Raw genomic sequence first — 134,539 nt, forward strand, 5'->3', positions numbered from 1 at the left:
GCACACTGCACAGCCTGGGGGCAGCTCAGCAGGCTGGAGAATGTCCTTTCCAAGTGACTCTGTTGGCCTAAACCTCTTTCAGCAGCTGGGTTAGTCTCTGCTTCTTCCAGGTACTTTGTCTAGTGTCTGTTTCCTTTGTAGCTCAGCTTGTCTGAGAGTGACTCTCAGAAGTCTTTCTTGCTTACTCCTGGAGTGAGGGGTCTAGTGAGTCTGGTTAGTTTTAGGGACTTCATGAAGCTATTTTGAGTTGTTTACCTTCTGTCTTAAGGAGTTTCCTTACAAGATGCAATGTTTCAATTTCAGGGAATAAACAAGGAAGGATACAACTAAGTAGTACATCACTGTCCTCGCTGTCCTGTAGTAGGTCTCCACAAGGTCCTATGTCTAATCCTATGGAGGTCTAGAAAAGCTTGCCTCATTTCTTTTTTCCCTGTGTAAAGTCTAGTCTAGAGCTCCTGGAATAGTAATTATTTGGAAGGATTTTTTTTCTAGGATTACTATTTTGTAATCTAGTCTATTTGTGATTTAAAATTTATTTATTTTGTGTACATGCATGCCACAGTGCATGTATGGAGGTCAGAGGACAGTTTGCAGGGGATGGTTCTCTTTTTCCATTATGTGGGTTTTCAGGATTGGAAGTCAGGTCATTACGTTTGGCCATAAGCACCTTTACCCTCAGATACATCTTATCAAACCCAGATTTGTGATTTTGAGAAAAACTGTAAGTTGGCATTTTCCAAAAATAAGATTTAAAAAGATTTTCCTAGCATGTCAGCCTGATACTATAAAAATATTTGGATACTATAAAAATATTTGAGGTAACACACTAGGCAGGCTCAGTGTACTTCATAGAGACTGACTGTGGAAGAGTCAGGGAGGTACACTATTGTGATTGCCTTTAACCTAAAGCAGCAGCTCTCAACCTGTCTGCCATGACCTCTTGAGGTATTGAACCACCCTTTCACAGGGGTTACCTACGATCATCAGAAAGCAGAGATATGTATGATATGGTATGATTACAGTAGCAAAAATTCTACTTCTACAGTTATGAAGTAGAAATGAAATAATCTTATGGTTGGGGTTACCACAACATGAGGGTCACTATAACATGAGTATTAAAGGGTTGTACCATTAGGGTAATTGAGAACCATTGATCTAAAGGATGGAGACCACTGGTCTCCCATAGCCATTCACTATGTATTGCTCTGTATTACTTTGATATTATGAACCTAGATATTTCATTTCTTCTCTTGGTTACTCATTCATTGGTCTCTCTAGTTGTCTGAACATTTACTGAATACCTTTTAGACACCATGAGTACCCAAATGAATGACTTTCAACCTGGACAAGTTCAACCTGTGCCTTCTCAAACATAACCCAAGATATTCTGTACAAGAAAAATGCCTTTGTCTGTAATACCTAAGATTGCCTATTATACCAAGTTAGAAAATATTTGGCATTTTTGCCCAAGAATGCACTCATCTCATAAGCATAACTGGCACATAATTATGCTAACATGGAGACAAAAGAGCCATATTTATCATTAATATACCAGCTGTTAAATGATGCTGATAATCCCTGTATTGAGAGTGTCTGCCACCTCATTGGAATGGCTCAAGTTTCATGTTTCCAGGGTACCCTGTCACAGTGGCCCGTGACATGCTTTACTGGGTACCCTGTCACAGTAGCCCATGACATGCTTTACTCCTGGCCCTTTGCCAGCACTTTCTACTCAGTGCTTTATTCTACCAGTATGTAGTTCTCTATCAGGCTCCCTTCCCCCCTCAGCCTACAGCACGGAATACTCATGAATGAACACCCTAGAGAAAACTCCTACTGTTTTCTTATTTAGAAAACTCCAGGAAATCTCCATTGAGCGAATTTTGTCTTAGCCAAGCAACTGCCATCTTGGGATGCTCAACCTTGCCTCCTTGCAAAAGATGATCTCAGCAGGGCTTGTTGACTGTTCACACCTCAAATGAAAGGTCGAAAAGGATCGAAAGATCTTATCCTGAGCATTCACCTGCTCCCTTCTGTTTGTTGTATACAAGTCTGCCTCAGTTGCATTTGGACTCTGGGGGAGGCTGGAGTACATAGACAGGGGCAGACTGTAGATGGAGCTCCCTCTCTCTCTATGGCTACCTGGGAAACTCTCATCCCTGCTAGCAAAAGGCTTTTTAGGTGTGTCTTGTTGTGGGAACAGCACCCAGACCCCTGTAGGTAACCCCTCATTTGTGCTCTGTTAGAAAGGAGGCCCAGTAAGCTCCCTGGACACTGGTTGCCCAGAGTGAAGTTTGAGGCAATCATGCCTCGGTAACTATGTTCTTAGGAGAAGGGTTAGACACGATTGTAATTAGTCAAAAGCTCAGCATTCTGGGTTTCACTTTACCCATGAGGCCCCACTGCTTCTCCCCTGAGTTAGTACACCATCTTACACATCCAAAGCTTTCTTCACCCAAACATTTGCCCCTGCAGTTCATCAGGTTGCAAAGTCTATCCCTTCTTTAGCCTCTCATTTCAAACTTCAGTTTCAATTCAGACGCAGTCCAGTGGTAAAGTGTTTGCCTAGAATCAGAGATAAATAAAAATGACTTTAATAGCTTTTCTCCTGACATCTTCCCCAACTGCTATTGCTTACATCACGTTTCTGAAATTATTGATTACTATCAGTATAATACTTTAGGGGTTAACTGGTACATAACTGCCTCACCTCCCCCCTGTGACTCCTCTTTCCTACTAGATTATACGCTGCACCCAGGACAGAGGAGGCCACGCTTAAGTGGGCTTTGTGCCCTTTCCTAATTTTAGGCAGTCTTCACACAATCATTTGATGCCGAAATGCTGAAGAAATAGTTGTGGAATAAATGTCACATTTTTCCATCAATCAGGACAGGAGTAGGTTCCTGGGCCTGGGAACATGAACTTAGTTTAACCCCGCCAGCAAGATGGAGACGTTGTTCTTGAGATGGCTGGACTCAGACAACTGTTTACAACAGAAGCTGTTCAGCTATTGGGAAGGCCCCAGCTCCCCTAGGGCCTAGGACCTTGAATTTACTCTCCCACCCCCACTCCCCCCATAAATAAGTGGAGTCTGAAAACAAAATGGCGGTACTTAGAACAAGTTTCTTTTGTTTGTTCCCAATAGCATATGTGTTTATGTATACACATACAATTAAAATCAAGATTTCAGAGAACTGGTCCCTAAAAATTTCCTCTGACCTCTACACACCAACATGCATGCACTCCTACCTCCAATAAATAAATTTAATAATAATAAAAAAAAAACCCATTGATCGTTATACATGTAAATGATTTTTGCCACCACTAAAGAATTACAACTATAGTATAAAAATACTATTCATGCTATGGTCCTGGTAGAAAATGTTTGGAGTAAAACACTGCTCTATTGCTATTTTTTGTTCCTGACAGTTTGAAATTTCTTCATGGTCTTCATATACTTGAGTTGCTTTCTGCCACATTGCCTCAAAACACCTAGATTCAACTCCTTCCTAACTCCCCACTCCCTGCCCACTTCCAGCTTTAGAAATTTGGAACCCGGTTCAATGATATTTAAAGCATCCTCCAGATTGCTGTTTCACAGGTTATCTTCACAAACTTTGGTGGCATATAAATAAACATTTCCAGGCCTACTTTGTAACCAAGTCATTTAGAAATGAAATGTGAGAAGTAAGCTTGTTTAGGACTATAGCTTAAGAAAACATGTTCTACTGCCTGATAATCCATCATCCGAATCACAATTTTGCCAAATTATTTAATTTGAGCTTCTCCATCCGCACAATTGGGATAATATGTACTTCAAAGAACCAACGGATAAATGAGAGTATCGGGTTGAGCTAGATGCAGTAGGTTCTGGGACACTGTCTTAGGAATGGAAGTAACATTTTGTCCTCTCTAAAAACATACCTGTATACCGGGCGGTGGTTGCACACGCCTTTAATCCCAGCACTTGGGAGGCAGAGGCAGGCAGATTTCTGAGTTCAAGGCCAGCCTGGTCTACAGAGTAAGTTCCAGGACAGCCAAGGCTATACAGAGAAGCCCTGTCTCGAAAAACCAAAAAGCCAACCAACCAACCAACCAAACAACAACAACAAAAAAAAACCCATACCCGTAACTTCATGCTGGTGTCATAAAGTAAGGTTCAGTCATAAGAGCAAAACTAAGATTCCTTTTTCTTTTTAAATATCTGTTCAAAATTTGGGTAATTTATAATATAAAAAAAAAATCCATTGCTGGTTTTATAGGTCATAGATATCTGGAAGAAAGATTCTAATTGCAATGCTGGATTATCTAAGAAATGCCTACTGAAACCAAAAGACTAACTTCTCTGATCATGGTAGCTTAGATTCAGGTTTTTGCTCAATGTTACTTTTCAAATTACAAACATCTAATGGTGAAGTGTTTTAATTCACGAAAAAGAGTACAACACGAAGATGTACAGGTGGCTGCTTTTAGACAATATAAACTTGTTCCAGTTGCTTGTATGGTCTCTCTCAACATTATCCACAACCTTGTTAGAGAGGTCAAGCTATTTCCAGGGTAAGTTTTCTTTGCATGCTTAGCAATTAGCTCTCCATAGAAAGCCTTTACCCTTAACCTTTCCAGTTTAATTCAGCAGGATAGGATCTCAGCACTATCCCCAGAAACTGAGGTGCAGCCTGTACTCCCACAGAAAAATCTCAAACTTTCCCCAATGTTAGCCCACTCTGGTCACTCGCTGAGTTATGTGTGAAGCAGTTAAAGACCGTTGACAATTAAAAGAATATCTTCACCAATTCTGTGAGAATTTCATACACTTTATTTTGATCATAATCATTTCCCCCTCAAATGAAAGCCTTTGATAATTTGATGGTAGCCTCTGATTTTCTGGTTACATACATCGCTGTCGCGGATCCCTGTGTGTATGTGTGTGGGGGGGGCGGGGGGAGTGCTGGGGAGGAGAGGAGATCTGCAACAAGGTAGAGCCTGAGAACTGCCCCGCTCAACTTCCCCTTGAGGAGTTGCTGCAGCCTGGCCCGCCAGGGCTTAAAAACTCGGAAAAGGCCCACAGAGCAGGCGAGCGTGACAGCGCGCACGCTTTCCTGACACACCACCCCGGAAAGGGGCAGGCAAACCTTGCGGGGGAAAACTGGGAAGGGTGGGCCTCGGAGAGTTAGTCTAGCGGGCGGGTCCAGAGCAGGTGAGGGAGGGGCACAGGGCTTGGGGCGGGGCCATGGCGGACGGGGGTGGGGCGCTGGGCTTGGGGGCGGGGCTATGGCGGGCGAGGGCGGGGCGGCGGTGCTTCGGGTGGGGTGACAACGGTCAGAGATGAAGGTGGCCGCGGCGCAGCGGGGAGTTGAGCTGCGCCGGGCGCGGTTGGCAGGCAGGCCGGGCCTGTAGGACCTCGGGACCGGGGTGGCGGGATGGGGACCCGACTCGGGTAGAAAGGCGGCGGCAGCAGAGAGCGGAACTTAAGCCCGAGGGGCTCGCCTGCTCCGGTCACACTCGGAGTCCTCCTCTACCTGCTGCCGCTCGGCCCCGCGTCCGGCGGGCCAGGACGGCTTCGGCGACGGCGGGGGTATGTGGCGCTGGGTCCGGCAGCAGCTGGTAAGTGAGTGCTGGGTGGCGCGGCGGGGCGGCGCGGGCTAGGCCGCGGCGGGGGCGCGCGGCTCTCCCTCGGCCCGGGCTCCGCACAGCGCGGGGATGCGCTGCAGCTTACGGCCGCTGCGGGTCGCGAGCGGCGCGGGTCCCGAGGTGACGGAGGCGGCGGCGCGGGCCACGGGGCGGGCGGCTCCCGCGACTCCGAACTAGGCTCGTGCGGGCTCCGGAGGAGGTCTGGGTCCTCCTCGGCCTCCCGGCGGAAGCTCGCCCTGGGCCTAGGAGGAAGGCGCGCCGGAAAGGTCCTCACCGCAGACCGGTGCAACTTCTCTGTGAATCTGTCAACCCCCCACCCCCCCAGGGCGGTTAGAACGCACGGGTTTGGAACCAGTGGTTAACTTTTGGACATTACTGTGTTACCTGGAGAAAGAAAAAGAAAGCCCTCGAGTGACTTAAGTATCTAAAAAGCATCACCTTTCTCAGAAATTATCCACAGACGAAAATCTCTCGTGTCTCTTGGCACCTGCAGCCTAGAAAATAACGCAGAGGCGACAGTGACAGGGCAGACATCACTTCAGTTCTAGGAATGCTAACCTACATGCTGTTTAATTTCGAAATTATACCAATTGCAGTATTTTTGTTTACGAGGTTTCAAGGCAGTGATAAATCTTAGTGAAGCAGAAATGTTTTGAGACCAAATGTTTTGAGACCAAAGTCTTCATTCTTTTTTTTTTTTTTTTTCCCCGTGTGGTAGAACAGCTTTTCAGGTAAAAACTAAAAAGTATGTATTTCAGTCTGTCTCCTGTTTAGTTTACAGTAAGCATCACTCTTAAATAAAGAAATCTTATAAATAAAACTAGAACTGCCTGTGACTCCCTCATACAAATGGTGGGTTTTTATTTTTAGCTAACTGTTGCAAATTGAAATATTCCAGCTTTATTGGGAATCCAAGCTAATGATGTCATTTAATCCACACTGTTAGACTGCTTTGGCTTTCTTTTGACAAGCCGGTACAGTAAGGAAGTTAATTATTACAAATCTGATCTGCTTTTGACTTCTCGGGCGTCATGTGAAGGCGGCTTGGTTTAACACCTTTTATCTGATGTTTTGTGTGAGAAAATAATTTTTAAGTCTGTTTTTTTCAAGCTTTCCCCAGTATGTTAAGACAGTGTCTCGTTGTGAGGCACTTTTTTTGTTAGCTTGAATAAAACCTTTCTATATGATCATACCTATCTTCCAGATAGAAATCTGGTAACTTTGGGGAAAATGGCTTTAATGTTTACATCTTCAAGGAAGAACTAGAAGCTGTGTGGTCATTTATAAGTCAGCTGTCTTATGGGACTGACTTAACAAGTTGAACAAGTTGCCTTGCATAAAAAATGCTATCTCTGATATTTAGTTGCCTGTCACTGGTTTTACTTTTACCATAATCAAGTCTTTAAGGCCTTGTGCCAAAACAGGACTTTGTATTGCTAAGTTTGTGTAATCACTTAAATTACAAATTAACGACAGTATGTTCAGAGTAACCAAGTATGTTGTGCTAGCTCAGTAATAAACAGCCATTCTAATTGCTACTCCAAGAATTCTGTCCAAAAAGTCTACCTTGGATTATTCAAATTCGACAAATTTTATATACAAATAATGCAGATATATTCTATATGTGCTCACTGGGTTTAGTCACTAGCATTATGTTAATTATAAAATTCATAAAAGTGAAAATTTGGGTAAATCAATAAATCACAGGGACAGGTTGTTTTGGAGTTACAGAACATTTCATATGAATCCTGGCTTCCAACTAATACTTTAACCAAAAAAAGATACTTTTTGTTTTTAATTTTTTTATTAATGCTTAGTGTGGGGTGTGAGTGTCAGTCAGTTCTTTGCTACCCTGTGGGTCTCAGGAATCAAACTCTGGTTCTGAGGCTTGGTGGCAGTCTCATTTGCCTCCTGAGACATCTCACTTAACTGCTGTCTTTTTATGATAGGGACCATTCTATCTTCTACTTATTTATTTGCCATTTAAAAAAATTGGTGAATTTCTTATCTCTATAAAATACTTGTAACTGCCTAACAGTGAGGAAGCATGATAAAGACTGACATTTCCCTTCATGAAAATAGTGAAAACGGGGAATATCTTTTTCTTTGTTTGTTTCTCTTTCACACATAATGTTCAAATCACCTTATGCTAAAAGTTATTATGTACTTCCGGTGTAGTTTATATTCATAGTGTACCCCTTCGGTAACATGCTGTACTAACCCATTATAATACATCATTAACAGCATCTCAGTTATAACAGCAGAGGACCATTAGATGCCTGGTTTATTATTATTAATTATTACCTTTCCAGTGCTGGCAGTCAAACCCACAGCTTTGCACATGCTAGTGGTAGCTGTTGACCACATGCAGCTGCTAAAATTTATGTTAAGAGAAGAATATTTTCAATAGTATATTTATTTGTATAGTACTGATGTCTGCCTTTAAGCAAAAATCCTTGTAAACAAATATGTTTAGATGATGTATAAGGTTTCATTACAGAACAACGTAATACCATGTTTTCATAGAACTTAACTTGTGTGTAGGTATACACTAAATCCTGTTTTATGTGAATGTGATGAGGCTTTTACTCATGACTGTTCTCACTCAGCCCCTATATTGAGCATACAGTTAGTCTTGATAATGCTTTCCTAATCTAATAATGAATAGATTAGGAAATAATGAATATTATTTCTCTGTTTAGCAATATAGTGATAAAATTTAAGTCTGACCAGCCCAGAAGAGTGTAGAAAATGACTGTAATTGTATGCAAGCATAACCTATTGGATAGTGTTTGTTTTAGCTGGTGGCACAGGCCTGTAATCCCAGCATCTGGGAGTTGGAGGATCATGAGCTGTGGTACGGTGCAGTTCAGGTCTTAAACTGTTCCTGATGTCCTGTCAGACTTTCACTGGTGATTATGAAAGGAGGTGAAGCCTGTCTCCTGACTCACTGAGGAAACTGACAGATTCTTAGCCACAGCTCCCTGGGTGTTGTTATCAAATGCATGAGCACACTTGCCATGTCTGCGCTCCCCTGCCTTGTGTGTGCTGCCACACAGTGAAGCCCCTCCCTCAGGCTAGCAGCTCACTGTGGTTATGATGCTGCTCTCATCCTTGTCTCGCCTCCTCAGTTAGCAGAGCCTTTGCCCTTTCTCATTCCCTTTGACCTGCAAACGCAGTGAAGTTTCCCACTTTATCTTAATTTGCCCTGGACTGTCCCTGAGTGCCAAATGTGCTTTAGTATAATAATCATTTTTAAAAGGTTTATTTTGCATCACAGTTCTATCTAATAAACTTGAAATGTGGTTGGCTAAAGTTGAAATTTTCTTAAATATAAAACATAATGGATCTTAAAACAGAAGAGAAATGTGACATATCTGAGTTATATTTATTTCTGTAATAGTGAGATGGCCTAGCAGAAAAAGGTACTTGTTACCAATTACTGTAATGAATCCACAGTAAATGTGCTCAGTCTGACCTCTGGGATTCACTTAGTGAAGGAGAAATTATTTCCTGAAAGTTATCCTCTGATTTTTACATTTGTGTGGTGACCTGTGCCAACTCCCCATCAATAAATAAATATAATAAACACTTTATTTTTAAAATGTAGTTATTAGAAATTTAAAAATAATGTATGTGGCTTGCATCTGTGGCTTGTGTTTTATTTTTACTAGTACTGCTATATAACATTAAAAGTAAGCTTTGGTTTCTTTGGAGCACATTAAATCTGGATATCTTTATATTCATATTTGTCTGTCTATCTATATGTATATCTATATCTATCTATTAAAAGGATTTTTTTAATGTATCACAGGCTGGTCTTAACTTGTGATCTTCATGCTCAGTCTCCTGAGTGTTTGGATTTTAGAAGTGTATTCTTAAATATCAAGTTTTTCTTTTGGTCAAGATGAAATGTTAAAAGTGTCTAGGTGTTCCCAGAAGCACTCAGGGATCTTGCTTCAGAGCCTGGGTGTACGGCTTTCCCCAGAGTAAGGTCGGTATACCAGGTGTCACCATTGAAAGCAAACTTACTTTCCTCCCCTGGCAGCAATTAAATGCCAACAGCTCTTCAGCTAAGGGTGTGATTTCATGCCTACTTCACTTTCTCCATGCTGAAAGTTTGTTTTCTCTAGCTTGATTTTGTGCAGGCCTTATATATTTTGTCAAAACTGCTATGATTTTGTATGTGTATGCCCCATTGTGTCTGGAAAAGTTGATTTGAAGTCAGTCACTGGACTGGCTGTTTTTGTGTTAACTTGACACAAGCTGGAGTTATCACAGAAAAAGGAGCTTCAGTTGAGAAAATGCTTTCATGAGATCCAGCTGTAAGGCATTTTCTCAATTAGTGATCAAGGTGGGAGGGCCCCTTGTGGGTGGTGCCATCCCCAGGCTGGGTTCTGTCCCTCCATGGCCTCTGCATCCGCTCCTGCTTCCTGTCTGCTTGAGTTTCAGTCCTGACTTCCTTTGGTGATGAGCAGCAATGTTTCCGGAAGTGTAAGCTGAATAAACCCTTTCCTCCCTAACTTGCTTCTTGGTCATGATGTTTGTGCAGGAATAGAAACCCTGACTAAGACATTCGCCATCTCTACATCTTAATCTTTTCAACTCTTTGACTTAGATCCCTGAGTCTTTGTGGGGTTTTATATAGTTGTTCAATCAGGACTGAGCACTCTGACATCTCCTGTTTGCCACATGTTTATCAGTTGTGGATTTCTGTGCAAATTGCCATATATTACTAGAAGAAGCTTCTCTGATGAGAGTTGGGTAGTGCAGTGGTCTATGGGTAAAGCAATAAGTCATTAAAAGTCGTTTATTGGCATGTCCATTTAGCAGGTTAGTAGTAGGTTTTTTCCTAGAGCCAGTGATCTATCTAGCCACAGGTTCTTGGTGTCATTAATGGTGTCACATATCTCATGGAGCAGGCCTTAAAGCTAATTCAGTCTGTTACTCCCATATCACTCAAGCTGCTATTGCATCAGTGGGCATATCTTGCCAGGCAGGTTGTGTCTGTGGTTCTCAGTGTTCATAGCTGGGTGAGGTTGATGATTACTTTTCTCGTAGTGTGCAGCACTAATGAACACTAGAAATAAAGTTACCAGTTCAGTGCCAACTTGGTATCTATATGTTCTGTAACCCAAGTGTGTGGTGCTTTCAGCAATAGGGTTTTACTGTCAAGTTCTGGAGGGTAAGCAATAGCATTGACAATAGCCTGTACTTATGGGGAGGGGGTTATCGATCCTTTTGGCAAACAACTCAAAAAGAGGTAACCCATTCTTGGTCCTGAGAGCTTCCTTTAGTAATGGATATCTAGTTGGGATGCTGTCCTCTCACTGTAGAGCAACTCCAGTTAAACTGGAAGCTTCCACAACAGTAGACCTCCATCTCCATGTGACTTTTCAAAAGGCCTTCTTCAGTCTTAGTTATCCATCCTCAGATTCCCTCCTCTACTCTGTCCTTCCATCCTCAAGCCATTTAATCTTTCCTGTACTGGTTCCTCCTTTGTAACACTCTATTATTTTTCCATAAAAGACCCTTCTCCTCTCCCATCCTCCTTTATTAGTTACCTGAGTTGTCTGTGTATTCCAAATGAAATGCACATATCTAAAGCTGAAAAGCATCAACATATGAGAACAAATTCAGTGCTTATATTTCTGGGTTTTGGTTACCTCACATAGGATGATTGTTTTCAGTTCCATACATTTACCTGAAATTTTCATAATTCTGTTGTCTAACAGCTGAATAATACTCTATTGTATAATATACCACATTTTTATTATTCATTTATCAGTTGATGGACATCTAAGCTGTTCATTTCCTGATTCTTGTTAATAGAGCAGCAGTGAACATGGATAAGCAAGTATCTCTGAGGTAGAATATAGTCTTTTAGTTATAAGCCTAAGAATGGTATAGCTGGATCTTGTGTAAACTGAAATGGAACATTGTGAGGAAGGTCATGTTCCATAGTGGTTTCCATAGTGCTGTTCCACTTTTCTAGCATTTATGTGTGCTCTCTTTTGTGCCTTCCTTCCCTTTCCCCTCCCCCTCCCTTTATTCTTCCCCTCTCCCCTTCTCTCCTTCTCTCTTCCTCTCCCTTCTCTCCCTCCCCCGCCCCCTCTCTCTGAGACAAGTAGTTCTGACTAGAACCTGTTATATAGACTAAGTTAACCTGGAACTCCAGAGAACCACCTGCCTCAGTCTGCCTCCTAAGTACTGAGATTAAAGGCATGTGCTATTTGTATGTAATCTTTAGAGAATTCTATTAGTTTCAAATTCCATTTTTAAATTGGGTTGTTCCTTGATGTTTAGTTTGTTTGTTAAACTGTATATATTCTAAATACCAGCCCTCTGTGATTGATATCCTTTGCTGTTCGGATGCTTTGTAGTTTCATGGAGTCTCATTTGCCAATTATCAGTTTTACTGCCTGTGCTATTTGGGTTCTGTTTAAAATGTCCTTTCTTGTGCCTGTAAGTTTAAGCATATTTCTCACATTCCTCGATATCAGATTGGAGATATCAGTCTTAGGTTGAGATCCATTTGTGGTTGAGTTTTGTGCAGGGGGGAGAGATGTGGATCTAATCTTACCCGTCTACGTTCTGCTATTCTGTTTGACCAGAACCATTTGTTGAAGATGTCCTTTGTCCTCCAGTGTATATCTTGGCCTTTTTGTCAAAATTCAGTTCTCTAAACTACTGTACCTAAGGATCAGGGACCATTGCAGAAGAGGGGATGGGGAGACTGTAAAAGCCAGAGGAACAGGGAGTTTCGATGAAATTGTATCTCCTTGAAATGTCTGAAGCTACACCCATTAAGTCTCACCAACATGGCTGCCTAAACATGAGCTGAACAAGGATGATACCAATAGATACGTTAACATGGAAGGGGGAAAGTTCACAAGGAGTTGACCCTAGATGAAGAACTGTAGGCAACTAAGGAATGCTGATAGGAAGAGGTAATAGTCTTCCCAGGGGAAGACCACACCAATTGACAGTTATCCAGTAACAAATGGTCAGTCTGGAAACATGGACATACAAGTATTTATATATTTAGGAATGCACACATGCATACACCCCAACAAGAGCAATTTAAGAAACAAAGGCTGTGAATTTTGTGGTAACTTGTCAGATTGTCTCTGAACAAACCTGCTTTTTAAAGACATTGATAAATTCTTTTCTTCATGTGATATCTTATACAAGAACACTCAGATGTGCTATTAGATGTGACTGATTTTAACAAATCCTATTAGGTTTGTTTCAGCTGGTTACATGTATTCATAGTCTTTTGTGAATCGTTGCCTTTTGTTTTTAAAGATAGCCTATTTTGAATCTTTGTATAGGTACATTCCTGTTTTTATGACAAAAGAAAAAACTTTAAACTGTTCCAAACAGAAAAATAGTGACTAACAGAAGTATGGTTTATTTTAGAGTGAGTTACTGTTACTGTACTTGTTTATTATAAAGGTAGACATTTAGCATTCAATGCAGATTTCAATAAAAAAGGAATTAAAAATATCAAAAAATTGAATCCCATACACGAGAAGGTTTAGAGGGAGGAAATGGATATGATATGATTAAATTATAATCTCAAAAATAATTTAAAAATCAGATATCCATAGATACGGACTTGTGTCTAGATCTATACTTCTATTCAGTTAATCAGTGTCTCTTTTTATTCTGGTCCAATGCTGTTTTTATTACTATAGCTTTGTAGTATAAGTTACAACAAGGGATGATGATATTCCACCAATTCTTTTATTATTTTTAATAATTAAAATTATTTTTAGCAATTCTGTTTTTTTTATTTCCATATAAAGTTAAAGATAGATTCTTTCTCTTCTTCTTTCTTTCTTTCTCTCTTTCTTTTGTTCTTTCATTCTTTTGTTCTTTCTTTCTGTTTTGCTACAAGGTTTCTCTGTGTGTAGCCCTGGCTGTACTGGAACTTTCTCTGTAGATCAGGCTGGCCTCAAATTCAGAGGTCTGCCTGTTTCTGTCTCCCAAGTGCTGGGATTAAAGGTGTGCACTACCCAGCAAGATAATTTTTTCAATTTCTGTGAAGAATTGTGTTGGAATTTTTACAGTAATTGCATTGAACCTGTAGATTGTTTTGGTAGGATAGCCATTTTCACAATATTAATCTTTCTGATGTATGAACATGGGAAATCTTTCCTTCTACTGATACCTTCACTTTCTTTTTCAATGTTTTAAGATTTTTATTATATAAGTCTTTACTTTTCTATTTAAATTTATTCCCAAATATTTTATTGATTTATTTATTTGATGCTAGTGTGTATGGTATTGTTTCCCTTATTTCCTTTTTCAGTATGTTTGTTTGTTGTATATAGGAAGTTACTGATGTTTGTCCCCACTCTACTCTTGACTCTGCCTTCTTGCAATTCATATGGCCCAGGCATTCTTAACATCGCAGAATCTTTGTCCTTGCTGGTTCTTTTTTTGAAATATTTTTCTGTAGGTGTCTGCTAGATCCTTTACTTCCTTCATACCTTATATGGTGGTTTCAATGTCACTGCCACAGTGTCTCTTCACAGCAACAGAAAAGTAACTTAGATACCTAATCAAACAGTAAAGCTTTTTTTATAGCTCTTAAGTAGAAAATGTAAAATAAACAAAACAAAAACCAACACCCCTCCACTGTGGCTTCTGCACCCCCTTTTCTGCTTTGTTTCTCTTAGTGTTCCAACACTATTCAGCAGACTCTTGACCCTACTTACTTACTTCATGAAGCCTGGGACTTTAGTTCTCCACATAACAAAAACCATTTCTCAGTTTTTCATCCCTTTTTAGGCACAATCAGTTTCCATTTATTAATTCCCCCTAACATTTTCTGAATATCTGTATCGTGGTAACCTGCTGATAGGATTTGAGACTGCTAAAATGAAGCTCTATCTCTCTCCTCAGGTAGTTTCCACAGAGGCTCTTGTCTAATAAATATTGGAACTGCTGCTAAGGTGGTTTATTATTGTATAAAACAAAACAAAAAAACATGGTGACCTTTTTGTACATAACTTTTTAAAAAGTGAAATACCTAGAATTGAAATTGCTGGATGCACATTGTGACTGCTAACCAGTTGCTTCAATTACATTTCAAAGTCTGAGAGCTCCTGTCTCACTACAGCTTGCCCAAACCTCAGACACATTACCAGGCTGGTGATGGAGCTCAGTGGTGAAGACACTTGTGTATGTGCGCGCGCACACATACATCCACACACACACACACACATAGAACAAATGTTTCAGAAAGAACTTTATTAGTCTTATAGGTCTGAAAAAAAATCTGATTTGCTTTCTCCTTATTGCCAATGAGCAATGCCAGTACCTCTATTTTATTCATATGGATAAATTTCCCATTTTTCTACTGAGTAGTTTATTTATTACTTGTTACTGTGATAAAATCCTTAACCTAAGCAACATAAGGAAGAGTTTATTGTAACTTACTCTTCAAGGGTAGTTTATGCATATCATGGTAGAGAAATCATAGTGACAAGCGCTTGAGGCAGCTAGTCATGTGTGCATTTAGGAAACACTACAATGCATACTGGTGATCAGCTTTCTCTGTCTTACTACGTCTAGGACCTCAGTCTAAGCCTGGTGCTGGCACACATTATCGGTGGATCTTCTTACATCAATTAATCTAATCTAGACAGTCCACCATGGGTATGTCCAGAGGTTTATATCCATCGTGATTCTAAGTCCCAACAGATTGACAATTAAGAGGAATATTAGGGACATGGAGAAATAGCCATTCAGATCACTTACTGCTCATGCAGAAAGGATCAGAGTTTGGTTGTCAGCACACTTGTAACTCCAGCTTTAGGGGGAATTGAACTCTATCCTTTGCAGGCACATGCACTCATGTGCATATAACCCCACCCCTCCATAATTTAAAATAATAAAAATCTTTAAAAATGATTAATATTATAAGTAGTTCATCATTTCTTTGTTCCTTTTGTAGTGTGGATGCCATTTCTTATGTTATATGTGCTATAAATATCTTCTTCCATTCTTTGCCCTGTATATAATTTTGTTCGTATTTTTCTTACACATTCCCCTGTAAGTTTCTTTGTAGAAAATTTGATTTCTGCCCTCTGTTACCTAACAATATCTTTCCTCTATTAGAATCAGAGAGTTGCTTTAGTATTGTTTTCTTCAATTGTCTTAGAATGTAGTTTTTCAGTATTCAAATTTAATATACTTAGAATTGGATTTTTATATATAAAATAAGGGAATTTGTGTTTTGCTATTAGAAACTTATTTGTTTTATCTCTCAGTTTGTTGGATGAGCCATTTTTGATGTCTGATATATGTGTTTGCCTTCGTTATGAATGACATTTTAAATTTCCCTCTATGTTCTATTTTTTTCTATTTCACTTATCTATTGGTATACCAATAATGAGTCATTTTAATTACAGTTTTTGCATAATGAGTCACTTGTGAGGTAGAACCTTCCACATACCTTGGCTTCTCTTTCTCAGAATTGCATTGGACCTTTGCTCTTCCATTTATGACATGGAAGCAGGTTTTTTGTTTTGTTTTGTTTTTAATTCTCTGGGTGAAAATTAAGGATTTTGATTGACTTTGCATTAAAATTTGGTTATTTGTGTAGGAGGGCACATGTGTGTGGACAGGAGAGGATAGCATTCAGGAGTGGCTTTCACTTTCCACCTTGCTGCTTCTTTGGCTGCACATAGCATTCTAGACAAGCTTTAAGTATACTGGTATTAAAGGTGTGAACCACTGCATTTGCCTTTTTTATGTGGGTTCCCAGGATGAAACTTGTGTGGTTAGGTTTGGATGGCTAGTAGTTTTACCTAGCTTCTTCCCAGTTCTGAGTTTCTTATATTTATATTCTTTTCTTTAAAGACTTAACAGCTGGGCCTGCAAGATGGCTCAGCAGGTAGTCTTCTGCTGCCAAGCCTGACAGCCTGAGTTGTGTCCCTGGGACCTTCATAGTAGGAGAGAACCAGTTTTGGTTTTTGTTTGTTTGGTTTTTAATAACATAATTTTATTTATTTTTTAATTAAATTTTTTTACTTTACATCCCAATATTAGCCCCTGCTCTCCTCCTATTACCCCCTCAACAGATCCTCCCCCCACTCCACCCTCCGCTTCTCCTTTGAAAAAGGGGAACTCCCCTCTGGGTGTCACCTCCCCACTCTCTCCATCCCCACACGTCAAGTTGCTGGAGACTTGGTGCCTCCTCTCCTACTGAGGCCAGACAGGGTTGTCTATATAGGGGAATGGGGTTCACAGGCAGACAAGAAACAGACTCAGTGACAGACCCAGCTCCAGTTGTTGGGGGACCCACATGAAGACTAAGTTGCACATCTGCTACATATGTACAGGGGACCTAGGTCCAGCCTGTGCTTGCTCTTTGGTTGGTGGTTCAGTCTCTGAGAGCCAAGGTTAGTTGACTATGTTAGTCTCCCTAGGGGCAGCCCTGTCCTCTTCTGATCCCTAAATCCTTCCCCCAACTCTTCCATAAGCTCCATCTAATGTTGGGTGTCAGTCTCTGCATCTCTTTCTTTTGGCTGCTGGGTAGAAATGCTAGGCTCCTGGCTGCAAGCCTAGTGGAGTACCATTAATAATGTCAGGGATTGGTTTTTGCCCATGAGATGGGTCTCAATTTGGGCCAGTCATGGTTGTCCATTCCCTCAGTCTCTGATCTGACCTTGTCCCTTACACATCTTATAGGCAGGACACATATTGGGTCCAAGGCTTTGTGGATGGGTTGCTGCTCTTATCCCTCCCCTGGGGAGTCTTTCCTGGCTACAGGTAGGGGCCACTTCAGGATCTATATCCCCCACTGCTAGGACTCCCTGCTAGTCATCTCCCTAGGCCCCCTGGGGCCTCAGGCTATCCCATCCCAGGTCTCTGGCACTTCTAGAGAATGCCCCTCACCTCTGACTTCCCTTCTCTCCCCTGCTCTCCCTACATCAATCCTTACCTTCCCCCACCCCTGCACCGCTCCACCCCATTCCCCATCTCCTCTCCCACCCAGATCCCTCCTTCCATAGACCACTGTTATCTACCTCATTTCCCTTCTGAGAAGTAGTTCTTAGAAGTTGTCCTCTGACCTCCACATGCATACCATGACATGCTGACACTCTCCCCCATGGGAACACACAAAATAAAAAGAAAATATCTTTTAAAACTTTAAAAAAGATGGATAGCTGTTGACTGTATGTTTATCTTTTTCTAGCTATGTCTATAGTTACTTGAGTATACTTGTGTTCTAAATCATACAGCAACATAGAGGTTTTCTAGACATAAACCTAAAGCGTAAACTTACTGTAGCCTTAATTTTATAAGATATTATGAACCTGTTTTCAAACTTCTATACCACTTCACAGTTAGATTTTACATTCCTGTGCATTTACAATTTTTTGTTTTTTAAATTATAGTTATCCCAGTGCGTTGTTTTACCACTGAGTGCTTACCTGACCTAGTAATTTATCTGCCTCTTCTATGTGAAATTACTTTCATTATTATAGGGTTTTAAAAAATGATTTATTTATTATTTTATGTGCATTGGTGTTTTGCCTGCATGTATGTTTGTATGGGAGTGTCATATCATCTGAAACTGTAGTTAGCCGTTTGGGTGCTGGGAATTGAACCCAGGTCCCCTGGAAGAGTAGCCAATACCCTTTAAGGAATAAGCCATTGGGTTATTCCCAGCCCCTTGGGTTGGTTGGTTGGTTGGTTGGTTGGTTTTTAAGCAAGTATTGATGGATGATAAACTCTTAGTTTTTATGCCTTAAAATATTATTTTAATTACTACTTGTATTTTAATTTAGTCAGATACTAATTTATTGAAGATATAATACATTCTGCTGCATTTTGGCATTTTTCATTGGTGTAAATATGCTTTTAATAATATTATTTTCTTGATATTTCTTTTCACATTAGTTTTGATTTCATCTTTGATGCTTTGTGGTTTTAGTGTGATTGTAGTATCATTTTTCATACTATTTTTCTTTCTCTGCATTTTTCTTTCAATCTGAAGATTGGTATTACTATAGTTAGGAACATTTTCAACCTCCTTTTCTTTAAATGTTGCTTCTTGGCCCTTAATTCTCGCATTCTAGAGTTAACTGGTGAACATGATGTTGAATCTCTTTTTCTATCTGCTGTAATATTTAGTGCTCTTGTCATTTTGTTGCTTTCAGTATTTCTAGTTTTTATTTTAAAAAATCATTTTACTGTAATGACTTCACCTCTCCTGTGCACACACTCATGCATGCACCAAAAGTAACAGCATGCGCCTCCCTGAATCCTATCCATACAGCTAGATTAAGATGGCCCACTCAATCCCTGCCTCTGACGGAATTTCATCATCTGCCAGAGCTCTGGGAGGACTGGAGTGAAACAGTGTCTTCTGACTATGATGGGACCACTGCATTCATTAACCCACAGCAGCTGTGGTTGCCTGCACAAGGCAGGCACAAGGTCAAGCCATCCAGCATAACAGGCTAGGACAGGGGAGGGACACATGGACCCCTTCTGCTGAGGAGCTAGGAACAGTTGATATCTTCTGATGGGAGAATCAGTTTTGTTGAAAGGTATGGGCACTAGGAGGTCGAGCATGTTCCACCGGATGACCCCACAACCGTGAGTATGTAGGTGACACAAATTGAAGATTAATTTTTAGTAGTTTGCCAATGGGGTCCAGAAAAACAACTGGTCATTGTGCAGAGAATAAAAGACTATGTGTAGTGATCAACTCTAAATGGGACATCTGTCACTCCTTTTCCACTGAAGGCTCAATGCAGAAAGTGGAGTAGAGAGATTGTACAAGCCAGAGGTATTAGATGAAGCAGAACACTATTCCCTGGACTTCACAGCATCATTGTGATATGAACGTGGAACAGTTGTGATTGTATATGCAAAAACTGCACAAGAGCAAGCCAGGGACAAATCTCAGCATGAGTCAAGGTGGGGCTTATGAAGTTCCATCCATTGCTAAGGGGCTATTGGCAGTTGGTGGCTACTGAGGGAAGGTCAGTTTTCATGCAGGCCCTTAGGGCTCCCCATGCTTCAGTGGATGGTTCTATACACATGTACATCCCTCTCAGTGAGTTTTAAGACAACAATAACAACATCAAGGCTGGAAAGATTGTTCAGCGTTTAAGTGTACTTTGATAGAGGACTGGTCTTCAGTTTCCAGCATCTACATTGGGTGGTTCAAAACTGCCTCTCTAACTCTATTCCCAAGGATCTCATGCCTTTTTCCTGTGTTCATGGGTTCTTGCACAGAGAGGATATACATCCAGACAATCAGGTACACATGCACATAAAAATTTTAAAGTCTTTCAAAAAGAGCATGTAAAGTTGGAAGGAAAAAATTAGGGGGGATAGGTAAAGAACTGGAGAGGCAAAGAGTAGGTAGATTTTTATCAAAACACATTACATGCATATATGAAATTCTTAAAAGGGGATAAGGATTCCCCCCCGCCGCCAGGAAACTAGCCATGTGGGACAGGGTTAATAGTTGGGTGAAGGACTAGTTCCTTTCTCTGTCATCCTTCACACCTTCCCTATTTTGTCATCCTAAACCTGCCTGGGAATGAGGCTGGACCAGAGTAGATTAAGAAGGAATGCACAAGGTAGCAAGAGACTTAAGTCAGTGGTGATTGGTTTGTAGAGAAAAAGGAGAGGAGTTATCAGAATTCTGTAATTAGTTACTCATGGCTGTTCTAAAGGTTAGCTTGGCATACTTTACTGTTAGGTCTTATTTCTTCCTTGATATATACCTTTTGATAAATGCATACTATAAACCAGAATGTCTGTAAGTTGATCTTAAACAACACAGCAAATTGTTTGCAAGTTTTTATTTTCATTACTCTTTGGGAACCCCAAAATTATTTTTTTTTGATATACTTTTTTTTATATACTTTTTTTTGATACTATAATAGAAATCTAAGGTGGCAAAAGACATCTTTCTTGCTTATTTTAATCAAAGCTTTATTATATCTGAAATTAAACTAGACTATACTTTTAAAGCTTTATTCAGAAGAATATGCTTGATAATATTCTCTAAGAAAAGACATATACCTAACAACATAATGTTATTTCAGTAGGAATTTTTCTCAATTTGAAATTTGTTTTACTTTTTTATGATGAAAAAATGTATATCTAGTTGGCTGGACATAGTTTAAATGATCTAGATGGTTTATCGATGGATTAGATGCAGTGTGTTGTTTTGTAATGTTCCCTGGCTGTCTCAGGGCTCAGGCTGGGCTGTTTCTCCTGGGACTGGTTGTCAGAGGGAGCTGCAGTGTCAGGCCCAGTTGGTGGGCAGCATGCACATTTTCTCCTATTCTTCTGTTTGTGTTTTTGAGATGGAGTCTCCTTGTGTAGCAGGAATGACCTTGCCTTGAACTTAGAGTGATCCTCCAGGTTAGCCCCCAGAAAGCTGGGATTTAGATGAGTACCACGCCCAGCTGTGGCTGTGGGTACCTTTCACCACTGCTCCTTGATTTGGCTTTCATTGCCTTCTGTTGTTGTTTGTTTGCTTTGAGGAGAGTCAGGAACTTCTTTCTTTCCTTTCAAGGCTGTCTTCCCATCTTTTTCTGTGCTGGAGAGGGAATTCAGGGCCTTGCTAGATCAGTGTCTACCACTAAGCTACATCTTCTATCATAAAGACCTCACTTTTTAAAAATAAATTTTTATTTAGAATAAGAATAATGTCTTCTTATTTTGGTATTTCAGTAGTTCCAAGTGTGTTTTTTGGCATATAGTCTATGCTCATTGTATTTATAAAATAAAAATTGCAAGTAAAATTATAGGATGGTTTAGCACATAACATTCTAAGTGATTTGTTATCTCAGAATGGTCAAAGAATTTAAAGATATGTCACAGTACTCAGCACACTAGTAAGCATGTTTTCCAGCACACATTACCTGTTGGTGTGCTAGGGTTTGACATTGAAGAGGCTTTATAATGTATATTGTGGGAGCAGGTGCTCCTGCTGCTCAGCACACACTGAAGACTTTATTTCTTGACCTCTGTACCTCCCAGTATTGCTTTCCTTGGCCCTCCACTAATGGCTTTTAAGTTAAACAGTATGTTCAGAAAGTTCCAGTAATGGCAATGACTTGACTTTTTGATAGTGAGAGACAGGAAAGTTCATAATCTTGACTTTTTATGTTGAACTTTAAATATGAAAAAATGAGTTTCTGACACAAATAAGAATGATACCATCCTATTTTGAGGGTCAATCTCTATTTTCTTTTTTTAAAGTTATATTTTAATTATTTCAAATAATTTTTTTAAGATTATATTGAGTGCAGGTTTATTGGGAAGCTACTCTTGGGTGGGCAAGTTCACTGGCCCCAAGGAAGAAGGCCAGGGAAGTCGCCATGGGGAGGGAGAGAGAGGAGAGGAGGAAGAGAGAGAAAGAAAGAGTGCACACATAAGAGGAGAAGCTTAAAACATTTTTTAAATATATTTTGATCATATTTGTCTCGTCCCCCAAGTCCTTCTAGATTAGTGGTTCTCAAACTTCTTGATGTTGAGTTCCTCATGTGATGACCCAAACCATAAAATGATTTTTGTTGCTTCCTTATAACTATAATTTTGCTACTGTTATGAATCATATTACAAATATGAAATGTTTTCCAGAGGTCTTAGGCAGCCCCTGTGAAAAGGCTGCTTGACCTCCCTCTACCCCCAAAGGTTAACCACTGTTCTAGATCCTCTTCCCTCCTCCACAGCCAGCTTTAAGTTCTCCAATGCAGATTTAAGAGAGTAAATGAACTAGTTACTTGCCAGTGTTAATCTCTTGTTTCCTGGTTGGTAGAACTGTTTGGGAAAGATTAGGAGTTGTGGCCCTAGAAGAGGACGTGTGTCATTTGGGGTTGGCTTTGAGGTTTCAGAAGCTCATTTTGTTCCCAGTTAGCACCTTCACTACCTCCAACTTGCAGAACAAGATGTAAGCTCTCAGTGTTTCTGTCACCACACTTTTGCTCTGCCACCATAGACTCTTAAGTCTCTAGAACTGTAAGCTCCAAATTAAACACTTTTAAAGTTGTCTTCCTTGGTCAAGCCCTCTTATCATAACTACTGAAAAGTAACTAAGACACTACGCTAAGATTAACTACTGTACCTGGAGAGATGTTGTCCTAATTTACTTTATATTGTTGCGGTAAAAACACCTTGACCAAAAGCAACTTAGAGAAGAAAGGGTTTATTTCATCTTATAGTATATAGTTCATTATCCATGAAGGGTTGTCATGGTAGGAAGCTGGAGGCAGGAACTGAGTCAGAGACCATGGAGGAACAGTACTTAGTTGGCTTACTCCCTGTGGCTTGCTCTCTATGCCTCTCTCACCCTTAGTGTAACAATCAAGAAAATGACTTATACAGGTCAGTCTGATGGAGGCATTTTCTTAGTTGAGTTTCCCTCCTCCCAGATATCTCTAGCTGTGCCAAGTCAACAAAACACCAATCAACACAGATGGTCTTCTGAACTTAAAGGCAAGTATGTGTTCTGCCAGGAATATTTTAAACATATTTCTGTCTACAATTCAGGAAGTCTTACCTGTTTACCTCTACAAAGAAATGATTCAGTGGTATAAATCTGTGGAATGAATCTTAGTCTGTTGAGAGCAAAACTCTTTGAAACTAAATTGATCTTGGTATAAGAGAGGTTAAAAATAAGCATAAAACTTTGCTATCAGACATGGTAGCCACATATTAATTAGACATATTTCTGTTTGAGTAATAATCTGTCACAGGAGAAAGCAAGGCACTCATGGGAGTAAAAAGCAGGAAATGCAGTCAAGAATGCTTCTAAAGTTCTCATATCTGGGGTTTGTTTTTTCCTTGTAGTGTATTTTAGAGTATGAACTAATTTTCATTATTGAAGGTCTGACTGTAGTTAATTTGTTTCTAAAGGTATTATACCTGTTTACCTGTGAAGAAAAGCATTGGTAGCTTACCTGCCCTAATAATAGAATGGAGTCAATGTATGTGCAGTTTAAGGCCAATAGTATATATAATATGATCAGTATATGAAATCAATAGTAAAATATTATAATAACTAGCCTGCTGATTAGTATTCTTTTTCTGTTGTTTGATCTTAGGGTTTTGACCCACCACATCAAAGTGACACAAGAACTATTTACATAGCCAACAGATTTCCACAGAATGGCCTTTATACACCTCAGAAATTTATAGATAACCGGATCATTTCATCTAAGGTAAGAGTAAACAACTTTATTATTACACTGTAGATGAGAGCTTGGGATACATTTGTAGCTCATTTGGTAGAATTACTTGTTACATGCAAAGTCCTGAGTTCAGTCTAAAGTACCACATAAATGGAACATTATGATGCATGCTTATAATCTCAGCACTCTTAAATTCAAGGTCATCTTTAGCTACATAGCAAGATTAAGGCCAGCCTGGCATATATGATACAATACTTTGTCCTAAATAAACAAATCAAAATGATAAATTTGTAACATTTTACAGATGATTTACTGAATGTATGCAAGTATATATGTACACTTTTAAAAAGTCAAGAAACTGAAGGTTGATAGATGTATCTCACCCACCATGATGTAGGAAAGAAAAGAGGCTGTTAATTCCTACAAGTTAACATTTGTCTTCAGCTGTGACTGTACTATGATGGCCATCTGCTGAGCCTGTTTCTTCTCACTTTGTTATTTAATATTTGTAACAACCTATGTGAAGTAATTAATAAATCATGTTTACAAAATGCTACATTTATATTATCACAGTTCTTTGATTTCAGTGCTTGGAGATTGAATAATTTTCTCAAAATTCTAAGTAGCTTGGTTAGAGTTTGAACTCTGTTCTATGTGATTTTAAAGCCTCCTTGTCCTATTATCTAGAGTCTTCTATAAATATTTTAGTGTAAGGTACTACTTTATTCTTATTTTTTTTTTCCTTTGGCTCTTGAAGAAGTTGTGTTTCTTAAAGCATAGGATTATAGAGCAATGCTGTCTGATTTCTCTTTTATGATAGAAGTGAGTTTCAGTGTTCACTAAGAAACCTAGTAGCACATAGGACTGTTAAGGCCTTGGAAATATGGCTGGTACAACTGAAGAACTGAACATTTGAAAATTATTTTAATCCAAATGGCATAGCTCTATGTGACTAGTGACTTTTTTTATTAAATATTTCTTTTATTTAGGATGTGAATCAGAGAAACTGAGGGTAAAGTTCCTACTTAGACCTGGCTCTTGTGTATAGGGTACCACAAGAAACCTTCCTATGCTCTTGCCCTGCCTTCCAGAGACACTGATGTTTTCCTCTGATACTGATCTCATCTTTCCTAAGTTGTCACCTTAGCTTGTCCATCCCTTTGCCCTGCTCTCTTTTTTTTCTTCTGTCACAGTATTTCTGTATAACGGGTCCATTGATAATGCTAAAAGAGCCTGTTCCAGTTCATTCATTCATTCATTCATATGTATATTTATGTGTGTGTGTATATATATGTATATACATATATATACACATATATATATACACACATATATATACATATATATGTGTATATACATACATATATATACTGGATACTGTATAGGTTTAAAAGCCTTTAAAAATTTTAGAGTCTAATTTGTTTATTTAAAATACAATTTTATCATTTTTCCCTTTTTGTTTCTCTCTTCAACTCCACTAATGTCCCACCCCTAACCTTCATTCCCTCTCAGATCTGCAACCTCTTTTTCTTTGTTATTTTTACATATGTAACTACAACCTTCTGAGTCCATTTAATGTCAATTATATGTTTATGGTTTCAGGGCTGACCCCTGGGGAAGACTAGTTCTACTGCTCTTGCTGTGCTTAGTTACTGGCCTCTGTCTAGGTGTAAGGCACACTGGGATTCCTCCTTTCACGTTAGCATGGTGATTGTTTTTTCCTTGTTTTGGTCTTGTTTAGGCATTGTTGAGGTGTCATGGGTCCCACTTCCCTGTCACAATCAGCTGATTTTCTGGTTCTTTGGCTCTTACATCCTCTCTAACTCCCTTTTCTTTGATATCTCTCAGGTCTTAGGTGTAGGAAATGTGTTGTAGATAAATTCACTGGGACTGGGAACCCCACAATCAGTTCTGCAGTTTGACTAGCTGTGGCTTTCTGCAGCCATCTCTGTCTGTTGCAGAGAAAAGCTTCCTTGATGATGTATAAGAGCTATACTCATTTGTAGATACAAAGAAAAGAATTTAGGATACAGTTAGGAGTTATGTAAAATGATAGTATTGGGCTGTACTATGTGTACTATATTACGTACTATATGACCTCTCTAGCCCTGGCTACGTTTCCAATACCAGGCATGTTGAGTGGGCCTTGCATCCAATTAGAGAGATGTTGGTTACTGCCAAGGTGTGAATGCCACTGATACAGATTTATCACTGATAAAGATCCTTTAGGAATGTCTTACCATGCTGATCATTGTTGTAGCTATAGCTAATAAGCATCACAGTCGAGTGGGACTGCTGCTTACTTCCCTCTGTTGGCAGCTTGCTTAGCACCTTCCAGTACTATTAAACCTAATCTTCAAGGAGGAGGCTTTTAGATCAGATAGTCCTGTTAAACTCTAATATTTAAGATTCTTATCTGTAGGACTTCACTAGCATTTCAGCTGGTGTTGGAGGCTGAGAGTCCTGAAAAATGTTGTGATTAAATAATTTCCTCTATATGGCTGTTTTCTTATGCAGTTTAAGTTTAACGTTTTTGACCAGAGTTTCAGAAATAAGCATTCTCCTTAAGCCATTTTAGCATAAGTAAGCATCCTTATCTGGCTCTCCTACTTGATTGTGTCCCAGTTGTTTCCAGACCCCTGTAACTATTGCTGGCAGTCTCATAGCTTGCAGGAACTCTTTTCTCATTGAACCTTTGCCAGATTGCATGCTTTCACTATGGTGCTTAAAATGTGAAAATCTAAAGATGTTTATAGTTCATGTCAAGAGTATATATAGATAGTTGCTGATACTCTTCTCTCATGCTGCAGTGAGGCTGGCATGATGTTGGTTTTCTTTTAAAACTTCTGTGTTGTTCTCTGACACATTTTCTACAAAACCACAAGGAGCTTTGCTTTTGTTGTACATGTTCATTTATATATTTTACCTTTAACTACAACTGTTAATCTCATTGCTTTGCTTCTAAGCTGCTTAGTAAATCTGACATGTTGTAAATCTTTTTCGTTTGTTTTCTTTTTTTTTTTTTTTTTTTTTTTTTTTTTTAAATTTGAGACAGTGACTCATTATATAACCCTGGATCTCACTGTGCAGAGCATGCTTGTCTCCAACTCACAGAAATCTGCCTGTCTCTGGGTACTGGGCTTAAAGCAGTGGTTCTCAACCTTCCCAAGCTATGACCTTTTAATACAGTTCCTCATGTCGTGGTGACCCCCAACCATAAAATTATTTTTGTTTCCACTTCATAACTGTAATTTTGCTGCTGTTAGGAATCATAATGTAAATATTATAATGGTATGGAACCCTTTATGAAAAGGTCATTTGACCCCAAAGGGGTCATGACTTACAGGTTGAGAACCACTTGCCTTAAGGTATGTGCCACTATGCCCAGTTTGGATAATGTTATGCCTTAATTTACCTTATAGTCATCTTATATTAAATTTAAACTTCCTTGAAAAGGTCAGTTATAAAGTCATACATGACCATAGAGAGGTTTTACTGATTCTGTTATCCTAACCACTATTATATAATAGTTAAGATAGCTTTAAAGCTCAATGAATTGTTTTTTAAAAGTATTTTCACATTGAATAGTATGTCCCTTCCCTCTCTATGGTAGGATATGTGTAGAATTTTGATTTACTCAATCTGTTATAGAAAACATGAAAATAATATCTTGTCATTATTTGTATGTGAACTTTTTATCTTCAGCTTTCCCTTGTTTTAATGAGCTTTATGAGCTAGCCAAAGGAAATCTGTTCTTTTAAAACCAGCTGTTATGGGACAGGGGAGATGGCTCAGAGGTTAAGATCATTTAATGTTCATACAAAGAACCTAGTTTCGGTATCTAGCATCTACATGATAGCTTTCAACTGTCTGTATCTCCACTTCTGTGGTATCTAATATTTTCTGTACTCCACAGGTACCGTACACATACGTGTGCATGCACGCACACACAAACACTTTTACACATACACTTTTAAAGGATTTATTATTATTATTTGTGTGTGTCTGTATGCGTATAGGCAGGTGAGTGTGGGTGCCTGTGGAGGCCTGAAGTGCAGATCGTCCTTGAGCTGGAGTTACAGGTCATTTTGAGCCACCTGACTTTGGGGCTGAGGATTGAGTTTGAGTCCTCTGTAAGAGCAGTCTGTACGCTCTTCACTATAGAACCATTTTCCCATTTTCTTGTAACCATTTTCCCTACTGCCAATTTGTTTTTTAAAAAATTACAGAGAGAAAAATATTGTTGGTATCTACATAGATGTTGGTTGATTTTTCTTTTCTCTTTTTTCCTAGTATACTGTATGGAATTTTGTTCCAAAAAATTTATTTGAACAGTTCAGAAGAGTGGCAAACTTTTATTTTCTTATTATATTTTTGGTTCAGGTAAGTTTTATCACCCCTTGAATTATTTATGAACTTGCTGCCTAAACATATATTTTACAATATGAAAAAATTACATTGTATTCCTAGTTGTTTGGCTATGGGGTTGTTTTTCTTCTGCAGCTTCCCCATTGTACTCATAAATAAATTATCTAAATCAAATCTAGATTTCTAAAACATAGGCTATAAATTTTAAGGTCAACTGCATTCTGTTTCTTTACTAGTATATCTTAGTACTGATAAGTGTAAGCTAAGCTAAGAACAGTACTTGTAGTTTTTCTGATGCCTGCCTCAGAGTATAGATGTTTTAGCTATTAATAACTAGTGCATCATTGCCACATGTCTGCCTATGCAATCATCTTAGTACAAGATTGTGTGTGTGCTTAAATTTTGTTCTATCAGTGTCTGTAATCACAGATACTCAAGAGGCTGAGGCCGATGAGCATTGCTCATACCCAGGAGTTTGATGCTAACCAGGCAATATAGTAAAATCACAGCCCAATAAATTATATTTAAATTATAATTTTTCAACATTTTTCTCCCTCTTTCTTACTTTGTCCTCCTCCTCTTCCTCTTTTCTTCCATATCCTCCTCCTCTTCCTCTTCTTCCTCTTCTTCGTGTGTGTGTGTGTGTGTGTGTGTGTGTGTGTGTGCCTGCCTGCCTGCCTTATAGTCTCATTACGTAGCCTAGACTGGTTATGAACTTACTTTCTGTCTGTACCTGCTTCTCTGGAATTATAGGTGTTTACCCCCACATTCAACATATTATATTTTAATTTTTAAGTATTTACAAGAGTACTTTTCTGGGCTTAAATCTGAGGTCATCATGAACTATTAAGTAGCTTCTTAATCTAATTTTTTTTTTTGCTTTCATATGTGTGTCTCTGTGTGTGTGTCAAAATATAAGTTGAAACTCAAATATAAATGAATTTGTAAATATAGTTAATTATCATTTTCTTATGGTTATTATTTCTGATAAAATCTCAGAATATTCCTTCAGTGTTAAATTAAAAATTTGTTTAAACTCTAAACTGGCCTTTCAGTAGAACCTAGGATTTCAAAAGAAAAGTTAAAATTACTCAAATAATCATTTTAAAGCTTTAGAAAATAATTAGTTTTAAAATGTTTTTCTTCATGAATGGAAAAGGAACTTCTAATTTTATATCAATAGAGCATCCAGTGATTTTCCTGGAAAATGAAATTATGCTAACTATATTCACATGGCATGTATGCAGTTGTGAAATTGCTAGCTAAGATCAGCATTATACTGAATAGAACAAATTTAATTGGCCTATCCAGAATGAAGGGAAATCAATAAATCATAAGATTTGTATTCTTTCTAGCCTATGTACTAACTGCCGGTACTTCTTCCGCAACTTACAGAATCTTCAGTTAGTTATATTATTTGTAGCATAATTGAAACACCATTTTCCTAGCTGTCTTCCTCTCAGTCTTTTCCACTCTTAGTTCTCTTTCTTCAGGATTGAGTTTATCTTGAATCCCAAGTTAAAGGCGCTGACAGACTTGTCAGCGTTTTGTAGGATGTACAAAGAATATAAAATAAGACCCATTGTGGTTCTACTCGTGGGTAACGTTGAGAAGAACGTAAGAACTGTGAAAGCCAAGTAGCCACGTTTGGTGGCTCATGCCTAAAATCCCAGCAATTGAGCAGCAAGGACAAGGGGATAGGGAGTGGTTCAGGTTTGTGTGGGCATATGTAGCAAAATCCTGTCTGAGAAGGCAAAACAGCAATAAAAAAAGCAGAGTAACAGTTCAGTGTAGCAGTGTATGAGAGAGTGCAGTAGAGACTCAGTCAAGCCATGAGGTTGTCAAGAAAGTGAAATAGTAAATTAAACTGTATGCCTTGTACAACAGTGTGAGATTTGGGGCATTAGTAAGGCAACATATGTAATATAAATTTGTAATTCTCTACATTATTTCTTTAACTCTAGCTTATGATTGATACACCTACCAGTCCAATTACCAGTGGACTTCCATTATTCTTTGTGATAACAGTAACTGCCATAAAACAGGTATGTAATACTTCCTGTCTTAATTCTTCCAAAATTGATTCAGAACTTTTAAAATATTTACATATTAACATTTTTGCGAGAACAATTTCATAACAAAGCAGCAGATTTATTTGATATGTAACAAATTGTATCCAGGTACCTTGTGACTAACTCATGAATGATTGCAATCATTAAAATATGTTATTGTCTTGATATAGAAATCAATCTAAAAACAATATATGTACAGACTAATTTATGAAACAAATTAGTATAATCATTTTTGTAATTTTAGTGAACCATGGTTCAAAGGAAGTAAGTTTATGAAGTAGAGCATTTGCTTTTGGCAAGAACATTTGTGCTTTCCTAAATTTTATAGTTTTCTTCAACAAAGGTAGTTTTTGTGTGTGTTAGTACCCTAAAGGAAATAATTTTAGCCAGATTATAAGTTGATATTAAGATCTAGGAAAAGAGAAATAGTAGAATATTGGGTAATATTATTAATTAAATAATATCTTTTAAATGTCAAATTGGTATTGCTACCACTTCTCAAAACATCTAGTCAGGGTCTCAGTGATACAGAGATGATTCCTTCCACTAGACAGAGAGTTCATTGCATTTTTTTTTTTAGTCTAAATGATATTAAAATCCTCTGTTTTATAATTTGTAAAAATACCATGTTGATTGATGGAAAATGAAATTAACAACATATGAAGTTGAGTTTTAGAATATGGATAAAAAGGGAAATTGATAAAGGAGGTAAGAGGGTAACAATTTAGATAAGAACCCATCTGCAAGAAACGTTCTGAGGAATTTGAATTGTGATTTGTGTTTTGAAAAGTGCTATTGGAAATAGTGATACTAATTAACATAAGTGAAAGATTCTTTGCTGTAATCATTGAGAGTCAGTAAAATGGTTTTGATCAGGCTACTGAACCAAAACAATAAAATGGGATAAATCTAGGAATGATATACAAATTAGAATTTATGAACTTATATTGAAGGATAATGCATTCATTGTTACTGCCTTGCTATTAGTGTTATCTAATGATAGAAGGAAGTAAACTTTTTCATAGCTTCAGAAATGATATTTTAACTCATAGCTTTTTCTAAAAGTGACATATTGGGCCATTATAATCTAGATATCTCAAAGTGCTTTCCAAAAATATTTTCTCCAAAAAAGAAGACTATCAATATTTTGATTTAACACCTCTAACTTTTACAGTCTGTCTCCTCTTCTACATAGCTCCCCAAGCATTGATGGGAGGGCTTTGATGGTGAAGACATCCCATTAAGGACTGAGTATTCCACAGTCTCTTACTCTTTGGACATTGTCCATTTTGTGTATCTGTGTTAGTTCCCATTTACTAGAAGAAGAAACTTCTCTGATGAGGGCTGAGCAAGTCACTGATTGTAGGTATAGCAGTGTGTCATTAGGAGTCATTTTATTGCAGTGTTCATCTAGCAGAATAATGGTATTAGGTTTTCCTCTAGGCCCATGATCTCTGTAGTCTCAGATTCTCGGCTATTCTATTAGTGTGGGTATAGGTTCCATTTCATGGAGTGTGCCTTAAATCCAATCAGATAGTTGTTAGTTACTCCTATAATATTTATGCCATTATCACACCAGTGTATCTTGTAGGCAAGTCTCTGTTGTATGTCTTAGGGTTTGTATCTGGGCAGTATCAAGTACCATAAACAATAGTCATTAGGAATGAGGTTTCTAGTTAGGCACCAACTCAACTTCTTTGTGCTTAGTGCCATAAGTGTGGTCTTCAGCAATAGGACTTTACCACAAGTGTAGAGAGATCAACCTTAGCAATAGCCTGTGATGCTTGGAGACATTCCCCCATTACCCTGTATGCACTTAGCCTGAAGATAATTTTGTGCAGTAATTTAAAAATACTTTTATATATAAAATAATGTTTCACATGTAAAGTCAGATGTGGAATTATCTGCTTTTATATCATGCCAGGGCTCAAAAAGGTTTGTATTTTAAATTATAATTTGTGGTTTGTATTTTAAGAAAGGAAAAGAAATCAAACCTCAGTTTTAAAGTTTTTCTTTTTCTGTTTCCTGCAACCATACTCTGTAAATTTATACCATGTAACTAAAACATCATTAATACATAAAAGTCGTGTAATGATTGAATAATTTTAGGAAATTGTAGAAGTTGTGAGTGTCACCCTAGACTTTTGGCATGATTAGCTATGACATTTGTCAATATGGACTTTAGCAAGAGCATCCTGAAAGCAGCTTTGAATATGCTTAAGATGTTTATGAGCCCCAACCCTTGCTAAGGAACTGTGGGCTAAAGCGTACTAGGAGGAGGAGTGTCTTTGGCTTTCTTCTTCTTTTTTTAATCTTTCCACATCTTTATATTTTTTTCCTTTACTTATTTTTTCCCAATCTGCTTTTATACCATTTTAATTACATGTAAGTATTAAGGTCAGTTCTAGGTTGAGGAGCTAGCAATACAATGCTAGTAGTCAAGGAACAAGCAAGACAATAAACACAAATAGTCAAAGAACAAGCAAGGCAATAAACAAAGGTCCATGAACACTCTCTTGATCACTGTTTCTCAGGGCTTATCAGGATGACCAAAATATCTTGAGCCTACTTCCCTGTCCTAGCCAAAAATCATTTTCATATCTGAAGCCTACTTCCTTGTTCTAGCCTAAGATTTAGATTCCTGCCTGAAATTACTTCTTTATTCTAGCCTAATGTCATATTCCTGCCAAGCAACCTATTTCCTTGTCCTTGGCCAATGTCAGATTCCTGCCAAGCAGCCCCAAAAGATCTCCACATCTCCCCTTTTTTATTTCATTAACAAGACTGAGCCTGTCTTAGGTCTTTCTGACAAGAACACCTTCCTTACCTGTCACGGAACATGCATTATTAAAAGCAATACATTTCTGTCTTAGGTTGGTAAGGCTCTGTGCAGAATCTTACCCATCCTTGGTTTGCCAGCCTGTTAAATTAATAACTCCGTCTGAGGGTTGTCTTTGACTTTCTTGTCTCTCTTTTATTCTCCAACTTTTTTTGAGATTTTAATTACAGTTCTCCTTTATATCTCCCTCAAACCTCTCATATATGCCTCCCTACTCTCCTTCAATTGTTATTCCATGTATACATATGTTTGTATATACATATATGTTCCTAAATATAACCTGTTGAGTCCATATAATGTTAGGTCTAGGTTTTCAGGGCTGATTGGCACTGGACAGTCTGGTTGTGTGCTGTTACTGTTCCAAGCTTTAAACAGTTGTCTGTAGTTCCTTGTATAGTGTTGTGGCCTCAGGGGCTTTTCCTGATGCAGCATGTTTATTGGTGTCCTCATTGTTCAGCTCATGTTTGGGCAGTCATGTTGATGAGACTTCATGGTTGTAGCTTCTGTTGTTACTTAGCAGACACAATCTCAAGCAAATTGCCTGAACCTCTGGCTCTTACAATTTTCCTCCATCCCCTCCTGCAACATTCCCTGAGCCTTAGGTGTGTGGGCATTTGTAGAGCCATTGGGACTGAGCTCAACAACGCTGCATTTTGATTGGTTTTGGATTTCTGTAGTAGTCTCTACAGAAGAGAAGTTCTTTTGATGAGGGGTAAAGACAACATTTATCTGTGGTATAAGGACAAATGTTTATACCACCTCTCCCCCCCAACTCATACCCAAACTAGCAACTGAAACTTAACTGAGTTTGTTCACATGCACAAAAAGACATTGCAGGAGGAGTTGGCTTGTTGAGATAAAGGTTTCTAGGGAAGGTGAAAATGATCAGAAATATATATTTTTTCACACACACATAATGTATGTGAATGTTTAAATAAAGATATTTATAAAACCTCAAATGAAGATATTAATAATGCAGTTATAAATTTACTTTTGGAATCCAGATGAAATGGGAGTTTGAGAAAAAATATTTAGAATTATCAGTGTACTTTATATTATTTGAATACATAGAAATAAATAGAGTAATTTTATTACTAGGAGTGAAGTATGTGAAAAGCACTTATGAAGGTGGCAGAGGAAAACCTTCACAAGAAAACAAGGAAAGGTCCAGACCTCAGAATACCAGGGACATATATGTAATGTTATGTTAATAAACAGTTAATGTTTCTAGAAGGAGTGAATGTCTCAAATGTCATTAAGGATCTCAGAATACCAGGTACTTATATGTAATAGAAACAGTTAATGTTTCTGGTAAGAATGAGTGTCAGAAATGTCATTTCTGTTTTAGGCATCAAAGAAGCCTAATAGAATTCTGGAGAATGTTCCCCAGAAACTATAGGATAATGTTTCTTCTTTATTTCTAGGGTTATGAAGACTGGTTACGCCATAATTCAGATAATGAAGTAAATGGAGCTCCTGTCTATGTTGTTAGAAGTGGTGGACTTGTAAAAACTAGATCAAAAAACATTCGGGTATGTATATGGAAAATGATATAAAATTGTATTTTGGTATCATAGTTTTGATCTTGATTTTATCCATATATTTTATACTATAAAATCCTATGTATATGCATGTGTGTATCTCAGTAGCAGAATACTTGTTTCACATGCTTGAGCCCCCAAGTTCATCTACATTGCAGAAAATATATGAAAAATAGAATATTGTGGTAAGCCACCTATCTAGAACAAAAGGAAAACAAATACTTGCCTTTTAAAATGTAAAGTCACTTTTCTCCTGATTTCCTATAGGTGGGTGATATTGTTCGTATAGCCAAAGATGAAATTTTTCCTGCAGATTTGGTGCTTCTGTCCTCAGATCGACTTGATGGTTCATGTCATGTTACAACCGCTAGTTTGGATGGAGAGACAAACCTAAAGGTTTGTTCATATATATGTTTCAGTACTGCTTTTGTGAATATAATGCCTCATGTTTATATTTCCTTTTGCTGAAGTGATCAGGTTTGACCTGATAAAGTAAAGTTCTTTTTAAGTTACTGAAACTTAAAAAAAAAAATTGACAGAAGTTGATGGATTGGGACAATGACTGTGTTAGTAGAGTACTTGCTACCTATTATAAGCTTCTGAGTTTAAGTTCCTAGCACCTACATAAAAAAGACAGGCACAACAGTGCATGCTTGTAATCCTAGCACTGGGGAGCTTTAGATGGGGCATCTCTGGAGCTTGATGGCCAGTCAGTTTAGTGACTGGTTAGCTTTATGTGCAGTGAGACCCATCTCAGTAAGTACAGAGGAGAGTGATTGAAAACTTCACAAGTCAACCTCCAGGCTCCGTACACACATGCATATCTGATTTCTGCACACTCGTGTACATACACAGACATGCATACACATATATGTAACTAATGTTTAAAATTTAAATGTATTGTTATTATGTGTTTAAGGCATTCTTACCCTAGTATTGTTTATATTAAAAGTGGAAATAGATAATGTTTTAGGAAAAATAAGATCTTTTAATACTTCTGATGCTTTTTTTTTTTTTTAAACTAGACTGGGCTCAAACTTCCTCAAACTCTGCCTCTCAAATACTGTGATTATAGATGTCAGCCACCATGCCCAGCTTGATATATTTTTAATCAAGAAGAAAGTATAAATTTGCCCAGTTTTCAGAGTCTAATAAGGGGTGAAAATTTATATTTTTCTACTATTTAGGATATAATGAATCTTTAGACATTTGATTACAAATAGACTCCAAATGAATAGGATTGCTCCATGTAAAAACAGCAATCCATTTGATTTTTTTTCTTTTTTTTTTCTTTTATATTTTATTTACATTTAAGATGCCATCCCCTTTCCACATTTCCCCTCCCTAGAACACCCCTGTCCCATGCCCCCCCCCTTTCCTTTTTGCTTTTATACGATTTTTTTTTTAAATGTTAATCAAAGGATTTATAAGTTTGGTAATGCTCAATCAGAATCGTAACCCAATACCCAGCCTAGATATAAAAACTATCTTTGACTGGTGGAGACATGTGAACATCTGCCTCCATGCCCCCTCTCTCTTTCTCTCTCTCATCACCTAGCTTCTCCTCTTCTTCATCTTCTCTCCTTGTTCCATCTCTTCCTCTCAGTACTTCTTCCCACTTAGCTCCTCCTACATATCACTCTTCCTGTTAAAGTAGAACTTTTCTCTCAAAATACAATTAGAGCATACTTATTCCTAATTGTACCAGTGAGGTACAAGATAGTCCTAATACCCAGTCCATCATTCTGTTGACTAACCAGAACCTCTGTCATCTCTTCTAACTAAAACACTTACTTTTGATCCTGGCTTTTTGGCTTTAGAATGAATGTCAGCTGAAAACCATCTACTCAGATCTTTTCACTCAAAGTAAATAGCCAGGATTGATTATGAGACTAGGTCTTCAACCCCATCAGAAATCCAGAATGACTGAGTTAACTGAAGTTATGGGAAGTACGAAGCATAGCTTCTAAAACTTAGCCAATTTATAGAGACCGCTGAACACCTGAAAAGCCCCTATACTACTGAACGTTGGAGCATCAAATCTTCAGCCTTCTGGCCCAGAATCATCTGACAGACCTTAGTGATGCAGGATTATTAAGGGCTGATTACTCTGTCTAGGCAGATATAATCAGTCAACTATTCTGCATGTGTGTCCTTTTCTGGACAGTAATTTGTCTGTAGATGGAGAGAGGCAATTCTTGCCTAGTGGCTGTCACCGCACAACTGGAGTATCTCCAAGGATGCTCAATTTCTTCTTAGAATCCAAGACAGGAAGCTGTCAGGAGCAGACAGGTCTCTAATCAAAATGAACATTAATATATAAATATTTGTAGCGTCAGTTCTATGGACTTCTGATGTTTTGAAAACCAACTATCCATGTAAGGTAACCTGGACTGTTGTCTGTTCACTCCTCTCAGCTATTTCTAAATAAAATATGGAAAACACCCTAACAATAAAGTCAAAACCATGAATTTGCTATAGTCCCTTAACTCATAGGTTAACCGTCCCAAATCAGTTAAAAAAGTTAAAAAAGGGCTGGGTCTAGGTCTTGTATTCCTAAATGTGTTATACAGGCACAATGCCCATGAGAGTATCAATATTCATCTCATTTTTATATTAATAAGAGGCTCATACCAATGAAAACCTTAAATTTGAAATCAAAGTAAATTTTGTACCATTTAAGAAATTATAACTTCATCTTGATAATAATTATACAGATCTCTACCAGTAGGTTATAGCTATGCAATAAGTCCTAGCTAATCCCCCCTGTTCCAGCAAAACCACTACTTTTCCCTAGAAAGACAGACCATTATTAATCACATTAGTCCCCAAGCTCAGTGAATAGGGGCGCTGACTCTTCTTTAACTTCTTCAAGTTGATTAAGGGCGTTGAGATTTTAGAAGAGGGGTCGGGGGAAGAGTAAGTTGATAATCCTCTGATGCTGTGTCTTCACTGAATCCAGATGGAATTCCAGGACATTGGAGGTTTGGGCAGGTCTGCTCAGTATGCTTGATGAGTAGATACACCAAGGCTGTGTATTCTGCAATATACAATTCTCAGAACAAGTTTTAGTATCAAGAAACAAAAATTTCCCACCCCCAGGGGGCTGACATTTTTTTTTTAAAGAAGTTGGTTCTGACGACTTTTTTTTTTCCGCTTGTTAAAATTGGTTGTAGTATTTACGTTTCAGATTTTATCCCCTTATCCTACTTCCTCCCACCACCCAGAAACCTCCTGTCCCATCCCCCTCCTCATGCTTCTATGAGGCAGTGACCACACCTACCCCCCCTCACTATCCCCTCCCCACCCTCATATTCCCCCCCCCCACTGTGTGTTCTTTTTTTTTTTTAATGGGACCAAGAAACTCCTCTCCCACCTATGTCCGACAAGGCCATCCTCCCCTACATATACCTCTGGAGTCTTGGGTCCCTCCCTATGTGTTCCCAGGCTGGTGGTTTAGACCCTGGGGGGCTCTGGTTGTTTGGTGTTGTTGCTTTCCACCTGGGGTCACTAACCCTTTCTGCTCCTTCAGTCCTCTCACTAAGTTCTCCATTGGGAAACCCCTGATCATATCAGTGGTTAACTGTGAGCATCATCCTCTGAGTGTGTTAGTCTTTGGCAGACCTCTAAGGAGACAGCTATATCATGTTCCTCACATTATGCACTTCCACCCATCCACAACAGTGTTTAGCTTAGGTGGCTGTACATGGGGTGAATACCCAGGTGGAATGGTCTCCTGATGGCCCCTCCTTCAGTTTCTGTTCCATGTTTTGTTTGCCTATTTGCTCCCTTGAGCATTTTTGTTACTCGTTCTAAGTAGAACTGAGGCATCCCCTCTTGGTCTTCCTTCTTCATGAGCTTCATGTGGTCTGTGGGTTGAGTCTTCGCTAATCCAAGCTTTTGGGCTAACCTCCGTGGAGATAATGTTTGTGTAACTGTCTTCTTTTGGGGTTTTTGGAAGATTACTTTCTTGCTTTTTCTAGGTTGTAGTTTCCCTCCTTGTGTTGGAGTTTTCCACCAATTATTCTTTGAAGTGCTGGATTTGTGTTGAGATACTGTGTAAATTTGGATTTGTCATGGAATATTTTGGGTTCTCCATCAATAATGATTGAGAGTTTTGCTGGGTATAGTAGTCTGGGCTGGCATTTGTGTTCTCTTAGGGTCTGTATGATATCGGTCCAGGATCTTCTGGCTTTTATGGTCTCTGGTGAGAAGTCTGGTGTAATTCTTATGGGTCTGCCTTTATATGTTACTTTGCCTTTTTCCCTTACTGCTTTTAGTATTTTTTCTTTGTTTTGTACATTTGATGTTTTGACTATTATATGGCGGGAAGTATTTCTTTTCTGGTCCAAACTATTTGGAGTTCTGTAGGCTTCTTGTATATTTATGGACATCTCTTTCTTTAGGTTAGGGAAGTTTTCCTCTATAATTTTGTTGAGGATATTTACTGGTCCTTTAAGTTGGGTGTCTTCCCCCTCATCTATACCTATTATCCTTAGGTTTGGCCTTCTCATTGTGTCTTGGATTTCTTGTATATTTTGGGTTAGTAGCTTTTTGTATTTTGCATTTTCTTTGACAGTTGTGTCAATGTTTTCCATGGTATCTTCTGCACATGAGATTCTCTCTTCCATCTCTTGTATTCTGTTGGTGATACTTGTGTCTATGACTCCTGATCTTTTTTTTAGGTTTTCTATCTCCAGGGTATTGTCCCTTTGTGATTTCTTTATTGTTTCTACTTCCATTTTTAGATCCTGCATGGTTCTGTTTAATTCCTTTTCCCGTTTGGTTGCATTTTCTTGCAATTCCTTAAGGGATTTTTGTGTTTCCTCTTTAAGGGTTTCTATCTGTCTACCAGTGCTCTTCTTAAGTTCTTTGAGAGTGTTATTTATGTCTTTCTTGAAGCCCTCTATCATCATCATGAGAAGTGATTTTAATTCTGATTCCTGCTTTTCTGGTGTGATGGGGTGTTCAGGGCTTGCTCTGATGGGGGAGCTGGGTTCTGATGATGCCATGTAACTTTGGTTTCTGTTGCTTACGTTCTTGCTCTTGCCTTTTGCCATCTGGTTAACTCTAGTGCTGCCTGTACTTGCTGTCTCTGACTGAAGCCTGTCTTTCCAGTTATCTAGCTTGTGTCTGATCTCCTAGGGGTCCAGATGTCTCTGTGATCTTTTCCAGCTGCACTGATTACAGTGGTACCTCTAGGATGCCTCAGGATATTGTGCCTCCAAGGTAGTAGTCCAGCTAGGTGTCTGCTGTTCTGGGTGCAGTGTCTCCTCTAGAATATCTCAGGATATGTTGTCTGACGCTCTTAGTTCAGTTGTTCCTCTGTGGCTCTGGGTTGAGTGGACCTTCCAGTATGTCTCAGGTGGAATCCGGGGTCCACACAACAGCAGACCTGGCAGAGGTCTGATCCAGGTCTCAGATCTGAGAACTAGTTTCTAAGACACTGTCCAAGTTAGAGCGCCTGGGATCCCTGCTTCCTCTGGGTTCTTGGAGGTTGGGAACAGAGCTGCCACCCAAGATCTGCTCAGTGCTCTGGCCTACACTGGAAGGAACCAGTGTTCTTGGCCAGGAGTGACTTCCCGGGTCCTTGTGGATCCCAGTTACTCCCTGTTTAGGGCGGGTCCTGCTATCTGCTTACCTAAGATACTGCCTGAGTTAGAGCACCTGGGATACCTGCTTCCTCTGGGTTTTGGAGGTTGAGGGCAGAGCTGCCACCCAAGATCTGCTCAGTGCTCTGGCCCAGACCGGAAAGCAGCAATCCATTTGTTATCTCCCTATTTCTAATTATTTCTGATCTGTCATCTTAGCAGAGTGATCTGCAGTCTAGTATGCCATGATGTCATCTAGAAGACATTTGAAGTAGTCGTTACTTGAGGGCAGGGTTAGATATGTATCAATCCTTTTCTAATTTTTTTCAGACACATGTGTCAGTTCCAGAAACAGCAGTATTACAAACAGTTGCCAACTTGGACAGTCTAATAGCTGTAATAGAATGCCAACAGCCAGAAGCAGACCTATACAGGTATGGTGTGTTATCTGGTGAGCTCTTCTTCATTTAATAGCTTCTATTTGAAGTAAGGGTCTAATAGACTGATATTAAATAGCCACAAACAGCTTCCAAAATTATTTTTAAATTTTATCTTATAAAATTTACTATAATATAAAAGTCCTAATAGGAGGTCAGCTTTCTATTAAGAAGACCTTGTTTTCATAAACAAACATAAAAATAAAACTTTAAAATTTTCATTACATTTTACTTATTTGTGTACATATGTGCATGTGTGTATGTGTTTAGGCATGTGCATGCCACTGTGTGTATGAAGGTCTGAGGACTACTCTTGGGGTTCTGTTCTTTTCCTTCTATGTGTATTATGGGGACTGAACTCAGGTTATCAGACTTGGCAGCAAATGTCTTTACTCATGAGACAGCTTGTTAGTTCTTAAGTTGAAACTCTTATCTGATTTGGTAATAATATTTGTGAGGCCTTCAGTCAAAGTGAAAAATAAACAATTTGGTAAAATTCTAAGCAAAAGATACTAATTAAAATTTTGGTTGGGAAGGAGAGAGTGAGCTAGCATTTTGTTACACATGTGTTTATCTTGGCGTGTACACCTGTGTATGCATGCCTGTAAGGCTAAAGGTCACTGTCCCGTGTCTTCCTTGATCATTTTCCACCTTATTTCCTGAGGTAAAATGTGTTACCGAGACTGGCTAGCCAGTGAGCTGCAGGGCTCTTGTCCCTGCCTCAGCAGCCTTGGGCTGGCAGGTGTGTACTGCTGTACCCAGCTTTTATTCAGGTACTAAAGATGTAGCTTAGTGCTCATGCTGATAGCAAACTCTTTGCTAAGCCACCTCCTCAGCCTTAGCCCTGTAAATACTCCTGATAGGGCATATTACTTGAGAGGAGAATGTTAGCAACAACACTTACGTCATGATTCTGGTTTTGGTTTTAAGGGCTTAAATGTCTATATGTGAAGACATATGGAAGTATATATGTAAAATGCATATATACTCCCAAACGTTAACAGTGTTAAATAGTGAGATTCCTAGTGGTTGTTGCCTTAGTTTGCTTCTCCATTGCTTTGATAAACACGAAGACCAAAAGCTACTTGGAGAGGGAAGGGTTTAATCTCATCTTAAGCTTACAGGTCCATCATGAAGAAGTCAGAGCACAGACTGTGGAGGAACAGTGTATAGTGGCTTGCTCCTCACAGGTTTTCTAGTTTGCTTTTTTATGCAACCCAGCACTACCTGCCTACAGTGGGAAAGGCTCTCCCTCATCAATCCACAATCTAAAAAGTGCCCCACAAACTTACTTTTAGGCCAGTCAGATGAGTTGGCATGTTTTCAGCTGAGATTCTCTCATCCTGGATGACTCTAGCTTGTGTCAGTATGACAAAAAACTAACCAGTAAGGCTGCTACTTCCATTTTGCTATCTTACTTAATCTAAATAGTTTGTAAAATGTATTTGTGTGCTAGTATATATAGCTTATATTTCTGATCAGAAAATAAAGGCATAGTTATTTCTGCTTTGGAAAGAAAAAGACGAGGGACTGCAGAAAGGGTTGGTCCAGCATAGAACTGGCTTAAACGCATACTAAAATGCCGGAATCAGGGATAATGAATGGCGTATGGAGAAAGAAAACAAAAGACTGGCTCCCATATCACTTCTTAAAGGGGTTCAGGAAAACACCAGCTGAATTGGATCTAAATATGAAGTCTAGATAAACTTCTCCAGAATTAGGAGAATAACAACAGTACTCCTTTGATATAAAAACCTGATAGAAGAAAAAATGATAAATCAGAAGAATTAATGAAGTTAAATTCTTCAGCAGATAAAAGATCTGGGCCTGGAATGGGAAGGGTGATAGAGGGGGCATTTGGAAGGGAGTGCTAAACCATTTTTATTAGCTCCGTGGGTATCAGACATGCATGCCTGTGGTACATAGACATGTGCAGGCAAATCACCCATATACATAATGAAAAATAGTAAATTAAAACCTTGTTTGAAATCTTTGTACCTAAAGATTAACTTGAAGCTTTTGTCCATAATCTGCTTTCTGACTATAAGGTAGCTGTGCTCTTGTATTAGCTGTGTATACCGTGCTGTTTTCAGTCGTGGAAATTGGAGGTGGAAATCCAGACTCTGGAAGTCCAATGTGGTAATGGGCTGTTCAGCCCAGATTTTAGCCACAAAACCTTACAAAGTTAAAGAACCTCAGGACTGTCTCACACTTAAGCTTGCTGCTTTAGCTCTACTAGTTACCTGAAGCAGAGTTGCTCATTGGATATTTGTTGAATAGATTAAATATTTGATCTGGTTCTGGTGATTTGCAGGTCACAAAGAACTTAATAAACTGTAGTGATATGTATAAACATTCATTGTTGGCTGAGTTCTGTATGTATTTTTGTGTAGTAATTCATAAGTTAAGATGAGAAGTAGATTAATAATAGTGGCATGTGACATTTACATGGGCATTTTGAAATGATTTTGTTTGTTAATTCAACCATAGCTAGACAAGAGATGACAATAAAAATCAGTTTTTAAAATTTAATAAAAAATATTTTTATAGCACTAATATTGAATGATATATAAGATGTAAGACCTAGGTTTTGATCCCAGCGACAGAATAATAAAATTTTCATAAGAGATTGATTAGGTGTTAGATTGCTCAATGGTTAGGGAACTTGTAACATAGTGATGAGGACTTCAGTTTGTGTCCTAGAAAAAGCAACAAGCCTAACCCAAGCACTGGGGAGGGCCAGGGTAGAAATAGGAGGATGGACATTTGCAGCAGCATGCTGCCTAGTAGCCTGCATGAAATACCGAAAGCTTCTGGTTCAGAGAGGGTCCTGCCTTAGAGGAATAAGACAGAGTACCAAAGGGCAACTTCTGTATTCCTGCACACACAACACACACACACACACACACACACACACACACACACACACACACACACACACGGATTGTTTCATTTGGCTTATAATGCTAACTGTATTCTTTCCATTGATTCCATAAGTTACCTAGTTTTGTAATGTGATACATTCTTTTACAGATTTATGGGACGAATGATAATAACTCAACAAATGGAAGAAATTGTAAGGTAAGTATAAATCATATTATCTACTTATTATAATTGGAAACTGGTAGAGAGACCAAAAGTTAAAGGGAATTAAGTAAATAAACAGCATATCATGGGAGAGCATAAGTATGTCAGCAGCCAGTAATTTTTAGGAGCATCAAGTGAAGATGAAGCACTTCATTTAATGACATAAAAGTAAGTATGTAGATTTATATATTTGCATTTTTGATAGTTCTTGGTGAAAACTTTGAAATGAAATGCTGCTGCTTAAATTCAGATCCTTAAATATTTAAATCATAATACTCAGAGTCAAATGAGGTAGGGTTCAGTTTCATGGTACAGCAGTTATACCCTATAGGAAGTCCAGAGTTCAGTCCTCCTGCCACAAAAAAGTTTTAAAAAGATGCATGTTTTGCATAATGTTTATTTAGCAAATGTGAATTCTGTGATTGGCTTTATTTTAGTTACTGAGTGAAGCTAAAGTCTGTAGTGACCACTTCTGAATTGTTATACTTGTTCTTCTGATTGGTTTTGTTGTTGTTGGTGGTGGTTTTTGTCTGTTTCAGCATCTAAATAAGAGCCTTTGAGTCAGTTTAAAGATTTGCTAATAGGATGAGATTACATTTTTATTTATGCCCTGAAGGATGTTAACTCAGCCATTAAATTTTTATTTTAATTGGAGTTTGCCAACTCTATTCTAGGGATATATCTGCTGTATATTGGTGCATGAAATAAGTCAGTAGCAGAAAGAGTTGAGCATTTTAAAATTAGATAAAATTAAATGACATTTAAGCCATCAAATGTCATGTATTGGCACTGACTCATATTTTAATAAATATTAGCATAAGAAAGTAGATTCAATAAACTTCAATAATAATATGTGACATATATAGTCTCATATATATGTGATGTTATTATGTATATACATAAGATCCCTGATGAATAACTGTGACTAAGTGTTTTAAGATTTATTTATTTATTTTATGTGACTACACTGTCACTGTTTGCAGACACACCAGAAGAGGACATCAGATTTCATTACAAATGGTTGTGAGCCTCCATGTGGTTGCTGGGAATTGAACTCAGGACCTCTGGAAGAGCAATCAATGCTCTTAACTGCTGAACAATCTCTCCAGCCCCTAAGTTTTATTTTTATTTCTGTATTGACATAGTGAAAAATTTGTGGATGCATCATCTGAATTGTGTTTTAAGATATTGTGTCTGGTAAAGAAACATTGTAGCATAGAACACTCACTCCTAAGTGGCTGAAAAAAATGAGCTGTGCTCTGTTCTGAAACAATTGCAATTAATTATTGAATTGTCTTTTATTTGGAAGCTGTTACGGTATCCCAGTTCTGTATGCATTTCTTTTAATCATTAGAACCAATACCATGTTACTGAATAGAAAGCAATAAGGAATGAATGTTTAATTGGGCACATGGTTTCTCTTAGCAATGAAAGTATTTTCAGGGAAACAGGTATTTTGTAGCTGCTGAGTAGTCAGTCACCACACTGGTTCTGGCATATCAGACTTGAGGACTCACCAAATATGACTCTTTAAGAAAACTATACTTGGTAAATATGTCCTAGGTGCATGGCTTTACTGGTTCAGTGCAGTTTATTTTTATAGTGTTTGGGCTTGCTGATATTTTTAATAAATGAGTCAGGTCTTGTTTGATTTGAATAAACATATTTTTGTATGTTTGAGAAAAGTTTAAGGACTATCAACAAGATAAAAACCTTTTAACTTATCCATGACAGACTCTTGATCATCTTGCCATCATTAAGAAAATACAAGTTCCGTTGTAGTTACTCCTTTTCATTTTATATCTTCTTAATAAAGAAAAATTCAAACAGCAAGTAGGCCTGTACACTGAGAGGGGGGCAGTGCAAGTAGTCAGCCTTGTGAGCTTGCCTAGAAACACTAACATATTTTGTATATTATACTTTATACTCTAACATAATTTTAATTAGGTAGAACTTGTGCATGTATATTCTGTAGGTCTCACTATAATTTTATGTTTGCACTGCATTTCCATTCTGTATTTTCCTTTCTAAACTGTTAATTTTGCTAACAATTTAAGTTTTGTCTTCTAAATTTTATTAAATCACTGCTTAATTTTTCATTTTATTTATGTTTAAATTTTTTGACATTAATGACTTTGTGAGTTTGTTTAAATGTATAATTTTCTTTTTAGGCCACTAGCCTTAATTTTTAAAAGTTTATGTATATGGGTCTTTTGCAAGCATGTATCAGTGCACTACTTAAGTGCCAAGTGCCTACAGAGGTCAGAGTGGATATCGGTTCCCTTGGAGCTGTAGTTAGAGATGGTTGTGAGCTACCATATCAGTGCTGGGAATCAAACTGAGGTCCTTTGCAAACAGCCAGTTCTCTTAACTGCAGAGTGATCTCTTTAGCCCTGCCTTTAATCTTAAAATGACTGAAATGCTAAAGCAGATGTTGGTTGTTATGGTAACTAATATTACTAGCCCAGGATGTATTATAGTAGCTGAGATTTTGATTTTATATGAAAACATGTTGTAACTACAAGTTAAGTATCTCTGATTGAAGATGCCTTTTAATTGAATTGAGATTTTAATATATTCAGTGCCTTTTGGATTTCTTTTTTCTTTAGACCTCTGGGACCAGAGAGTCTCTTGCTTCGTGGAGCCAGATTAAAAAATACAAAAGAAATTTTTGGTTTGTACATACTTAAGTTTTTTTTAATTGTTTGTGTGTTTTGTATTGGTGTTTTTATATGAAGCTTTGCTTGTACAAACTTGGAGGTGCTGGGTACTGAACTCAGGTCTAGCACGCAACAGGCACACACTCTTGCTCTCGACAGCATCCTCAGCCTCTGTAAAGGAGCTTGGACAGCACAGCATTTTATGCTCCTTCGATTGCATATTGCTTTATTAAGTAATCATTTTCTTTTAAGGTTTGTTTTAATATTGTATTTTGTCATTGTTGTTAATCTTTCCTTGTGAGTAGTACTAGAGTCTTCCTCTTACTGTGTTTGTGAGTCTAACTATCAAGATAAGTACTAAGAAAATGATTCTGGTTACTTGAAATAACATGGATACAATCAGTGCTTTTTAGTATCACAGTAGTAGTCTACACTTCTTCAATTCTGTTATGGCTACCCTTCAGTTGAATTAATAAGAAGACATACTTTGGTATCAAGTAATTTCTTACTGAATGTGGAAAGGATACTTTTTGGAACATATACTCTATTACTCAAGAGGAAGAATAATAGTGCCCTTACCTAATAGAAGCCAGGCCTAAAGGGCCACAGATTGTATGCTCCCTCTCATTTGAAATGCCTCACCTGGGTATATCCAGAATGATGAAGTGCTAAATGATCTCCAGAGGTTAAAGAATAGAAAAACAAGGATAAGTATTTAACGGGTCTATCATTTTTTAAGTGATTGAGGTATTCTCTAGCTAGATAGAAAAAAAATGGGTCCACAAAATTGTGAATGTGTTACCACCACTCTGAACTATACATGTTAAATAATTAGGTGGTACTTTGATGTTACATGTATTTTGTTACCATTTTTAAAAAAATTATAACAATGTTCTACTATCTGAAACCAGACTAAACCTCCAGGATTTTTAAATTTTCTCATGAGACACTGAATTTTTTATGACTTTCTGCGAGTAATGCATTTTGTCCTTGTTACTTTAAAGTAGGGGTCCAAATTATGCTTAGTTTTATAGGCAAGTGAGTATTTGAATGCTTTTAGTTGGGTCTATTGTTTGCCTTCGAACCCTTTTCACTGTCGTTTCATTCTGAAGGTTTGTTTTATCTCAAGTTGCATGGTTTCAGTGCTATTTTTCATTTTAATTATGACCCCCGAAATTAAAGAATAATTATTTTTAAAATTCCAAGTCAGATACTTACTAAAAGGGCACACTTGATTCTATGTTGTTTCTTTCATATTATTTAGGAATGTGAATGAACATTTAAAGTTTGGTCTTGTCTAATTAGTTTCACTGTGCAGCTTTAGTCCCACTATTATGTCTGTTCTCTTTTATCTCAGGGTCTCCCATAGCATTTATGAATGCTTACTTCGTTTACTCTGAACAACATTAATATTATTCTTAATTCTTAGTACTTAAGGAATTACATGTACACTCCAGATTCTGACATGCTGGGTCTTTAGCCTAATGCAAAGCTCCAGTTTAATGGAAGTGTTTTTCAGTTGTTGCTGTTAATAACACCATTAGCACCAAATGCAGTGGCTATCTATTATATTATTCTGTCCTCTTTTCCCAGCAGTCTCAACTCAGAACATCTCTCACCCACATATCTGTTATAACTGAGAAACAAAACTCTATGCAGGTTGAATGTCTAGATCACCAAAATTTTAGGCTTAGCAGGCTTTAAAAGCTATGAAAAGACTCAAGGAAATGTCGAATTATATAAGCTGTCATACAGTGCTTTTTCTTCAAAGCTTTCATGTGAGTACATTTAAAATCCAGGTTTTTTTTTATAGGTGTGGCTGTATACACTGGAATGGAAACTAAGATGGCATTAAATTACAAGAGCAAGTCACAGAAAAGATCTGCTGTAGAAAAGTAAGAAAACTCTTCACATATGTGTATCTTATATATGTATAACATATATGAAAATGAACGTTTCTGAAGCTAGAGAGATGATTCAGTCGTTAAGAGCACTGTTCCTCTTGCAGACAATCTTGTTTGGTTCCCAGCACTCACATGGTGGCTCACAACCATTTTAAACTCTGGTTCTAAGGGGTCTCCATGGACATTAGTGATACATACAGAGCAATTGCACCCATGCAGGCAAAACACTCATACACATAAAAATAATTCCTTTTAAAAAGGTATTTCATATTACATATGAATATGATATTCTTATTAGATAAAGACAGTGTTTTATGTTTCTGTATATATTTAGCATTTTGCATGGTATTGATTTGACTGTTAGTAAATATGAAAATCTGACTAAATATAGTATAGGTTATGAGGCAGTAGCTCTGAATAAAATACTTGGTGTGCAAGAATGAGAACCTGAATTGATATATCAGTTAGTCATATTAAAAGCTGGTTGTGATGGCATGTACCTGTAACCTTCTGTGTAGAGCCAGGAAGATCACAGGAGCTTGCCAGTCAGCCAGTCTAGCAGAAATAGTGAACTCTGCATTTAGTGTGAAACTCTTGTCTCAAGAAATAAGTTACAGACCAAGAGAGGGACATACCAACCTTAAGCATACACACACCATAACACATACCTGTCTGTGTATCAGTGTAGGCATGCAAACCCACACACAGGTACACACACACACACACACACACACACACAAGTAATGTTGGAGCGTACATGGTGAAGGCATCCCAGCAATCCTAGTAATTGGAAGGCAGAGAAAGGAAGATTATGAGTGTGAGACTACCCTGGACTACTAGCAATAGAAAGTGACCAAAACCAGGTCAGTACTAGCAGTGAGTCCAATTCTGAGAATGATTGGCAGAAGTGGGAGAAGTAAAAAAAGGAGAAGTCTAAGCTGTATTTCTTTACCTGGTTGACTTGTCAGAGGACAAGGTATAACACTGGAAGAACACCTAGAAAGTTAGGAGAAAATAGATAAGAGCACAGAAAATAACAGACTTGAAAGCTTATACATAAAGCCTGCCTAAAGTCTTGCATGGCTGATAAAACTGTATAGGTACAAGTTGGCAATAAACAAACAACAGAACCTAGAAGAATACTGGGACGTGGGGGAAGAGCTAAACAGAATTTTACTTTCACCAATTGCAGTGAAGTTAGGTGCTTAAAGCTAACTGTCCACTAGAACACAAATCAATACTCTTCTGAGGAACATGAAAAGCTATAGACTCTGTAACCTGTTATTTACAATACCCAGGGTGAAATTTTTAATAAAAGTGAGGGAGCAGAGAGCTTTTGCCAATGAGAGGGCATCCACCAGGGCCACAGGCTCACTTTCCAGCATCTAAAAATAATGTTTATTGAATAAATATGAATGAAACAGAATTGTAAAACCAGAAGTCATGTAAAAATGTTTAGGATCTAGACTTAAGCAGATTTTAAAAAACCAAAAAAGTATAACTCCTAAATGAAAAAGTTAATAAATTAACTTCATGTAAATTAAAAATGTTTTCAACTCCCTTGAAAGGATGGAAAGACAAGCTCCAGACAGGGGGAAATGTTTGCAAACCACAAACTTAAACCAAAAAGTAACAGAAAGATCAGTTAGATATAATCAAAAAACATGAATCACAGATCATCAAAGGAGTTGTAGTTGGCAAATCAAGAGATAAAGATGCTGAGTTAACATTATTGCCTATTATACAGTATCATCACAACCACAGAGAGGTTTAACTCATCGTTTAAGAAACAAGACTAAAAGAGTACTCTGTTAATAATAAGTATTAGAAGGAAGCAGACAAACTGTATCTCGTACACTGTTGGAAGGAATGTAAGATGATAATACTTCATTTGGAAGTTAACTTGGCAATTTCTTTCCTTAGCAGCTTTATTTATAACAGAAAAACAAAACAAAACTGGGAAATAGCCATTGTCCATACATAAGTAACAGTTGGACAGAAAATCTGGTACAGCTATGTCATGGAGTACTATTCAGTAAGAAAAGGGAGTTAGATTTCATGCATCAGACCAGATTACAAAATTGTTATACTTAGTACAAAAGTCAAATTCAAAGATTACATATTGGATATTTCTAGTTGTATGACTTTTTCAAATTTAAAAACTTGTATAAGTTGGGGACAGATTATTGCTGCCAGGGGACTGAGATTGAGTGTGAGGTAAGTGAGAATAGAGAGAGTGAAGGGATCCCGAGACATGGCTCACCAGTTAAGAGCACTTGTTGATCTTTTAGAGGACCTGGGTTTGGTTCCCAGTGCCCCATGGTGGCCCACAACCATCTGTAACTCCATTCTATAGTATCTCACACCTTCTGACATCCACAGGCACCAGATACACCTGTGCTGTACATATATATAATATGCATGCAAAACACTCATACAAATAAGATAAATTAGAAAATGGTTAAATTTTGGTTTTTGTTTTGTTTTGTTTTGTTTTGTTTTGTTTTGTTTTTTGGAGGCAGAGTCTCTATATGTAACCCTGGATATCCTGGAACTCATTATATAGACCAGGCCTACCTTGAACTCACAGAAATCTACCTACCTCTGCCTTCTAAATGCTGGTGCTAAAGGTGTAATGCCATCATGCTGGGCCCTAGATAAATATATTTTTATAGATTTACATATTTATCAATGTTTATATATCTATATTTACATATGTAAAATGATGATGGGACAGTTCCTGGTGATGGCAGTTAATCTGTATGTGGAATTAATTGCATACAAATAAGTTCAAATTTTATAAATGTGAATCGTAATCAAATCTAATTCACTGACCATTGTGGATTATTTGTTTTATTCTTTTGAACCAAATACTTTGATATTTTAAAATGTGAGTAGTCCTACAGTTGAAGTACCAAATAACACTATGCCTGACACATGATTATCAAGTAGCGAAAGCACCCCTTCCTCTTATGCCTTTACTTCCCATGTATTCTCAGAGTCATCTGGTTGTAGTAGAATTTATGTTATAGGCGATGTAAGAGCAAATAATTCATCCATAAATATAGGAGGCCTAGGGAGAAAAGCCAGGAATGCAGGTATTTTTCTACCCTGCAGAGTTTTTATGAACTTCGGCTTAATGTTTTTCTGGCATTCTCACTAGGTGTGGAGTTCATTACACCATTGTGATTATGTTTCTATGTATTTTAATTGTTTAATTTAAAAAATTTCTTTACTTACATGAATAGTTTGTTTTTTGACTTAAAATTAGACATTTTATTAAGATTGTCCAATGAATAAAAGAGGGTTTCTGAATTTCTTACTTTGATGACTTGAAGAAATTATAAAATTATCTTTAGATTTGGATTTTTGTCACTAGAAATGATGTCACAATATCATGAATCTTTTTGTTTTTTAAAAAGCCAGATGTTTAAGATTTGATTAAGATAGTAGATGTGACAGAAGTTTTGAAAAAAAACGTTTAATGCTGTATATAAATGTCAATTTTAGCTGTGAGAATGAGATAACCCTGAAAATCTGAGAATACTTACTTACAGTAAAAACCAGTGGCCCAGACTGTTACTCACTGTAACACTGTATATGTTAGCTTCTCTATTCCTGATACGTTTTTTAAAATGTCTTTTAGAATTTCCTACTTGAGTTCTGTGCTTACATCATTCTCACCACACCCTCTTCTCTCCAGCTCCTCCCACAACACCCCAATCCCTCTCAAATTTAAGAACTCTTCTTTAGTTAATTTTATTAAATATACAAAAACATGAATTTTAATACAACTTGGTGAGATAACTTATTGTTCATATATATGCATTTAGGGCAACTACTTCAAATTGGACAACTTATTATAAGGCATCTCTCTGGAGAAGATTGATTACTCCTCTCTTAGTGGCCCATAACTCCTGTAGCACTGTACGTAAGAGTGGGACCTTGAGATATTTCCCCATCCACTTTGTCATATCAACTGATGTTGTCATTGGTCAGGTCATCACATGGTTAAGATATCATAGATGTCATATATAGAAGACACTGTCTGTTGAGTGACAAAACTTCTCTTGGAAAGACACAACATACATGTCTACTCACTCCAAATACAACACCCCAAAGTAGAGATACCACTGAAATCCATCTTGATGAACCAAAGAATTTTATTGGACTTACTTACAGGAATGTGGGTGAGAGGTTACTTTCAGAAGCAGGAATGACTGAAAGACATCTGCATGTGTCACCAAAGCCCATTCAGCATGGGTGTCAGTTCACCAAACTGGGGACCTGGAGCTCACTGTGCAGCCTGAAGGCAGGCAGCTGAAAATGTTCTTTTTTTTTTTTTTTTCTTTCTTTTTTTTTTTTAATTATTTTCTTTTTAAATTTAATTTTATTTTTATTGGATATTTTATTTATTTACATTTCAGATGTCATCCCCTTTCCCCATTTCCCCTCCCTAAAAATCCCCTATCCCATCCCCCTCCTCCTTTTTGCTTTTATACCATTTTAATTACATGCAAGTATTAAGGTCAGTTCTAGGTTGAAGAACTAGCAATACAATAGATGCAAATAGTCAAGGAACAAACAAGGCAATAAAAAAAAAAGATCCATGAACACTCCCTTGATCACTGTATCTCAGGGCTTATCAGGATGACCAAAATATCTTGAGCCTACTTCCTGTCCTAACCAAAAGTCATTTTCATGTCTGAAGCCTACTTCCTTGTTGTAGCCTAAACTTTAGTTAGATTCTTACCTGAAATTACTTCTTTGTTCTAGCCTAATGTCAGATTCCTGCCTGAAGGCCACTCCCTTGTCCTTGGCCAATGTCATATCCCTGCCAAGCAGCCTATTTCCTTGTCCTTATGCTTTACAAGTGATTCAATTGGTCTAAACTTCTTTGAGGCAGCTTAGGTGGTTTCTGCTTCCTCTAGGCAGGTAGTCTAGTGTAAGAGTCTTTGCAGCTCAACTCTGTTCATCTGAGTGGGACTCTCAAGTTTTATTCTTAACCTGTCAGGGAGGGACCTAGTGCGTCTAGTTAGCTTCAGGGATTTCCTGAAGCACTTTTGAGTTGTTTACCTTCCTGCTTAAGTAGCTTCCCGCAGGTTGGAATGTTTCAATCTAGGAGGGAACTGTTACATAACACCATTTCATTGGAGATGTCCTGATCCTCTGGCTCTTAAAATTTTTCTGTCCCTCTTCTGCAATGTTCCTTGAGCTTTCAATGTAGGGGTTATGTTATAGATGTACCAATTGGAGCTTGGTACCTCATGGTCAGTTGTTCTCTGTATTTTGACTAGCTGTGGATTTCTAATATGGCCTCCATCTGCTGCAAGAGTCTTATTTGATGAGTAGAGAGTTACACTGTTTGTGCAGATAGGATAGATACTTAGAATGAAGCTGGAAATCACACTAGGTTAGGAAGATGCCATAGTAGACTCTCCCTTAGGGTTCATGACCTCACCAGCCACAGATGGCAATATTTACAGTACCTGACGTGAATTGTAGGCTTCACATCCAATATATCCATGATAACCCCCAAAATATAGGTGTCACTTAAACTTTGGGATATATCTTGCTATGATCTTGTGACTGTTTAGTTTATAACTGGATTGCTGGTAATTATTTTTTATTAAATGGTCATTTTTTAAAAAGTCTGTTCTTTAAAATGGCTATAACAAAATCTTAAATATTTTGATATATCTAACATTAATATCTAAGCAAATTAACATAAAATTTATTGCTATGTTTATATTATTTTTCTTGCTTTAGATCAATGAACACATTTTTAATAATTTACCTAATAATCCTTATTTCTGAGGCCATCATCAGTACGATCTTGAAATATACCTGGCAAGCTGAAGAAAAATGGGATGAACCTTGGTATAATCAAAAAACAGAACATCAAAGAAATAGCAGTAAGGTATTCTATGTTGTTCATAATCCAGCTGTAAAGGAAGTTCTGTGGAGATGGTTGTTGCTGTGGTAGTGACTTCTGATAGGGAGAACCAGTGTGATCTTATCACAGCATCGGCTCTTGAGAAGTGCAAGCAGCATGTTAGCATTGGTGTACTTTCCCTAGCTTAAAGCCTAAACAGAACACACAAGTTTATGTCAAAACAGGTGCATTGTACTTTAGTATGACAAATTCAGGACTTTAAAAAAATCATCTATTGTACCTTATAAATGAATTAAAGAATACATTGATTTTAATTCATGTCTGAATAATCCAAGAAGTTTTAAGAGTCTTGGCATATGGACAGAATTTAACCTGCAATTTTAGTAAATAATTGTTCTCTAGCCTTTAAATTAAAATGTACATATTAGAAAACATTTTGATCTCATAAGGCAACAAAGCAGATCAGTATAGGTTCCCATTGCCAGTATCATTTATGTTCCACAGAGAGCATATTGAAAGGCAGCTCTGCTGTGCTGTTGCTGTAATTCATACTGGAGTCACTCTCCTTCAGATTGTGTTGAACAGTTCTTCTTAGAAATCGTGTCCCAGTATGTTTACATGCTGTATGTATCTTAGTCACCGTGATCTTTAAAGAGTTGTCGTAGGATGGCTGGCACACTGTACATGGTGTGCTTGTGATTGGGAGGTGTTCACATGCCAGTGATGTTAACGTCTGAAAAGTGACAAATTGAGTCCTGGGAATTTAACCTTCACCTTACCTAAGTAAACAGAGGAAATGCATTATTAAAAGAGTTTAGTCTAGGACTTTAGGTTCATGATATTAGTTTATCTCTGAATATGGTTTATTTAGACAGGAATTTTTTCATAATCCTCATGGATTTTGTCATCAAATAAACATGTCTTTCTCTTTTTTTCTAGATTCTGAGATTTATTTCCGACTTCCTTGCTTTTTTGGTACTCTACAATTTCATCATTCCAATTTCTCTATATGTGACAGTTGAGATGCAGAAATTTCTTGGATCATTTTTTATTGGCTGGGATCTTGATCTGTATCACGAAGAGTCAGATCAAAAAGCGCAAGTCAATACTTCTGATCTGAATGAAGAGCTTGGGCAGGTGAATATGATCCTCATGTTTTCTTTTTATCAGAGAATTACATGTAAAAATTGTGTTACTATAGAGAGTATTATAAAGGTTATACCAAAGCACCTTTTATTTTCCTTTAGCAACTTATTTTTTTTAAATTCACTTTATATTCTGACTATTTCTACTTTAGGTCTTAACTTCTTTCTGCCATAATTTATCACTATATTTTATATGATAGTGTATTATGAAGTAAAATTTTAGACCTTTTTAGTTGTGTATTATAAAGGTAAAACTTTGGGGCTAAGGAGATGACTCAGAAATTAAGAACACATTCTGCTCTTTCAAGGGACTTCAGTTTCTAGCATTTACATTGGATATGAATTCAAATTCAAAACTGCCTCTAACTCCAGGTTCAGGGATTTAAAGTCTTTGGTTTCCACAACGACCTGCAGTCATGTGCACTACCCACATACAGACACACATGTGCACACATAATTTTTTTTAAAAAGTAAGTTTTTAAAAAAAGGAACTATTACCTTACCTTTGATACACATACCCCAAACCTGCCCACTTTACCTACGTTGGTGTACTACAGTTTGACATCTAGTATGTCCTTACAGTATGACTCATTGCTGGTGTGTTAGTTTGACATCTAGTATGTCCTTACAGTATGACTCATTGCTGGTGTGTTAGTTTGACATCTAGTATATATTTACATTATGACTCATAATAGTGCTTCCAAACTCCTACTTTCTTATTTGTTCTTTGTAATACTATAATCATATTTTTATATATTTTATCTCCCCAGAATTAATTGCTGTTTGTTCATTTGCTTAGTTTTTTTATACCTCAAACAAGTTTTTTATAACTATTTTTACCATCTCTCTGTGTATAGTCACATAATATGTCAGTTAATTCAGAATTTTTCCATCCCACTCCCATGTATAATTTAGGTTTGGCTTTTGTTTTCTTTTTTTTTTCTTTTCTTTTTCTTTTTGATATGGGGCCATGTTTTTTGCTGCCCAAGCTATGCTTAAACTTCTGAGCTCATCCTGGCATATTGACACATACTTTAATCCCAGCATTCAGGAGGCAGAGGTAGGTGGATCTCTGTGAGTTCAAGGCCAGTCTGCTCTACATAGTGAGTTCTAGGACAGTTAGAGCTACGTAGTGAAACACTTTTTAAAAAAAAAAAAAAAAAAAAAAAAAAAACAAATGAAGAAACTCTGAGCTCAAATGATTTTCCTGTCCCAGCCTTCCCAGTACCTAAGACTACGTATGTAGACTGTAGCCCTATAGAGTAAACTATTATTTTACAGAGTATTGTAGTTACCTTTACTCCCAAGAGTATGGACTTTAAAGTACAATTTCATATCCGTCTTTATTGCTTGGTTAAAACAGTTTTTCCACTTTAATTCTTTAATTTTTGCACATTGATCTTTTTTTAACATTGTTTTTTGGTTTGTTTGTTTGTTTGGGTTTTTTTTTTTTTTTTTTTTTTTTTTTTTTTTTTTTTTTTTTTTTTGGTCTTTTTGTTATTTTTTTCCCCCAGAGCTGAGGACAGAATCCAGGGCCTTGCACTTGCTAGGCAAGTGCTCTACTGCTGAACTAAATCCCCAACTCTGCACTTTGATCTTTTATCCTGGAATCTCACTGAACTTGTTTATTACTGCTAATAGATTTTTTTAAAAAAGTGAATTCTCTTGGATGATGTATATGCAAGGCTATTAGATGTGCAAATGGAGATAGCTTTATATCTTTTGTCTCTAATCAGGATAACTTGCTTCTTCTTTTTCCTAACTAGAAATTTGAGTACAATGTTGAATAAAACATGTGAGGACAACCTTATCTTAATATCTCTGCTCATAATAGGAAATCATTCAATGTGATATTACCAAGTTTTGAAGAAGCCTTTATCATAGTATGTTGTGTTTTTATCTTAAAAAGTGTTGGATTTTTATTAAATGATTTTGCTGTATGTGTTGAGATGGCCATTTTATAAGTAGAATAAAGGACAAGTATCATTAATCTGATTAACTGTATATACCAAGTTAATAATGGATTCCTGAGATGTCTTATATACATATGATATATAAGTCTCTGTATATTTCTGGACTTAGTATACATGTATGTGTGTATATAGTCATGAGAGATATTGGTCTGTATTTTGTTTTGGTTTGTTTTCCTATAATGGCTCTCTTCTTTTTATTTTTCTAGTTTTGTGTGTGTGTGAGAGAGAGAAAGAGAGTAAGGGAGAGAGAGAGAGAGAGGGAGAGAGAGAGAGAGAGAGGGGTAGAATATGTATTTACGTTGAGAAATATGCTTTCCCTGTTTCTGTACCATCTCCTGGCCCCTATTCACTTTCTAGGTTATTTATCGTCATCAATTCTACCCTTACTTCAATAGTAAGTGTCAGATCATACCATCTTGACCAGGAGATAGACATGAAATTCTTATACCTCATTCTCAGTCACCTCTACAAATGAACATGTATCTAAAGATATATATATATATATGAATTTTAAATATTTTTATTACCTTGTTCAACACTGACTCCTAACCACAAAGGTTTTCTTTTTTTTCTTTTTTTCTTTTTTTTTTTTTCTAGGTCGAATATGTGTTTACAGATAAAACTGGAACACTGACAGAAAATGAGATGCAATTTCGAGAATGTTCAATTAATGGCCTGAAATACCAAGAAATCAATGGTAAACTTGTACCTGAAGGACCAAGCCCAGACTCCGCAGAAGGAACCATACCTTTCCTTGGTAGTTTATCCCATCTCAGCAACTCAGCCCATCTTACAGCCTCTTCTCTTAGAACCAGTCCTGAAAGTGAATCCGAGCTAGTAAGCAATTTCCAAATTAATCATTGTGGGTTTCCTATGAATTAGTTTTCTTTAATAAATGGGCTAAGGGAAAATTCCTGTTGGTGAAGCAACAAGTATTTATTTGAAATAGGTATCTTTGATCTAGCACCACAAATAATATTCTGAGACTCTAATTACAGCCCAGTTTAGCTTGTCATTACTAAGCATCTTAAATGCCTTAACTTACTAGGCATTCTCAAGTGCAGCAGTTAGGAAATGCTGTTACTGCCTTGAAGTGAAAAGGAGAAACAATATGTATTTGTGCTTTTGGAGACCTGACTTCTTCACAAGGACATATTCTTCCTAGCTCGTAGTTTATGCTTTCTTAAAAGATGCATTTATACCAAAGGCTACTCAAAGAGTGTAAGATTGAAATCTATAAGTTGGAGCTCTTACTCAAGAAATTCAGGTCGTAGGACTCTTGTTTTAGCTCTCAGGGTATTATGACTGTTTTTCTATATGGTACTGGGAATGTGCTTTGGTCATGAATGCTTTGTTTTTACAGATCAAAGAACATGATCTCTTCTTTAAAGCAGTCAGTCTTTGCCATACTGTACAGATCAGCAATGTTCAAACTGACGGTATTGGGGATGGTCCCTGGCAGCCCAACCTGGCACCTACACAGCTGGAGTACTATGCATCTTCACCAGATGAAAAGGCTCTGGTAGAAGCTGCAGCAAGGTGATTGAGCCTGATTTTCTGATCCTCAGAGAATAGTCTTGAAACAAATGTTAGAATATTAGAGAACTGCCATATAAAGTTCACAAATATAAATTTTAATGATCTTTTAAAAATTGTGTAGTATGAATTTTGTATAATAAAACTTGTGAGAATACTTTGCATTGTTTTGGATGTAGTCTAGCCTGTCATGTTCTTTTTTTTTTTTAATTTTTTATTGGATATTTTATTTATTTACATTTCAGATGTCATCCCTCTTTCCCCATTTCCCCTCCCTAGGCCCCCCTATCCCATCCCTCCTCCTCCTTTTTGCTTTTATACCATTTTAATTACATGCAAGTATTAAGGTCAGTTCTAGGTTGAGGGTCTAGCAAATAGTCAAGGAACAAGCAAGACAATAAACACAAATAGTCAAAGAACAAGCACAATAATAAACCAAGGTCCGTGAACACTCCCGTGATCACTGTTTCTAAGGGCTTATCAGGATGGTCTGTCATGTTCTTCCCCCCCTACCACGGGTGGGGGTGGAGGGGAAATAACAGCCAAATTTTATTCCAAGGCCTGCAAACATTCAGACTAATCAAAGTGGTACTGTAATTTCTCATAATACATCCACAATACAGTGTTTGAAGTCCAGAGAATTAACTAAGCCCTAAACTACACACCATATAATTGTAAAGTAATGACTGTTAAACAAAATATGAGATGACATCAGCCATGAACGTTGATATACTTAATGAGGACAAAATTAACAAGCTACTCTTACTAAACAAACAAAAAACCCACAGATCTATTTTGTACTGTCCATGTTTGTTTTTTTTAACTTTCCTTCATAAATCCATTGGTAATTAAAGCTTTCTTTAAACATGGGATTTCCAACATCAAAAATTCCATTTTGAAGGCCAGGGATGTTGCTCGTCGTAGAACACATTCACAGGGCTGAGTTCCATCCCTTCCCATACACCTGCTTGCACACACACACGCAGAGACCAAGTCTGTGTGTTGTTAAAATTGCCTATTTTAACATGGACACTCCCCCCAGGCAGTGCCTCTGTCCAGCAAACCTGTTGCCGTTCAACAAATTCAGTGCACTGCTGAGCCCAGAGCAATCTCTCACCCAGCATCAACCTTCTGCCATACACACAACTCAGGCCGCCAGGTCAGAACAAGAGGGAAACCAGGAGATAAAAAGATATGCAACTAAAACTTTTTTTTTTTGTTTCTGAAGCTACAAGGACTTTTAAATTATATTTAAGTACCTGATCATAGAGAACTATATTTACTTTGAAAACAAAGGACCACACTTTAGGGAAAAAAAGGGGGGGGGGGCAGGGTTGTATAGGATCTGGCTGAGTTCATTTCAATTCCAAGCAAGTCTGTATTTACAGATTGTTTTATTTTTCTTAAAAATATAATGCATACTTGCACTTGACCACCATTTAGTTTTGAGCAGAATGGCACACACACAAGCAATCTCTGAGCCACATGGTTGTCAGTTATGCCAAGTGGGAAGAAAATAAACCAAAATCACAAAAATGTTAAAGAGCAAAAACATCTCTTCTTCAAAAAGGAAACATGTAGACATTGTATGGCTTAAAAAGTAAAGGGGGCCAGGAGCCTAGTTCAGTGGTCACACTTGTCTAGTGTGTAAGGCACTGGGTTGGATCCTCAGTACAGTGCAGAAAAGCAAAAGCCCTGAGGCGGGGTGGGGTGATGGAGGCCACTTCAACCTGAAGTAACTCCACACAGAGCACTGGGACACTACCAGGAAGTGACCTCATGGGGAATAAGTGACTCAAGGCTCATGAAAGCTTGCAGGATTATAAAAATATATTAATGCACAAAATAATAAAAGTAACTCTAGATTTTCCTCCTTGGGTGAGCTGTGCTTGTGTGTGGTGCATTTCCTGGAAAGCTTCTGTTCAGCAGTGCATGCTTGCTGGGCTCACCAGCGCCAGCACACATGGTCACAAGAACTAGGTCTGTCATGTTCTTAAGAGTGTCCCATTATTTAAAGACAGTATTGTAACTTAAACTTTCAGTTAATTTATCTTCATCCAAACCAAGTTATAAAGTTATACTGTGAAATATGAAATATCTCCCCCTAAATCTTACTACTTTTTTATTCCTAGAGCTGGTGTTATATTTATAGGCATTTCTGAAGAAACTATGGAGGTTAAAATACTTGGAAGATTGGAAAGGTAAATTCTTTGAAATATGTAATACTCTATAATAAGTACAGGATATGGATCAGAAAGTTTGACCCTGTAGGTCAATTCTGTCCTCCAGTCTGTTTTTGTATAGTCTATGAGCTATGTTAGATTGCATTTCGAGCTATTTATAAAAGAAAAAGAGAGTAAGGGAAAGGAGAGAGAAGAACATAGCTATGGTAGTATGGAGGCTGTAGCCATATGACCACAAGTTCAAGACCTGCCTAGGCCATAAAGCTCAGGAAACATAGTAAGAACCTGTCCCAAAATGTAAAAAGCAAAAGAAAGACTAGGGATATAGCTTGGTGTTAGAACACTTGTCTTGTATGCAAGTGTAAGTCCTAATATACAGCAGAGAGATATATAGCCTGTAAAGTCTAAATTACTTGCTGACTATGTAAAACACTTGGTAACCTCTGCTGTAAAGTGACGTCAGTATTACATTGTATCTTATCACAATTATTACAACAGTATGCCTTATACTGAATTTACTTATCTATTTATATTAAGACACTCTTGTGGTTGAGAATCCATAGGTCATTAGGAAAAAGAAATGTCTTTATCTTTTGTTTTTGTGGTACTAGGAATCAAAACCAGTGTCTCAGGGATGTTAGGCAAATGCTGTTCCATGAAGCTACACCCCAGTATAAGTTCCCTTATGTTGTCTGTGATTTTATGTCTAGGCATTCAGGAATAGCAGGTTCCTTATCCTCTTTCTACACTAATAAGTTGGTCCTGTTGCCTGTTGTTTGTGTACCTCAACCATTGCTATGCTTTTTCATACTAAAAATGCCTGGTCAGAAGCTGCTTTCATGAGGGAGCTTGTTGTCAATGAACAGTCATTGCTTACACATCATTATAGAACTATCTCCTGGAAGATTTTTCAAGCCTCACTACAGTTATCTTCATACATTTTTTTCTCAGTTCATTACAGAGACATTTACTTCCTGACCCTTCGCCTCAGCACCCACCCAGGTCTGGAAGCATTGCTGACAAACCTTTAATACTGCATAAAGGTTGAATTGGGCAGATGTGTTAGGACAGGAGATGATAGAGAATCAGGCAGAGCTGGGTTCCAGTCCTTCTCTACTACTTACCAGCTTATTGAATAGTAATCTTTCTAGTGGTCCTTACCTTGGCTTCTGTGGGAACCAAGTGGCCCAAGGTCTGTAAAGTACATGGTAGTTGTTGAGGATGGAATGTCACCTCCTTTGTGTACAGTACTATTACTGATAGTTTAGAGCCTATCATCATGCAAAGGCAACTCTCGTTTCCTACTTTATGCTTGTCTTCTTTTATTTTTTTCAAATATTCAGATGTTGATACTCTAAAAATTAAGGATTATCACTCTTAATTTTTAGGTACAAATTGCTCCATATTCTGGAATTTGATTCAGATCGTAGGAGAATGAGTGTAATTGTTCAGGCACCTTCAGGTAACTAAGCTAAACTTTTATGAATATTTATTTCCCTACTATGGAGCTTGATAACTAGTTTGTTTGTTTGTTTGTTTGTTTGTTTGTTTTAGGTGAGAAGCTTTTATTTGCTAAAGGAGCAGAATCTTCAATTCTCCCCAAGTGTATAGGTGGAGAAATAGCAAAAACCAGAGTTCATGTTGATGAATTTGCTTTGGTAAGTAAAGATAGCTATGATTTTAAAAAAAACAAATAAAAACAAACTTGAAAAATATACTTGTGAAAAGGTTGTGGTTTCATCTTTTTAGTAGATAATTCACATTTTAGAAATTCTGTAATTCTTTGTTCTTTTGCATTAAATGTTGGCTCTTTATACTTGTAAAAGCTTATTTTTAACCTAGTAACTTCAAATTTTCTTTCAACCTGTTCTAGTAGGGACTTCTGGTTGCATATACTGCTTTAACAAAAATGAGTATTTGGGGCTTAGAGTGAAGCACAAATCTTTGGGTTTCATCTTCTGAATGGCTAGGTGTCTTTGTTTTTCTCTTCCTCCCTTTCCTTCTTCTTCCCTTTACCCCTCCCCCAATTTACCCTGGGCCTATGGTAGAAAGGCAGAAACAAGGCAAAAGCTTGAGCCCAGAAATGCAAGAGCAAGTGAGGCAACATAATTAAACCCAGACTTTTAAAGAAAAAAAATTAAGTGTGTGGTTTACTGTAGAGGACATACTAACAAAGCAGAAACAGGCTTACTAGAGGAATATGGAGGAATTCTGGGGAGTGGAGAAGTTAGAGATTGTGCATATTGTATAAATCAGTAGCCTTTGAACAGTTTGTCAGTCTACAAAAGGTAGAAATGAAGTTGATAAACTGACCTAGCTATATACCTATGTGTACACCAAAGAGAAAGGAAAAGATATATCTAATGAATGGGTGCTCATAGCCCCAAATTGGAAAAGCCTAGATGCCTGGCGTGATGAATGGATAAAATATAATACGGCAATGTAATGAGATATTACTTAGTCATTAAGAGAAATGAGGTACTGGTATCTTGTAGATGCTACAACATGGATGAACATTGAAAACTTTGCTGAAAGAAGCCAGTCACAAGAGACCACATAGTATATTTATATGAAAGATCCAGGATAAGGCAGGTTCATAGAAATAAAACAAGTGAGCAGTTTCCAAAGGCTTCTGGATGAAGGGAAAAGAAGGGAGTGACTTCTGATGGATAGGGATCCTTGCGGGTGAAATATTCTGCTAGTGGTGACAATTTTGTAAGTATTCTAAAAGCACTGCATGGTTTAAAAGAGTTAATTTTATGTAATGTGATTCTAATTTAAAAGGAAAAACATAAGAAACTCTTCCAAAAGCAGAAAACCTAATTCAGGATCTCTCCTGCTCATATTTCTATGTGTGTTTCATACTTGGGCTTCTCCTTACCTACTTGATTTGTAATTGCCTACAATCTAATTCATCTACCTACTATAGTATCTAACTGCATAGACATTTTGTTGTCTAGAACAATATCCCTATACAGTTATTGTAGAGTGAATTAATTAGTACATATATTAATATCTAATGGCCTCTTAAATGTTATTTACAAATCAGGAAATGGCACTATTTACAAATTTGCTAAATACGCTCATATTGTATTTTAAAATCTGCTCTCTGAGAAAGGGGGGGGGGGGAGACAGGGAGGCAGATATTCATGTATCTCCACCAGTCAAAGATAGTTGCTATATCTAGGTCGATCAGTGGGTTACACCTCTGATTGAACAATTCCAAACTTATAACTCTTATGATTAACATTATTTAAAAAAATGTATAAATGCAAAAAGGAAAAGGGGACATAGGATAGGGGTTTTCTAAGGGGGGGGATTGGGGAAAGGGGATGGCATCTGAAGTGTAAATAAAGTATCTAATAAAAAAAAAAGAAAAACTGGGCTATGGATCAGAACAAAGAATTCTCAAAAGAATAAAGAAAAAATGATAAAAAAAAAATCTGCTCTCTTCAAGTTCTATTGCTAGAACATTTATTTTGGGTTTTTCTAAGGTAAATATATAGTAAGAAATCTTTAGATTTGGATGCTAATTTTCAGAGATTAAGAAAATTTGAGGTCTATATAATCAGAGGAGTCAAGTACAGATTGCTAAGTTTGTGTAGTTCCAAGTCACAGGTGAAGACAAAATGACTGTATGTAAAGTCAGGTTACAAATCTGGCTCTTACAGAGGTTTGTGCCTGTTTTTCCTTTTCATTTCTTTTAGAAAGGACTGCGGACACTGTGTATAGCTTACAGACAGTTTACAGATAAAGAGTATGAAGATGTAGACAGGCGCCTGTTTGAGGCCAGGACTGCCTTGCAGCGGCGGGAAGAGAAGTTGGCTGATGTCTTCCAGTACATTGAGAAAGACCTGATATTGCTAGGAGCTACAGCAGTGGAAGACAGGCAAGTATCAGAAGTAGGCAATATCTTTCTCTCTCTCTCTTTCAAAGATTTATTCATTTATTTATTTATTTTACCCATAACAAATGGTTGTAAGCCACTATGTGGTTGCTGGGAATTGAACTGCAGACCTCTGAAGTAGCAGTCAGTGCTCCTAACTGCTGAGCCATTATCCAGCCCCCAATATCTTTCTTTTAAAGAACATTTTAGTCGCCGGACAGTGGTAGCATACGCCTTTAATCCCAGCACTTGGGAGGCAGAGGCAGGTGGATCTCTGAGTTCGAGGCCAGCCTGGTCGTCAGAGTGAGTTCCAGGACAGCCAGGGCTACACAGAGAAACCCTGTCTCGAAAAACAAAACAAACAAAAACAAAAAAGATTTTTGTCAAGTGCTTCTAGTATATGAAAATAAATACCATTAATTAACATCCTGTAACAATAGAAAACTAAAGCTTTAATTTTTCTACTCTGGATAATGTTGTTTTATTCCAGCATTAGATATTAAGATATCTAGATATTTGAAACAGATAAAAAGAAACAATTATCTGTATTATATTTCTAGTTTACTATTCCTCAGTGTGTCATAGTGTCACCAAACACTCGCACATCTCTCCATCCTCCTCTTCCCACCACTGCCCAGTCTCCTTCACGTTTCAGTAATACCACCTGACTGCTGTTCTGTATACCACTTGTTGGTTCCTGCCTTTGTCCTTGGCAAGACTGTGCATTTGTGAACAAAATGTATTCATAACTAACTCTCATCCAGAAAGATCTTTTCTGACAACTGACATGACTGAAAATGCTCTCCTTTGCGTTGCTGTTTTGTTTTGTGTTTTGATGCTGTATTAAATTATTTGTTTAAAGATTTTTCTCCTCTGTTAGCATATAAATTCCTTGCAACTTGCTCAGTTTTTTTAGCCCAGCATCTGTGTCAGTGTTAGTTTGAATTAAATTGAATTCTATGAATCAAATTGTTTTTTACAAGTTAAGCCTGTTCTCTTGTGTTTCCTGTATCTACAGAGGTGTACGTGTTTAAGTGTGGGTTTTCATTGTCCTTTCAGTTGTTTTCATGAGATGTCTTAAAACGACATGAAGTTCTGTAGTCTGATGGTTAGCTCTCAGAGTGATTTTCTTCAGGACTGGGGTGGAGGGAGATCTTTGGTTTGAAATTTCAGAATCTGTAGTGGCACAAATGTACCAGGCCTTAATTCAGTCCCCCTCTTTCATTACCACTTCCCAGTGTGATAAGTTTATGAAGGCTACCTAGTTAGTTGAGTTCATAAAAACCAACTTTGTTGGCAATACCCTTAAAAACATACAGTTAGGAATTTTAATTGACTTTGGACTAGATAGCCACTAATAGTTTATTCTTGTTTCTTACATAATGAAAGAAAATTTCAGCTATGTTGATATATTATACTTTACATGTGTAGTGTAGCTTATACTTAATATGTACTACAGGAGTTATTGTTCACTACCAATTCTGTGTCTTTTTTTTAGACTACAAGATAAAGTTCGAGAAACTATTGAAGCTCTGAGAATGGCTGGTATTAAAGTATGGGTACTTACTGGAGACAAACATGAAACAGCTGTTAGTGTGAGTTTATCATGTGGACATTTTCATAGAACTATGAATATCCTGGAACTTATCAACCAGAAATCAGATAGTGGATGTGCTGAACAGTTGAGGCAGCTTGCCAGAAGGTAAGACAGCAATGTCTAGGCCAGCTTGCTACTTCCTGCTTTCATCAGCCTATAGATAAAAGGTTGTTTTAAATTTAATTTTTAAATTAAAAACAATTTTTAATGTTTGATTTTATGCATATGGCTGTTTTTATGCACAAATGTCTGTGTTACCATGTGCATACCTTGCACCCACTGTGGGTAGAAGAGAGTACTGCATCCCATGAAACTAGAGTTAAAACAATGGAGTCTTTTTTTCTGATGTATGTTTTTAGCATCTTTGTCATAAATGAAGTGTATGTGAGTGTGTAGACATTCATCTGGGTCCTCAGATTATTCTGTTGGAGTGTGTCTGTCTGTGTGCTAGTGCCATGGTGTGTTTGCCACTATGGCTGTAGTCTGACTTGCAGTCAGGAATGGTGAATCTTGCAGTAGTGTTTCATTGTTCTGGATTGCTTTAGCTATTTTTATGCTTCTTTATGAATTTTAATATTGTTTTTCAATTTCTGTGAAGAACTACAGTGGATTTTTTTTTTTTTTTGTGGAAATTGCATTAAATCTGTAGACTGGTTTAGAGGGAAGAATGTTTTCACAATATTAACCATACCATCCATGTTAGGGGAGGCTTCTTCATCATTTGCTGTCTTCTTTCATTTCTTTCTTTAGTTCTTTTAAAGTTTTATTTGATTAATTCTTTATCTTTTGAGGTTTTTATTGTTTTATTTTGTTTGGCTATTGTGGATGATGAGACTGTTACCCTGACTTTTTCTCAGTCTGTCTTTGGTATATAGGAATGCTACTGATTTGGGGATGTTAATTTCGCAACCTGCCATTTTCCTGAAAGTAAGAACTTTTAAACTCGATAATGAGTATGATCCAGAGATTGATAAGCAAGAACCATGCTTTGGGCTTTGAATGAGTAAGTTAATTAAGCATATTGCAAGCAAAAGTAAAAGCATAAATAGTAAGTAGTAGATCACAGAAGAGCAGATTCATAAGGAAACATGACCAAATTAGATGATGTTAGCAGTCCAGTTGAGTGAATAGGCAGAACGTTGCATCATCAAATCAGTCTTAAAAACATCCAGAAGAAATCCAGTAGAAAAGCTTCATTGGTGCAGCCAGCTAGAGTTCACATTCTGGAGTCTGGATTGGAATAGAGTATTCCATTGGGTGAGCATCCTAGTAAATGAACATAGCCGCAGTTAGAAAACATCATACATCAGGTGCTTACAGTCATTCAGCAGAATCCAACTAGAGAAGCTGAGACAGTCAAATGGAGTTCCTGATGGTGAGTCCCAGGCAGAGTCCTATCTCTCCTCTCCACGAATGAGCTTCCATATTCTCTTTTTCCACTGTTTGCACTTGATTCTAGGACAAACAACAATAACTTTTTTTGAAATAGTCTACCTTCTGTTTTTATTTCTAAAATTATTGTATTTAATTATTATTCCAGCTGTTGCCCCCCAAGTCCCTCCCAGAGTTTGTTATGCCATTCCTCTTCCCCTTTGCTTCCAAGAGGGTACTCTGTCCTTCCCTCCCCACCAGACATCCCCCTTCCCTGGGGCCTCAAGTCTCAACAGGATTAGGCACATCTTTTCCCACTGAGGCTAGACCAGGCAGACCTCTGCTATATCTGTCCTGGCGGCCTTGAGCCAGCCCTTTGTCCTCGCTAGTTGGCGGTTCAGTCTCTGGGAGCTCCCAGGGATCCAGGTTAGTTGAGACTGCTGGTGTTCCTGTGGGGTCACACTCCCCTTCAGATTCTTCCATCTTCAGAATTTTCCCCTAATTCAACCATAGGGGTCTCTGACAACAGTTCAGTGGTTGCATCTGTCTCAGTCAGCTGCTGGTAGGGCCTCTCACCATGCTAGGGTCCTCTCTATAAGCACAACATAGCATCAGTAATAGTGTCAGGCCTTGGTGCCCACACCCATGAGATGGATCTTAGGGTAAGGCACTCCCATTGATTCCTGAGTCACCTCCCAGGTCTCTGTTACTTTCTAGAGGGTCCTTCCACCACCCACTCCCAGAAGCTGCATATGTTCCATTCATTCACCTGTCCCTCTGGGCTTCTCTTCTGTTCCCCACCCCCCACCTGATCCTGTTCCCCCTTTTCCCTCCCCTCCCCTCTCCCACCCAGGTGCCTTCCTCCATTTGCGTCCTGTGATTATTTTGTTCCCACTTCTAAGTGGGATTGAAGCATCCTCACTTGGGCCTTCTTATTAAATGTCTTACACTGTCTGTGGGTTGTATCCTAGGTATTTTGTATTTTTTTGACTAATATCGATTTGTAAGTGAGTACATACTATGCATGTTCTTTTGTGTATGGGTTACCTCACTTGGGGTGATATTTTCTAGTTCTATTCATTTGCCTGAAAAATTTATTATGTCCTCATTTTTAATAGATGAATAGTATTTTCATGTGTAAATGAACCACATTTTCTGTATCCATTCTTCCATTGACGGATATATGGGTTGTTTCCAGCTTCTGGCTATTACAAATAAGGCTGCTATGAACATGGAACATGTATCCTTTTGGTATGGTGGGGCATTTTTAGGTATATGCCCAGGAGTCATATAGGTGGATGTTCAGGTAGAACTATTTCCAATTTTCTGAGGAATTGCCAGATTGATTTCCAAAGTGGTTGTACCAGTTTGCAATCCCACCAACAATGGAGAAATGTTCCTCTTTCTCCATGCCCTCACCAGCATGTGAAGTCATAGAGGAAAGGGAGACTGCAGGGAATAAGACTGAGGGAACTGTATCTGGAGAAGCAGAAGAAGTAAATGTTAGCAGCCAGCATACCTGCTTCCCAGGCAGGAGCAGCCTCTCTTGAGTTTTTGATCTTAGCCATTCTGATTGATGTAAGATGGAATCTCAGGGTCATTTTGATTTGCATTTTCCTGATAACTAGGACTTTGAACATTTAAGTGCTTCTCAGCCATTTGAGATTCTTCTTTTGCAAATTCTTTGTTTAGCTCTATACCCTATTTTTTTTTTTTATCAATTTTGCTTTTCAAATTATATCCCCCTTCCTGGTTTCCCCTCCTCAATACCCCTGTCCCATCTCTCATTACCTCCTTCCTCTTTGCCTCTATGAGGGTGCTCCTCCACCCACTCACCCATTCCCACCTCACCCACTCTAGCATCCCCTAGACTGGGGCATCAAACCTACATAGGACCAAGGGCCTCCCCTCCTATTGATGCCAGATAAAGCCATCCTCTAATACATATGTATCTGGAATCCTGGCTCCCTCCATGTATAATCTTTGGGTAGTGGTTTAGTCCTGGGAGCTCTGGGTGGTCCAGTTGATACTGTTCTTCCTATGGGGTTGCAATCCCCTTCAGCTCCTTCAGTCCTTCCCCTAGCTCTTCCATTGGGGTCCCTGGGCTCAGTCAGATGGTTGGCTGTATCTGCAACTGTATTGGTCAGGTGCTGGTAGAACATCTCAGGAAACAGCCATATCAGGCTCCTTTTTAAAGTAAGCACAGCTGCTGTGAATTCATGAGTGAAATGGTCAAGTGGTGTCCAGAAAACACTTGACAGCAGTCCTGCCCATCCTCTGCTCTTACATTCTATTCACATCATCTTTCACAGTGTCCCCTCACCCATGAGTGGGAACGGGAGGGTGATACGGATATCTTAAGGCTGAGCAGTCAGTGGTCACTTACTCTCAACACTCTGGCCAGTTAGAGTCTTTGTATCAACTGCTGACTGCCACAGAAAGAAGTTTTTCTCTTCAAGGCTGAATACAGCATTAATCTAAAGATGTAGGCATATATTTTAGAAGGCGGTTTGATCTTGCTAGCTGTGGGCTTTTGCCCAGGTTTATAGTAGCAGGCATGAATTCCCTCTTGTGGAGCAGACCTCAGCTTTCATCCAAATGTGATTAGTTACCCCATAGCTGTCATGCCAATGTTTTACCAGTGGGCACATCTTGCTTGGTATGTCAGTATTATAACATGCAAAGATAACTGCTGGGCAATACCACTAGTGGCCTGCAGGGCACCTTCTGGCACTATGAAAACTAGCCAGCAGGGAGGACGTTTTCAGTTCAGTTTCAGGATGGTTTCGCAAAAAGTTTTTTTTTGTAGTGTATTTTGGCTTATAGGTTCAGAGGATGAATCTATAATGGTAGAGACAGCATGGTAGCCAAAGTAGAAAGTTAAGTATTTTTTATTGTAAGCATGACGGAGAAACTGGAAATATGCATGTCCTTGAACTCTTAAACTTGTCTCCAGTGGCATACTTCTTGCAACCTTGCCTGTTCCTCCTGAAACTTCCCAAACAGGGCCCTGGAGACCAAGTTTACAGACACCTAGGCCTATGGGAGACATTTCTCATTTAAACCACCACAGTCTACTCCCTGTTACCCAAATCACAATGCAAAATACATTTATTCCTACTTTATATTTTCCTGTAGTCTTTCATAGTCTACTGTTTACAAGTCTAATCTCTTGTGAGACTTAATGTATACTTTTTAATTGTAAGCTCCTGTAAAATTAAAAGGCAAATTACCTAACATGTGTCACAGAGCATACATTTCCATTCTAAAAAGGAGTGGGGCATGTTGAATTACTATACCAAAGCAAGACTTTCTGAAACCCAGCATGGCAAACTCAAATCCTGCAAGATCTGTATCTGATGTCAGAGGCCATAGATGGCACCACCACTCCAGCTTTGCTCCATACAAACTACATTGCTTTCTGGGTCTGCTTCTGCTCCCCTTATACAGGTTTAAGATACCCATGTCTCTGGCACCTCTAATGCCTTGAGGTCTCCAAAATACAACCCTGGTTTCACTTTCACAGCTTCATGCCCTCTCAGGGCCTTCTTGCAGGGAAGGCCGAATTTTGTCTGGCTCCTCAGGCTCTCTGAAACCATGGTGAAAGAATCTCAAGTTCCTTCATTCTTGCATCCTTGTGCCTCTAAAGCTAGCACTGCATTGACTGCACTGCCATCTTGAATATCCAAAGTCACTTGGGATGGATCCTGACCATATTGAATCACATTATAGCAGCTCTTTTGCTCAGTTCCTTACTAGAACCAGAAAGTGGCTCTGGCTGTTTCTCAGATTGGAAGCTTCTCTAGATAGGGTCTTTCTGTGAAGGTACCCTTTTCTTTATTTCAGTGCAGAGCAGGCCTCTGTGTGTGTGTGTGTTTGTGTGTGTGTGTGTGTGTGTGTGTGTGTGTGTGTGTGTGTGTGTGTGTGTGTGTGTGTGTGTACACATCACAAATGCCGTCCCCCGGGCCTCCCTCCCATAGTTCCTCCCCCATTTATTCTCCTCTCCTTATCTGAGAGGTGGGGACCTCCCTGGGTATCCCTGGTGCATCAAGTTTTGGTGCATCCTCTCCCTCTGAAGCCAGACAAGGCAGCCCCGTTGGGGAACTGATATCACAGTCAGCTTTAGGGAGAGCCTCCGCTCCAGTTTTTGAGGGACCCATGTGGAGACTGAGCAGCACATCTGCTACATATGTGCTGGGGACCTTGTTCCAGCCGGTGTATGTTCTTTGTTTGGTGGTTCATTCTCTGAGAGCTCCCAGGGGTGCAGGTTAGTTGACTCTGTTGTGTTGGTCTTCTTGTGGAGTTTCTATTTCTTTCCGGGCCTTCAATCCTTTCCCCAACTCTTCCATAAGAGTCCCAGACCTCTGTCCAATGTTTGGCTGTGGGTATCTGTATCTGTTTTAGTCTTCTTTTATGTAGAGCCTGTCATAGGACAATTATGTTAGGTTCCTGTCTGCAAGCATAACAGTATCTTAATAATGTCAGGGATTGGTACTTGTCCATGGGATGAGTTTCAAGTTGGGCCAGTTACTGGTTGGCAGTTCTTTCAGTCTCGGCTGCATCATTGTCCCTGCATTTCTTTTAGACAGGACAAATTTTGTTTTGAAAGTTTTATGGTGTCCTTATCCCTCCAATGAGGGCTCCTGCCCAGCTATAAGAAGTAGCTTCTTCAGGTTCCATGTGCCCACTGTTAAACATGTTGGCTAAGGTCACCAACATTGACTCCTGGGAGCCTTCCCCATCCCAGGTTTCTGGAACTTCCTAGAGATTAACCCCACCCCCACCCTTGGCAGTGTAAGACACTGTTGAGCCTTAGGTTACCAGAGATCCCCTGAGTGAACCACTCGGAGAATTGATGCAGAAAGCAGAAAGCAAGAGGAACTTATTGTTCCAATGTGTTGGGGTCGTCCTGCACCCAAAGGAGAGGTGGTGATCCCAGGCAGCTTGTTCAGCAGACCTTTATACAGTTTCAGTTTCCAGAGGTAACATAGAGAATCAGCAACTAGGCACAATATGATTGGCAGAACAGTGTGACTTTTAAACTGATTGGTCCTTAGAGAATGAGGTGGCAAGGACTTCCCTTGTCTGTGAGTGGCCAATGGTCCATCCTGTGGAATTTGTCCCAACCCGCAGGTTGGTTTCCCCCCTGTTGTCTGAAGAATGTTAATTAGCCTCTCCCTTTAGGAGGGACAAGTGTTCCAAAGTTACTGAGCTGACCTCTTCAGCAGCTTCATATTTCCTTCCATTCATTGTCCTGGCCCTCTTGTTCTCTCTTCTGTGTTACCTGTCTCTCCCCACACCTGATCCTGTCCCCTACCCCCATTCTCACCTTCCCTCTCTGACCTAATTTCCTCCCTCCCTCTGCCTCCTGTGACTGTTTTGTTTCCTGATGTAAGTATGATTCATGCATCCTTACTTGGCCCTTCCTTCTTGTTTAACTTCTTTGGTTCTGTGGAATGTATCCTAGGTATTCTGTAGTTCTTGGCTAATGTCCACTTATCAGTGAGTACATCCCATGCATATCCTTTTGGGTCTGGGTTACCTCACTTAGGATGATATTTTCTAGTTCCATCCATTTACCTGCCAAATTCATTATGTCCTTGTTTTTAATAGCTGAATAGTATTACATTGTGTTGAGTCTTTGTGTAGCTTAGGAATCAAAGTAACTATGGCCTTGTGGGAAATTTTTTAAATTATTTAAAAATATTAAAAAGATCGGCAATTTCCCTGAAGCCCTGGTGGTCTCCAGCCTGATCTTATCTCTTGGAGACTCTCAGACTCAGAGCTCCAGAATCTCTCCACCCAGCTCGCTAAGTTCCCACTGGCTGGTCGCTACCTCACTAGCCCCATGCTTCAAAACCCCCACGGCCTTTGTGGTGCACATCTGGCAAACCCATGCTTTGCCACCATACCTTTCTCTCTGGAACCCAGTAGAACCAACGTGGTGGGAAGGAGAACACCACACAAACTTAGTTCAGAAACAATGGTAACTCAATCTCTGGGTGCAACAACTAGAATCCTAGTCTTGTATCTATATTAAATCTAAATCCTCCTTTGTCGAATACTGGTAGATCCACCATACAAACCAGGAGACATAGTAGCTACATTTTGTCCTCACACTGTCCCCATCCAAAAAGACCGTTCCTCTCTTCCCATCTCCAACCCAGAAGTCTGACCTACTTGCCCAGTGATTGGCTTCTTTTATTCATTAGGGGATGGTTCACAAGAAGTCACCTGAGTAAGTGACTCACACCTTGTCAGCAGCCCCTCCCAGGAGAGCAGAATTAGCATCAATATGCAAATAGCACCTGGCCTGTGCACTACAAGGCTTCATAGAATGAATTAGGTAGTGTTCTCCTTAACAATTACAGCTTTTTTAACTTGGTTATAACATTAAGCTTCCTAGTGCTGTTTTTCTCCAAAACTCTACATTTTGTTTTCCTTTCTGCTCCACATGGCTCTTCTTCATTATAGATCTGTATAAGCATTATCATTAATAACCACACCACAAAATCAGTGCTATGCAGTCTGGACATTTCTCACATTTTTTTTTTTCAATTTAATTTCGCCCAGGTAAGTTCTTAGGACTCAGACAGAAGGCAGCCAGTTTCCTTGCCAAAATAGCACAGGAATAGACTCTAGCCCCATTACTTTTAAAGTCCTTGCCTTCCTCTGAAACTTCTCAAGCCATGACTCTCTAGTCTCCTTTGCTTTTAGCACTACCATCCAGTCTGCTGCTGGGGTGGCCTTATGAGTGCTGATGACAGCATTGAATTGCTTTCTAGTCCAGAATTCCATAGTCTTCCACATTTCTACAAATAAAACAAAACAAACCAGGAAGTCAAATGGTCATGTTCTTCATAGCAACAGCCCACTTTCTTATACCAACTTTTGTATTCTTTGGTTTTATTATTGCTATGATGAAGCATCATGACCAAGGTACTTTATAGAAGAATAAGATTCTTTGGGTATATAGTCCTAGGGGACTAGAGTCTATAATGTCAAAGACTGCATGGCAGCAGGCAATGAGAAGTTGAGAATTCACATCCTTTACTGCTACCATGAAGCAGAGAGTCAAAGAGTATTTTTTAAGAGTGTTACTTCTAGACAAGTCTTTGCACTTTAACTTGGAAATTGTGCTATTTTGAGAGCATGTGAATACTATAATGGTGAGCTAATGTTTAAGAAGAATAACGACAGGAACAAGTTAACTGCTCAAAATGGTTTGAGATATATGTGTTATGTTTTAAAATTACTTACTGGTTATTGAAAATTATGTTGCACCTGTGAGCTTGGCTCAGTGGGTTATGTGCCTGTCACCAAGCCTGACTACACAAATTCAGTCCTGAGACCCACATGGAAAAAGTGAACCATTTTTTTTCAAGTTGTCCTTTGACTTCTACATGTGTGCATATGCATATATACACACAATAAATAAATAAAATGTAAAAATTTTAAAAAGTATCATTTAAAAGTACTGAAAATTGTAAGGAAGATACAATGTTGATAATACTATACAAGTATGTAAAGCTTACTGATTGTATTTTTGCATGTTTTCTTTTGGTCTTCTATATGTGTTCTTTTGATAAATTTGTTATAATCATTACTAGTATTCATTTCTTTTTTGATACGAAAGCTATATTTTATCTCACCTTTCAGGTAATACAACTAAGTTTGTTCACTTATACATAAGTCATTCAATAGTTGTCTGGTTGAACTGTCTATCTTTCAATAAGTAAATAATCTGGCCTCAGAGTATGAAATAGATAATTATTTCTTTTCTAGGATTACAGAGGACCATGTGATTCAGCACGGGCTGGTAGTAGATGGGACCAGCTTATCTCTTGCACTCAGGGAACATGAAAAGCTATTTATGGAAGTGTGCAGAAACTGCTCAGCTGTATTATGTTGTCGCATGGCACCTTTACAGAAAGCAAAAGTAAGTATACATCATAAAAAAGTCCCATTAAGATACTTAGAGGTAAAGATACTCTTTAAGGAAGGGAGAGAGAAGGAGTAAAGAAAGGAAGGAAAGAAAGAACAAGATAATTCTTTATTGAAAGTTATCAACCTCAATGTAGGGGCACATACGTGTAAATCCTAGCATCCAAGAGGCTGAGGTGAGAGAACTACAAGTTTGAGGTCACCCCCAACTAACATTATCAAGAAGGAAGGAATGAGGGAGGGAGGGAGGGAAGAAAAGAGGAGGCAGCAGCTATTAAGTTATAAATAAGGAAGGTTGAAACCCAATTCACTTTTATCATCTTCTCACGATAAACTATATACAAGAAATACTTAAATTGTAGGTACCTAGGATTCAACTGAAAACCTACCCAAACAATTTTTATAAATTTTTGGAATTTATAAATTTTTGGAATATCTTGAGGTTTTAGACTCTTTACTTCAAAAACCATACTTAGTAAGTCATCAAAATAGCTTGTTCATCAGGTAAAGGAACCTGCTGCTAAGCCTGACTACCTGATTCCTGATTCCATCCTCAGGCCCCACATGGAAGAAGGAAAGAACAAACTTCTATGAGTCCTCCTTTGACTTCTGTATGTGTACCCATAAACATAGACACATATGCATACACAGAAAATGCACAACTTTTAAAGAAATATAATATTCTTAGAAATGCAAATAAAGTACTGGTTGTTTTGCATACAGATAGCCAGGCTTATTTAGATTTATAAAATTTTGAATGGAGATTGAAATTAGAGCACAGACATGTCTCTGCTCTACAGCAAGGGTCATTGGGTAAAGGCATTGTCAAGTCAGATTGGTGACCTTGATTCCATACGTGAGATTCACATAAAGATGTAAGGAATGCACCAGCTCCCCAGAGCTGTCATCTGACCTGCAAACACTGGCCATCTCATGTGCATACCCTCCTCCCCCCAAAACACACAGGTTTAAAAAGTATTTTCAGAAGAATTCCAAATAAACTTGTTTTGATTTCACTGACTATAATTTTTTGTTTGTTTGTTTGTTTGTTTGTTTGTTTTGGTTTTTTGAGACAGGATTTCTCTGTATAGCCTGGGCTATCCTGGAACTCACTCTGAAGACCAGCCTGGCCTCAAACTCAGAAATCTACCTGCCTCTGCCTCCCAAGTGCTGGGATTAAATGCGTGCGCCACCACTGCTGGGCAATATTTTCTTAAATCTTGAGATTTAGCTAATCAGAGTAAATATATGTCTTTTTTATCAAATAGAGTATTTTCTTTTTTGAGAATTTTGTCTGGCAACTCAATGAGTATATTTATTTAAATAAGTTGTTAGTCTTATAAAAATTTTAGAATACATTTAAAAAATTCTTCTCTTCCTAAAATCCAAGCAGAAAACTACTTTGTTAGGATATTTCTGAAAGACATTGTTAAACCCTAATCTTCATACCCCTCCAACAGATGGACCTTACTGCATGTTACTGTCTAGCATGAAGCTAAATGTCTTCTTCACTACCATACTATTACAGAAGATTTCAGATAGAGGGCATTACACAAATACAAGAAAATGGAAATTTAATCACAAAAGAAAGATTTCATTGTATGTTTTTCAGGTGATAAGACTAATAAAAATCTCCCCTGAGAAACCGATAACACTGGCTGTTGGTGATGGTGCTAATGACGTAAGCATGATACAAGAAGCGCATGTTGGCATAGGTAATTGACTTTTTCTTGAATTTTAAAAGTTGGTATATAATTACTTGGTAGTTTTGAGTTTTCCTTTTTGTAAAGTACAATGTCCAGTATATGAAATGAAAACAAATACAATGTGACATTACATGACAGTATATTCCCAATAAGAAGCCAATTATTATTTAGTCTACTATTTATAATATATTAGCTTAAAATATTATTAAAGGAAGAAATACATTAGTGAAGTTTGTCTTTGTTTAGTTAAAAGTAATTTTATTTTCACATCTCATTTTGTACCCCACAAAGAACTTTCTTACATCATTTTATTCTTTTTAACTTTACATAGTTGCTCTCAAAGTTTTAAATTTATAATTTATAATTATGATTAATTATTTTTATTATTAATACTAAAAATTATGGTTTGTATTTTAAGGACAATTTTAGAAAAAACAATTACCCCAAACTGATAGAAAATAAAAAGAATTCTAATACTTTCCTGATTTTAATTGTATATGATTCTCTATACTCCTAAGATCATATGTGGTTACCCCCAAAACATTTTCCTTGTTCCTGTTCTTAGTATAGAACCATTTTATTGGATTCAGTGGTGTACTAGTACTATATTGGCAGTGGTTTAGCAGTGATTTACTGTTTATCTACTCTGATCTGTAAGTGTTATGTTACAAATCAAGAACAAGCGTGAGGACCATGTGTAGCTCCTCTGAGGGATAAAATTCCAGCTTAGAGGAGACAGCCTTGTTTAGCAAGCGTCTTCATGATGTGTATGATGGCTAGAGTTGAGGCCAGATAGTTTTATGTCTTAAAATCAATCCTTCCTCTTTGGGATATAAATATTCATTTTGAAACTTTATCCTTCTTTGTGGTTTTTAAACTATTTCCAATAAATCTCAGTTGTAATTTTAAATAACTTTATACTATATAGTAAGCATATAAAGCTGATTTGGGAGCTGTGGAGATGGCCTGCTGAGTGAAGTGTTGGCTAGGCAGGCTGAGCAGCTAAGTTCAGCTCTCTAGTACCCACATAAAAGCCAGCCATAGTACAAATCTCTATATAACTCAAGCAGCAGCACTTGGCTAGACCAGACTGACTTCAGGGGTTCTCCACACAGCTACGTTTAGCTGAGACAGCAAGCCCCAGGTTCAGTAAGAGACTCTTTGCCAAGATGCACTGTCAAGTGATGCTGGTGCTTTGTAACTATGTCTGTCCACTACTTGCATACATCAGCAAGCATGTGTACATGCATGCATACATACACAAGGAAACATTGCTTAATATATAGCAAAGGAAATACTTAAAGCTTCCATAAGTAAGCAACAGCAAGTTACTTTGGTTAAAAGAAAGTTGTATGTCTTTTTTACTACCTTTATAAAAACAAATTCCAGATGGAGTGAGGTCGTATGTAATTCTTTAAGGTCATAAAAAGTAACTGAAAGACATTTCTATGAGCAGTTTTGTTATTTGAGTTATGAAAAGACATTTGAAGCATAATACCACACCAAGAAATTTATTTGACTGTAAGGAAGAGATCACTATATGTGACAGGGAGAACAAAGTCTCTGAAAACAAGGGTTTTTCTTTTCCTTTCTTTTCTCTTCTTTTCTTTTCTTTTCTTTTCTTTTCTTGGATATTTCCTTTATTTAAATTTCAAATGTTATCCCCTTTCCCGGTTTCCTCTCTGAAAACCTCCTATGTCATCCCCGCTTCCCCTGCTTCTATGAGGGTGCTTACCCACCCACCTACTCCTACCCTGAAAAACACCATCACTTATATACCACAGCTTAAAATTGTTTAAAAATGTGCTTATTTTTTGTTGGGTTTAAATTCCTGGATTTTAGTCTTTTTAGTATCTTTGAAACTGGTGAGTTTAAAGATGTCCTAGAGCTGTGTGCTCATGAAAAAGCTTAGCCCTTTGTGCTTGTCAGTATATGGTTGATGCCTCAGCTAGATCTAAACACTTCAATGTTATATTTATTTTCTTCTATGTCTTTGAAAATTGATGTTACATGTTTAGTATGTATTTAGCTTTTATATTAAACATATTTAAATAGAATCCCTTTTAGATAGCTGCTAACTGCTGTTATTAGGGTTTAGTACCTATGTACAGCTATAGCAACTATAAATAATTCAGAGTGGGGTGTGTGTGTGTGTGTGTGTGTGTGGTAAAAATTACACTCTGATTATCAGTGAACATTCCTTCTCATCTTCTTTATTGCAGGAATCATGGGTAAAGAAGGAAGGCAAGCTGCAAGAAACAGTGACTATGCAGTAGCTAGATTTAAATTTCTCTCCAAATTACTTTTTGTTCATGGTCATTTTTATTATATTAGAATAGCTACCCTTGTACAGTATTTTTTTTACAAGGTAAGTTTTGTTGGATTACAAAAATCAATTATTAAAATATTTTAACTTGAAATTCCAATGAAGAATGTTACAAATATTCAAATTATTCTTAAAACAGTTTCTTTAAACAAAACTATTTTATAAATAAATTTAGTGCTGGCAGACTGCAAATCAGTGGTTGCCACTGAACACAAAGTGATAGGATTGCTTAAAAAGTCATTTCTGAGTCAGAGGGTTCAGTGCCAACAACCTGACACTATTGAGTTCAAACCTCGGACCCCATGATAGAGAACTCCATAGTAGAAGAAGAGAAATACTACAGTTGTTCTGACCTTCACATATGTGTATGATGTAGACTTGCTTACTCTCTCAGTCTCTGCTCTGTATTCTTGTCTCTCTCACTCACATGATAAGTAAATATCAAAAACAAGAGAGCACACAAACACATGCTTTCTGGGAAAGTTCTCTTAATTTTATGGTATGTAAATTTATCAGGAATCAAAATTTATACTTAAAATTTATTATTCTGGGCAAATTTAGCTACAATAAATTTAATTTCCTTAAAGCTATTTTATGTTTGTTTAGTAATAAATTTAATTAAACCTAATTTCATGAATTCATCGCAGAGTCCTTAATCTTTTTTGTTTTTAAGGGTGTCCTGTGATAGTAAATGCATAAATCTCTCAGTTATGGAGGGCCTGTTTGTATAATATATGTTGAATATAACGTTGAAATGTTGTTTTCTTTTAAGGAAGGTGGGATTCAGTGAATCCATGTTTTGAGTCCCTGCTAATAATCATTTACCATACCAGAATATCTCATGTTGGATTTGTTCTTGTAATTAATAGTTGCAAGATGATTGAACACAACTTGTATACTACCATAAGCAGATGTGATAGTTTTCTTTAGCCTACTGTTCTGGCTTTTACTTGTGATGAGATAGATTGACCGTTACTGTAAAGTGGTCTGGGCAGTGTTCTTCTACCTTCTTGCTTCACTTGTAATATGAGAAATCCTAAGATAGTAAGATGCTGTGCTAGTTACACCTACATGCTCTAAATAGTTTGGCAGTATAAAATTCTTATAGTTCTGAAATTTAAGCCACTGTTACATAATAGTAATATCTATGATATTATGGGCTAAGAGTTTAAATATAACTTTTACTGCTTAGAAGTGATGGGAACTAAGAATTTTCACTATAATATCTGTATGATTCTCTAAGCAGCTTCTAGACATGACTTAATAAAATGAGAGAATTCTGTATTCTCATCTTACATGGGTGTGTCCTTAGGGGAAAATGCATTGCAGTAGGAATCAACTGAGATGCTCTTTCTAGGCTTTGTAACCAGTTAAGATCTCTGTTTCTTTAGTCATCACTGTTTGAATCACTTCCCATCTTGTTTTCCAGAATGTGTGCTTTATCACACCCCAGTTTTTATATCAGTTCTACTGTTTGTTTTCTCAACAAGTAAGTAAAACACAGGTTTGTGTTTGTCCATTCAGAAGGTTAATGTGTTCAAGTCTTGATCCTGCAAGGAATTAGACTTACTTACTTAATCCACCTTAGCATTTATAATATTTATTCTGGCTTTAATTTATGATTACTGTTAATACCAATATATATGTTGATTGTGTATTCTTTTTAAATTAACATTAATCATTAACTCTTCATTTGTTTGTTTATGGAAGGTTTTAAAGAGTCCATGCTTTCTTATCACTGTGTAGTCAGGGATGATTTTGAACTAGTCTTCCTGCCTCTACTTCCCAAGTGGTAGGATTACAGGTTTAAGTTCCCACCACCACCTCAGTATTGCTGAGTGTAAACTCCAGTCAAGTACTCTTAACAACGACTCACCTCCCCAAGCTTGGTAACTGTTATTATTTATTCGTAGTATTTCTGTATAGTTGATACCAAGTCAGAGCAACTAAGTATTAGAGGTTCACTTACTTCCTAATCCTGAAGTTTTAAAAATTTGCTGGGAACCTTAGTGATTTAGGTCGGGAATTACATAAATCTCACCTCAAAACTAGCTTTCCATAATTAAACTTTCACATAGCTCCTTATGCATCTTAAAATACTGTCTGTCTACAGTGGTTCTGATCTTCGGTTATAAGTTAAATCACTAATTTCTCTTTGTAATTGCCTTTTCCTCATTTATAATGCAGAGCTTTAACTTTGAAATTACATCTTAGACATAGATTACTAGCAGTAGCTTACCTGAATTAAATACTTTCAGACCATGTGACAATAGGAACCTGATACAGTTTGACAAGCTTTTTAAAGAGAGAGTAATAGTAAGTGTCTTCCTTAGGGTTTCTGTTTCTGTGATAAAACACCATGGCCAAAAGCAGCTTGGAAGGAAAGGTTTGCTTCACTTTACACCTCTCAGGTCACACTCCACCTCTCAGCAAAGCCAGGGCAGGAACTCAGGCAGGAAAGTGAAGCACAGCCATGGAGAAACACTGCTTATTGGCTTGTTCACTCATGGTTGCTCTGTGTGCTTTCTTATAAAACCCAGAAACACCTACCCAGAGATGGCACGGTGCACAGTGGCCTGTGTCATTAGTCAGGCATTATCCATAGACTGACTACTGGCCAATAGTATGGAGGCATTTTCTATATTAAGGTTCCCTTTTCTCTTATAGGAGAGATGGTTCAGCAGTTAAAAACACTGGCTGCTCTTCCAGAGGTCCTAAGTTCAATTCCCATCAACCACATGGTGGTTCATGACCATCTATAAAAGGATCTGTGCCCTTTTCTGGCATGCAGATGTCTATGCAGACAAAACATTTCAATATTTAAAACTACATAAATAAGAATTTAAAAAATTTTTCTTTTCTCACATATGTCTAATTTGTGTCAGGTTGACAAAAACCAATCAGCACAATGACAGTGACCATAGGCAAAAGATGTCAAGCATTAGTACCAGCAGTAGCAACTGAAACACTTGAGAGGACAATGATGTCACCAAGGACTTAGCCATTTAAAAAAAAAAAATACCTTCTATGGAAAAAAAGAGGTTTCAGAACTGTAAGCCGTATAGAAGATAGAAGGTGGGGGAGAGGAGGTGTAGCCATCGGAGAATTACCCACGAGCTGAGGATGCATGTAGGAGAACTGTTAACCTGCACAGCACTGACCAACTTAGAGGCTTGAGGTGAAAATCCAGTTTACTACACTGTGAAAAAAAAAAAAAAAAGTTCAGTCCCCAGACAACATAGCTCTAGGAACAGTATAGGTTCTATTCTAAAACAAAGCACGTTTATTCATTGAAATTCTTTTAAAGGGATTTTAATATAATTTGAAAAATTAAGGTACTTACTTTTAATATTTTCCCATGACTATATATGTGATAGAATGTATAATTTAGAATCTCAAAATTTCTCTAATTTATTTCTCTTTTTAGACACTGTATGACAGCGTGTACCTGACTTTATACAATATCTGTTTTACTTCCCTACCTGTTCTCATATATAGTCTTTTGGAACAGCATATAGACCCACATGTATTACAGACCAAGCCTACCCTCTATCGGTATGTAGTGTCCATTATTGGATGTGGATTGGTAGTGAAAAGCATGATTGTTGGGTGGTTAAAGTTTTTCAATGTTAAAGAGAAATTTTCAATAAATTTTCAGTGTTTTTAGGAATAAACACTTCCATCCTTGGGCTGTTGTACACAAGAGTAGTTATTCAGTTGTTAATCGCATCTAGAGTTTCTTTAAGAATTAGTTTATATTTTATTATTACATAATTTATGAGTGCTAATCAAAGGTAAGTGCAGGTGAAGGACAGTAGTTCCTGCTTTTTCCAGAACTCCCCAACCAGGTGATTCTAGAGATGCCAAGCCTGTCAGGACTAGCCTGTGATCTTCGTAAACTGTCAGAGGTTGTAGAGGTGCCCGATACAGACGTAGCCAGTTATGTGAGGAATTGCTTACTCTACCTTACCAGAATACCCTGGACAGTCTGTTACCCTCATAACAATTAACTTCTGAAATGAAGATAATGAGGAACCTTGGTGTTGAACCCAACTTGTATCTTACCAAAGAGATCACTGTGGCAGTGTGGCTGAATGAGAACAGACTATAATGTAGATAATCAGTTTCTCACAGTTGTACTGAACTACTGTGCCTGTATCATGTTTTATTATCAAATGAAAAGATACTTGAATTTATTATATGAATTCTTAGCTGTTATCAAGATATATGCTATTATTAGAAATGGTGTGTGAATTTATTCTTTTTGCTGATATTTTTTAGCCACCTTAAAATTCTATAATTATAAATTATTAGTTAAATTAATTGTTCAAAAATGAATCCTAGTGTGTTGCTTTTTCTTCTTAAAAATAATTGCAGGGACATTAGTAAAAACCGTCTCTTGAGCATTAAAGCGTTTCTTTACTGGACCATCCTGGGTTTCAGCCATGCCTTCATTTTCTTCTTTGGATCCTACTTTCTAGTGGGGAAGGATACATCTCTGCTTGGGAATGGCCAGGTAAAAAATGTTTTACAAATGTTTGAAAATTTTAATAATGTTGAAAAGAATGTAAGCTTAAATCACGTTCTCTTAGCCCAATCCCCAAATGCCCCTGCCTCAGTTGAGTGCAAGAGGATGTCAGAGTGGAAAGAGTTGGTCTTCATGAGCTCACTCCTCACTCCAAAAGAAGCACCCAGTTTGACTTCTGCAGGCAAAATGCTGCCTCCCTTTCTAAGGAAGTAGAATACAGCATGCTTTAAGTAAGGCCAGACCCTCAGGATCAGGCACATAGTTTTAGCAGTCCCAGGTCAAAGTGGTGTGCTTACAGCAAAGTACCTGCCTCTGTCGTCCTGAGAGACTGGCACTTGGGACTTTACTTCATACCCATTGATTTTTGGAATCTGTAACTCTGCATACCTAAAATAGTGAGAAATAAGCATGGGTTCAGTATGATTCCACATTCTGTGTCTTCTTGGAAGACTGCAAGGTACACTCAAATAAAATAATGTAAAGTGATGTTCCAATATTAATATTAATAAGCAATGTGTATTTACCACTCACTTTTTATATACCAGAAACTTTGTCCATTCTGCATACTTTGAATGTACTTACCCTCACTTTACAAATGATGTCAAAGTCAGGGAGCCTCAGTAAGTTTGTGAAGTAATTGCTGCTAGACATGTATACATTAAAAACCAATCAGCCTTTAGGTAAAGTTTAAATGAGTATTAAGATCATGAATGCTTTGTAAGTTAAATTCATAAAATCTGCATACTTACAGTCTAAATATGGTAATAAAATCTTGATATTCTTCTGGGATTTTGCATGTGTAAGTTTGTACTCTAAAGACTAAGAGTGCTTCTGTCTGATAGTACGTGGAGTATTTACATGGAATCCTTTGCAGGATAGTTCTATTGGCCATTATCTTTTTTTTTTTCCAGATACTGGTTTTAAGTTTATTTTTTTCTTTTTTGCTTACTAAGATTTTTCTATCCAGATGCACTGTAGCAAATGTTCTAGTATAACTTCTAGTTGGAAATATTTCAGAAAATAACTGCAGTCAAGCAAGATGTTAATCATTTTTACAAGGGGACAGCAATACAATAACACAAATCCTAAGTTAAAAACAGTCTTGATAAACAAATTCTGAATTCTGAACCATCTTTATATTTCTGGTTTTATCTATTATCCAAAGGGGCACTGTTCAGAATAGTTACCACAGTAAAGTTTCAGTTATTTTTGTCCTTGTCACTTTATTAATATCATCAGAGTTCATGTGTATATCTGTCTTAATTCAAATACTTTTTGTAAAGAATAAGATTACTTTTACCTCATAGTGGAGTGAACATTATGTTGATAACTAACATATTAGTCGTTCCTTGTGTTTAGATGTTTGGAAACTGGACATTTGGTACTTTGGTCTTCACAGTCATGGTTATCACAGTCACAGTGAAGGTATGCTATGATATAAGAAACCTGTATGCACTTGGTCTGTGTTTCTCACTCACTTCATCTTTTAGCTAGACACATAAGTTTCCCTTTTAGCTTTTCAACAGTACATTGTCTCACTAAATTTTAATCATTTATTTAAATTTTGCTGTAAAAGTTTTCTTCTTGTCCATCATTTTGGAAAGCTTCTTATAAATTTTGTTACAAATTACTGAAATTTGGATTCACTGTGTATCATCTAAAATAATATCTAAGGGTTTGGGGGTTTTTTTGGTTTTTGTTTGTTTGTTTGCGCCATAGAGTTAAAGTAATGTCTGCCATCACATGACATTTCAATACTTTTTTTCCACAGAAAGAAAATATTCCAACATTTTTTACTAAGACTCTTTCATTGATACTGTGCCTTCTAAGGAACCAAGCCACAGGGCTTTTAGACAGCTATAAATGACAAGTTAAAGTAAACTATTATTTTTATATTGATATGATATTGATTGTTTGTTTGTTTGTTTTAGATGGCATTGGAAACTCATTTCTGGACTTGGATCAACCATCTTGTTACCTGGGGATCTATTATATTTTATTTTATATTTTCTTTGTTTTATGGTGGGATTCTCTGGTGAGTGACTGTACTGTGTCTTAATTATGTTGATTTAACAATAATGAACATTTATTGTGATTAGTTTCTTGATGACCAAAATTCTGCTCATAATAGTTTTTATACATTATGGTGATAAGTTCATTCCTTTGAGTTGCTATTCATAATAACCCTATTGTCTTCATTTTCCTACATGAAAACTGAGTCTCTTGGTCACAAAAGTAAAACCAGAAGAAAGCTAGATTGTAAACCATTGGTCTGACTTCAGAGAAATGGTCTTTATACTAACAGTATTAGTTTTAAATTACTTATTTACTCATGCAATAAATCATAGAACCTGTTAACTTTTTGTTGGTAACTTTTCTCTCAAAAGTTTCACCTTCATTAAGTGTAAATCATAGTAGACTGACTCTTTGGAAGCGTAATAATTCATGCCTCCCTAAGATTTTTTTAGTAAATGATGGTCAACTGATACCTTTTTTTTGGAAAGCATATGTATTGGAGGTGTCTGTTGTACCTTAGGTCCACTTACCAGGGCAAAACTTCTAAAGGATAGCACAAAGAACTTGAATCTATTGATCATCAATTTCCATAAAAGGATCATTAAAGAACACACTTATGCATATTATTTTGTGTAAACCTTTCCCTGTTTCTATTTTTTTCCTAAGTCTCTTACAATTGAGATATACAAAAACTGAAAACAGACTACCTTCATAATACCATGATTTGAGTTCCTGAGTGTGTTTATAAAGAAAAGCCTAGCTTTTGGTCTGCTTTGGATAATCAGGAGGTTTTTCTGGTATTGTTGCTGGGGCTGGGGTATCGGGCTCTGTTCCCCAGCGCACATGTGGATGTCAGAGGGCAACTTGATAGCATCGGTTCTCTTATTCTACCTTTACTGGGCTCCAGGAAGAGAACTCAAGTTGTCAGGCTTGGGCAGCGTGTGCTTTACCCATGAAGTCATCTCTGGCCCAGATTGTTTGTTTGTTTGTTTGTTTGTTTGTTTTGTAACCAAACAAACAAATATTAATATAAAATAGAAAATATTTTTTACACACGTATTTCTTGGTTTCTTATTCCTATAGTCTCTGTTAGTCTGTTCTTCACTATTCTTTTATAACTTGCCAAGAAACTGGGGTTATCTAGTTATCTAGCTTGCCATTTCCCTATTAGGAAAAAGGTATAATTAGTAAAATACTTTAACTGTAGTTTACATCTTAACACAGCTTATTGTGTTAGTTTATTTAAATTCTTCCAGATTCAATTTAGAAAAATTCACTGGCACTCTTAGAGTTGTTATTTTAAGTTATTTGAGTTTTGGTGATGTCTTGATTTAACTCTTTGAGTTTTTATTTTGCTTGTCTCCCTATGGAGGCCTCAAACTCAAGGTTCTTCTGCATAGTCGTGAAAGTATTTATACTACTGGCATGTGATGCTATGCACAACCAATGTTCACTTTTAATAAGTCTACTGTCTTTCTTCGCAGGCCATTTTTGGGCTCCCAGAATATGTACTTTGTATTTATTCAGCTCCTGTCAAGTGGGTCAGCTTGGTTTGCCATACTCCTTATGGTTGTTACTTGTCTGTTCGTTGATGTTGTGAAGAAAGTGTTTGATCGACAGCTTCATCCTACAAGTACAGAAAAGGCACAGGTAGGCATCTTTCATACTCAGTAACTCTTTAGTTAAAACAGTTAGTGATTGATAACTATAATTTACACATTTTTTGGTATTATAAAATACCTATTCCTATATTAAAGAGGTTTCCAATATTTTTAATTTTTTTCATATTTTTCTATGATTTTTATGGCTGCTAGTAATTATAATTATACTATAGTAATTATAATTTTAATTATATTAATTTAAAATTTTAAGTATCAAACTACCAAGTTATTTCTAGACAGTAATATTATTGCATCATCCAACTATGACCTAGGTATGTAGCCAATGTCTCCAAACTACAGTAGACATAGCAGTATGCCAGTGCTTAAGGATATGATATTTGGGGACCAATACTATTTTATCTGCCACAATTTCCTCATTGGTAAAATTATGATTGAAATGTCTTTCATTCCCTCTGCAGTGAGGATTAAGTGAAAGAATGTTTAAACACAGTAAATGGTAAAGAAATGGTTTCATTGCTTATATCAGCATTTATTTCTCATTACTTAGTTTGGTAATATAATTCTACTGAATGTATATTTTGATGCAATATAAGATGGTGAGAATAAGGTCATAATAAGGTCATAATGATTTCTAAATGGTGCTGAAAAGAGTTACATGATCTCTGTGTCTGCCTGAATGTTTATGTGCATAGCACGGACAGACTCTCATTCTATAACATATTATTTAAATCTACATCAGAAAGCTGTGCCTTATTTTTAATATTCAGAAATAAATATTTATAGTCAAAGTATTGCTTTTTAATATGTTTATTATACTTGCTTAGGCTTTTCAAATAAAATATTTTGTTTTTAATTTTCAATTATTTGTATATATATGGGGAAGTATGTGCACATGGATGTTGGTATCTTTGGAGTCCAGAAGAGGGCACTGTATCTTCTTGAGTTGGAGCTGCAGGAGGTTGTGAACCACCTAAAGTGGGTGCTGGGAGCTGAACTCAGTTCCTCAGCACAAGTGTGTCAAGTGTGTGTGGGTTACAATCATTCTAGCTCCACATTGTAGACTTTTATGGAGGTAGTCTGTCTTACCTAGTGGTCTATATTATTTTTCCTCTCAAAACTTATAAGTAGCATCATATTAACCTTTATTTACATTTGTCTGTAATTATTCCATTGTTTGAAAGCTTCAAATGTATTTTCATAGAGATTACTTACTGATCTAAAAGGTATGATATTACTTATTGTTACCTTTTCTGTATCCTTGTTTTAAAGTATCACAGAGGAAATATTTGATGCTTTATGCTTTTAAACAAAAAGATTGAAATATACTTATTTTAACATAAGTTAAAATTTATTAAGAAGGGAATTTACACTAAATCATTTTATCATTTGTAAAACCAGAATAATTTCCCCTTTTTGCTATGTAAATTAATATCCAAATGATTAATGAGATGTTCTGATTGCTCTCATTTGGGAAGGGAAGGAACATTTTACTTCCGTGGGTCTTCTAGCCTGCCTGTTACTGTCATCTGCAGGTTTCTTCTCTTCTTTTAATACTGGGACAGTATATGGCATTTATATCACAAGGGTAATATTATCCCTCTGCTATAAGCAGTGGTCATTTCAGCTTCTGTTGTTCCTTCTGATTGCAAATGATGGAGAGATGGCTCCTACATTATCAGATAGCAAGAAAAGTTACATCAAAAGGAGAGCTGTCAGCAGTTATTCTGAGTCCTTTTTTTCCTCCAGAATAAGAGCATGTTTTTAAAAGTGAACAGAAAATTTTTCTTATGGCAAGGCTAACATCCTACAGATATCACTTGTGTGTGTACCATGCGTATTTCTTGCTCTTGTGGGAACAGGTGTTTGGTATTTACAAAGCTTGTCCTGTGTCTGTCTCCTAGGTGATGAATTCAGCTCACTGACTTGTGTGTGTCCCATCCCTTTTCTGTCCACTTATAGATGTACTCCAACACAGTGGCTTTAAGTGACGAGTTCATCGCACTGCAGCCTTTGTCGAGGGCAAGGAATCAGCTGGGCAAACTTAGGTAGAGTAGGCGTAGAACCTTGTGAATGCTTATGCATGCCAAAGGTCAACTAAGTCATAGCCAAAAGATGGGCAGATGCATCAATGAAGAGTCAAGCATTCACAGCTCTGTCTCTAATTTGACCTTAATTAATATGTGTATTAAAACTTAAAAATGATATCTATCCTTCAAGAAGAAAATTTATATGGAAATTGAAAGTAAGAGGAGAGAGCTGTGCCTTGTTACATATTTTTATACCTATCTTTTCTAGCCTAATTCTAATGCTTCTGCTTGTCAACAGTCATATGTAAGAATGCTCCTGCATGTTCAGTAGTTTAAAAGCTATCCTAAAGTTTAAGCTTGAGTTTATGTAGTTACCTGGAAGTGAGAGTTGCTTGTTTTTTGTCTTGCCTTAATCTGTAGTACAAATACATGTGCGTGTGTGTCTTTGTAAACTGCAGTGACTGCATGAGTAGCTCATATCCTTGCTGATCTTTACTGCATCTATAAATTGGAATATATATTTTGTACATCTTATATTAACTGTATCTCCACAGCCATGCCAATTTGGAAGTTTATAAAAAATAGCTACTTGTCTCAAAATATCTTTCGATAGAAGGAAATGAAAGCTGAAATCCTAGAACTTTTGATAATATAGCAACATGTCAATATGTGTGTATACACACATACATACACACACACACACACACACGCGCACGCACATGTTTGTTGGTTGGTTAGTTGGTTGTTTTTTTGTTTTGAGACAGGATCTCTGGCTGGACTGGAACTCACTATGTAGACCAGGCTGACCTCAAACTCACAGAGATCCACTTGCCTCTGCTTTGTGAATGCTGGGATTAAAGTCATATGCAACCGGCCTGACAATTATTTATATTTTTAATTATTTTTATTATTCAAATGTCTAAGTTGTGTATATTTATGTAATCAAATGAGTATCTATGACATAACACTATTTAACCTTTTAGGTGATATAGTATGAGTTTATAATTTAAAAGGTGTTTTGAAGTTTTACTAACCTTTTTATGTTTTTATTATTGGCTTTAAGTTTTTTTTCAGATGTTTAATTTTGAGTGACAACTACAGTAACTATGTATTGTAAATGAGTGGTAACTGTTTTCATATTTCCAAGAAGTAAACTCAATGTAAAAATTTGTTTTTACTTTTGGTTGAGCAAATATGTAAATCCCACTCTTCTCAGAAGCTGATTTCCTGTAATCAGCGGCCATCTATCATATATTTGAGGTCCTAGCTCTTTAACTCTGCCAGTAGGCTAGTTTGTTATATAAAAGAACACTGGACAGCTCTTGACAAGGGAAGATAACTTGTATTGTGATTAATTATGTTGTTAAGAATTTGTAGTTTTACATGTGTTGGTGTAAATCAGGCCCCTTTAAAAACTAATACTAGACATAAAAGAGTGAGGAAAGAAAACAATAGCAATCCCAGGTATTATATATTGTAATAAACTAGTAAGATTAACATTCTCACTCTGAAAGTTTACCATGAAAGCAGGATCTTTGGATCAGGTGTCACAGAGGAGGAATTACTGTTCTCCCGACACCTGCACCATACACATCCCAGAACACCTACCTTTCTAGGATTCTAGGTTTGTATGTAGCACATGGAGGTTTTTATGCTATTAACTTAAAATTAGCAACAAAGAAAAACAAAAAGAAGATACTGTCCTCAACCAAAGCCAGACAAAAGTAAGTTGACCTTCCCTAGGCTATAGAGATGCTGCAGTGGTTAAGAACACTGTGGCTGTTCTTCAGAGGACTTAGGTTCAGTTCCCAGCACCCACATGGCGTCTCACAACCATGTATAACTCCAGTTCCAGGGGATCCAAAACCATCCTCTGGCTTCCACAGGCACCAGGCTCATACATGCATGCAGGCAAAAATTACTCATACACTTAAAAAATAAGATAAATCTTTTTTAAAAAGTATTTCGAGAGAAATATTTCAATTTAATTGTATTAACGAGTAAATCACAACCCCTTTTCACATGTACTGTTTGTAGGTCACATGACCCTTCTGCTAGTCCAGTTAAAAGTAGAGCAGTGTCCTAAGATGATTGTGTAAGGGTGAGAAAATGAATGCCAAGTCCTGATGGCTCTGAATTTTACAGAAGAAATAGAATTTAACTAAAGAAAACTTGATTTTTACTAGCCTGTGTGCTTCTAAGAGCTTTGCACTCATGGCTTCATATGGTATGCTTTGCTGTATTTTCCAAGAAGCTCCTTGGCTCCTGTCCTGTGACAGTAACTGTGCTGTTTGTGAACTTTTGTCTATGCCTCAGATTGTAGACCCAACTTACTGCTTTGGTTTTAAATTATACAATGAGAGTATTATTCTGAATATGAGACTTACCGCTTTTCTGTCCTTCTAGATGGAAGAAGATAAGGGTTCAGTCGGCTCAGCATATGAATTTGCTGAAAGCCAGCACAGAGGGGAGGACAGTAGGCACCTGCTAGATGAGGCTTGCAGCCAGCAGAACAGTTGTTGCGTGCACTAGGTAGTACTTTGCTGGGCCTTCTCGGGGACTTGTGCACTGCATTCTCATGCTTGGGGCATCCATGGAGAATCAACATCACATCTCATTTCACTGTACTAACTCTTCACTGTGCCTTGGATGTTGTTTTGGTTTAGTTCTTTTTCTTGTTTGTATCCCTTAATTTTCTTTATGTTTACCCCTGAATTTCTCATTTCACATTTGTTTGGGTGTACAGTGATAAATCATGTTTCACCTCAGATTCCCTTATATAGTAAGGTATTCTCACAGCCTGTTGTCTGACATTCAAGGAATGACTCCTCTCCACTGTTTTTGAAAGTATGGCATGCCTTGTCCATTTTGAAATCGTTATCCCCTTTGAAGTTGTTATTGTCTATATTTTTATACATTGAATGTAGACACTGAGTTACTGAAGTCCTCTAGGCTTTTGAGTTGTCAAATGAGCAAGTGTGTTAGATGTAATGAATAGTTTCCCATCAACTGGCATTTAATAGATATTCTTCTCATAGATTTTCATATTTTTATCTATAAAAGAAAGTGGGGCTTGAGAGAACACTTCCTGTTCTTGCAGAGGACCTGGGTTTGGTTTTCAGCACCCACGGGATGACTCAGAACCATCTTCAGGCCTGTACATAGTATACATACATACATACATACATACATACATACATACATACATACATACAGGCAAAACACTCAAATACATAGACTAAATCTAAAAACTATAGTTATAGGAATATTTTACTTCCACTTTGAATCCAAGTAAATCCAAGCTACTTCTAGATGTAATTCGGATATGAACAATATTTTGGTTTGTAGTAATTATAAATCCTATCACCAATAATTCTATTTTTACTTAGGCTATAATTGTCATTTTATTGTGATTTTATTAAGGAAGATGATGTTTTCTCATCTGGAATAAGCAAATAGAGAAATTAGAAGACAAAGCCACTTAAAGACTATAAATCTTTGAGCTTTCCTATAAATCAGATTATAGAACATGTACAATAATTTGAAAAATATTAATTATTTATGAGACATATTTTAAAATTAGATTTCTTTAGTTAATTGCCCTCAGTGAAGGCAATTAATTTCTCAGTTATTATTAGTAGTAACAGTAGTAGTAATTCAGAAGAAAGTCAAATGAATTCTGACTTTTCATTTTGATTTGGTATGTTGCAAAGATTAGAGTTAAGTGGCTGGAGATGTAGTTAATGGTAGAGTGCTTGCCTAGTCTGCACAAAGCCATGGGTTCAGTCCCACCACTGCATAAACTGGGCATGGTGGCATGTGTTTTCAATCTTAGCCCTCAGGATATGGAGTCAGAAAAATCAGGAAGGAGTTCAAGGTCATCCTTGACTATAGCAAGGTCAAGATCAGCCTGGGCTGCATGAGGCCCAGGAATTTATAAGTAGATTGCTCTTTTTCTCCTCTGACTGTCCCTTTCCATTATAATGGAGAACTTTAATGTTTCACAAATACTGATGCTCTTCTTTACCCAAACTACAAATTTCCATTCATCTATTGTTAAAGAACCAGTTTAATAAATACATCATTTATATAAAAAGGCTCCAGTCTGCTTTGAAAATAGGAATGTCAGTTATAAAAATGTTTATATAATCAATATAAATTTTCATTCAGTTTTATAATTGCACAGAATGTGTGCATATGAAGAGTGTGTGTGCATGTGTATGGGAGTACTCAGGCATGTTTCTGTGTGGAGTTCCCAGGCCAGTCCTTGGTGTCATCATCAGTCTCTCCACTTTATCCACAGAAGCAGGGTCTCCCTCTCCCTCTCTCCCTCTCTCCCTCTCTCCCTCTCTCCCTCTCTCCCTCTCTCCCTCTCTCCCTCTCTCCCTCTCTCCCTCTCTCCCTCTCTCCCTCTCTCCCTCTCTCCCTCTCTCCCTCTCTCCCTCTCTCCCCCTCTCCCCCTCTCCCTCTCTCTCCCCCTCTCCCCCTCTCCCCCTCTCCCCCTCTCCCCCTCTCCCCCTCTCCCCCTCTCCCCCTCTCCCCCTCTCCCCTCCTTCTCCCTCCCCCTCTCTCCCTCTCCCTCCCCCTCTCCTTCCCCCTCCCCCTCCCTCCCTCCCTCCCTACCTTTCTTTCTTTCTTTCTTTCTTTCTTTCTTTCTTTCTTTCTTTCTTTTTCTCTCTCTCTCCCTCCTTCCCTCCCTCCCTAAATTTAACCTGCTGTTCTCTGTCTCATTTGGTTTAGCCAGCCAGCTTAATCTAGAAACAGGAGTCTCTGTCTCCACTTTCCCAGTACTGGAATTACAGGCAGTGTAATGTATGTATGTATATAATTTATGGGCAAAAGCCTTAATACAGTTAATAATTTGAAAATTCCTTCTTAAAATTTAAAAAACATTTAGTTGATGAAATCAGAGTGAAAATATTTAAAATGTTAAAGAACAGCTTTCTAACATGAGATGTAAGGAAGTTGGTTGGTAACTAACAAAAACTCAGCACTCATCCATTATACGGAAACAAGAGTAGTAAGGAAAAATTTACTTCAGGAGTTTAGGTCTATAAAGATGGATATTTCTCCCTAGGCAGCCATAGCCATGTTGAGTCCCCGTGGGATGAGGTTGGGGATATTGCCTAGGAACTTGGGAACCAGGCTGCTGGAGAGTGAGGGCTACTACTTCATGATCAAAATGTCTGCTATGGTCAGAGCTAGTTATGCTACAGCCAGACGGCATCTCACACCAGTACTTGTTGTGGCTTTCATATATCCTAAGAAGATAAAAGCCTCCCCTCTTGTTACCTTGAATCAAGTGAAACTCCATTCCCACCCCCATTACACTGACTGCTATGGCTCTAGGGTCTCTGTCTGAGCCTGTCCTGCATGTTGAGATAGGTGACTGCCCTAGGACAGACAGCTCTATGGTGGTTTGCTGGACCAGGAGTGGGGTTTCTGGAGATGGCTTTACAGTAGTCACCATTTACAGTGCACCTGAATTTTTGTTGTTACTATTTCTTTGGGTTTTGTTTGTTTGTTTGTTTGTTTGTTTTTCTTTTTTCTTTTTTTGCAGGGGGGTACTCTTATTTCACTCATTAGATGACCTGAAAAAGGACATTATATAATAGTTTTGACATGTTGCTCTCTTGGGTATCTAGGACTTAACATTTAACTGTAGATTTAAGTGATGTAAGGCAGTACTTGAAACCAGATACAGATTCAAGCATTTATTCTTCAGCGCATAGATGGACACAAACATCCTGATGACCTGTGGATGTGACTTTCAAGAGATCCTTCTTAGCTGGCTGAACAGCAGCTATGAGCAAAGTCTGGGACATTAAACTTAGAAGTTCCAGATAAAACCCTTCCTCTCTAGTTCTTGGGATAGCTCAATACTTCCTGGATGAATGTGTTAAAACATCAGTTTGGTTGGTGTGGCGCCCGTAGGGGAGCATCCTCCCTCTGGAAAGAAGCTTGAGCTTGTGGGAGCACAGGAATCAGCAAAGTGCAAACTGGGAATGGATGAGGGCCTTTGCCTAAGCCAGCATCTCCCAGATTCCTTCATTATAAATGTATGTTCCTTCTGTGGCCGTTAATGATTCATGGTTCTTGGTACATTGGATCGGATAAGGGAAACAGTTTTTTAAGTAGTTGGTCAACACAAAACTCTGTGTGTGTGTGTGTGTGTGTGTGTGTGTGTGTGTGTGTATTGATATTTTTTGTCTTGCTTGATTTTTGCTTGTTTTTTAAGGTAGAAAGAAATGAAATTGGGTGGGTAGGGAGATGGGGAAGATCTTTAAGGAGTTGGGGAAGGCGAAAGAATATGATCAAAATATGTTGTGTGAAAAAAGTGACACAGATTGTAGAATGATGGTGCCGAGACTTAAGCACATTTCCTGACAGTCTCAAGGCCTGTTTGAAGCTTTGCTGGAGTAGTGTTTTCCAAGGTACTTATTTAGTCATAGAAACCCTCTCCTTTTAAAAATGAAGTGATTATGTAAACATCTCACAGAACACACTTAAAGCAGTGTTGCGTTAAACTAAGTCCTAAAACAAGGATGACTAGACTAAAGAACATGTGAGGTTTGCTTTCTCAGGGCTTAGCAGAGCCCAGGGTTCAGGTGCAGCCAGACACTTACCAAACAAGAAACCCTGCTCTACCTCCCACTGCTTGGACTAGTCAGGTCTCCATACATGGACGTTGTAGCACTCCACCATTGGCTTGCCTTTCAAATACCCGGTTATTTACACTCCCACCTGTCTCTGTCCAGTGTCCTCTCCTCTGTTCCCATCCTCACATGGCACACGGTGACTCCCAACCTTGTAGACATGAGCTCTACCAGCTTTATTCTCTTCTTCTCCTCCGTATCTTCTAACGATGTGTCATACAGGACATTATATGCATAAGGAAAACTTAATCCAGGTAAATTTGTAAACTTGCACTCAGAACATGGAGGTAGATCTTTGTGATTTCAAAGCCAGCCTAATCTACTCACTGAGTTCCAAGCCATCCAGGACTAGTGAGTGCGAGCTTGCCGAGAAAGAGAGAAGGTGGGGGTAGGGAGTAAAGGGAGGAAGAGAGAGGGAGAGAGAACTTTTTGACAGCAAAACTAGGGTTGGGATTCATTGAGCCATGTGGTCAGACCATTAACCCTCATTTTAATAATTAAAGTTGTTGCATTATTGAATTGAGTTATCTTGCTGGGCCTATTTATGCCTAAATCAGAAATCTTAGAAATCTGATAAATTTAAGTTTAAATCTTAATAGTACTATAAGTTTGCTTGACAAATTTTGATCCATGTGCCACCTGCTCACTATTTGAAAAAAAAAAAAACATAAGTTGCTAATGGGCATGGGCGGCACCTTAGAGCTGTTCAGCACGTAAGGTAAATGAGGATGGAATAGCAATTTGTTGGATATTTGGTTTTGGCACATAAGAAATGCTACTAAGGTTCTTACTATATTGTCAATCTTACTCTAGGTCCTGCCAGATTGTTATTTCCCAGTCTTCAAGATAGTTTTATACTCCACTGTTGTCAGTTGCTGGGCATTTGTTCTTCAATCAGAATTGCAGGAACTCCAAAGATAGAGTAGAGTGCACTGCCTTCCTAAGCAGTTGACATAAGGCCACTTGACCATAACAAATTATGAAGTGGCAAAATAATAAACCTTTGCAGACAGAGGTTCCTGTCTATTAATTTTTTATACCATTAGTTACCTAGGCTTCTGATTAGAACAGAACGGTTTTAAATGTTTATATATGATTATACTCTAAGAGTTCTGTACATTCCATATGCAGTAAACTGTGTGTGTTTATATCAGTCACTTTCAGTTTTAAAGTACTTGCTTTGATTTCTTAGTGGTTTTGTAAGGTCCATCTGTGAGTAGCTAACTTATTCTTCTTCCGCAGCTTGCTGAAGCACATTCAAGCATCAAGTGCTTGGACTCCATATGCTGTTTCCCAGAAGGAGAGACCCCGTGCGCATCTGTTGGAAGAATGCTGGAACGAGTCATAGGACGGTGTAGTCCCAACCATATCAGCAGGTGTGACATTGATTCCACCGTGTGGCCGCCGGTGCTGCAGATGAGACCCAGTGAAGCAGGGCCTGCCGTGGAGTCACAGCAGTCGCTCCTTGATTCGTAGATGCCACTTTGTAGCTTTGTGGTTTGCTCCTTTCACTCAGAGGAAGGGAAGGCATCTTTAGGAGACTGTCCCCCATGAAGGAGTTACTGCTTTTACCTCTCTAAGCTGCGGTGGACAGCATGAATGGCGCTGTTCCTTGGCGTACAACTGTTTTCATTATTATTTCACCTGTGCTCCGGTTTTTATTCTCTGCTAGAGGGTTGGTTTTCACTGTTGCTTTCCTACCGCTTTTTGTGATTACAAAAATAACCTCCACACTCAACGGCAAACACCTCTGCTTTCCTCATTCTTCACCTTTGTTCCCCAAAGCGAGTCAGCCTTTCAGGGCTACACAGGAAAGGCTCTTCTGCTCCATGTTCCTTCCCAAGATGTCTGTAATGAAGTTTTAAAATGAGTTTTGATTTTAAGATTCCTTTATTTGGCATTTATTGGCCAATTAAAAGTTAATGTCCAAACAGGTTTTAACAATGCTACTAATGATAACTTTGATAAATTATGGATCAGAAGAATCTCTGGTTTTTTTGGTTTTTTTTTTTTTTTTTTTTTTTTTTTTTGTCTATTCTTGTCTATCTCTTAATTAGATTTATCACAGCTTGTTCATCATCCAAAAATCTATTTCAGTGTAAATAGCAGTTAAAATTCTTCTTTTTAAAAATTTCTTTATGTTTACCCAAAGTGCATGTGATTATTAGGTACTCGAGAGTGAAATAGCATCTGTGCTTGGTCATACACCACTTCCCCAAGTCAAAGCAGCAGTGTACTGGGTGTTAGTCATGGGAATGATAAGACCTTCTACAAATTAGTGGCGTAAGAGAGCCTGGGAATATGCTAGGGGCAAGGTACAAATGAAGCAGTCTGTCTGTCCTTTGGGGAAATTACTTTTAATATTTGGTTAGCTTTACATTTTGAAAAATAACAGGTGTGATATTATTCCCATAATATGAAATGTAGTTTCTTATGAACTTCTCAACTTACTTTATCTTTAGCTTTGCCATGACTTTGTAAATACATTGCCTATGGATTTAGCCTCATTTATTCTGACTTGAATATGGCATTATGATCCAAAATACTTCTGAATGTCAGAGTAGCTTCATTGTGTATAATGGGCTACAGTGAACAGATAAATGTATTGGGATGTTGGTGTCTTAAACACAGATGTTAAAAGAGAATAAGATGGTTCTCTCATGTTCCTGGGTAATAGTTTTCCCAAAAGATATTTCAGAAAGGTCTTACACTATTACTTTACCTAATGACATTCTTTATTGCATGGCACCTAGACGGAGTTTAGATTAAGATAGTATATTAAAACTTATACATAGTTTTTACTTCAGTAGGAAATTGTCTTTAGTAGAAATACATATACTCGCCAGTGATTAAAAAGACTAGAATGTTGTGGGAGGTATTAGAAAAGGCAGCACAGCTTTTTCCAGCTAGCTCCCAACTGCCACCATGTTCCCATGGCACCTGCCAGACCCATGAAATGTTGGCATGGCTGCTGCCTCCACCAGTCAGCTCTATGGCGTCCATGGTTCTAGACGTGGGCCCTGGTGCAATTCCACCACCATCTCGCAGTACTTGGTAGAAAGAAGACTCTTAATGCTTAAGATTAACCAAATAGATTTATATATCAGCAAATACTCAATCCACAAGATGCCCACACAATTAGAATTGTTAACTCAATTACCTAACCTGATATGAATAACTGCCAGAGACAAGAACATCTGCTGCCATCTCAGCCTCTCCTCCTTTCTCCTTCCTCTCTCTCCCTCTCCCCCAAACTTTTCTGCTCCACCTCTCCTCCCACTGCCCAATTACCAGCTCTAGCCTTTATTTTACAAATTAAGGTGGGCAGAAGGTTCACAAGAAGTCACCTGTGTACTGATTCACTCCTCCTCTGCAGCCCCTCCCTAAAAGTGGAATTAGCATCAAAATATAAGACCAGGGCTATCCACAACAACAGAATTAATTTAAATGAGCCCCCCTCCTTTCTATATACTCTTGCTTTCTTACAATCAGTTGTAGGTTCTGTGTCCCTGTCCTTTGAACTGCTATTTTTCTAACTGTCCCCCTGGGAATGTGCCTGGGAGTTATTGGATTTATTTCAGCATGTCTTCTTAAAGGTGGTTATTACTGTCAACATTTCTGTTTGCTGAGAATTATGCTGTATTCTTTTTTCTAAGGTGATTTTTCCTAATAAAATGTTTGCTTTAGTAATTAATTCTTTATCTGATAGGCACCAAATGTCTTTCAGGGCTGTCAGCATCTCAGGTTGTCCCTTTGATTGCCGTTGTCATTTTCTCCTCCTTCTTGCTGAGCAATCCAAAAAGTCCGTGCAGATGTTCACAAGGCACAGAGCTGATTGGTGTTTTCAGAGGCTGTGTGTACTGTAGCCCACTGTGTCAACCTCTAGCAGTCATAGCTTCTACATATATGTAGGAAATAGTTTTAGCATTTATGTTTTGATATGGAACAGCCTTTATTCTACATTGTGTCTCATGTCCAGTGTGAAGGGACAGGGCAAGGCTGAGCCCTCCAGTATAAGATGTGGCAACTCAGCCTGGTAGTGGTGGTGCACGCCTTTAATCCCAGCACTTGGGAGGCAGAGGCAGGTGGATTTCTGAGTTCAAGGCCAGCCTGGTCTACAGAGTGAGTTACAGGACAGCCAGGGCTATACAGAGAAACCCTCTCTCGAAAAACCAAAAGAAAAAAAAAAAAATGATGTGGCAACTCAGGGCTGCTTTACCTTTAACAATATTGAGTGTCTCTGGAGACAGAACGACTTCCTATGCACATGGACCTGTCTGCTGAGTTCTTACTATCCAGACACGAAGTACTTAGTGCATTTTTTAACTTATGTTAAGGGAGTATATCCTACAGAAAGTTCAGTTTCCAAGGGAGAGCATGGTGCTGTGTAAAGGGCATATACCATGTTCTATCCTAAGGAGCTACATTTCAGCACTGACTGACATCTCTGTGAATTTTTGCTTCCAGCCATAATAAAAACTAACTAAATAAAACATTTTTAAAAATAACCTATTGTCAGTTGTAGGTACTTGGAAATTTCAGACAAGGGCATCTTAGTTTGAGGCTGAACCACTTAATGAGACTCTTTAAAAAAAAAAAAAAAAAAAAAAAAAAAACCAAAGGCCTGGCATTGTGACTGCCCTAGTTTTGTTTCCTATTAATGTTATTGAACCTCTGACAAAAGCAGCTTACATAAGAAAGTGCTTATTCTGCTTATAGTTCAGGGGCGTAGTTCATCATGGCAGGGCATTCAAGGTAGAAGAAACTTAAAGCAGCTGGTCACATTGCCTCCATAGTCAGGAAACAGATGAGTGCATGCTCTTGCTCTGCTCATGTTGTTGTTTGTCTTTTGTTTTCCATTTTATACAGTCTAGGATCCCCTGCTGAAGGCTATGGTCCCACACAGTTTCAGTTTTCCATCAATTAATGTAATCAGGATAATTCTACAGACATGCCCACAGGTCATCTCCTTGATGATTCCAGATTGTCAAGTTGCCAGTTAATACTTTAACTATCATCATAATCTACACTGGCAGCCTCAGCACTTGGCAAGCAGAGGAGGCAGAGTTGCCAAGTTCAAGGTCTGCCTAGATAACTTAGAGTGAGCCTGCCTCAAAATTCAAAAGACAGACAGGGATGGCTTATGTAGTTGACTGGTAAGGCACGTTCCTAGCATGCTGAAGGCCCTGGGAAGAGAGCATGAGGGGAAGAAAGAAATCATCAGCTAATTGGTGTTTCAGGTGTTAAATATTCCTCCAAGGTGACATTTAACACGAATGTATGCATGTGTTGTTTTGAAAAGATGAAAAACAAAGGGATACTCTGTGTAAGCAGTGTTTGCAAAGAGGAAAAACTAATGAAGGCTTCCTGCTGATTAGAATTTAACATTCAACTCCATTGGGGTATGGGCAGTTATAGTTAAAAGAATACTGTTCCCTTCTGCTGGCCCTCAGGGCTTCAGTCCTGTTCTGAACCACACACACCCCAATACCTAATCATGTTCCCCTTTCCCTTTCCCTGTTTCCTTTCTCATCCAGGTTCCTTCCCCCATTTCCTGTGATTGCTTTCTTCTCCTTCCCAAGTGGGATTGGGGCATCCTCACTTGGTCCCTTTGGCTTCTTGAGTTCTGTGGACTATATCCTGGGAATTCTCTACTCTTTTTGGCTAATTAATATCCACTTATTAGTGAGTACATACCATGCATACCCTTTTGGGTCTGAGTTACCTCACTCAGGATGATATTTTCTAGTTCTATCCATTTGCCTGCAAAACTCAGGAGGTCTTCCTTCTTAATAGCTGAGTAGTATTCCATTGTGTAGATGAACCACATTTTCTGTATCCATTCTTCTGTTGTGGGACATCTGGGTTGTTTCCAGCTTCTGGCTGTCACAAACAAGGCCATTATGACCTTAGTGGAGCATGTGTCCTTGTGGCATGGTGGGGCATCTTTTGGGTATATGCCCAAGAGTGGTTATAGCTGGGTCTTCAGGTAGAGCTATTTCCAATTTTCTGAGGAACCTCCAGATTGATTTCCAGAGTGGTTGTACCAGTTCACAATCACACCAGCAATGGAGGAATGTTCCTCTTCTCCACATCCTTGCCAACATGTGCTATCACCTGAGGTTTTGATCTTAGCCATTCTGATTGATGTAATGTGGAATCTCAGGGTTGTTCTGATTTGCATTTCCCTGATGACTAAGAACTTTGAACATTTCTTTAAGTGCTTCTCAGCCATTCCAGAGTCCTCTGTTGTGAGTTCTCTGTTTAGTTCTATACCCCATTTTTTGATTGGGTTGTTTGTTGGTTTTTGTAGGTTAGCTTCTTGAGTTCTTTATTTATATATTTTTGCTATTAGCCCTCTGTCAGATAGAGGATTAGTGAAGACTTTTTCCCAATCTGTAGGTTGCCAATTTGACCTATTGACTATGTCTTTTGCCTTACAGAAGCTTTCCAGTTTCATGAGGTCCTGTTTATCAATTCTTGATTTTAGTGCCTGAACCCTTGGAATTCTGTTTAGGAAATTTCCCCCTGTGCCAATGAGTGATCTATTTTTAGTTTTCTACATACAGATTGCCATACTCAGCAAGAGATAGTCATATTCTTACTTTTGTTTACTTTATGTGGTCTGCCTAGTACCTGCCAGATTTGTGTTCTCTGTGCTTGAGCATTGTAAACAAGACCCTCCTTAAGTCAAGGTGGAGGGTCCCAGGCTTTTCTGTAAACTATGAAGATGAGACAACTCTTAGATCAATACTTACTTTCTGTAATTGTGTTTGCTTGCCTGGCCACTGACTTAAGCTTAAGTTACATACACAGAGAATCATTGAGAAACAAGATGCTGGATACAAATGAGTCAGAGCTTCTAGCTTTAACCCTGTCGGAGGAAGGTGGAGACCCTAGTAGGAGCTGCGTGCTATGTGTTTAAAGTTATGTGCTTTCAGGTTTTTTTAAATTTTATTTAATACTGTTCTTGGGCTAAGAGTATGTGTTTTAGGCATGGCAGTCTGTTTAATGGAGTTATTACTTCATCTTAAGTTAATTCAAGGTAATTGAAAATGGCAAATGTAAGTATGATATTGAATTGCTTAGTTTAAGGCCTTGTCTGTCAATCATCTAGTAGTTACCTTGTTATACTAGTGAAAATCTGCAAGTGTCTTTTATGCCCTCCGATGCTAACTATTTATGACATTCTGGCTAATTAAGTTGGAATCCTTACAGTAGAATTTATACCTGAAAAGAAGTGACCGATAATATGAATGTTCACAATTTCATTCCAAGGCTTTTGGTAGCTTTGTTTGTTTTTCTCTAATGTTAAAATACAAGTTTATTTTTCAATAAAACTAAACATTTTTTTTACTTTTGCTGTTTATGTGTGGTGTGTGTGTGTGTGTGTGTGTAAAGCAGAGGTAGGAGTTAGTGCCTTCTTCAGTTGTTCACCTTGTGTCTCTCAACCCAGTACTCACCCACTTGGTAGGGCTGCTCACCAGTGAGTCTGTGGGACCTGCTTATCTCTGCCCTCCAGTGCTGGCATCCCAGGCTCACACAGCCATGCTCAGCTTCTTATGTAGATGCCGTGAGTCCAAACATGTTCTCTGTTTGCATGACAGACACTGTCAGCTCCCTTGCATCCATCTCCCTAGCACCTAGCACCTGGCTATGTGCAATCTTAATAGTATACTTACTTTTTATTGAGATATTAAGATTTCAAAAGCACATTATGTTTACTACCTAGAAACTGGCACTGATAATGCATAGATTGGAGCTAATTTCTGTATGACTACAGCATAATTTTTCTCAAGTTTTTGTATAATCTAGAGTAGGATTCACTGCTAATCTGAAGAACTCTTTAGCATTTAGAAATGAATCAGTGATTATTTTAAAATTTAATTTTTTAGTCCTACATTTTACTTTAGGTCCTGGTTTTGTTTTGGTTTTCAACTGAACATTGATTATAGTGAGCCAAACTTTTCTCTTATTGTTCCTTTCAGGTTGTGGAATGCATCGGATACATTCTATACCAATGACAGGAGCATCTTGACTCTCTCGCCAATGGACTCATCTGCTTGTTAAAGGGACAGTAGGACTTTGTGGGAACAAGTTCACTTGTCCTCAGATTTGTGGTCACCATCCTGTTGTAAAAGGCCAGTTACTTTCTGAAAGTAACTCTGGAGGAGTTGAGGCTTTCTCTGAGTCCCTGGGAAACGGGCAGTTACATGAACCCGTCTTTTTCCTCTTTAATTTGAATGTGAATATATAAAAATTTGGAAATAAAGAGATATTAACAATCTCTTTGTCTGGTTTGTCCCTTCTGCTCATGGGACTTCTAGTAGCATTGCAGCCTTTGCTGAGGCCACTATACTTTAATATCAAGGTAGAGAAAAGGGTCACTCTTGGTTATGTATACTTTGGGATGAGTGTGGTTTGGGACTCTTCTATTTAAATCTGCTTCTGTAAATTATGCTAACGATTTGCCTTGAGAACTCTATTTTTTTTATTAGATTACATTTGAAGCTTTTCGTGGGGAAAGTTAATGTGAATATTAAGGAATTTTGGTCCTTCAGTGACCTGTGTGGTTAATCCATTAGTGCTTTTTAAGTCACAGAGCAACTAGGAGAGCACGTTTCTAACCATTGTCTTGTGCAGTGTGGGTATTAAGCTTATCCTGACACCAACTTCTTTAACAATGTTGTAATACAACCAGTGAAGCTAATCCTACAAGTGCAAAGGGAGTTTTGCATCTCATGTCCAAGTCAGAGTTAGGGCCATTCACTAGACTTCAAATTGGTGTTTGCTAATATTTTTGTGGCCGAGTATGTAAACTTGTAGTGGGTAAATTCAGTACCACTGTCATATTAATTTACTGCGTCTGTCTTGTCTCTTGCATGCTTCAACCTGGCTAATATATTTCAACCCAACCACACCCCCTTCCCCACCCACAATTACCTTCCTGACTCTGTTCTTAGTTTTATGACAATATTGTAAAGTTCAATTGTATCAATAAAAAACAAGTTTGGACAGTATTTAAATATTGCAAATATATTTAATTAAATAAATTGAAATATAAGCCATAAAGTCTTTCTTTGGCCCACTTAGAATTGCTCTTGACTTGCTGTAAACCAGCCTTCAGAATAAAGGACTTTTGTTAAAAATTCTGTTATTGCATGTTATCTACTTGAAGACAGACTGCCACAATACAGTGAATTATGCTTATGCCTCATTGTAAGGTATATTATCAGGTATGGTTATTGAATGAAAATGAAACCGTCTAAAATGCTAAGTGTTTGCCAGCAAAAGAACTTTATCAGCAATAAGTTAATGCACTATGAATGACTAATCAGATGAGTCTTAATCACATGAGTCTTAATTCCTTGAATCCCAAATTCTAGTTTCCAGGTAGATCTATCAGTGAGACTCAGTATTATTTGTTTTATGTATAATGTTTTAAGAGTTGTGAATGATTATTACTACTACCACCTAGTTCTAAGCATGTGATTGTATGCACACCTAAGATGGCAGGAAAGAGTCCGGCGAGGCTTTGTCAGGTTCTCTTGAGAAGATGGTAGTTGCTCGAAGATGACTATGCAGCTCTCCAGTCCCTCCTCCTTCGTGAGTGGGACTTCTGGCCTTCGCTGCGGCTAAGTCAAGAATCACAGAGTGAAAATGATGACTGACTGTGTGTTACAGATTAACTGTCTGCTTATCTGTTTCACTGATTGAAGGATATTAGATTATCCATGGTCGCTGAGTACTAATTTTCATAAACAACTCCTTTTTTGAATTTAGACATTACAGGATTATATTTAGAATAACCTACTATTCTGGAAATATGTTAAAAGGATGATACTTAACTCATGTTCTAGAGATGAAATATTACATACAGATTCAGTAGAATAGTTGATAGGAAGATAATACTGCTTTATGTTCTAGAATGTCTTAGAGAGCATGCATGCAATGATGACATTGAGTAGGCATGCTTTACATCTGTCTTATGGCTTATTGACAGTGAATATAGAACCGGACTATAGACAGAGCAGAGCTCCACTGGCCTCCATGGCCAGAGTTGCTTGGGGGTAAGTTTGAGCATTCACCATTTTGATTTGGTTAAGAAAAGGTGCATAAACTTAGACACCCAGCCTGTATTCTACATAATAATGAATAGGGCTGGGACACAGCTCAGTAGCAGACTATTTGGCTAAAGTCCTGGAAAACCTAGATTCCATTCCCAACACCACATCCTTTGTCTGCTCATCCTAGCTTGCTTCAGGTTAGTTTCCAGTTACTCTCTATTATCATATAGGGATATCATGGCTTTCACTGGCTATATGGGGGGTGGCTTCTTTTTGAGATAGGGTTTGACTCTGTAGTACCAGAATACTACAAAAACAAAACCTCCACTGATTCCTTTCTTAAGTGTAGTCCTGGCTGGTCTGGAACTTTCATAGAGCAGGCTGACCTTGGAAGCCATCTGTCTCTGCCTCCTGAGTGCTGAGATTCAGGGTGTGCAGCACCATGCCTAGCATGAAATAGTGCTTTTCAAAGAGTAACTATGGGACTGGGGAGCTGGTAAAGCACTTGCTACTTAAGTATGAATATCTCAGTTGAGATCACCTGCATTAAAGCTGGGCCTGTTAACTATCTATCTGTAACCCACATGTTCTTGTTGATGAAAGACAAAAAGCAAAATCCCTAAAAGCTTGGAGGATAGATAGCTTAGTATGTTCAAGAGGAAATATCAGACCCTGTCTCAAGCAAAGTAGAAAACAAGGAAGTTTACAGAAAACACATAGCCACTAACTTAAATTGAGAGAAATGCAAAGCAATTCCACAAAAATCAGGAACAAGACAAGGTTGTCCACTATCTCCAAACCTATTAAATATAGTACCTGAAGTCTTAGAGCAATAAGAAAACATGAGATCACAAGTCTTCACACTGGGAAAGGAGGATAAAGTATCTTCATTTGCAGATGATATGATAGTGTACATAAATGACCCCAAAAATTTTACCTGGGCATTCCTACAGCTAATAAATACCTTCAGCAAAGTGGCTGCATATAAGACCAACTCACAAAAATCAGTAGTCTTCATATATACAAATAACAAACAGACTGAGAAAGAAGTCAGGGAAACAACACCTTTCACAATAGCCAGAAATAATAGAAAATATTTTTGAAATAACCAAACAAGTGAACGACTTGTATGATTAAAAATTTCAAGTCATTGAAGAAAGAAATTGGAGACGCTATCAGAACATGGAAAGATCTGCCGTGCTTTTGGATTGGTAGGATTAATAATAATCCTACGAAAAAATGGACATCCTACCAAAAGCAGTCTACATATTCAATACAATCTCCATAAAAAAATCCAACACAATTCTTTACAGACCTTGGAAGGATAATTCCCAGCCTCATATGGTAACACAAACAGGATAGCTAGAAAAATCCTGAACAACAGAAGAACTGCTGGAGGTATCACCATCCCTGTTTCAAGTTGTACCAAAGAACTATAACAATAAAAACAGCATGGTACTTGCATAAAAACAAACACAATTGAATGAAGACCCAAACATAAATCCACATACCTAGAGACACCTGATTTTTTTTTTATGACGTCAGAAACACTCTATGGAAAAAGCATCTTCAACAAATGTTATCTGCATTAGAAGAATGCAAATATCCATATTAATCACCCTGCACTACAAAATTCAAGTTCAAGAGGAGCAAAGACCTCAACATAAAGCCAGATACTCCGTACCTAATAGAGGAAGTAAGGAATAGCCTTGAACATACTGGCACAGGAAAAGACTTTGTAAACAACACCAATAGCACAGGCACTAAGATCAACGATTAATAAAAGGAAACTGAAAAGCTTGTGTAAGGCAAAGGACACCATCAACCAAAGAAAATGGCAGCCTACTGAATGGGGAGAGCTTTTCACCAACTCCACATCCCATAGAGGGCTAATACCCAAACTATATAAAGAACTTGTGAAACTATAAACACATAAAATAATACTATTAAAAACGGGATACATTATCTAAATAGAATTTTCTATTTGTAAAAGGCCAAAACCCAAAAATTCAGCATCCTTAGCCATCGGAGAAATGCAAATCAAAACCAGTTTTTGAGATTTCATCTTATATCTGTCAGAATGGTTAAGATCAAAAACATAAGAAACAGCTCATGCTGGCATGGAAGTGGAGCAAGGGGAACACTCCTCCATTACTGATGGGAATGCAAACTTGCACAACCACTATGGAAATCAATCTAGTGCTTTCTCAGAAAACCGGGAATCACTCTGCTTCAAGACCCAGCTATACCACTCTTGAGCATATACCCAAAAGACGCTCCATTCTACCCCCAAAACACTTGTTTAACAATGCTCATAACTTTATTCAGAATAGCCAGAAACTGGAAACAACCTAGATGTCCCTCAACAGATGGATGTATACAGAAAATGTGTTACATTACACAATGGTGTATCTCTTAGCTGTTAAAACTGACATCATGAAATTTGCATGCAAATGGATGGAAGCAGGAAAAATCATCCAGAGTTAGGTAACCCAGACCCAGAAAGACTAACGTGGTATATACTCACTTATAAGTAGATATTAGCTAAATGATAATCATGCTACAATTCACAGACCCAGAGAGGCTAAGTAACAAAGAATTCAGGGGGAAGGTACATGGATCACCCTGGGAGTGGGGAAATAAAATAGATTTTTGCAAGGGGTCTGAGGGCCAGTGGCAATGGAAATAAGAAGGATCAGGTGAGGAGGGAGGAGTGGAAGGAGAGAGTATGGGAAAATTGCTGGAATTGGAGAGTATGGCGGGGTGCAATGTCGAGACCTAGTTCAGTAGGAACTCCTGAGATTCTATGAGGTTGGCCCTACCTAGCAAGGGCTCCTAGTAACGGAGGAGGATATGGATCCTGAACCAGCCATCTTCTGCAACCAGGCAACGTTGGTATTCCATGGGACTGGAATACCAATCCAACCACCAGACTTTCCACCGACAATCTAGCCTGCCTGCAAGATGTGCTGGGGCAATAAGGCACAGAATTTGTGGGAGTGGCCGACTAAAGCCTGGTCTAATTTGGGGCCTGACACTGCCTGGATGACCAAGAACCAGAGGCTGGATAGCCCAGAGACAGGACAAGGGTCAGGGGAGTCAATAAAATGATTCCTAAGGATATTCTGCTAAAGTCACATCAGTGCCTAGCCCAATTGTCATCAGAGAGGCTTCCTCCAACAGCTAGCTGATGGGAAGAGATACAGAGACTCAGCTGAATACTGGGGGGTGGGGGGAAGTCCCTGAATTGGAGAGCTCTACCAGGTCCCTCACCTAAGAGCTTGGGGACCCTGTGAAAGAGGAGAAGAAAGAATTGACAACACCCCAAGAATACAGCCCTCAGAATCAGCTAAGCAGGGCTCACAGGGGTGCACAGAAACTGAGGCAGCAAGCAGTCTTTAGGGGTCTGCACTAAGTCCTCTGCAAATATATCATGCTTCTTAGCTTGGTGCTCTTGTGGGTCTCCCAATAACGGGAGTCAGGTGTCTCTGACTCTTTTGCCTGCTTTTGGTACCGTTTTTCTCCTACTGAGTTGTCTCAATCCTGATATAAGAGTTTGTGCGTAGTCTTGCTGCAGCCTATTATTGCTGTGTCCAGTTGATATCCCTGAGAGCCTTGCTTTTTTTCTGAAGAGAAAGAGGCTAAGAGGATGTAGTGGATCTGGGAGAGGGAGAGTCTGGTGGGGAGGGGACTGGGAGGAGTGGAGGGGGAGAACTATGGTCGGGATGTATTGTATGAGAGAAATTTAAAAGAGAGATTAAAATATCCTGAGCAATAAAGGAACTGCCAGAGGTATCGCCATCACTGATTCAAGTTGTACCAAAGAACTATAGTAATAAAAACAGCGTGGTATTGACACAAAAACAGAAATGTCTATCAATGGACTCAAACTGAAGACCTAAGTATAAATCCATATAACCTATGGGCACCTGATTTTTTTGTAAGTCAGAAATATACATTGAAAAATAAAAGCATCTTCAATAAATAATGCTGGTCAAACTGGATAGCTGCATAAAGAAGACTCCAGCTCGATTCATACTTAGCACCCTACACAAAACTGAAGTCCAAATGTATCAAAGACGTCAACATCAACCAGATACACTGAACCTGAGAGAAGAACCTTGAATGCCTTGGCACAGGAAAAGACTTTCTGAACAAAACACCGTTAGCACAGGCAGTAAGATGGACAATTAATAAATGGCACCTTATGAAACTGAGAAGCTTCTGTACAGCAGAGGACATTGTTTGGACAAAGCAGCAGCCTACAGGACTGGAAGATTTTCATCAGCTACACATCTGAAATATGTAAGTGTTGTGGATGGACCTGGTGCTGGTTGTATGATGTCACAAGAACTCATATGTGACTCCCTAATGAATAAAGGAGCCAATCATTGGGTAAGTAGGAGGGACTTCCAGGTTGGATGAGGGAGAGAGGAAGCTGGAGAGAGTTAGGGCCTTTTGGATCTGGGATAGCGTAGGGGCAAAGTGTAGCTGATTGTGTCTCCTGATTTCATGGCGGATCCACCAGGATTTACCACCAGAGGAATTAGATTTATATGGCTTACAAGATTAGGATTCTAGTTGTTGCACCCAGAGATTGAGTTACCATTGTTTCTAAACTATGTGTGCTGTTTTTCTTCTCGAGGCGACTCAACTGGATTCAAGAGAGAAAGGTATGAGGGCAAAGCATGGGTTTGCCAGATGTGCACCACAAAGGCGATGGGGGGATTTGAAGCATGGGGCTGGCGTGGTAGATCCTGCCAAGGGAAATTAGCGAGTCAGGTGGAAAAGTCTGGGGCCCCTAGGCCGGAGGGCCTGCTGAGATGAGAACACCCCGCTGGGGCCATGCGGCCCGCCAGTGCTGGGCATAGCTCGGGAGCTGCCATCCATTTTTAATACTTCCCACAACATGTAAGGTATTAAACAAAAAAAAAGTAGGTATCAAGAAGACAACTCAATTTAAAAATGAGATACAGTTATAAACAGAATTACCCAAAGAAGAAAGTCAAATGACTGAAACATTTAAAGAAATGTTCAACATCCTTAGTCATCAGGGAAATGCAAATCAAAACTACTTTGAGATTGCATTTTACACCTGTCAGAATGTCTAAGATCAAAAATAAACGACAACTCATACTGTTGAGGATGTAAGGGTACCACGCATCCGTTGCTGGTAGGAATACAAACGTTTAATAGCCACTGTGAAAATCAGCATGGTGGTTCCATAGGAAGAAAGAATCTACCTCAAGATCCTGCTGCACCACAGAGACACCTCCTCAATCACCTTCATCACTGTTCTTTAATAGCCAGGAATTAGAAACAACCTTGATATCCCTCAATAGATGAATGTATAAAAGGTGGTGCACTTACGTAATGGGCTATTACTTGGCCATTGTTTTTAATAACATAATCAAATTTGCTGGCAAATGGATAGAGCTAGAAAAATACAGACTCAGAAAGATAAATATGGTTTGCATTCATTTATATATGGATATCGGCTGTGAAGTCCATGATAACCAAGCGACAATCCATAGACCCACAGGGGTTAGGTAGAGAGTAAGGGACTAGGTGTGGGGGCAACAGATCTCCCTAGAAAAGAAAAATAGACAACTAGTTATAAATGGGTAGAGTGGGGAGCTGGAACGGGGGGGGGTCAACCAAGGACTGGGAGGGAAGAGGGGGACAAGGGAGGCGATATGAGGAGAGATAGCTAAAATTAAGGGCCATTTGAAGGGCAGCGTGGAAACCTAATACAGTAGCAGCTTCCTAAAATAAATACATTTATGAAGGTGACCTAAATGAAATTGCCAAATAATGAGGGAGAAAGTGTCAATGGGACTTCTTTTGTCACCAAATGAAGCTTCCAGTACCAGGTTGGGTTATATCTAATTGAGTTATTGATGAAGGGTGTCCCACGGGAACTCCCAAACGATGCAGGCTGTTACCAAGACAAACTGCTCTGGACAGACCAACAGCAAGGTCCCATTGCTGAAGACAACACCTATACAACTCATTCAACATGGAGGATTTGCTGTTGCCTACACAGAATCTTCATGCCCATGTGCTGGCATCTTTGGTACAGGAAAGTACAGACTATCCATGAGAAATGGAAATACCAACCTGAAAGCGACCGTGTGGTTGTCCAGGCAGAGAAGTGAACCCAAGCAGAGATGAGAATGAAAAACTCAGTTTAGATTGACTTCATCAACCTGGATTAGACTTCAGGAAGTCTGATGCCAGGCTGTTCAGTGTCAGCATATTTAAAACACAGCATAATTTGGGGAAAAGTTTCCAGGCAACAATGATTCCAAGTGCACAATAAAAGTCAGGGTGCGACTACATAGAAACTCCTTTGCAAAGGACTTGTGACCATGATGGTAGGCTCTACAGATAAAAGGCCTAAAATGTAATGTGGTCTCTCTCCAAGATAGCATAGAAGTACATAAGATATATGTGACATCTTGCAGGGGTGTGGGTCCCTTATCCTCTCTGCCACAGGGCATGGCCGCTTGGGGAGGCAGAACGTTGGATGTTTGACTGCACTTGCCCCACACTGTGCCGCGTGGGTGCTGAGCTGTAGCAAAGCACCGAGGCACTGCTCTGGAGTGACGTCATGTCAGGGCTCTTTGTTATTTTTAATTTTTTATTATTTAAAATTTTTTTTTTTTTTTTGGTTTTTTCGAGACAGGGTTTCTCTGTGTAGCCCTGGCTGTCCTGGACTCACTCTGTAGACCAGGCTGGCCTCAAACTTAGAAATCCACCTGCCTCTGCCTCCCAAGTGCTGGGATTAAAGGCGTGTGCCACCACTGCCCGGCAATTTTTTATCTTATTATTTTCAAGTTTAATTATTTTTATTTTATTTATATATTTTCCTTCTCTCTTTTTTCCCTAGAGACCCTTTGTGTATTATAGCTTCCAGTTTAGGAATTTTACAGGATTCCTATGTATGTCCTTGAAATTTAGAGACAGAAAAGTGGTGGATCTGGCTGGGGTGGGGGTAGGGAGTAGCTGGGAGGAGTAGAGGGAGGAGAAACCAAAATAAGGATCTATTCTGTAGTTCTTGAGGCTACATCTTTCTAATCCTGTCCTTGAACTCAGAGATCTGCCTGCATTTGCCTCTTGAGTGCTGGAATTAACGGTGTACACCATCATGCCCAGTCTAAGGGAAAGAAGTTTATTTTCAATAAAAGGGAGTTTTTCCAAACTTGAGCTGGGAATGTGAGTGGTAGAGGACTTACCAGCATGCACAAGGCTCCAGGCTCCGTGTCTAGCACCACAGAAGTGAAAAACAACAAGAACAACAGCAGCAGCAACATCTCACAAAACAGTAGGAGGACTTCTACCTGGCAGAGTGTCGTATCCAGAAAACATAAAGAATTCAACTGAAAAATGGATATGAAAGACCCCCACAGGGGGACCCTCACTTAAGTCCGGATTGGCGTGCACCCAATGACACACGAAAGACCTTCTTGATGCAACAGCAGAGGCAGTTTAATAGCGAGGGCCCTTGGGTCAAAACATATCTCACACAGGAGATAGAGGATTCGACCCAGACCCCAGGAAACTGGGGATATTTATAGGTAGAGGTTGGGGAGGGTGGGAAAGGTTGGCGTGGTTACATATGATTGGATACTTCAAATATCAGCATTTGGCATTTTGAACTGGCAGGATGTTGAGTTGGCAGGATGACTAGTTATTTTTAACTACATGTCTATACGTGTCCGGACATGTCCTCACATGTCTTTGTGACCATGAAAACTCAGACCTCCTAGGAGGGAGGGAGAGGAAAAAAAAACAAAAAACAAAAAAACCATCAGATGGCCCATTACTCGCTTGGGCTTGTTTGGACTTGTCTGTGGCACGTCCTTTTATTTTCAGTCATCTTGTCCCTTGTGGGTCTTGATGTTTTCATTATAACTATTTTTATCATGTTGTAGGTGGTCTTTTGCTGACCATGAGTTTCTATAGTTGTTTTAATGTTGGTTTCAAAAATTTTGTTCTCACATTCCCTAGTCTTTCTGTTTGGAAATAATTCTAATCTTAGAATTAGGGATCAATATCTTCTCTGTCATCTCTTACAATTTCATATTCATGTCTCAACACCATCAAGTAGACGGCTTCTATCCTGGTCTTAATAAAAGCTAACACTCTGTTTACTATGCACGGGCCAAAAACTAATAGCAGAAAGATTATTATTATGGGACCAGCCGCAGCAGAGAGCAGGGTAGTCAGCCAAGGAGACTGGGTGAACTAAGACTCATACCAACTTTGTTGGGCCTCTCTTTCTTTCTTTCTTTCTTTTATCTAACCTTTCTCTGAGTCTTTGCATTGAGTCTCGGACCACTCCGGTGTGATCAGCATAAAAGCAACACTCTTCTTTGAGGGCTGCACACAGTGCTCCATCTTTTAAAAATAACAGGTCTAGTCCTCTTCTATTCTGGAGGACTACTTCTGACAGTGATGTCAAGGATTTTTCTAAATTAGTGATAGATTGTTCCAACATTTGAAAATCTTCACCAACGGCTGTACTAAGGGCACTGAGGCCCTGTTGTCCAGTAACTAATGCGACAGCCCCAGTCCCTATTCTAGCAGTGACACCAGCACCCAACAAAATGGCTAGAGTGAGGGATACTGGTTCTCTTTTATGTCTCTTAAGCTCATTATTAAAATGGTTTTCAAAATTGTCAGCAGTATAATAATAAATTCTGGGGACTAACTGTATCATCACACAAAAATCTGTTATTGGGTCAAATACACTTGTGGATATACAAGGGGTGAGCCCAGTATTGCAGGCCCACCATCGATTAGGTCTGGGCATCAAATAAAAGGTGGTTGATGTTTTTGGATAAGACTCTGTCTGATTACATAAATGTTTATGAGAGGCAGGTGGATTACCTAGACAAAGACCAGTCTTTATCCCTGACACTCTGGCTAGAGTTAATTTCTGTCTTGTCCCCCATGAGCAGGATTGATGGGAAGTAATGTTGTTAAAAGTACCACTGACAGCAACTCCTTCATAATATGGGGGCGTCTCTGTCAGACATAGCCAACACATTCTAGTAAAATCAGGATTGGTGTCATTCAAAGCTTGGAAGGCTCCAGTAACTAGATTAACTAGTTGTTGTCCTGTTGGTGACTCAGGTAGAGTGGCAGATGTCCAAAAGGGTAAATCCTGTGACTCAGTGGTAATTACCGGCATAGTTGGGGCTGGGGTTAAGACAGGGGGCTTGGCAGGGGGGCCTTGTCCCGGGAGAACCTTATTAGGGCCTATGGGTATTGGTGCAGGGCTTTCTATTTTTAGTCTAACGGTGAAAGCAGCGCCATAGTCTTTCTTTGTCATCCTATCAGGGAAATACCATCATAAGCCCCATGTCCTCCCTTTTAACCACTGTGCAGTATTTTCAGTTTGTCCCTTATCAGTAAAGGTTATGTTTAAGGGCACACAAGTGGGGGTTTTACCACAAATGTTGTTATCTTTGTCATAGTAAATCCCTGGTCCACACTCCCTGGACTCAGATGTATAGTTTTTACGCATTGTGATCCAGTCCCTAGAAGAGCTGGGGTTCCAATAAGCATCTCCTGTAGTTTCACATCCCCAGGCTGCACAATACCAGCTCTCTAGATTCCCACAATGTCTAGCTGTGGCTCTATCTCAGCCGTCCCGGGGACAGACATAGAAGTCTAGTTTTGCCAATTTACATCTACGTTCTGGGTCTCCACATCCAACTAGTGCCCCGGGAACAAACCTTCTTCCAGCATCTAGGGGTAATTTCATAGGATCTGCATCAGGGATGTCCCAATAATACATTCCAGCAGCCAGTTGACAGAAGTCGGGAGTGAGAGTGGGCCACCAAGTGTATGGTGGGGCAACTCTGGAGGTGGACCATACCATCTCTCCAGCCTCTGAAATAACCTGCCAAGTTAGTTTTTGAGGGGCATGGGGATTACTGTCCCGACTCAGGCTAGTGCCCGAGGTGCAGGTGCAGCTTAAGAAGATTATCAGTTCTTTCCAAAATCTATTCATCTTGGCTATCTCCTGGAGAGGGGCTTCTTGACACGTGACCCCAGGGTTCCTTCCCACTATGACAGTGGTAGGGGTTGTCAACAGTACCAGACAGGGTCCTTTCCACCGTGGCTCAAAGTTCCCAGCTTGGTGCCTTCTCACCAGGACTGCGTTTTCAACCTCGAATGGCGCACCTGGAAGTCCCCAGCGGTGTAGGAGTCTTTAAGCTGTTCTCAGGTCTCTTTCCTGACAATCTCGAGAGCTTTTAATCAGGCTATAAGGTGAGAGGGGGGAATAGAGGGATGATCAGGACGAGCATTATTTTGCAAAGTCTGGCGCCCCAGATATCGACTCAAAAGGGTGTGAGGCCAAATCCTCCTGGGGTGTTACACACCCTGAACAAGGCAAGGGGGAGAAGGGCTGTCCAATCTCCTATGCCGGACTCTAAGGTTAATTTAGTCAAGGTCTCTTTTAATGTTCTATTCATTCTTTCTACCTGACCTGAGCTCTGGGGTCTACAAGCACAATGAAATTTCCAATTTATCCCCAGCTGTCTGGCCAATCCCTGACTTACCTGGGCGACGAAGTCTGACCCAATTACCCAAAAAAATCCCGAACCAAGGAAAAAATCTCTTCCATGATCTTCTTGGCCACCACATTAGCTGTCTCTTTCTTTGTAGCAAATGCCTCTACCCATCCTGAAAAGGTGTCTATAAAAACTAGAAGATATTTATTTCCATATCAAGCAGGCTTTATTTCAGTGAAGTCCACTTCCCAGAAAGTTCCCGGCTGGGCGCCACCGAGATGCTTTCCTGCTTGGAGTTTACTCGACCCAGCATTTGTTAAGGCGCATGCCTTACAGTTTTTCACTCTCTTTTCTGCTAACTGTCTTGACCTCGGGATAGAATAATATGGGGATTTAGCTACCAATTCAGCCATCTTTTTGGGCCCTAAATGAGTAAGGGCATGTATATTTGTCAAGTAGGCGAACCCCTCTTCTTCATCTAGGGGCGCTCTTTTTTGTTTTCCCCACGAAAGTTCTCCCGTATCCGGAGCCATCATGGTCAAAATCATGGGTCCTTGGGCCACTGTCTTAGCGGCTTGGTCAGCCATTCGGTTCCCTCTTTCTATGAGTCCATCCCCTTTTTTGGTGTCCTGGGCAGTGTATGATCGCCACCTTGCGTGGCAAATGGATAGCTTCTAATAAATTAAGAATTTCTTCTTTGTTTTTGATTTCTTTACCAGCAGATGTCAGCAATCCTCGTTGTTTATAAATTGTTCCATGGACATGAGCCGTTGCAAAAGCGTATCGGCTATCTGTGTATATGTTAACAGTTTTTCCTTCAGCCAGTCTTAGAGCCTGGATTAAAGCTATAAGCTCTACTTTTTGGGCCGATGTCCCCTCAGGCAAACTGCTAGCCCACAAGACAGGCTTCCCATCTACCACCGCTGTTCCCACTTTATGCTTACCTTCTGTCACCAAGCCGCTTCCATCTGTATACCAGGCCGTTGCTCCCAGACCACTGCTGATCGGTCAAGTCCGTCCTGGTTCCTGTTTCTTCAGCCAATATTTCTTCACATTGATGTACTGGGGTCTGGCCAGTCTCAGGCAGTAGGGTGGCAGGATTAAGGATAGTGGGAGGGGTGAAAGTCACTCGTTCAGTCAATAGTAAGCTTTGGTAATGGGTTATTCGGGCGTTGGACATCCAACGATCTGGTGGTTGTCTGATGATGCTCTCGAGGGCGTGGGGAACCCCCACATTTGTGTTCTGGCCCAAAGTTAGTTTATCAGCGTCTTTCACTAGCACAGCCGTTGCTGCTATTGTATGTAGAAGGGCCATCCACTGGCTACTGAATCCAATTTTGTTAACAGATACTGAATGTTCAGCCTTAGCATCCATCAGAAAATCCACGGGGTCCTCTCTATTCTCCGGGTTACTCTGGGCTCAGGGAGGGGGGGCCGAGCCCTGTCTCCCCTAATCTTCATCACTATCTTCCAAGGCCAAAACATTTGCTCCTTTTCTTTTAGGGCATTCACGGGCCCAATGACCCTTCTCTTTGCAATATACGCACTGATCTTTTTCAAGTAGTGGCCGATCTATCTTCCTGGGTCTCCTTGGCTGCTGTCTCCGTCTGTCGCCCAGGTTCCCTAACTGCAATCCTGGTCCCTCTCTTTCTACCTACCACTGCAGCCAGTATACATGTCAAATCCTTTTCTTTTCTCCTATTCATCATCTCTCTTTCTCTTATGATACACTTCCTCTGCCTCCTCCACTACAACCCTAAGTCTTTCTGAGAACACCAAAAGGGGGTTCATCTATATCTATCAATTCTGTACCTGAGCTCTCTTACCTTAGTCAAACTGGTGGGCCCTTTCTCGGCCCCTCTGAGACCTACCAACAGAGTCCGGCGATCGATGAACAGCCATTCCCTACCTGTAGCCATGATATTCTCAGCGGAGACGAGTCAGTAGCAAACAGGGTCAGCAAAAGCTGTGGACAATCGGATGATGGGAAAACATCAGGGATTCTATCAGACTTGTAATTTTCCAATTATAAAGGTCAAAGGAGAGGGGGTTGTACTGGTCAGGGCAGGGTCACCATAGACTCCCCTCCCCCCTTTTCTGGGGACAGCTCCCCTTCTGCTCCCAGTCCCCGCCGAGGGTTCACTGCCTGTTATTCCTATGGGGACAGTGGGCGCAGGCGATTTGAAAGGGTGGAGGTAGGGGGCCTGTCATTCAGTGGGAGGTGGTCACTCTGGAGGTTCCTAGGAGGGGGCTTAGGCAGAGTGCTGGTCTCTTTATCCTTCTGTGGTTTCGATTTCTTTCTCACGTCCTCCCGAGTAGTCAGGACTCAGTTGGGCCAGCAAGTGACCCAAGGTTTCATCCAAGGGGGTGGGTAGCGGACCAAGTCCTCCCATACTGTAATATAGGACTGCTGGTCTGGATGTGATTCCAGTCCTTCCTGAAATACAATTGCCTTACCGGCCCTGATGGTTAGCAAGTCAAATGTCCCCTCAGGGGGCCATCCCACATCAAAGGTGGGCCACTCCAAGGCACAGAGGCACAGATCTTCTGCCAAGGCCTCTTTCTTACAGTCAGTGACAAATCATGTCCTCTAGCCCTAATGTCGCCCCAATGATCCAAAGTCAAAAATAGTGGAGTTGTGGGAGTTGTTGCAGTTTGTCCCATTTCAAAACTTTAGCAATCCGACAAACAAAGCACAAACACACAGAACTAACACAGTTAAACATGTGCCCAACACAAACATACAGAACTAACACAGTTAGACACACCTACGTTTGGTCTTATAGCACCAGCCAAACACGACTTCTGATGGGGAAGGATTCCACATCTTCCCCCGGACCCCCAGAGCATCCTCCAGGGTTGCAGCCTGTGGCCCGAATGCACAGCTGCCCTGAAACCAAAACCAAGACACAGACATAGACACAGCAGCACTTATACACAGGCCTACCTCCAAGGGGTTGTTGAGAGTCTTGGGTGGTCACGCAGATCCTGGACGAGCCCCCAAATGAAAGACCCCCACAGGGGGACCCTCACTTAAGTCCAGATTGGCCCGCACGCAATGACACACGAAAGACCTTCTTGATGCAACAGCAGAGGCAGTTTAATATCGAGGGTCCTCGGGTCGAACTGTATCTCACGCAGGAAAAAGCAAGTTTGACCCAGAACCCAGGAAACTGGGGATATTTATAGGTAGAGGTTGGGGAGGGCAGGAAAGGTTGGCATGGTTACATATGATTGGATACTTCAAATATCAGCAATTAGCATTTTGAACTGGCAGGATGTTGAGTTGGCAGGATGACTAGTTATTTTTAACTACATGTCTGGACATGTCTGGACATGTTCTCGCATGTCTTTGTAACCATGAAACCTCAGACCTCCTAGGAGGGAGGGAGAGGAAAAAAAACCCACCAGATGGCCCATTACTCACTTGGGCTTGTTTGGACTTGTCTGGGTCACGTCCTTTTATTTTCGGTCATCTTGTCCCTTGTGGGTCTTGATGTTTTCATTATAACTATTTTTATCATGTTGTAGGTGGTCTTTTGCTGACCATGAGTTTCTATAGTTGTTTTAATGTTGGTTTCAAAAATTTTTTTCTCACAGATACACTGCCAACACTAGACTATGAAGACATAGAAAATTTGAAAAGGGCCAATTTAGGACATGAAATCAGAAACCAAATACCTCCATAAAGAAAAAGCGAGACCAGATGGATGGTTGAAATCTTCCAAACATCAATTAAAGAATTAATGCCAATCGTCTAATCCCAAATTGAAGGAGTGCTTCCAAACCCAGGAAAGAGTTTAAGAGAAGCTGATTGTTATCTGATCAATATTGATACGAAACTTGTGAAGGAGACACTAGAGGCTGTATCTCTGCACAGTGAAGGACTACACAACTAATAGGTAGAAACCCTTCTTGGAAGTTTGAAAGGAGACTTCACCATAAGATCATGAAAGAGCACATTAGCAGAAAAATAAATGCAGCATTGCTTCAATTAATGCAGAAAAAAATATAAACAGCTCCCCATTTGTTGTAAAATAAATAAATAAATAAATAAATAAATAAGGAAGGATATAAGACAATTACCACAATCCAGCAAGAGGCTGTGTATAAAAACATAGCTAGCAGTAGAGTGAATGAAGAATGAAAGTTACCTTTCTTCCAAAATCAAGAGTAAGAGAAAGGTATTGACTCCCAGACATTCTTTTCAAGGTCTGAACACCTACCCAGGGCATCCAGATTAGGAAGATTATCTGTGTTCACAGATAATATTTAACATATTACTAGAAAACTCTAAATATCTTAGTCTCTGGCTGGAAAGATGGCTTAGGGGTTAAGAACAATGACTGTTCTTCCAGAGATCCTGAGTTCAATTCTCAGCAATCACATGGTGGCTCACAACCATCTATAACAGGATCCAGTGCCCTCTTCTGGTGTGCGGACAAACATGCAGACAGAACACTTACATACATACATAATAATTTTTTTTAAACTTAAAAAAAATATATATCCTATAGTCACACATACATACCCCATTAGAACAATGAATTCAGAAAACAAGAAGATATGACCATCAGGTAAAGGAGCATGTCACCAAGCCTGGCAAACTAGATTCAATCCCTGGATTGACACGGCAGTGAGAACTGGAGTTGTCCTCTGGCCTCTACGAATGTTCCACATAGTATGCATGCACCTGCCCTATTAACTATCAACACATACTTTAAAAAGGAACAAGATAAAACACTGGTCCTGTTTCTATACACTAACAATGAACAATTTGGAACGAAAGGCTGAGCATGGTCGGACACACCTATCAAACTATATCAGAGCTCTACTTAACTGAACAGAAGGATCTTGGGTTATAAGCCAGTCTGAGTTACACAGATAAGGCAAACTGTCCCCCTCTCCCCAGAAATCCTATGAAAACGAAGACTATCACATTAACAAAACCTCATGCTCCATGGGAACCCCGTGGGACTTGAACACTCCACTTTGGAATGCAGGCTGTTACCCCTGGCCATCTTGAATTTATGACACATTTTCCACTGCTGGCCCAAGAGCTGCTCCTTACCTAGAATCCCTCTGCAGGCATTGCACTTGTATCCTTCCCTTGTGCTTACCAGGACCCAGGTGCTGTGCTTCTGTGTGATCAGACAGAATGACCAACCACCTCCAATCAGCTTCTGGACCTGCTGGGAGGCCCATCAGGCCTTCTAGGCACAGGATCAGCATTACACATTGGACAAAGTTTGAAGCTTCAACCACAGTGGAGAAAGGAATGGATTTTGATCATCAAAATACTTCTTTTTTCTTAGAAGAAACAACTTGGAGGACTCACAGTTCCTGATTTCAAAGTATATTACAGAGTTACAGCAATGGAAATGACACTAGCAAGAAGATAGTCAAAGCACAACGCACCAGGAAGCCCATAACAAACCCTCTTGCATATGGTCAGTGGCCTTTAAGTAGGATAGCAAGTACATTCAAAGGGAAATGGCATCTTATTCAACTAGTGCTGTTGGGAGACTTGATACTCATGTGCAAAACAATAAAGACCTTGCTATGCACCAAATGTCAAAATGAAATTGACTAAGGATGTAAAACACAAATCTCCAAACTTTAAAAACTAAAGCAGCTGAAAATACTCAGGACCTTTGAGCATAACAGCATACACCTATAATCCTAGCACCAGGGAAGCAAGGACAGAAGAATCTTTGCAGCTTGATGACCAAGCCAGCCTAGCCAATTGCTGAGGTCCAGGATCAGTAAGAGACTCTGTCTCCCAAAACAAATATAGGGAAAATGGTTGAGGAAGACACCCAGCATTGACCTCTGGCCTTTATACACATCATCAGAATGGGAAAAATAAACCTGTAAATCCTGTATTGTTAACGGGTCAATAACCAGAATATAGAAAGAGCTACAACTTTACAAAAACAAAACCAACTTAATTTAAAAATGGCAAAGGACTTGGATCTCCCCAAAGATGATGTGCAAATAGCTAACAGATAGGAAAAAGTGTTGAACAAATGTAAATCAAAACCACGCTGTGGGACTGAAGAATGGCTCAGTGGTTAAGAGCACTTGCTAATCTTCTAGATGACCCAAGTTTGGTTCCCAATACTCATGTCACATGGCTCAGAACTACCTGTAAATACAGCTCCATGGGACCCAACTCCCTCTTCTGCCCTTGATAGATACCCACAATAAGCATACATGAACCTCTGCACAGTTAGACACATATACACATAATTAAAAATAAAATTTTTAGATATTATCCCACACTCTTTGGATATTTACTTTGAAAAACAGAAAGGAGAAAAAAAGTATCCACAAGCATCCAAGAGACTGGAAAAATGGATAGCACACTGTGTAGTGTTGGTAAGCCTGTAAAGTGGTAAAGCCACTATAGAAAACCATGTCAATTCCTCAAAAACTTTAAAACTACCACATCATCTAGCAACCTCACTTGTGGGTATAGCTGAAAGCAGGGCCTCAAAGAGGTATATGCACACCTAGGCTCATAGAAGCACTGTTCCAAATAGCCAAGAGTTGAAAACCATCTTTCATTCACAGATGTACAAGTAAGCAAAAATGTATTATGTATGGAGACACACAGTGGAACATTAAGCCTTGAACGGGAAAGAAATTCTGCCATATACTTTAACAGGGGGGAATCCTGTGGGCACCCTGCTGTGAAATCAGACAATCCCAAAAAGACAAATGCTGTGTGGTTTCATGTTGAAATCTAAAGTAGTAAATTTTTAGAAAAAGAAAAGTTTGTGTTGATCGGGGACTATGGGTGGGGGCGGGTGGTGGGGGAGGGAAGCTGTTAAAAGAAGACAGAGGTGTTGTTGTTGTTTTAAACTGTGTTTATCATTCAGCAGAAAATCAAAACAGAAAATACAGCTTAAGGAAATAAGAATGCAAGCAACTGCTGCCCTACAAACACAACCTCCATCTATAGTGAAAAAGTGCTTCAGATCTTTTTGGTCATCTTTCCTGTCTTTATTCCCACATGGAGGCTTGGACCCGCTTGGCTGGTGTTGCATGGCAGTCTGACTGACCATTGCAGGGCCTGCAGCGATAGTGAGCAGTTGATGGTACACAGTTTTCTAGGCGAAGATTTACAGCACCAGTTTCCAGCATGTCTTTCACAGCAAGGACTACATCCTCGATACCTAATCCAGGACTTTCTGTGTTCTTAGTGCACTACATAAAGTTTAAACATTACTTCACTGGTCTTAATTCAAGAATATTCTGTCAATGCCTATGGAATAGCTTCAAACACTTCAGCAAATTTCCTAAAGGCATATTGTGGAAGTTCAGGATATGTATCTCCATATGATGTGATCTGTTTGGCCAATGTAATTTCCATTGCCCTCCATCAGGTCCCTCTAAAATCTGAAACCTCAACATCATTACTGTGCTTTCTGTATCACCCATCCGATTCTCTATAGAACCCCAACTGTAGTAAAAAAAAAAAAAAAAAAAAAAAAATGGCATCTTCTTTCTCATGTCTCAAAACCATCATTTGTGTCTCTGACTCCTGAGATTGCATTTGTCATAATTCCAAGCCAGGAGTCAGTCTGGGAAGAGCTGCAGTGCTAACTGCTTACGTCTTCTGAGATCCTGTTTTGAGTTCTGCCTCTTTATCACATTAGGGTCACAGACGGAAGAGTCATGTTTGCCGCCTTGCTGCCAGTCCCTCTGAGACCTACATTGGTGCAGCAATGGCTTTGTAAATCCAGGAAATTCTCTTCTCACTAAAATCCACCAGCCCTTTGGTGAGCTCTGCAAGTGCTGTTCCCTTGGTCTCTGCTCTGCCATCAGAAGGACAAGCATATGCTGCTGTTTTTGTATCACTGGGGCTTAAGTTCACCTTTGTTTTCCTTCTTAAAACATGTGCCAGGAAATACTCAAGGGCCCAGAACCTTAGAGACTGATTTTATAAACAAAATAAATACACATGCCTCAGCAACAAACTTGGCCAGAAAGCGTCAGTACCCTTTATATATTACTCATTATGGAGGTAGGAAATAGAGATGGCATTCATCAACATCCCAAAGGACTGGTGCAGAAAAACATGCCAATTCAGGAAGGACCTTTGTCAGCGCCTCACTCTACCAGCAAGGAAGACGCAAACAACTGGATCCTTCTCAACAGCTTTTATTGCAGAAGCGCTCTTTTAGTTTTCAGGAGGAGACCTCGAATGCCCAGGTCGAGCTGCTTATATACCCTCAGCCCTGGGGGGGGGGGAAGCACGTGGAGGTGCACGATTGGTCAGAACTGCAGTGCCTCATTAGCATACCACATTAGCATACCCTGCCTGGTACCCCATTAGCATACTCTGCTGGATTGTGGTACCTCATTAGCATACCCTGTTTGGGAGGGGTTTGGTGCCAAACTGAGTTGATGCATGCGCAGTGCACTATTTACTAGTAGCCGATACCAGAGGCCGAGGCCGGTGCCATCTTGACCAGCCAAGTCGGGTCGGCGGCCTACAGACCTTTATGGGCTTGTGCAGGATATTTCATTATCTATGACCTCTGAGACTGATAGGCCAACATTAAGTTCTTCAGAAGGTTCTTACGTGTAAAGGGCTGCCGTACAATCATGTCTGCAGCTCACTTAAACTACGTTCTTCAACATGGGTCACAATTGTCATGTAAGAGTTGAACACAGGTGCTCCCGAGATGACTCGGCAGTCAAGAGCACTGCCTGCTCTTCCAGAGGACCTGGGTTCAATTCCCAGCACCCACACGGCAGCTCACAACTTCAGCTCCAGGGGTTCTGATACCCTCACACAGACATCCATGCACACAAAACACCAATGCATATGAAATAAAAATAAATTGTAAAAAAGTTGAATAGGCTTACTAGAGAATCCTAGGTATATTTCTAAACATTTAAACAAACACTTGTATATGGATATAGATAGCACTATTATTTAACCTAAACCCAGACTATCAACTGACAGCTATATAAACAATGTATATCTTTATAATGAATATTATTTACATAAAAAGGAATAAAATATTATTTACATAAAAAGTGCTGATATTTGCTACAGTATATAATAAGCCTTGGAATCATTATACTAAGAAAAATTTTCACCACAAAACCAAGTATCTATGATGTCATTTATAAGAAATGGATCTGCAGAGACAAGCCATGCATTAGCCTTTGTTAGATCCTGAGGAAAAGGCGACAGGGGCCAGCTCAGAGGTCTCATTTTCTCAGTGGAAATGCTCAGAGATTTAATCATGGTGATCACTGTATGGCCTCAAGAAAATATTAAAAGCTGTTGTTGAAAAGCAGGTGACTTTCATTAAATTATGTCATAATAAAAATGTTTGCAAGCTGATGCAAGATACAAAAGAAAGGCACACTATAGCCAAGTGTGTTTGATCCAGAAATGTAAGTGCTTTAATATCCAAAAAAGTCCATCAGTGTAGTACATACGCAAAAAGGCCAGCCAAAAGAGTAATCTAAAGACATTAAAGACATAACTCAGAAAAATCCTTTGTTAACTAGGAAAAATGGAGTTTAAAACACTTACCAAACTTAATAGTGAAAAATAGATGTTTTCTCTTTAAAACTGGGTAAAAGGCAGGACACTTTTACCACTTCTATTCAACATTATACTATCAAGTAACATGAGACAATAAAACATAAATCCATGTAGATTAAAAAGAATTAAGCTACTTCATTTGAAAATGGCATAATGATAGATGTAGTATATTGTAAAGGATTCATTAAAGATTAGAATTAGAATTTATGAAGGTGGGACTCAGGATAAATGGACAAAACTCCATCTGATTTCAATATGTTAGTCACAAAATATTCCACATGAAATTAAAAGAAATTCATAATGACATAAAAAAATTAAATAGTGTAATACTTATGGGGAAGTCATAAAATTTGCTGGGAAAATCTATAGATCTAAGCAAGTGATATGTATTATTCTTCTGTGATAAATTTTTCTTTATCCTAAAATGACAATCTTCTTTCAAACTAATGTATAGATGTAAGGTGAGGCTTGTGAATGGCATTCCTGATGTTTGGCATCAGAGCATTGCTTGTTGGGACACTGTGCTTGCTGCTTACCTGGCCTTGCTCCACTAGGTGCTGGCACACTACCGTACTCCAGAGGCAGTAAACAGTGTCTGAAATGCTTCTGTACTTAGTTAACTTCTCAAATAGAGTTGGGACGTAAACCCCACATGGTGGGCTGCTGGCCTATTGACAAGGTATCAATATAATTAAATGGGGAGGGTGTAACCTGATCAAATAGAACTGGAATCCAGACTCTTGCACCACATTCAAACTTAAATTGAACCATAAGACTCAAGTAGTCTGAACCATAAAATACATAGAAAACTAGGGGGAAATCTTCAGCTAGGCAAAAGTCTCTTAAGTTACAACACAACACTTATTGATTGATCTCTATCAGTTTTGGGTCAGGGGAAGGAAGGGTAAGATGGGGGAGGGGGAGAGGGAATGAGGGCATGTGTGTAGGAGGAGGGTGGTATCCAGTGGGGGGGGGGGGCTTCTCCTTCTCAGAGAAGGGGAGTGGGGAATGGGGGACAATCTGTTTGAGAGGGTTAATGGAAGGAGGTGGGCTGATACTGGGATGAAAAGTGAAAAATTAAAAAAAAACGTAATAAAGACATTTTTTTTTCTGTAGAACATAAGGCACCTCAAATTCTTGCTTTGAACTTCTGTGCTCAACCCCAACAAACCAACCCACAGACCGAACACAAGCTGTATTGTTCACTTGAGCTTTTGAGTTATCAAGAGAGATGGACTGACTGGCTTCAGCCTGTGTCGGACTGAGTCTCCGAATGGCCTGAAAGAATTCAATGCAGAGTTTCCTGCAGCGAAACTTCCTTGTTCCTGCTTGCTCAAGTCTCCTTACTAAAGCCAGCCTGTGTGTACTAAAGCCCAGTGCTGCTTCCCTTATGAGGTGCTGCCCGTTCATAAAGTCCAAGCAGAATTAGGGCATTTGACTGCTTTGTTGGAAGTCTGTCATTCAACAGAGCTCAGGGATATTTGACTCCTACAAGATCCTCAGCTTCCCAGTGCAGTTGGGTTTGTTGGCACGGAGTCAGCTAAATTGGAAAGCCTAAAGCAGACACCTATGCTCTCAGGAAAAAGGGAATCATCCAAACTTAGCCCTGCTGTGCTCACAGAGTGCAGAACCAACCGTCGCTTACACTGCAATGCTTTGAAAAGCTGAGGAGAAAGCAGAAGAGGTTGAAGAGAAATTCAAAGAACTCTCAATGTAGACTTCTGGCTTCTTTAGGAAACCCTGTGAGATATTATTACAGTTTGTGCCATCTGTCCCCAGGTAACAGTAGGACACAGGAATTACCAGCCACCTCTTCCTTGCTGCTCAAGGGAGACAGAACAGGGAGACCCCTAACAGTGCAGCTACATGTAACCAATCGGTAGAAGAGCCTCATGGCTCGGATGGGAGCTGGCAAAGGGCAGCCTGCCCCAGGCTGGCCTCTTCCAAAGACCTGAACCCATCAGCTGGGTCTCACTCCAGGCCTTTACCAAGTTCCTTTCATCAAAGATTACGAAGACATAGGTCTTTTTAAAAGGGAACATTCTGGAGGGGAAATTGAAGGCACTTGTGCACCAATCCTGCATATTGCTAGAAAGAAAGCCTAGTTAAGTACAATGTACATGCCATTGTAAGGGTCAGTGTGTACATGTTATCTAATTTCAGAATATCCTCACCGTCCCCTAGGCTTGTGCCCATTAGCAGATATTTTTTCACTTTCCACCAAGTGCTCCAGCCACAAATCCTTCTCCACGACTTTGCCTATTGTAGACAAGTCTTACAAATGGAATCATAGCTTTCCCCCTTTAAGACTGGTCCTTGTACCCACCACGATGTCAAGGTCATCTGTGTTGTAGCATCTTGTTTCATTGAATTAGCAAAGTATTGAGTGCAAATTAACTGCAGCATCACCCACCTGCCACTTCCACAGTGCCCTCTGCTTTCAAATCATGTGGGCCAAGAGCCTTCCCCTTTGCCCCTCATGGTCCCCCTTCTTAGTTTTATAGCTAGTAGCTGCACTCACACCTACACATGTATAAAAATTAATAGCTAAGGCCTGTGTATGAGGACAGCTCTTTCTGACTCTGGGTTACGTCAGTATTTTCTAGATCCATTTCCTTGCAAATTTATTTATTTAGCTGAATAAAATTCAATTGTGCCATATCTTCCCTATCCATTTATGGATGTGTTCAACGCTGTGGTAGTTTCTGTGGTGGGATTGGTGGGATACAGAGTCCTCATGGTATATAACCATGAGGTACACATAGCTGACACAGAACTCCTATTTTTACGGATTTCCACAATGGCTGTATTAGTTTTCTCCCACCAATAGTGAATAAGGGTTATTTCTCCATATTCTCACCAACAACTTGTTGTGGTTTGTTTTACGATAGAGATTAAACTGTATTTTGCATTTCTCTAATAGCTAAGGGTGTTTTTAAAGTAACCTTTTATTCGCACTTCATCCCTTCCCGACCAGCACCATCGAACTGTGTAGGTGCACATCCCTTCATCAGCCAGGTGGTACACTTGCATTGCTTCTTGTTAGCGCCTATGCTTCTAATATTCTGGATGGTTTTGTATGAACGATGTTTTACATTCTTTTGAGTATACCTAGGAGAATTTTAGATTGCATGCTAATTCTGTACTTAATGTATTCAGGAAAAGCCAATCTTTCTCCTGAAGCCAGGGCAACAGTTTGCAATCCCACCCACAATATCCAACAGTTCACCTCTCTACAGCCCCAGCAACAAATCAAACCCAGGGTGTCACATGTGCCAAGCAAGTGATGTTACTGAGCGACAAACTCAGCTACGGTTCCACTCTGGTAAAAGCAGTGGCTGTTAAGAGGTGGCTTCTCTGCAGGCTTATTTATTACTGATGTTGAATGTCTTTCCTTATGCTAAGTGGGCAGTTAGAAACTAAGAAACTATACAGAAATGACTGCTTCGTTTACTTGGAAACTGGGTCTTGGAGGTTCTGGGCCAGTGAGATGTGCCCTACTGTGCCTATTGCAGAAGCCCGATGACCTGATCTCAGTCTCCGGGACCCACGCAAGGGCGAGACGAGGACCCCGTTTCAAGTCTGCTGACCTAATGATACTAGTGTCTCATGTCACACTTCATTAATGTTCCAAATATGTTCAAGTGAGGATACATATTTTTACTAAGTACATCAAATTTTCATCATAAATTTTTGAAATTGCACATAAAAAAATTAAAGCTGTGGCAGATATCTCAAATTACAAGGTGTATGTAAAGAGATTTACAAAGACACACATAATGTATGGATCCTGCATGCATTATACTGCATGCTGGGCAGTGGTGGTACATGCTTTTAATCCCAGCACTAGGGAGATAGAGGCAGATGCAGCCAGACCTCTGAGTTAAGAGGCCAGCCTGGTCTACAGAGTGAGTTCCAGGATACCCTAAGCTGCATAGAAAACCTTGTCTTGAAAAACAAAGCAACAATAACAAAAAGAACAGGGTTCATATGGCTAGTTACTAATGGTAAGAAAACACTGATAACTAAATGGAAAAATAGAATGTGATGATGTTTTAAAACCCTTACACTAAAATAACTACCTGTTAGCTAATTTGGTTTCTGGGAATTGCTTCTAAACAAATCAATGTTCCAAACACGTGACATGCATGTACGTTAAGACTGGCCAGGAAACAAGCATGTTTTTGTTTCCTGACTTTTCTGTCTGAAAATTTTCATTAAAAAATTTAAAAACACAACCATAGAAAAGCACAGCAGATTGTAATCTGAAACACTGGTCTGATTTCTTTGTCATAGTGGGACCTACCTCAGGGCCTCACTCATGCTAGACAAGGGCTGTAAGTGGCACCCCCTAGTGCCACGCTGCCCTTTGACCTGTAACCAGGGACCACCTGAGGCTGAGGCAACCTTGTATAGCTGCATAGGCAGCTGGGACAGAATAAGTAAATCTTTAGGAAATTCACTAAAATTTCAAAGTTTCCTCAAAAGTAAAAGATCTAAAATACACACATAGTACTTCACACCATTTCATGGCCCTCACACTGATGATGTGATTGATGTCATACATGACACTTTGCAGCCAGCTCACCACACATCAGCACCAACCCTCACTCCAGAACCACTCACTTGCACTGGCTTCAGAAAACTCAACCTTCATGGAGGAACGCAGTCCAGACTGATTTCATTTTTTCCCCCAGTTCTAGAGCAATCTTCCAGGTCATCTCAAAGTCCCTCAGATTGCACATCCTATAGATAAGAGAGCTAACCAGAATGAGCATGTGTGTGAAAGAAGGAGAAGGACAAGGAAAACCAGCAACACTTGTGTGGTGGTAGAACATCTCTAAGTGGCTACAGTCACAATTCCAAATCTGAAACTGAGAGATGAAAATGAATCCACACAAGACAGAGACATTCATAGCAACATCATCCTAAAAAACAAAACCAAGCAGGAACATTAAATGTCTGCCACAAATGAGAACAAAGATGGAGTCAGGTTTACTCCAGAATGGAAGCACTCAGCAGACCAAGGAGCTAACCCACATTAGAGGTTCAGCGGGAACAGAACACCCTGGGGACAATGCAAGCTTACAAACTGTATCATTCTCCCTAGAACAGAAGTGTCTGCACACTGCAGATCGGCAGGGGTCCTGGGGGGGGGGCAGGAGCAGCTCAGGGGACACTGCCAGTCAGATGGCCCTGTTCTAAAACTTGATTGTGATGATACGGTTGTTGGGTCTGCTGGGTGACTGAACCATGTAGGTACAGGCATTATACGTCAAAGGAGCCATGTCTGGTGCTGGTACCAACACCACCGACTGTACCTTAGCCTCTTGGGATTTTATGACGAGTAACCAAACAGATGCTTAGGGAGATTGTTAATGCTCTGGCTGGCAGGCAGTCCAGAGATTCGATATAAATTCTAATGACTCTTAGGACACAATCCACATTCGCTTGAAAGCATGTTGCCTGAGAAGCATCCCATGTCATCATACCATTCACAGTGGCTATGGTCCGCAGAGGGACAAGGCAGCCACGTCACCTCTGTTCACAACAGCACAGCACTTTGGCCATTTTACACATTTATTTCACTCTAAATTTATTCATCCCCAGTCTTGATCTCTATTTTCTTCTGGAAAAAAAATCTTGCTTGATACCACCCAATTTTTTTATTAGATAAAAAGTTTTCTCTGTTTTGTAACCTGAATTAAAATTTTAATATTTATATTGAATATGCCTTTACATACAAACATACTTTCTAGATGTAAAACAGTTGTACTGGTTCCTCTTCCATGTTTGTTAAGCTGTTCCTTGTACGCTTCCCACAACTGTTTCAAGTCAAACTTTGTTTTCACTACTTTGGCTCAAAACTTTTGTTTTCTTTTAACTTGATGGGTGCTTTCTTCCAGAGAAGGGCTTGCTTCTAAGTTGATGCTGGCTTTTCTTTTTATCTCCATGTCTTTGCACTGGCTGGCAGATTTGTTGAAGAGGTAAAGTTAACTTCTCAGACAACCAATAGCACATGTTAGGAACAGGTGTGTAGCTCCGCTGTCAGTGCTTCCAGAGGCCCTGCGGTCCATCTCCAGCACTGTATAAACCTTGCCTGTGATTCCAGTACTCAAGGGCAGATGATCAGGTGTTCAAGATCATTCTCAGTTACACAATGAGGTCAGGGCCAACCTGGCGGTTGCATTAGACCACCTCAAAAGCAAACACAAAACATTTTAAAACTCAAATATTAAGAAGCAACTTAAGGAACTGGAGGGATGGCCCAGCAGTTAAGAGCACTGGCTCTTCCCTGGGACCTGAGTTCCATTTCCAGAAGCCACATGGTGGCTCACCAACATCTGACTTCAGTTTCAAGGGATCCAATGCTCTCTTCTGGGCTCCTTGAACATGACACACAGAAATACATAAAGGCAAAACACCTATACACCTAAGAGGAAGAAAAACAACCCTAGCTGGTCATGGTATCACATACCTCTAATCCCAACATTTGGGAGGCTGAGAGGCAGAATTACATTTGAGGCTACACTGGGCTATAGCATGCCCCATTTCCACAGTATCAAAACAAAGTTAAAAAATCAAATTCTAACAAATCTCCCATGAAACACTTAGAAGAGAGAAAAGCAGTAGGGTGTGGTGGCATACACCATTAACCCCAGCCTTCAGGAAGCTGAGGCTGAGGCAGGTGGATCTCTGTGAGTTTATGGTTAGCTGTCTCAAAACCCACACTAACAAAATAAGCAAAACCAAAACCAAAAATAAACAAACCCCAAAACACCACCACTATACCAACAACCACCAATCACCCACAAAAGATAAAAGTGTAAAGCCCTGAAGTAGGGACATCTGCATTAGATAACTCAAACACCTTGAGCCGTAGCTTGCAAAGGACAGTAAAACTGCAAAAAATTAAAATGAAACTTGCAACTTGCTTGTGAAAGAAGAGAACCTTTGTATACACTTGAGCACATCTTTAAAAGTTCTGTTTAAAAGAGTAGGGGGTATAGCTTAGTAGTCAATACCTTGCTTGTCTAACATACACAATGCCATCTCTGATCCCCAGCTCCAAATAACCCCGGTGTGGTGATACACACTTGTAATCCCAGCATTCAGGAGATGGGGACTAAAGGATCAGAAGTTCAAAGACATCCTTGGTTATACAATGATTCTGAGAACAGCCTGGAGTCCATGTGTCTCCATTTCCAAACAGTAACAACAAAAGCAAAAGTAACTACAAAGCAATAGCAATTCTCTCTAAACCGCCCCAGATAAAGCCATTACCCTTTAGGCCGTGACAACTCTGCTCTTTCACCATGATTTAATTGTTTATGAGGGGTTTTATGCTGTTATTTTTGATGGTGTTTGTTTTTTCAGATTAACCTGGGGTGGAGAGATTAAGGGCAGCTTGCTCTGCTCCTCGGGTCTCGCAGCTGCCTTAGGTGGGCCCCCTGTGCCTGGACATCTACCTGTCCAGGACCCCACGCATCCTTTGGCCTTAACACCTGTAATCATGTGCGCACACCACACAAACCCCGAGTCACATAATTTAAAATAAAAAAGAATCTTGAGAAACATTCAACCAAAGAGAAGTCAAAAGCTGCATTAGCACCGATGACTGAGCCCATGGCAAGGCTGTCCA

The 134,539-nt window shown here is 38.9% G+C and overlaps 1 protein-coding gene across 4 annotated transcripts; it reads left to right on the forward strand.

The window, feature by feature from the left end:
* The first annotated feature begins 5,276 nt into the window (after nucleotides 1-5,276).
* Nucleotides 5,277-105,879, forward strand: Atp11b (ATPase phospholipid transporting 11B (putative)). Of its 4 annotated transcripts, XR_004606608.2 has the most exons (32): nucleotides 5,298-5,604; nucleotides 23,730-23,846; nucleotides 28,110-28,199; nucleotides 30,149-30,229; nucleotides 34,520-34,627; nucleotides 34,904-35,032; nucleotides 40,558-40,661; nucleotides 43,698-43,745; nucleotides 46,361-46,425; nucleotides 48,225-48,306; nucleotides 54,085-54,235; nucleotides 55,151-55,348; nucleotides 57,927-58,166; nucleotides 58,693-58,868; nucleotides 60,998-61,066; nucleotides 62,437-62,510; nucleotides 62,603-62,706; nucleotides 64,756-64,937; nucleotides 66,433-66,636; nucleotides 75,688-75,841; nucleotides 77,459-77,561; nucleotides 79,775-79,920; nucleotides 81,308-81,367; nucleotides 83,306-83,433; nucleotides 84,256-84,394; nucleotides 85,766-85,831; nucleotides 86,338-86,441; nucleotides 87,907-88,072; nucleotides 90,004-90,089; nucleotides 92,478-92,603; nucleotides 97,970-98,103; nucleotides 104,716-105,879. XR_004606608.2 is itself a non-coding variant. In XM_076932284.1 (31 exons), the coding sequence occupies exons 1-30, from the start codon at nucleotides 5,578-5,580 to the stop codon at nucleotides 98,073-98,075; spliced, it is 3,507 nt and encodes a 1,168-aa protein (XP_076788399.1). In that variant the 5' UTR covers nucleotides 5,298-5,577; the 3' UTR covers nucleotides 98,076-98,103; nucleotides 104,716-105,879. The 4 variants fall into 4 exon arrangements, 3 of the variants coding, with proteins under 3 accessions (XP_034355810.1, XP_076788399.1, XP_076788400.1); XM_076932284.1 differs by lacking the exon at nucleotides 92,478-92,603; XM_034499919.2 differs by lacking the exons at nucleotides 90,004-90,089; nucleotides 92,478-92,603 and having other exon boundaries at nucleotides 5,277-5,604.
* Nucleotides 105,880-134,539: the final 28,660 nt, after the last annotated feature.

This window comes from Arvicanthis niloticus, chromosome 4, assembly GCF_011762505.2.
Source record: "Arvicanthis niloticus isolate mArvNil1 chromosome 4, mArvNil1.pat.X, whole genome shotgun sequence".
In the NCBI taxonomy this organism is placed as follows: domain Eukaryota; kingdom Metazoa; phylum Chordata; class Mammalia; order Rodentia; family Muridae; genus Arvicanthis; species Arvicanthis niloticus.

Excerpts from the sequence above, each read along its gene's own strand:
- Atp11b (XM_034499919.2), top strand. The coding sequence starts at position 5,578 with ATGTGGCGCTGGGTCCGGCAGCAGCTG. Across the intron at positions 23,847-28,109 it reads ACCGGATCATTTCATCTAAG|TATACTGTATGGAATTTTGT; the intron begins GTAAGAGTAAAC and ends CTTTTTTCCTAG. Across the intron at positions 40,662-43,697 it reads CCAGAAGCAGACCTATACAG|ATTTATGGGACGAATGATAA; the intron begins GTATGGTGTGTT and ends ATTCTTTTACAG.